We start from the raw sequence: 144,179 nt of genomic DNA on the forward strand, positions 1-144,179 counted from the left end.
ATCCTCCTCCTATCACGCCGGCAAGGATAGGACACTTTACAGACGTGTTGTTGATGGAGGACATGCAGAGCTTTTTAAGTCCTACGCATCGCCACAGCCCATCGGGGTCCACCCTCAGAGAATGACTGGACCAACAGGTAGCAGACTACCTCGCCTTAACTGCAGATATCGACACTCTGAGGAGTGATGAACCCCTTGACTACTGGGTGTGCAGGCTTGACCTGTGGCCTGAGCTATCCCAATTTGCGATAGAACTTCTGGCCTGCCCCGCTTCAAGTGTCCTGTCAGAAAGGACCTTTAGCGCAGCAGGAGGTATTGTCACTGAGAAGAGAAGTCGCCTAGGTCAAAAAAGTCTAGATTACCTCACCTTTATTAAGATGAATGAGGCATGGATCCCGAAGGGACTGACAGTGGGGGATGCATTTGACTAAAAAAGGCCTGATGAGATGCCTTGGGCTAAAAATGGTCCCCACGCTGCTGTATTTAATCTCTGCATGCCGGATGACTTGCGTGACTTCTCCGCCACCAACTAGGGTTCAAGCCGCAATGTTTTAGTGCACTTTCTGCCTTGAAAACATCAATGTTGCAGCGGCTGCAACAATACCTAATTTTTCAGGCATGTGTACATGCCTAATTTTTCTGGCCTCTGGTGCTGCACTGTGGCTGCAAAAAAAAAAGGCACATACATGTGTCAATTCTCCTTCGTGATCGTTACCTTGTTGTGGTGAAGGGGCTTGCGTATCACAATGAAGCGATCACCTCTATGAGTGTGTTGGCAATGTTGGCACACCCCAGATGATAAGGTCGTTGCTTCATTGTGAATAGACCAAAAGCGATCGGCTGGATAATTTTGCATAGAAAAAACATTAATTTTCTTTGTGATCATCTAAGGTGATCATTAAAGCCTACTAGGCCAACAATGGGCCCACACTGCAGAATCATTGTTTTCTGGGTCACTTAACTGTCACTGAACTACCTCAGCACGACCATAGGCTTTGAAAAACCGCCATCACCTGCAATCTCCCAAACATGCGCACGAGCACAGTCATCACTACACCAAGATTGACGCATAGAGGAATAAAATTTATGTCATGAGTGTGTCAACTATTGACAACTCTTTGCGGTTGTTTAAAATCTATTCGATACACATCCCCTGATAGGGGACGTAACAGGGATTAAACTGATAAGAATAGTACTACTTAACACACCATTCATATAGGGTGGCACAGTACATTGCATGGCGCATGCGCAGTGCCCCAAATTGGAAGTAAGAGGACCGACCAACCATCTTTTTCCATCTCCCGATTCCTAAAATCTATTCCATACACCGGCCCTTGATCGGGGACGAAACAGGGATTAAACTGATAGGAATAGTACTACTTAACACACCACTCATATAGGGTGGCACAGTGCATTGCACGGCGCACACGCAGTGCCCCAAATTGGAAGTAAGAGGACCGACCAACCATCTTTTTCAATCTCCCGGTTCCTAAAATCTATTCCATACACCGGCCCCTGATAGGGGATGTAACTGTCACGGCCTTTGGTGTGCGCTGTGACACTTGGCCTTGCTTGCTGTTGCCTGTGGCAACGTGTTGCTGTGTCTGCATGCGGGGGCAGTGTCACGGCCTTTGTGGTGTGTGCCGTGACATGGTTGCCTTGCATGTTGTTGCCTCCGGCAACGTGTATTTGTTATGGTGTTTTCCCTGCTTTGGTGTGCACGGGGTTAAGGTGTGTTTGGTAGGTGTAGTGGGTGTGACCTCAGGCCTCCTTATATGTTGGCGTGGTGGAGCCTGAGGTCAGTTTGTATTTTGTTGTCAGCTTGGTGTGGAGCTCTGCTCCTGGGCTGTTGTGATTATTTCTGTGTGAGCCACCGTTATTTGTTATATTGTTTTCCCTTGCTTTCCCTCCTGCTTGCTTCTGTTTACCCTTCCCCACCTGTGGTGTATGTTGTATGGTGTGGGCCTTGTTTGCTGGTGTGTGTGTGCTCCTAATGGGGCTTGCTTTCCTGGAGGGGTTTAAGCAAACAGCTAGACTGTGAGTTTCCGGTCCATCTCGTCGGCGACAGGTAAGTCCTGATAACTTTTGTTGTCTGTTGTCTTATGTACTTACCTGTCTTTCGGCTGTGGCCCTGTCTACTTGGTGGTCAGTTGCTGGGCTTCAGGAGACACCATTCATCCATGGTGAAGGATGAATGGGTGGTCTCTGCCCTGTCTTCAGGATTAGGGCACAGCAGGGATTCCCAGGATCCTAGGTCGGTGAGCATGAGCCCCCTTACCATCTGAGGCGGCTCATGCGCTAGGAGTCTAGGGAGAACCTAGGGTTGCATTAGGAGGTGACTTGCTCCCTGTTCCCTGCTACCTGGCTAGCAGCCACCGCCATTGCACGGCGGGGGGTTTCCCCCACGACCCGCCGTGACAGTAACAGGGATTAAACTGATAGTACTACTTAACACACCACTCATATAGGGTGGCACAGTACATTGCACTGCGCAGGCGCAGTGCCCCAAATTGGAAGTAAGAGGACCGACCAACCATCTTTTTCCATCTCCCGGTTCCTAAAATTTATTCCATACACCTGCCCCTGATAGGGGACAAAACAGAGATTAAACTGGTAAGAACTGATTTTTTTAATTAAAAAAAAAAAAGAGGACAGCCTCTGCGGAGCTGGGTATTTTTTGGCCGCGTTACTGAACGCTCATGCACAATGGCTGTAGGCTCATGCGTCCTTTTGCGGAGGTGACAAACCTGGTCAGTCAAACCCAAGGCAACATCATCAATCTCATCCCATATGCGTTTTTTCTGGAGCATGCCCTGTGAAGAGTGCTGGATCAGGCCGTAGATGAGCATGTAGAGGAAGAGTTGTCACCATCATCATCACCACCACCACCACCACCACCACCACCACCACCACCACCAGCCTTGTCGTCGTCGTCGATTGCTGGACCTGCGGCAACGCAGAGAGAGGAGTCTGAAGAAGAGGAGTCAGAGGAGGAAGGTGGCTTTGAGGAGGTGGAAGACCAACCACAGCAGGTGTCCCAGGGGGCTTGTTGTCACCTTTCGGGGACCCTTGGTGTTGAGACCTTCAATGACGTCAGTGAGGACAAGGAACGGGACATGGCTAGCTTGGTATCCAACCTTGTGCAAATGGGGAGTTTGCGGTTGTGCAAATGGACTGTTTGCGGTTGTTTGCGGTGCGTTAAAAGGGGAGTTTGGTCTGTCATAGTTCGGTCTGTCACTGTGAAGCGGGCGTAACCCTTACACCACCTGATCGATACAACATCATACCTGATGTTTTAAAGCACGTTATTCCAAATAATTTAGGAATGTTAGGTGATTTATGCCCTTTATGGATTAAAACCTGAATCTGCGTCAACAACGTAATTTTCAATGGGAGTTTTGCCATGGATCCCCCTCCGGCATGCCACAGTCCAGGTGTTAGTCCCCTTGAAACAACTTTTCCATCACTATTGTGGCCAGAAAGAGTCCCTGTGGGTTTTAAAATTCGCCTGCCTATTGAAGTCTATGGCGGTTCGCCCAGTTCGCCCGTTCACGAACATTTGCGGAAATTAGTGTTCGCCGTTCGCGAACGGAAAATTTTATGTTCGCGACATCTCTAAATAACATATGAGATACATTTTGAAAGTCATTTCTATCAAAATACTAATACCAACATTTTACATTCACATTTCCTTGGAGGTCAGATATAAATGCTTACATTTCTTATTTAAAAAAATCAACAAACAGAACATGTTTTTAGAGATATGTAAAAGCTGAACAAGTCCTTGAAGTAAAATGGTACTTATGTTTACAGCTTAGTCTAAATTGAGCTAAGAGCCTTGATTCTTCAAAATATCTCCAGGGCAACACCACAAAATTAGTCTACACTAAGCCACAAGCACTGAACTGCTGCTTTTCTTCCATTTCAGATTTATCCTGAGTCTATAGATATATGAATGTGCAAATGTGACATTGTAGACCTGTTTGGAATATGAGAGTTAAAGGATACCGTATTTTACGCCCTATAAGACGCACCGGCCCATAAGACGCACCTAGGTTTTTGAGGAGGAAAATAAGAAAAAAAAAATTTGAACCAATAGGTGTGCTTTTGGTGGGTTTTGAACTAATTGTGGTCTGTGGATGGCGCACTGTTATGGGGGATCTGTGGATGGCGAACTGTTATGGGGGATCTGTGGGTGACGCACTGTTATGGGGGATCTGTGGGTGACGCACTGTTATGGGGGATCTGTGGGTGACGCACTGTTATGGGGGGTCTGTGGGTGACGCACTGTTATGGGGGATCTGTGGGTGACGCACTGTTATGGGGGATCTGTGGGTGACGCACTGTTATGGGGGATCTGTGGGTGACGCACTGTTATGGGGGATCTGTGGGTGACGCACTGTTATGGGGGATCTGTGGGTGACGCACTGTTATGGGGGATCTGTGGGTGACGCACTGTTATGGGGGATCTGTGGGTGACGCACTGTTATGGGGGATCTGTGGGTGACGCACTGTTATGGGGGATCTGTGGGTGACACTTATGGGGGATCTGTGGGTGACACTTATGGGGGATCTGTGGGTGACACTTATGGGGGATCTGTGGGTGACACTTATGGGGGATCTGTGGGTGACACTTATGGGGGATCTGTGGGTGACACTTAGGGTCGATTCACACGTCCGTTTTTTCTTTCCTGATCTGTTCCGTTTTTTGCGGAACAGATCAGGACCAGATCTGGACCCATTCATTTTCAATGGGTCCTGGAAAAAAACGGACAGCACAATGTGTTCTGTCCGTTTCCGTTGTTCCGTTCCGCATGTCCGTTTAAATATAAAACATGTCCTATTCTTTTCCGCAAAATTCGGATCCTGGTACAATACAAAGTCAATGGATCCGCAAAAAACGGAAGACATTCGGATGTCATTACGTATGTCATCCGTTTTATGCGGATTCAGTTCCTGGAAATTACATTAAAAAAAAATTATTTTTTTTTTTTCAAAGAAATCCAAACAACTTTATTTGCTTATTGAAATTTATACATGTTTCCGTTTTTTGCGGATCCGCAAAAAACGGATGACATACAGATGACATACGGAAACATTTTCAGGAACAACGGATCCGCAAAAAACGGACCGAAAATCGGGATATAGAAAAATACTGACGTGTGAATGTAGCCTTATGGGGGATCTGTGGGTGACACTTATGGGGGATCTGTGGGTGACACTTATTGGGGTCTCTGGATGGCACTGTTATGGGGATCTGTGTATGACAGTTATGGGGGGGATCTGTGGATGACACATATATAGCATCTTATGCTATGTGTCATCCACAGATCCCCTCCATAACAGTGTCCCTGTAGTGAATGACCCTCAATACATGGGGTGGGGGTCTCATCTGCTTTTATAATGACAGCGGGGCCCGTGCAATGACAGGGGACCTGCTCACTGTATAATCGTATCTGTAATAGTTAATTGTTATGTATATAATCGCATAATCAGCGCCTGTATACTTACAACTACAAGCGCTTGGTAGGTAGCAGAGAGGAGGGAGGAGGCAGGCCAGGAGGACGGGCGCTGGCAGCGTGAGTCACTACGTCATGCGCCCATGCCGCCTGTTTCATTCATAAAGTTGGAGGCGCAGGCGCGTGATGTAGTGACTCACGCTGCCATCGCCCGTCCTCCCGGCCTGCCTCCTCCCTCCTCTCTGCTACCTACCGAGCGCTTGTAGTTGTAAGTATACAGGCGCTGATTATGCGATTATATACATAACAATTAACTATTACAGATACGATTATACAGTGAGCGGGGACCGTGTAGTAGAATACAGTCACTGCACGGGCCCCGCTGTCATTATAAAAGCAGGTGCCGGCCCCCAGCCCCTCCTCCCTCACAGCTGATACACCCGCCGCGCGGCATCGCGGCGGGTGTATCATTGAAAATTCGGCAAAATCAGGAGCATTCGCCCCATAAGATGCACTGCTATTTTCCCCCCACTTTTGGGGGAAAAAAGTGCATCTTATAGGGCAAAAAATACGGTAACTGTCATATTTTTTTTTATTTGCTATTTTATTAGAGCTAGGCATGTATACCTGAGTTAGCCTGTCAATGATTACCAAAAGATCTGTAATTACCTTATAATAACAGTTCTTTCATTAATGTCTCCTGTCCCTTTCCACTGCTCCCTTAAAAGACCGTTGCTATGGCTCATCTGTCTCTGGCTAGGAAGACGGAGGGGCGGTCCTTCACACTGCATGCCTGCATTAGACTTCAGAGTGAGGAGGCGTGTCTCAGTAATCCAATCTGATTGGCTGGCAGGAAGCTGCTGGCTACAGCAAGTTTGTATGTGACCTGAGGGAATGCAGTTTTGGCCTCAGAGAACTGGCAGAGGAGCCATTTTGAGAAGATCCTCATAATGTAGGATTCAAAACAGCCATAACTAAGGGGGAAACTCAAGGAAAACAGTGGTAAGTGAAGAAACTAAATATGGCTTTATGTATAATGCTGCTGCAGCAGAAATCTATGCTAAAAATTTTTTTTATGAAGATATGACAGTTATCCTTTAAATGTGTTTGATATGAGTAGTAATAAGTCAGTGCAACTGGACCTGCTATATTATTTCTTGAGGAGGTTTTGCTGGTCATCCAGTTGGCCTCCTCAATTAGAATGGCTTGTATGAGATTTCTGACTGATTAAATACAGGATGCACAGAGGCAAGGGGGGGGGGTGCAGCCCTCTGCTTCCTGCTTCACTGTTCTTATGAGATCCGGTGCGCCCCCCTCAGGCCGCACATCGCGCTGCTGGCTGTGGGAGGAGCGCTGAAAGCCCAGGATTCAGCCTCTGGCACAACCAGCAGTGCAATCTGAGTGTGGGAGCCTGTTATCAGGGAAGCAGGTAAGTATTGTGGGATTTTTTTCCCCCTTCAATGTAGCTGCAGTCTGGAGAGGGCACTGGGGGCCAAAGGGGTGGCCCAACTAGAGTGAGGGGGCACAAAAGTGGACATAACTCCTCTGAGAGGGCATTTAATCTGGCATAACTCCATTGAGGGGGCACCTAATATGGCATAACTACTATGAGGGGGCACTTCATTTGGAATAACTACTGTGATGGGGCACATAATCTGGCATAACTATTGTGAGGGGCACCTAATCTGGAATAACTACTGTGAGGGGACACATAAGCTGGTATAACTACTGTGAGGGGACACATAAGCTGGTATAACTACTGTCAGGGGCACGTATCTGGGCATAACTACTGTGAGGGGCACATATCTGGGCATAACTACTGTGAGGGGCACATATCTGGGCATAACTACAGTGAGGGGCCACAAGGAGGACATAACTACTGTGAAGGGACACAAAGGTGGGCATAACTAATGTGGAGGGGCACAAAGGTGGGTATAACTACTGTGATGGACACAAAGGTTACAGCTACACCTCTGCCATGACCTCGATGAATGTGAACCTCCACAAATGTTTTTGAGAATAAATTTAATGTTATTTATATTAACCATTGTTCGTTTTTTGTGGCAATTTTGGCAAAAACACTGGATCAAAATTCTGGTGGATGCCATGTGTTGTCTGCCTCCTATTGTTTTGAATAGGAGGCAGCACAGCAGTTCATGGGCTGGCGGTTTAAAGCTGCAACCGTGCCAAAAAAAGACATGCCCCTTCTTTGCCCCTTGGATGGACACCACTTGAAACCATAGTGGGTGTTCGCTCCTGGTTTAGCTCCCCTCATTAGAGCAAAGCCGCAAGCAGGTCCATGGCATTCAAAGTGAACAACTATGGCAGAAGCCGCAGAGGATTTTGAGTCAAAATACGCCATGTGAATGTACCCTAAGAGTTAAATGATACAATTCTGCCAACCCTCAGCTATTAATAGGAGGAGCTTAGGAACTTATTCCATACCGTTTAATGATTACGTTCATTTTCTAGAAAGCATAGAGTAAGCTCTCCCTATTAGCGGCTGCAGACAGATTTTTGTCATTCAACTGTATGGATATGTGGCAGATTTAGAAATAGAAATTTCAGTTCTCTCTGATCGCTATTAAGACATATTAAAAACTTTAAAGAAATCTGTCATCAGAGACCTCTCTATCAAACTATTTGCATAGACACATAGCTGTGGTTCAGCTGATTAAGGCCCAATGCCAGGGGCGTAGCTAGAAGTGACTGGGCCCCACAGCAAATTTTTGTATGCCCCTCCCCCCGCGCACTTCGCAACTTCCTCCTCCTGTGTAAACCCCACTCCTTTGGCTATTCATGATCTAGACCAGACCAGACTGCCACACCATCCTTTTCCTATATTATATATACAGTACAGACCAAAAGTTTGGATACACCTTCTCATTCAAAGAGTTTTCTTTATTTTCATGACTATGAAGGCATCAAAACTATGAATTAACACATGTGGAATTAAAAACCGGATTCCAAAAAAGTTGGGACACTATACAAATCGTGAATAAAAACTGAATGCAATGATGTGGAGGTGCCAACTTCTAATATTTTATTCAGAATAGAACATAAATCACGGAACAAAAGTTTAAACTGAGAAAATGTACCATTTTAAGGGAAAAATATGTTGAATCAGAATTTCATGGTGTCAACAAATCCCCAAAAAGTTGGGACAAGGCCATTTTCACCACTGTGTGGCATCTCCCCTTCTTCTTACAACACTCAACAGACGTCTGGGGACCGAGGAGACCAGTTTCTCAAGTTTAGAAAAAGGAATGCTCTCCCATTCTTGTCTAATACAGGCCTCTAACTGTTCAATCGTCTTGGGCCTTCTTTGTTGCACCTTCCTCTTTATGATGCGCCAAATGTTCTCTATAGGTGAAAGATCTGGACTGCAGACTGGCCATTTCAGTACCCGGATCCTTCTCCTACGCAGCCATGATGTTGTGATTGATGCAGAATGTGGTCTGGCATTATCTTGTTGAAAAATGCAGGGTCTTCCGTGAAAGAGATGACGTCTGGATGGGAGCATATGTTGTTCTAGAACCTGAATATATTTTTCTGCATTGATGGTGCCTTTCCAGACATGCAAGCTGCCCATGCCACACGCACTCATGCAACCCCATACCATCAGAGATGCAGGCTTCTGAACTGAGCGTTGATAACAACTTGGGTTGTCCTTGTCCTCTTTGGTCCGGATGACATGGCGTCCCAGATTTCCAAAAAGAACTTCGTATCGTGACTCGTCTGACCACAGAACAGTCTTCCATTTTGCCACACTCCATTTTAAATGATCCCTGGCCCAGTGAAAATGCCTGAGCTTGTGGATCTTGCTTAGAAATGGCTTCTTCTTTGCACTGTAGAGTTTCAGCTGGCAACGGTGGATGGCACGGTGGATTGTGTTCACTGACAATGGTTTCTGGAAGTATTCCTGAGCCCATTCTGTGATTTCCTTTACAGTAGCATTCCTGTTTGTGGTGCAGTGTCGTTTAAGGGCCCGGAGATCACGGGCATCCAGTATGTTTTTACGGCCTTGACCCTTACGCACAGAGATTGTTCCAGATTCTCTGAATATTCGGATGTTATGCACAGTTGATGATGATAGATGCAAAGTCTTTGCAATTTTTCGCTGGGTAACACCTTTCTGATATTGCTCCACTATCTTTCTGCGCAACATTGTGGGAATTGGTGATCCTCTACCCATCTTGGCTTCTGAGAGACACTGCCACTCTGAGAAGCTCTTTTTATACCCAATCATGTTGCCAATTGACCTAATTAGTGTTAATTGGTCTTCCAGCTCTTCGTTATGCTCAAATTTACTTTTTCCAGCCTCTTATTTCTACTTGTCCCAACTTTTTGGGGATTTGTTGACACCGTGAAAATTGGAATCAACGTATTTTTCCTTTAAAAAGATACATTTACTCGGATTAAACGTTTAATCTGTCATCTACGTTCTATTACAAATAAAATATTGACATTTGCCATCTCCACATCATTGCATTCAGTTTTTATTCACAATTTGTTTAGTGTCCCAACTTTTTGGAATCCGGTTTGTATATACATAACAAACAAGTGTGAAACAACTGAAAATATGTCATATTCTAGGTTCTTCAAAGTAGCCACCTTTTGCTTTGATTACTGCTTTGCACACTCTTGGCATTCTCTTGATGAGCTTCAAGAGGTAGTCCCCTGAAATGGTCTTCCAACAGTCTTGAAGGAGTTCCCAGAGATGCTTAGCACTTGTTGGCCCTTTTGCCTTCACTCTGCGGTCCAGCTCACCCCAAACCATCTTGATTGGGTTCAGGTCCGGTGACTGTGGAGGCCAGGTCATCTGGCGCAGCAACCCATCACTCTCCTTCATGGTCAAATAGCCCTTACTTTCAAAGTTTTCCAAATTTTTCGGCTGACTGACTGACCTTCATTTCTTAAAGTAATGATGGCCACTCATTTTTCTTTACTTAGAATTTGTATTATGGCAAGAAAAAAGCAGCTAACAGTTTATTCAGTAGGACTATCAGCTGTGTATCCACCTGACTTCTCCTCAACGCAACTGATGGTCCCAACCCCATTTATAACGCAAGAAATCCCACTTATTAAACCTGACAGGGCACACCTGTGAAGTGAAAACCATTTCAGTGGACTACCTTTTGAAGCTCATCAAGAGAATGCCAAGAGTGTGCCAAGCAGTAATCAAAGCAAAAGGTGGCTACTTTGAAGAACCTAGAATATGACATATTTTCAGTTGTTTCACACTTGTTTGTTATGTATATAATTCCACATGTGTTAATTCATAGTTTTGATGCCTTCAGTGTGAATCTACAATTTTCATAGTCATGAAAATAAAGCAAACTCTTTGAATGAGAAGGTGTGTCCAAACTTTTGGTCTGTACTGTATATATACACACACACACACACACACACACACTGTCTGTCATGTAGTGTAGGGTGGGGGGCGCACACAAGCGCCGGAGGGCACAGGCCAGGGCCAGGGGGGTGCAGATAAGGGCCATGGGCTGCACTGAAAGGGCCAGGGTGGCACACACAGGGGCACAGACAAGGGCCAGGGAGGTGCACACAGGGGCCAGGGGTGCAGACAAATGCCAGGGGGGCACATACAAGGGCCAGGGTCGCAGACAAGGGCAAGGGGTGCAGACAGTGGCCAGTGCGGGTACAGACAAGCCCCAGAGGGGGGCAGATAAGGGTCAGGGGCTGTGCTGAAAGAGCCAGGGACTCAGGGAAGCACAGACATGGTTCAGATTCTTGCTGTACATTAATTCTGTTAGGGACGTTAGAACAATGAGTGACAATATCTGTGTCTGCTGCCTGTGTGCCCCCCTTGCCTTGCCCTTGTCAGCGCAGCCCCTCACCACCACCTCTCTCCCCACCGTGCAAATCAGCTAACTCAGTAGTTCTAAGTTCTTCCATAAAACCTCTGGTAGGGCAGGCAGACCATGTCCTTCCTCACCCTCATTGTCGTAAAAATTACAGGAGAACTAGATGGCCATATGCCCCTTTTAAATATGTCTACATGCCTCAATGTACTAAGTGTGTGCCACAGATCTGAAAAGACAATGCATGCCCTATGCCTATAAACTGTGCCTGCCACATGCTGCCCATCTACACTGCCTGCCACATACTGCCCATCTACACTGCCTTCCACATGACCACCATCTCTATAGTGCCAGTCACATGCCCCCATATACAGTGCCTGTCACATGCTCCCATCTACAGTGCCTGCCACATGCCCCCCTGTGGCGAAACCGACCTCGCCACTGGGTTTTGGAGAGGACTGGCTGCTGGCCTCTTGCCCCAGGATTATGGGCCATATACTAACTTTTAAACCCCTGAACCGATTCAAGCGAATTTTGGATAGGTTTGTCCCCAAGTTATACTGTTTAAATTGATGTTAGTTATATGTATGGCCAATGTAAACTCACAAAGTTGTAACAATTTATAATAAGTGTAACTTGTCAGCTTGGGAGGAAAATGCTGGGTGTGTTTCTATTGTGCCATTGTCCCATTGTGTGTTTAAAGGGTGATGTCTGTCCTGTTGTCTGCGCATGTGTATTGGTGACTTCTCTTTGTCTTGAGAGATAATTGGATTACGCCTCGGTTGTCTCCGGGACAGAGAGGAGGAGACCATGATGCATTGTGGGGATATGTTGTATTGGTCCTATGTCACAAGTCTTCCTTCTGGCCCCCTAGGGGCGTGTACTTGCATTGTATGTGTGGTAACATTGATTGGCTGTATTTCAAACCCCTGTGGGCGGACCTGTATTTGCAACAACTGTAATAAAAACCAGGCTGGGTGTGCCAGCACCTCAGACCACTGTTTGACCCTCAACACGGAGCCTTGTCTCGTTATTGGGGGGATTCACTGTATGCTGTTAGAGGACCGATTGCCAGAAGTGTAAGCTGATTCCTGTTAGTCTGCTAGCAGCTATTCGTGAGGTTCCAGTTTGGAGTGCTACTTTGTATCCAGTTCGGGAGTTTGGTGTATCCTGCAGTAGCTGTGCCTGTCTCTCAGAAAGGGGCTTATCGCCTAAACGGATTTTAACCCCTTGTCTGCGGAAACGGTCCGTTACATTGGTGGCAAGCAGCGGGATCGTTCCTACAGCCAGAAGGACAGCTACAGGAGACACCATTTTTGTGGATTCTGCAATTTAAGGACAACGCATGTCCCAGTACAGCGTCCCTGACAGCAGCAGGATGGAACCAGCAGTGTTATACAAGGAGGAGGACCTGGATGCCTTTTATAGTGCTTGCCACATGCCCACCATCTATAATGCCTGTCACATGACCACCATCTATAGTGCAGCATGCCTGTCACATGCCCCCATCTACAGTGCCTTCCACATGACCACCATCTATAGTGTGGCATGCCGGTCACATACCCCCATCTACAATGCCTTCCACATGACCACCATCTATAGTGCCTGTCACACGCCCCCATCTACAGTGCATTCCACATGACCACCATCTACAGTGCCTTCCACATGACCACCATCTACAGTGCCTGCCAAAAGCCCCCATCTATAGTGCCTGCCACTGCAACATGCCCCAATCCAGTCACATACCTTGCCCACCATCTACAGTGCCTGCCACATGCCCCCCCATCTATAGTGCCTGTCACATGCCCACCATCTATAGTGCATGACTGCCACATGGCACCATCATGTTGTTACATACCTTGCCAGGCCAGCCCAGTGACCGGTCACCGATCTGCACTGTGGTGCTGCGGTTCCTGGCTGTCGCAATGTTTGTCCCGCCTGCCGCAGCCGCTCCCTCAGTCAGGTCAGTACTGTGGGCGGGTCTAATACAGCCTGCGCGCTGCCGGCTTGTACTGGCCTGATTCCTGTATTGGCAGGCACAGACAGGCAGTAAAATCAGGGCGGGCGGCACCGCTGCTGCTGTGAAGGGGCCCGGGGGATGATTGCAGCTGCACTGCTGCAGCTGCTGTGAAGGGCCCAGGCCCGAAAAACTTTATTAGTAAGATGAATGATCACATCATAAGACACCAAGAAGAAACTGTCACGCTGCCGGGCGCTGGGCCCCTTTTCAGCCAGGGCCCCGAAGCAGCCGTTTCCCCTGCTTCCCCGGTACTTACGCCACTGCCCGATGCACATGACTGTATATTTTTTCAGCATCTGATCCGCTTTTTTTGCAGATCGGATCCGGACTTATTAATTTGAATGTGGCAGCAAAAAATGCGGACAGCACACCATTCTGCTGGCCTGCAAAAAAGATAGAACATGTCCTATTTGTATCCATTTTGTGGACAAGCATAGGACAGAAGTGAGAAATTGCCATAATTGTATCAACCTGCAGAATAAAATTATCATATATACTGCATAGTGAACTCTATAAAAAATGAAAAACCACTGACATAATTGCAATTTTTGCCCACCTCACAAAAAATTATATAAAAAGTGATCAAAAAGCCTAATTTATCCCAAAATGGTACCAATAAAAACAGCTCAGTCAGCAAAAATGTTATGACTCTTAAAAACCATTTCAGCAAATTCCATGTTAGAAAATCCAGATGCCGCTCTTTCCCTTCTGAGCACTGCAGTGTCCCCAAACAGCAGTTTATGACCATATACTGCATGTGGTATTTTATATAACATGTTATTTGGTGCTTTTTCTCTTTTTAACCATTGCAGAAATGGAAAATGTGAGGTTAAAGTAACCTACTATTGGAAAAAAATAAAAATAAAAATTATTTTCATGGTCCAATGTTAATAGATTCTATGAAACACCTGTAGGGTTAAAAACATCATTACATCCCCAGCTGAATTCCTTCGGGAGTATATTTTGCAAAAATTGGATCATTTCTTGGGGTTTCCACTGTGTGGGTACCTAAGGGCTGTTGCAAGTTTGCCATGGCACCCAAACCCACTCCAGTAAATTCTAGGTTTCAAAAGCCAAATGAGGCCCCTTATCTTCTGAGACCTGCTGTGTGCCCATACAGCAAGTTACGACCACAGCTAAAGTACCAGGAGTGCAGTTATATATACCGTATTTTTCGCCCTATAAGACGCACTGGCCCATAAGATGCACCTAGGTTTTTGGGGAGGAAAATAAAAAAATATATATTTTGAACCAAAAGTGTGCTATGTGTTTGGTGGGTTTGGAACTAATGGTGGTCTGTGGATGGCACTATTACAGGGGATCTGTGGATGACGGGCACTGTTACCGGGGGGATCTGTGGATGACGGGCACTGTTACCGGGGGGGATCTGTGGATGACGGGCACTGTTACCGGGGGGGATCTGTGGATGACGGGCACTGTTACCGGGGGGGATCTGTGGATGACGGGCACTGTTACCGGGGGGATCTGCCATCCACAGACCCCCCCAGCCCATAACTGTGCCATCCACAGATGTCCCCCATAAAAATGTCATCCACAGATCCCCCCGCCTCTCCGGTATACAAATATAAGATGTCTTATTCAATTAATAGTTATTAAACATGCCCCCTCACTCCTAATAGTACCTTACATCCTAACCGCTTCAGTACAATGCCGGAAGGCAGGCCGGGCGGGCGGCGCGTCCCCACTGACGTCACTTGCCTGCGCCGCCTGCTTCATTCATAAAGTAGATGGCGCAGGCACGTGACATCAGGGAGTTACGCTGCCGCCCGCCCGGCCTGCCTGCCTGCATTGTACTGAACGGGTTAGGCTGTAAGGCACTATTAGGAGTGAGGGGGCATGTTTAATAACTATTAATTGAATAAGACATCTTATATTAGTATACTGGGGCGGGGCTATAGTACACTGATTGCACCGCCCCGCCGCTATTGCCGGCCCCCAGCTCCTCCTCCCAGTCCCTCCCCAAGTCCCCGCTCGCTCGTACATCGCAGCTTGTGATGTAAAACTGCCAGCATTCGCCCCATAAGGCGCAGGGGCATTTCCCCCCCCATTTTGGGGGGAGAAAAAGTGCGTCTTATGGGGAGAAAAATACGGTATACAGGTGAAACTCAAAAAATTTGAATATCATGCAAAAGTCCATTTATGTCAGTAATGCAAATTAAAAATAATTGCATTATTGCAGCTTAAAATTAGAATTTTGTGAAAAGGTTCAATATTCTAGGCTCAAAGTGTCACACTCTAGTCAGCTAATTAATCCATACCCCCTAAGCAAAGGGTACCTCAAAATTTTGACTTTGGGGTTTCATAATCTATAAGCCATAATCATCCAGATTATAACAAATAAAGGCTTGAAATATCTTGCCTTGCATATAATGAGTCTATCTCATATTAGTTTTACCTTTTAAGTTGCATTACTGAAATAAATGAACTTTGCACGATATTTAAATTTTTCGAGTTTTACCTGTATATAGTAGATAAGTGTATACAGTAATTAGTTGCAGTTATATAAACCCCCAGACTCACACTGCCTATACTATTTGTGTGTGCTGACTCTCCAGTCTAGTTCTATGAGATGTAGCTTCACACCGGTCTCCTGCATGTAAGAGATGACAGGACAGAGCGGGCAGACAAGCTCAAGCTGCATCCTATAGAAAAACATGAAGACCTTGTAGTGTGAGGGAACAGCAGCTCTGTGTCACTGATGTGTCATGACTGCCCTTATACAGAGCAGTGCAGTGTGATGAAATTCCACCCCATCTGTCTCTGCAAAGCCAGGCATGATGGGAAATGTAGGAATCATTAGGAAAGCCATATCTGAAGAGAATAAGGAATCAAGATGGCTGACAACTCAGAAATTAAACAAAAATAAAACAGGTCTACACAAGATTCTGTATCACTATTTTAATGGCCTATCCTGCACTATATAGGCAGAGAAAAAAAATCCTGGAGTGCTTCTTTAAGACGAATATAGAAGGCTGTATAATATGGGATGGAAAAGGCTCAAGAATATTCAAGTAATTGTCACTTAGGCAGTCACGTCTATAGACAGCCATCACTCTGCCAAGCTCATTTTCCTGGTTCTACCAGGAGACCTTTATTTAAACATACATTTCTCATGCCAGAGAAGGAGCTGCTCCTAGTAATTCTCTCTTCAGATTCCACGTAGAAAACCACCCTCTATGACAACCATATGCCCTACGTACAGAGGTTATCTTTATTTGAAGTTGCTATAATAATTTCACATTCCAATATGTGGTAATATAAATACTGTATTAATATTTCCTGAGCTATACCTCAGCGTAAAGTTGCTTCTCAAACTAAAGTACTGTACATATTTATGATGTCAAATTCATCCTAGACCTGAAGTAGATACTGATTTGCTGTCTTTGTCTATACTACTTTGTCAATATAAATGGTTAAATCCATTTAGAAACCGATGCTCTATTTGTGTATGTTATCTACCCCACATCATATATAATGTAATAAGGAATCATTTTGAAAGCTACATACACAAACATGTAGCATAAGTGCCAGATTTTTTAAGTGTACATCTTTGTATTTCTTGAGGTTATTAATTCACTGGAATCATTGAGCCAAGTTCTTCTGAGCTTCAGGGACTAAATTAGTGTCAGATTTCTAATAAACAAAGATGCATCTGGGTTTATCATTTCACCAGATGTTATGAGACAGAAAAAAACGATATTTATTAGGCTACTTTCACACTCGCGTTCTCTGTATCCGTTCAGAGAACACGACCGTCTGCATCCGTTCAGAACGGGTCCGTTTGTATTATCTTTAACATAGCCAAGACGGATCCGTCATGAACACCATTGAAAGTCAATGGAGGACGGATCCGTTTTCTATTGTGCCAGATTGTGTCAGTGAAAACGGATCCGTCCCCATTGACTTACATTGTGTGCCAGGACGGATCCGTTTTGCTCAGTTTCATCAGACGGACAGCAAAACGCTGCAAGCAGCCTCCAAAGCGGAATGGAGACGGAACAGAGGCAAACTGATGCATTCTGAGCAGATCCTTTTCCATTCAGAATGCAAGCAGCGTTTTGGTGTCCGCCTCCAGAGCGGAATGGAGGCGGAACGGAGCCAAACTGATGCATTCTGAATGGATCCGCATCCATTCAGAATGCGTTGGGGCTAAACTGATCCATTTGGGGCCGCTTGTGAGAGCCTTGAAACGGATCTCACAAGCGGACCCAGAAACAGCAGTGTGAAAGTAGCCTTAGAATGTAAACTGATCCGTTTTGGACCGCTTGTGAGACTCCTGAATGGATCTCAAACGGAAAGCCAAAACGCGAGTGTGAAAGTAGACTTACCGTAAGTGGATCAAAACTTAGCACTAATGAAATCTTGCCTGTGTATTCTGAAGAGTCAAAACAATCCAAAACCTGCAATATATAATATCTACCTCTCCTTGACTGTCACAAAATGTAACAAACAAATCTTTGGAAGCCCCGAGATGTGTCCAGAATTCATAAAGCCTCAAAGTCAATAATGAGCCCCAACATCCAACCACCTTGAAAGATATTCAATGACAAAGACAGAATATTTAAAAAGGAATTTCCAGCTCAAACTGGGAAGCCAAACTTTGCCAGTTTTATACGTTTTAACATAGAAATGTTTAGTGGTTACTGATAGTATTCTTAGGAACATAGGGGCACATGTATTAAGACTAACGTTTTAGACGCCGGTCTTAATAACCGCTATACCTGGCGGTGGATCCGCCGGAGTTATGAAGAGGCGCCGGCCTCTACATAACTTCAGAGGATCCGCCGCCACTTCTAAATATAAGGCAGCTTCCTAGATGAGATCAGAATAAGTCCCTAAATTGTGTAATATTATTGAACTCAAGAAGAGTCTCTCGACCCCCGTTAACACCTTAATGTCAAGGCCCAATTTAATTTTTGCATTTTGGATTTTTCCTCTCCGCGTTCCAATAACCATAACATTTTATTTTTCTGTTCACATAGCTATATGATGGCTTTTTTTTTGCGGGACACAATACATTTTTTTAATGGCATCATTTAATTTACCATGTCTTGTATTAGAAAATGGGAAAAAAATTATTTGTGGTCATGGCTACGGCCAAGAGATAACCGAAGAACCCTGGGGAGAGAAACAACGGGAACAACCTAACCCAGCTAGGCGTGTCCTAGCTAACTTGACTAAATGGCTTGTTGTGTGCCCTAAGCCATGATCGTGGGTAGGCCTATAAGTGGGCAAAAACCAAGCCAAGTAGGGTAGAAAAGGAACTCGAATGGCATGTGCAAACTAATCTCCAAGCCAACTGCAAGGCGTCAGGGATCTAGAGCGAAAAATTTGGGGTGTATGAGGCAAGGCCAGAAGGAGACCTAAAACCCATCTTGTGAATGACAAGGCCAGAGACATGATGCTCAATATTGCGGATACTGCCCCAAAGCGGAATGGAGGACCGGGAATACGTTGTGAAATGGATGAAAACCAAATGAACCTTGTAAAGTTTTGGTTCTACGGAGTACTGGCAATGCCCTAGCCTCAGGAGATCGTGGGACCGAAACTTAACTGCCTAGACTATGCAGGAATGAGGGCCAAAAAGAACTATGTAGATAGGAAGATAATCCTTAAATAGTTCCCCAGACAACAGCCATCTGCTAGCCGTAGTCTGCGCGTTCTTCTAGTGTGTGCCCCTGAGAATTGTTTTAACGCTTGAGACGAGAAGACCGACCTACTATCTGAATCTTCTACAATGAGGAAATGCTGAACTTTGTCCAAAACCCGATTCAACATGGTTGTAGGGAGTCTGAGGTTAGTGCAGTAAGAAGCTACGAAGCCATAATATACCAGATTCTGTCTATGCCCTCCCATGAGTGAGGGAAGGCAATTGCAATGAAGCTACCAGCGAAAATGAATTCCTGGTCGTGGAAAAAAGGCAAAGACTTTGCGCGGGGACCTGGTTGGAAAGGTATGATCGACTACGATCAGAGACTGAAATGCTAGAGGGAATTACCCTACTTGTTCCTCTTTTGGCAGGACCTGAACGAAAGCACGAACAATTAAACCAAGAAGAAATATCTGCGTAAGACATGACAATGATGTTGTAGGGCGAACCGGACCAGTTTGCGGTCAAAACATAAAGTGAGCGATCAACATGGATTATTAGGAAATTAGGGAAGCAGGTATGTATGTGATACATACGGGCCAAATCAGCCCAGATGGACAACCAACCAGGCAATCAGCCCAGCAGGACTGAAAACAGTCATCGGGCCCCCAAAGCCATCATCGGGCCCCCAAAGCCATGGGGCCGAAGCCATCATCGGGCCCCCAAAGCCATGGGGCCGAAGCAGTCATCGGGCCCCCAAAGCCATGGGGCAGAGAATTCTTCGTATATTTTATAGCCGGCTTGATAATTCCTGGCCGTGTTGGAGGAGAGGGAATGTTGTACCAGGTTCCTGGCGTGAGAAAGGAGGGACTCTAATCCATCACCCAGGAATTGAAGGTTGGGAGAGGGGACCCCGCGGGATCTGCTTCCTGCTTCTGGCATCACCCGTTCCCAGGAGAACAAAATCTAGTTGAGTCAGAAGGAGGAGATGACAGCCTGGACGATCCAGGAGACGGAGGCAGGTACGAGCCTGGACGATCCAGGAGACGGAGGCAGGTACGAGCCTGGACGATCCAGGAGACGGAGGCAGGTACGAGCCTGGACGATCCTGGAGACGGAGGCAGGTACGAGCCTGGACGATCCAGGAGACGGAGGCAGGTACGAGCCTGGACGATCCAGGAGACGGAGGCAGGTACGAGCCTGGACGATCCAGGAGACGGAGGCAGGTACGAGCCTGGACGATCCAGGAGACGGAGGCAGGTACGAGCCTGGGCGATCCAGGAGACGGAGGCAGGTACGAGCCTGGGCGATCCAGGAGACGGAGGCAGGTACGAGCCTGGGCGATCCAGGAGACGGAGGCAGGTACGAGCCTGGGCGATCCAGGAGACGGAGGCAGGTACGAGCCTGGGCGATCCAGGAGACGGAGGCAGGTACGAGCCTGGGCGATCCAGGAGACGGAGGCAGGTACGAGCCTGGGCGATCCAGGAGACGGAGGCAGGTACGAGCCTGGGCGATCCAGGAGACGGAGGCAGGTACGAGCCTGGGCGATCCAGGAGACGGAGGCAGGTACGAGCCTGGGCGATCCAGGAGACGGAGGCAGGTACGAGCCTGGGCGATCCAGGAGACGGAGGCAGGTACGAGCCTGGGCGATCCAGGAGACGGAGGCAGGTACGAGCCTGGGCGATCCAGGAGACGGAGGCAGGTACGAGCCTGGGCGATCCAGGAGACGGAGGCAGGTACGAGCCTGGGCGATCCAGGAGACGGAGGCAGGTACGAGCCTGGGCGATCCAGGAGACGGAGGCAGGTACGAGCCTGGGCGATCCAGGAGACGGAGGCAGGTACGAGCCTGGGCGATCCAGGAGACGGAGGCAGGTACGAGCCTGGGCGATCCAGGAGACGGAGGCAGGTACGAGCCTGGGCGATCCAGGAGACGGAGGCAGGTACGAGCCTGGGCGATCCAGTGGGAAACAGGAAAAAACATAGCATATGAATAAATGAACATACACATACAGACCGGCCCTGCTACCACTACATATCAGTACAGATGACGGCAGGCAAATGGTCAGCGTGCAGTGACTATGCATAGTGTCTAGGCTGAAGCTGTGTATTTCCAACCCAGGTGAGTCGTATTCATGTAACACACAGCCCAGCATGCGCTCCAACGTGAGGATTTTGCACTGTATGACCAGCTCCTAGCAACCACAACAAGGAATAGAGGAGCTGGTTTAGCTGCAAGCCACTATCAAGAGCGATGTCAGTGTGTGTGAACCTGATCTGCAAAATGCCGCTGTAGGAAGCATAGAGGAACCGGGAGGAGCGAGCACCGGTAAGTTTGGGCAGCAATGACACAGTACTAACCAGGACACCACCTGTAATCCAAAACACACAAGTCCGGCAGTGGTTCTCAACATGCGTTCCACGCTGGAACGCGCGCCAACACCACGACCGGAAGCAGGGAAACACATGAGCGCTGATCGGAGGAGCCCTGTGGAGGGGATGGACTGAGGGAAGGAGCTTACCCGTCCTGGAGACGCGTACAGGCGGCGGACGACTAGTGAAAGCAATTTTTTTTTTTTTTTTTTTTTTTTAAAAGGAGACCAGTCTGAGTGAATATGAACCAGGATTAAAGAAGACCAAAAGAAATAAAAATTCTCCCTGAGGTGAACAGAAAAGTAGGCCTATGGAATGTAACAGACCACCGAGGAAAGGAACGTAAGCCTGAAAAGAACGCAGTTATGTTTGTCAGGAGAGAGGTACCAGAGCGGTGGGTGCAGACTGCCCCGGTGAGATTATTGAGTAAAACCATGATGTAGCAATGAACAGGAGAATGCAGCTTTGAGTGGAAACAGAGTACAACACATGATGTAACAACAAATGGGGCTTTGGATGTGAGTGGTACCTAAAAAAACATGGTATGGGCGCAGCTCTGAGTATGGGAATGGAGTATAGGACAAGATGTAAAAGCAGACATGCGGACGCAGCTTTTGATGTGAACGGAATATTAACTTGATGTGACAGCAGACATGGAAAGAACCTGTAGTAGCATAGGACGTGTGAACGCAGCTCTGGGTGCGAGTAGAGTAAACCTGATATATCGATAGACGGGTGAATGCAACTCTGGCCAAGGGTGGAGTGCAAAAAAAAAATAAAAAATTTAAAATGATTTGACAGCGTAGTGTGAATGCACCTCTGGGTGTGGCCGAGAATGAAATTGGTAGAACAGAAGCTCTAAATGTGAGTAGAGCATAAACATGATGTAACAGTGAAAGTGAATGCAGCTCTGAAAAAAGCCTTGTATGAACATGTTGTGACAGCGGATGTGTAAACACAGCTCTCACAGTGAGCATAGCAAACATGGTATATCAGTCAATGCATGAACGCAGCTCTGGTTGTGAGTGGAGCAAGGTGTGAACACCAGGGTGGTGCGTCCAGAGAATAAAAATGGAGTAACAGCAGCAGCTGTAAGCCGAGTACACAACATGTAATAACAGGCATGTAATACGGATCCGGCTGTCGGCTGGGGACAGAATGAGATGTAACAGCCAACAAGTGAACGCAGCTTGAATGTGAGACCAATCTGAGTGAATACAAACCAAGAGTAGGAAAGTGCAGGACAGTAAAGACGTGCGGATGCAGCATAAAGACATGAAATAAAAGCCAAAAGTGTAAATGCCGCAGAGGAAAACAGCAGAGCATAAAAGTGCGGCAGGGTTTTTAAGTACATAGAGCAGTGAAATACATGAAGTCTATAAGGATGGGGGGAGGGGGAGACACGTGGCAAGGAACAGCTACAGCAAGAGGCCTGAACAATAACAGCTGCATCCAATCTCCAAACATGACTTCACGTGCAGCCCGGGTAACTCTTCCTTTACAGCAAACCGGCTGAAGTAACTTTATATATGAGACAAACAAAGCGAAGTAAAACTTGTAAGATTTATAGGAACTAACTCCTATTACCAACAAACAAAGTTGAAAAGAAATAGAAGTATTTAGCCCCAACAAGCAAACCTGAGGTAGCAGATTCTGAGGCGAAGCCTCCTGTTCGCTAGCAAAGTCGGATCCAACCAGCCAGGAGAGACGACCCCGGCCCAACCTACTTACGTAGTATGGCGCATGCGTGCTACGGTAGCAGAGAGCAAAATAACAAGCTCTATTCTGGCTCCATGCTGCAAAGAAAGACTCCTACCACCAGAGAAGCTAGTTTGCTAATGACACCCAGCGGCAGCTGTGCACCTGAGAGTGAGGCTGTGGCTCGTATATGAAGAGCCTCCGCCCCTCCCACAAATGCAGGCTGACTAATCAGCCTTACTAACTTGTGTGGCAAAACTGAAAAAAAAAACTGAATTCTGCCAAGGTTTTTGGGGTTTTGACATCACAGCATTCACTGTGTGCTAAAAATGACCTAACATCATTTTGAGGCTCAATACGAATGCGGCAATACCAAACTTGTATAGTTTTTATTTTTTGTTTTTCCACTAATAAAAACCTTTGAAAAATCTAAATTTTCTTTGCATTGCCATATTCTGACAGCCATAACCTTTTTATATTTCGGTCTACAGAGCTGTATGAGGGCTTGTTTTTTGTGTAACCAACTGTTTTTGATATTAGTACAGTTTCTGTGGTATGTACATCTTTCTGATCACTGTTATAGAATTTTTTTGGGGGGACAAGATGACAAATAATGGCAAATTGCGTGTTTTTCCTTTTTTTCCATTACGGCATTCACCGTACAGGAATTTACTTTTTATATTTTAATAGTTCTGACATTTTCAGATGTGGCGATACCTAACTTATATGTAAAATTGGGAAAGAAGGGCGATTAAAATTTAATTATATTATGAGTAGTTTCTTTTTTTAACTTTTTTTAAATAACTATTAGACAGGATGTACTCTCTATTAGATCTCTATTATGGTGAATAGGATTTTTACAGTCTCCATTCTGAGATAGGCCTCGTGCATAGCTAAGTATAGCTATGCATAGCTAAGTATGGAAATTACCATGGCAGATCTGGAGTGCTTCAGCAGCATCTCGGCTGCCATGGCAACCAATTGGAGCCCACAATTTCACTGCAGGGGGCTTCGATCGGAAGGCAGAGGGAGCTGCATTCCTCTGCCTTCACTCACCTGAGGGGTTAAATGACAGGGAGGGGGGAGCGATCTATGTCTCCTGTCAGGCCGGGTGGGTGTAGGCTGTATGATACATCAGACACCCGCTATTTATGGAGCAGGCCCGCTGCAGAAGCCCGCTCCATACATTCCCTCACACGTTATGACGTACAAGTATGTCATAATGCGTGAAGGGGTTAAACAGTTTTTACCTTCAGGACTAATTTGGCAAATCTGATGTGTTACTTCATGTGGTAATGACTTTAGAATCCTTTTAATTATTCAAGTGATTCTGAGACAGTTTTTTCATGACATATTGTACTTCACATTAGAGGTTAAAGTAGTTGTGCAAGACATTTATATTGATGACCTATCATCTAGATAGGTCATCATTATCAGATCTGCTGGGGTCCGACGCCGGGACTCCTGCTGATCAGCTGTTTGAAGAGAAGGTGGGGCTCCATGTGAGTGCTGCTTCCTGTTCATTACACTGCCCATTGTCTTGGAAGTCTCGGCAGTGCAGGGTAATGACAAGCACTCACTCCATTCACTTGAATGGAGCAAGTACTTGAAAGAAATTACACACACCTCTGTCCAGAAGAGACGACATGTACTGTAATAAACAGGAAGTAGCACTAGCATGAAGCACTGCCTCCTTTTCAAACAGCTGATCGGTGGGGGTGCCGGGTGTTGGACCCTCACCAATCAGATACTGATGACTTATCCTAAGGATGGATCATCAATATAAATGGCCTACACAACCCCTTTAATTTGGGATCATATGTTTTACCCTTATTTAAAAAAAATTCTAAATAGAGATTAGTGAGGTTTTCAAAAATTTGATTTGGTTGCTTTGCCAAACTTCAACAAGAAATTAAATTGGTTCCGAATTTGAATTTCTCTGCTTTACTGATACCTCACAAAATAGTTATTAATTAACATTCACCATATGTCTACTTTATGTTGGCATCATTTTGTAAATTAAATTTTATATTTGAAGGGTTAGAATTTTAGGAGGAATTTTTCAAATTTTTAAGACAATTTCCAAAGTATTCAGAACTGATTTTAGAAACTTTGTTAACTATTTAGGTGTTCAACAGGAATTAAAGACAGTGAAGATGAAATTTTAAAATTTCACTTTTTGCGTGCAGATTAAAATCTATAATTTTGACCTGTAACAAAGCAAGGGTTAACAGCAAAAAACCCTCTATATTACCCTGATTATGCAGTTCACAGAAACACCCCATGTGGTTGTAAATTGCTGCATAGTCACACAGCAGGGCTTAGAAGGTAAAGAGTGCCATTTAGAGAGAAAATTTAGCTGGAATGGTTTTCGGGAGTCATGTCACATTTGAAGAGCTTGAGGGCATTTTTAGAACCACTCCCCTCAAGGAATTTATTGAGACATGTAGTGAGGTCTTTGACCCAACAGGCATTTCATAGAATTTAGAAACACTTGGCTGTGAAAAAAAAATGTTTTTTTCAATAAAATGCTCCTATTTTTTTTCATTTAACTACCTAACTGTTTTAGGCTACTTTCACACCTGTGTTTAGGTGCGGATCCGTCTGGTATCTGCACAGACAGATCCGCACCTATAATGCAAATGCTGGTATCCGTTCAGAACGGATCTGTTTGCATAAGGCCTCATGCACATGACCGGTTTTTTTTGCGGTCCTCAAAAACGGGTTCCGTAGTTCCGTGATCCGTGTCTGTTTTTTCTTCCGTGGGTCTTCCTTGATTTTTGGAGGATCCACGGACATGAAGAAAAGTAAAAAAAAAAGCCGTTTTGGTGTCCGCCTGGCCGTGCGGAGCCAAACGGATCCGTCCTGACTTACAATGCAAGTCAATGGGGACGGATCCGTTTGACATTGACACAATATGGTGCAATTGCAAACGGATCCATCCCCCATTGAATTTCAATGTAAAGTCAGGAGTCCCTATTATACCATCGGATCAGATTTTTCTCCAATCCGATGGTATATTTTAACTTGAAGCGTCCCCATCACCATGGGAACGCCTCTGTTAAAATATACCATCGGATTTGAGTTATATCGTGAAAACTCAGATCCGACAGTATATTCTAACACATAGTGATGGGGACGATTCAAGTTAGAATATACTAAGAACTGTGTACATGACTGCCCCCTGCTGTCTGGCAGCACCCGATCTCTTACAGGGGGCTGTGATCCGCACAATTAACCCCTCAGGTGCCGCATCTGAGGGGTTAATTGTGTGTATCATAGCCCCCTGTAAGAGATCAGGTGCTGCCAGGCAGGAGGGGGCAGACCCCCCTCCCTCCCCAGTTTTAAATTCATTGGTGGCCAGTGCGGCCCCCTCTCCCTCCCTCCCCTGTATTAAATTCATTGGTGGCCAGTGCGGCCCCCCCTCCCTCCCTCTGTATTACATTCATTGGTGGCCAGTGCGGCCCCCCTCCCTCCCCTGTACCCTGTATTACATTCATTGGTGGCCAGTGCGGCCCCCCTCCCTCCCCTGTATTACATTCATTGGTGGCCAGTGCAGCCTCCCCTCTCCCCCCTCCTAATTAAAATCCCCCCCCCCCATCATTGGTGGCAGCGGAGAGTTCCGATCGGAGTCCCAGTTTAATCGCTGGGACTCCGATCGGTAACCATGGCAACCAGGACGCTACTGCAGTCCTGGCTGCCATGGTTACTTAGCAATTTTAGAAGCATTATACTTACCTTCGCTGTCTGTGGCCGGCTGGGCGCTCCTCCTACTGGTAAGTGAAAGGTCTGTGCGGTGCATTGCTTATAGCACAGACCTGTCACTTACCAGTAGGAGCAGCGCCCGGCCGGTCAAAGACAGCAATTTTAGAAGCATTATACTTACCTGCCCTGTCTTTGACCGGCCGGGCGCTCTTCCTACTGGTAAGTGACAGGTCTGTGCTATAAGCAATGCACCGCACAGATCTTTCACTTACCAGTAGGAGGAGCGCCCGGCCGGCCACAGACAGCGAAGGTAAGTATAATGCTTCTAAAATTGCTAAGTAACCATGGCAGCCAGGACTGCAGTAGCGTCCTGGTTGCCATGGTTACCGATCGGAGTCCCAGCAATTAAACTGGGACTCCGATCGGAACTCTCCGCTGCCACCAATGCGGATCACAGCCACCTGTAAGAGATCGGGTGCTGCCAGGCAGCAAGGGGCAGTCATGTACAGTTTTTAGTATATTCTAACTTGAAATGTGCCCATCACTATGGGAACGCCTCTGTGTTAGAATATACTGTCGGATCTGAGTTTTCACGAAGTGAAAACTCAGATCTGAAAAAGCTTTTATGCAGACGGATCTGCGGATCCGTCTGTGTGAAAGTAGCCTACGGACACGGATCACGGACGCGGATGACAATCTTGTGTGCATCCGTGTTTTTTCACGGACCCATTGACTTGAATGGGTCCGTGAACCGTTGTCCGTCAGAAAATTAGGACAGGTCATTTTTTGGACGGACAGGAAACACTGATCACGGACGCGGATGAACAACAGTGCATTTTCCGAGTTTTCAACGGACCCATTGAAAGTCAATGGGTCCGCAGAAAATCACGGAAAACGGAACAACGGACACGGATGCACACAACGGTCGTGTGCATGAGGCCTTACTCTGTAAAAAAAATATCTAAGTCTAAGTCAAACGGATCCGTTCTGACCGTCAATGGGGAACGGATCCGTTTACAATTGCACCATATTGTGTCAGTGTAAACGGATCCGTCCCCGTTGACTTACATTGTAAGTCAGGACGGAACCATTTGGCTCCACATCGTCAGGCGGACACCAAAACGCTGCAAGCAGCGTTTTGGTGTCCGCCTCCAGAGCGGAATGGAGGCTGAACGGAGGCAAACTGATGCATTCTGAACGGATCCTTATCCATTCAGAATGCATTGGGGCTGAACTGATTTGTTTTGGGCCGCTTGTGAGAGCCTTGAAACAGATCTCCCAAGAGGACCCAGAAACGCCAGTGTGAAAGTAGCCTTACCTGAGTCCAGCTCGGGCAGTGGGAAAAGTAGCTAACTGGAGGGAGAGGGCTGCTTTAGATGCTTTCTCCTGAATGGTAGCAGCTAGAAACACGCAAATGGTCTTGTTTGAAAGCTGACATTCCATACCAAAAGTCCAACAGCAACAGAGGAGAAATCACTGTTAGAAATTGAGTCAGGAATAATCGCTGGTAAAACCTGCTTTTACTTTCACTTTCAGCTTCATTCCAGATTTCTATCCGTGATAACTTCCCCTATACTGAGCATATTGCTGTCATTATGGTATTGTCTGAAAGCTTGCATGTTTGTAGCTGCTTTCTGCTTTACCATTCAGGAGATAGCAGCATCTAAAGCAGCCCTCCCCCTCCAGTTAGCTACTTTTCCCACTGCTTGAGCTGGACTGGGGAAAAACAGTTAGGTGGTTAAACAAGGCGTAACAAGAGAAAAAGCACCCCATAATTTGTTACCTATTTTCTACTAAATATAGCAATGCACCATATGCAGTCATAAACTACCGCAGGGCTCAGTAAGAAAGAAACACCATTTGACTTTTGGAGGGCAGTTTTGATGGAATGGTTTTTGGGCACAGCTACAGTGGATATCACCAAAAAGTGACCCATTTTGGAAACTACACCCTTCAAAGAACTTACTAACGGATGTAGTGAGTGCTTTAACCCCACAGGTGTTTCATAGACTTGGCTACAATGTTGCTTTAGCCCCAGTTTTTTTCATTTTCACAAGTGGTAATAGGGGAAAAACACACAACTTGTTACTCATTTTCTCCTAAATATGGCAACACCTCCTATGTGGTCGTAAACTGCTGTTTCGGCATACTGCATGGCTCAGATGGCAAGGAGTGCCATTTGGTTTTTTAAAGGGCAGATTTTGTTGGAATGGCTTTCAGGTGTCATATCACATTTTCTAAACCCCTTAGTTACCAGTACAGTGTAAAACACCAAAAGGTTACCCCATTTTGGAAACTAAACTCTTCAAAGAGTTCACTTATGGGTCAAGTGATGGGCTTGACCCCACAGGTGTTTCACATAATTTTTTAAAAATTGGGACATGAAATGAAAAATTACAATTTATTTAAATTATATGTCATTTTAGCTTAAATGTTTCATTTTCACAATGTACTAGGTGAAAAAGCACCTAAAATTTTGTTACATTTTATTTTCTCACAATGACAATACCCCCTACGTGGTCATAATAAAGATAAAAATTGCAAAGATATTGCATTTCAGTGTCCAATATGCTACGTCCAGCTTTTGCCATATGAAATTCACACCACACTTCCTAGATAAATAGGCAGTTTCTAATGAGTACGGAAATGCCATAAATATGGACATAAACTGATGTTTGGGTACCCTTTAGGATTCAGAAGGAAAAGACCACTTTTTGGCTTTTGCAGTGCAGATTTTGATGGATTGGTATAAGGGTTCCATGTTGATTTCTCACTCTCTGGGGTACTAGTACAGCTTTTTTCTGAGAACCATACATTTTTATTATTTTTCTCTCGACGAAGCTGTGTGAAGACTTATTTCCTGTGGGATAAGTTGCTATTATCATTGGTATTATTTTGGGATACATACGCAAAACTTTTTGTTCGCTTTTTATTTAGCTTTTTGGGAAGATGTATAAAGAAAAGGCAGTTTTACCACTTTCACACAATATAAACATTTGAAAAAAAAAATCCATGTTTTTGCATTACCATTTTCTGAGTCATATTTTTTTATTTTTCTGGAAATGGTCTTGTGTGCAGGCTCCATTTTTTTGAGTGAGTTTATGTTTTCATTGCTTCAGCTTTGGGGTACATAAGATTTTTTGAAAGCGTGATATTTTTCTTCGGGAGGGTGCTAAGATGAGCAAAAAAAAAAGCCGTTCTGGCATACTTTTTATTAGAAACTCATAGAACTATGGAGATTGCAACCTGTGTGGAATCTGCCAGTCCATGCATAATAAAGACTGTGTCTGCAGTATTTGAACATTATAGCCAGTAAAGAAGTTGTTTGCTGCAAAACCTGCCTCATAATTGCATGCACCAACACCTGCATTGCCAAGGGATTGCATTGCCTCTGTCAAATTTCACTGGGACCCTGCCTATGACCCCAAACACCAAGGGCACCCCAAAGGTGACAGGCCTCCTTAAGAACTGCAATTAATTGCAATGGCAATTCATTGTTATATACTGGAGAAGCAATCTAATGATTGCTTCTTATAATCCCCTAGGACGACATAAAAGAAAGTTAAAAAAAAGTTAAAAGAAAGTTAAAAAAAATATTAAAAAAAATCTAAAAATTCTAATCACCTCTGCTTTTCCAAAAATTTAAATAAAAGTAAATAAGCAATAAAAAATTAAACATCATAGGCATTGCTGCATCCAAAAATGTCCGAACTATTAAAATATAAGTATACTATATATATATAAACAAGGAAAAATGTTAATAGCAGCACTCCTTGGTTGCCATGTGCAAATCCTTGTCAGTTTTTGGACAACAAAAGTTGTGAATATAGAAAAGGTAACAAGGCAGTACTCCGGTCTTCCGTAATAAAGATCCACTTTGTTTCACGGAAGATCGGAGTGCTGGCTTGTTATTATATATATATATACTGTACAGACCAAAAGTTTGGATACACCTTCTCATTCAAAGAGTTTTCTTTATTTTCATGACTATGAAAATTGTAGATTCACACTGAAGGCATCAAAACTATGGCATCCACACATGTGGAATTATATACATAACAAACAAGTGTGTAACAACTGAAAATATGTCATATTCTAGGTTCTTCAAAGTAGCCTTTTGCTTTGATTACTGCTTTGCACACTCTTGGCATTCTCTTGATGAGCTTCAAGAGGTAGTCCCCTGAAATGGTTTTCACTTCACAGGTGTGCCCTGTCAGGTTTAATAAGTGGGATTTCTTGCCTTATAAAATGGGGTTGGGACCATCAGTGGTGTTAAGGAGAAGTCAGGTGGATACACAGCTGATAGTCCTACTGAATAGACTGTTAAAATTTGTATTATGGCAAGAAAAAAGCAGCTAAGTAAAGAAAAACGAGTGGCAATCATTACTTTAAGAAATGAAGGTCAGTCAGTCAGCCGAAAAATTGGGAAAACGTTGAAAGTAAGGGCAATTTGACCATGAAGGAGAGTGATGGGGTGCTGCGCCAAATTACCTGGCCTCCACAGTCACCGGACCTGAACCCAATCAAGATGGTTTGGGGTGAGCTGGACCGCAGAGTCAAGGCAAAAGGGCCAACAAGTGCTAAGCATCTCTGGGAACTCCTTCAAGACTGTTGGAAGACCATTTCAGGGGACTACCTCTTGAAGCTCATCAAGAGAATGCCAAGAGTTTGCAAAGCAGTAATCAAAGCAAAAGGTGGCTACTTTGAAGAACCTAGAATATGACATATTTTCAGTTGTTTCACACTTGTTTGTTATGTATATAATTCCACATGTGTTAATTCATTGTTTTGATGCCTTCATAGTCATGAAAATAAAAAAAACTCTTTGAATGAGAAGGTGTGTCCAAACTTTTGGTCTGTACTGTATATATATATATATATATATATATATATATATATATATACACACTCACCTAAAGAATTATTAGGAACACCATACTAATACGGTGTTGGACCCCCTTTTGCCTTCAGCACTGCCTTAATTCTACGTGGCATTGATTCAACAAGGTGCTGATAGCATTCTTTAGAAATGTTGGCCCATATTGATAGGATAGCATCTTGCAGTTGATGGAGATTTGAGGGATGAACATCCAGGGCACGAAGCTCCCGTTCCACCACATCCCAAAGATGCTCTATTGGGTTGAGATCTGGTGACTGTGGGGGCCATTTTAGTACAGTGAACTCATTGTCATGTTCAAGAAACCAATTTGAAATGATTCGAGCTTTGTGACATGGTGCATTATCCTGCTGGAAGTAGCCATCAGAAGATGGATACATGTTCTCATTCTGTTTACGCCAAATTCGGACTTTACCATTTGAATGTCTCAACAGAAATCGAGACTCATCAGACCAGGCAACATTTTTCCAGTCTTCAACAGTCCAATTTTGGTGAGCTCGTGCCAATTGTAGCCTCTTTTTCCTATTTGTAGTGGAGATGAGTGGTACCCGGTGGGGTCTTCTGCTGTTGTAGCCCATCCGCCTAAAGGTTGTGCGTGTTGTGGCTTCACAAATGCTTTGCTGCATACCTCGGTTGTAACGAGTGGTTATTTCAGTCAACGTTGCTCTTCTTGCAACATTTTGTTTATTGAATTTTTTCTTTAAAAAGGTCAGATACAACATAACAAGCTTTCCCATGATACATAAAAAAAAACGAGGTAGATAGTAAATTTAGACTTGATTAGGTACGAGTAATAAACCTAAATCAGGAAAAGATTACATCATAATTTTTTGTGAGTTGCGTCGTAACATAGGAAAGAATAATACAAAAAAGGGAATAAAAAGGATATTAAAAACCAACAACAAAACAACAGTGCAGAAACAACCCTTAAATTTAAGAGAAATAATAAGAGCTGTTCAGCCAATCATCCCATCTATAATGATATGTATGTAGTTTGTCCTGGACCCTAGCAATAGTTTGTTCAAAAGAACACGTGGTGTTTACTTCCTGCCAGACCTCTTTTATATGGGGAGTGTCCACCGACTTCCAGTGCCTAGTAATAATCAATTTTGTGGCCATGACAATGTGTGCAACTATAGATTTAAAATTGTTTGGTATTTCCTCAAGTCCTAATAAAAGAAGAGCTAGCTGGGGAGTGAGGGTTATACAAAATTTTAGTATATTCCGTATGAGAATTTCTGTAGCTCTCCAGAGGGGCTTTATGATGTCGCAGTCCCACAGTGTATGGAGAAGTGTCCCTTTTTCCCCACAATGCCTCCAGCATCTATCAGTGGTGTCAGGGAACATGATGTGGAGTTTGCTAGGGGTGTGGTACCACCTTAAGTATGTCTTGAAGATTACCTCCTTATGTTTCGTACTGTGGAAAAATTTATGAATATTAGTAAAGGAAGTGTGCCATTCAGATAGATCAATTTTGATTTTTAGATCTTGTTCCCACTTGACTATATGACCATTAATAGAAGAGTTGGGGGAATCCATTAGTTGCGTATAGAAAGTAGATATACCCTTTTTCTTCTTAAACAAGTTGTCAATTAAAGCCATGTGGGGAAGCTTTGGCTTTTCTCTAATCAGTTGTTTATTAATGAAATTTCTGATATTGAGATATCTATAGAAGTCATCTCTGCTAAGATTAAATTTAGTTTTAAGCTCTGAAAAGGATAACAGTCTGCCCTCTGTAAAAAAAACGTGTAGGGACTTGACTCCTATGCTATTCCATTCCTGTATAGGGATCATATCAACCTGATCATGGAGGAAATCAAGTGTACAGTCTGATAGTGGTGAGTGAATTTTCCCTTTTCTCATTTTGAGGAAGGATTTCCAAATTACGTCTGAGATCTTGATTACATTGATATAGGGAGGGGGGAGAGGGATGCCTAAGATGGGTGCCAACAATCTTGTTTTTAATGTGTTGAGACCACAAATCTGTTTCTCAATTTGGACCCAGATCTTCTCTGGATTATTGGACCACCAATAAGACAGTTGATCCAATACTGCTGAGTAGTAGTAAAATTTGATATGTGGGACCCCCAATCCACCCTTCCTTTGATGTCTAATGATGGTTTTAAAGGCCACCCTAGATTGTTTGTTTTCCCATATAAACAGTCTCAGTCTGGTGTTTAGTGACGCGAAAAATGAATCAGGAATTTTGTATGCCGCTATCCTGCCCAGCCAAGATACCGTATTTTTTGAAAATTCAGCCATGTCTCTACCTATATCCGAGGCTAGTTTGGGATAGTTGTTGTCAAATAGTCTTGAGGAGGGATGCGACACCTGTATACCCAGATACGTGATTTCTGACTCTTGCCAATCAAGTTTAAATTGTTGTTTAAGATTATGTAGTAGTATTGGGTCAATATTAATAGGAAGGGCTTGGGATTTATCCTGATTAATCTTATAGAATGACATTTGGCCAAAAGAACTAGCAATATCAAAGAAAGCTTCTAGTGATCTTTGGGGATTGGTCAATGTTAAAACAACATCGTCCGCAAACAGAGCTAATTTATATTCTTGCTGTCCCAATCTTATGCCTTGTACATCCGGATTTGACCTGATTGCAGCAGCTAGCGGTTCTATGGATAGTACAAATAATAAAGGAGAGAAAGGACACCCCTGTCTTGTTCCATTAGTGATGCTAAAAGTTTCTGACATGCAGCTGTTAACGTACACATTGGCCGAGGGGTTGCTGTACAATGCTCCAATACCGGATTGGATAGATCCAATAATTCCAAATGCTTCCAGTACTTTAAATGCATAAAACCAGTTGATGCGGTCAAATGCCTTCTCGGCATCTACTGTGATAAAGACTGAAGGAGTTTTGTATTTTTCACAATATTGGAGCAAAGACAGAACGTGCCTTGTATTATCAGGTCCCTGTCTGTTTTTCATGAATCCTACTTGGTCCTTGTGAATTAGGTCGGGTAAAATGTTTTGAAATCTGCCAGCAATTATTTTTGAATAAATTTTTACGTCTACATTCAGGAGAGAAATAGGCCTGTAATTTTTAATTTCCATCGGATCTTTGTCAGGTTTCGGGATCGTTACTATAGTGGCCTTCAGCATATCTGCTGGAAAACTGCCCGTGTTAAATGCTATGTTGTAAATTCTATGGAGGTGTGAAAGTAGGGTATCTATGAACTTTTTGTAGTATTCTGCTGAAAAGCCGTCTGGGCCTGGGGATTTCTGGCTAGGTGAAGATTTGATAGCCTTAGTAATTTCTCTCAAAGATATCGGGATATTTAAACTTTGGAGGTGGTCAGGACTAATTTTGGGAAGGTTAAGTTTATCTAAAAATTCAGTTATGTATGCTTCTCCTGTCAGGTGTTGAGGGTCAGGGGCTAAGTTATACAGATCCTCATAGTATTGCTTGAAGGCATTGGCTATGTCTCTAGGGGCCATTTTAATTTGTCTAGTGAGAGGGTGGATTATCTGGCGGATTTTTGACTTTTGGAATCTTGCTTTCAGGCGTCTAGCAAGCAACGCTCCTGCTTTGTTATCATGCGAATAGTAATTAACTTTAGATTGTCTTAATACTTTCTCAAATTTGAACAGTAAAAGATTGTACATTTTGAATCTAGCCGTCTGTAAATCTTGGGTAAGTGAAAATGATGGGTTTAGCTTATTTTTGGATTCTAGATCTTTGATCACATTCAACGAGTCATTAATCTCCCTCTCTCTTTGTTTTTTTATGTATGATCCCATTGACATAAACGATCCCCTGATCTTTGCTTTATGGGCTGACCAGACAATAAACGGGTCCATGTCTGTGGTGTTGTTAATATCAAAGTATTCTTTTAGATCTGCTCTAATGGAATCCGCCAATTTTTCATTTTGTATGATAGAAGAGTTCATTCTCCATACATAGTCATTGATCTGATGTCTATTGATAGAAATCGACAAATTGATAGGGGCGTGGTCTGACCAAACTATGTTTCCAATTTTGGATTGAGAAATTAAATCTATGAGGGGTTTCTCAACTAGAAAGTAGTCAATTCTGGAATATGATTTGCTTTTATGAGAAAAATGAGTATAGTCTTTCTCGGATGCATGATGCAGTCTCCATATATCGAATAATTCATTTTGTTCAATTATTTTTCGAACTGCTGAGTCTCTTTGTCTGCCCCCATGAGTAGAGTCTATTTCTGGATTAAGAACCGCGTTGAAGTCGCCTCCCATTACCAGATGTCCTTTTTTGACTCTATTGATCTTTTTAAACAAATTTTTCAAAAATCTGGATTGGCTGGAGTTCGGGGCATATATATTAATTAGGGTAAATAATTTGTTGTCAATAAGGGCTACTAATATTATATATCTACCAGCAGGGTCAGTGTATTGTTCTTGCACGTCCACTGATATTGTGTCTTTGAATGCAATTAAGACTCCCCTCTTTTTCTTACTGAAGGTAGTGTATATAATTTTTGGGAATCTCCTATGACGTATTGTAGGGGTATTGTTTGTAGAAAAATGAGTCTCCTGGGCATACAGAATGTCGCAATCCCTATCCATAGCCTCCTTCCACATTTGATGACATTTAAAAGGGGAGTTTAGCCCCCTCACATTAATCGATGTTAAGGTAATAGACATGGCCAAAAATCACACAGAGCTGAGTATCTCCAAATATTCAGGTCATTATACCAGTCAGTCATACTCACTGAGAATCGCGTCTTTTCCTTCGGTTAAATGCATGGGTCCAGGACAATAGAGATGAGCAAAGGCACAGAATTGGGTATAAGTTTCTGCAAAAATAACATAACTCCAGTGTGGATATACTGAAGTCATAACAGTAATTGAAAAAGTCACAAAAAAAGTAAATAGCCCCTTAAAAATCAGGGCAAAACTATGTGGATGGACGGATGCCATCAAAAAAGAACTATAGGGCGGGTTAGTCCGGCAAACATGGAGAGTACTCCTCTACAGTATAAGAAGCTCATTGTAGCAGCCTCAGGCGTCACTTCTTTATCTCTGCTGTGCCTTTGTTCTTTTGTCCTCGTGTGGTCTGGCAGGGCGTTGGCTCTCCTGTGGCCTTCTGGAATTTCCATCTTGATATCGAGGTGGTTGCTCAATCTTTAAGTTCCATTGTTCCAAGGTAGCCATTGCTGTTTCAGGGGAGTTTAGTACATGTAGTTCGCCATCTTTGAAAACTAGTACTTTTACTGGAAATCCCCATCTATAGTTGATGCCATTGGCAGCCAGAGTTCTGGTGATAGTCACAAAATTCTTCCTGGCTTTAATGGTCGCCGCAGATAAATCCGTGAAAAGTTTTAATCCAGTGAATTGATCTGGAAGGGAGGGATTTTTCCTTACTTCTCTCATCATCTGTTCCTTCACATGGTAGAAGGTAAATCTGGCCAACACATCTCGGGGTACATCTTTGTTTAAAAATGACGGTTTAGGCAGTCTATGAGCCCTATCTATACTGAGTTCGAAATCCTTAGCATGCGTCCGTGATATATGGAATCAGGTCTTTGTTAGTAACCGATTCAGGGACACCCCGGAACTTGATGTTGTTCCGTCTGCTGCGATCTTCCAGATCTGTTACCTTAGCTTGTAGCGTCTCCACCGTATCTTCGATTGCATTGTGTCTGTCGATGATTTCATTCTGGGAGGCCGCAAATTCCCCCATCTTATTTTCCACATGAGAGACCCTGTCTCCGATTTCTTCAACTGCCTGTTGTATGGGGAGAATCGACGATTTAAAATCCGAGTTGATGGAAGTCCTCAGAGCCAAGAGCATATCCTTTAGCAATGTCGCTGACAATTCTTTGTCCGCCGCTTGAAAGCTTTCAAAGGTATCAGGCCTTGGGTCTTGTAGCTGTTCACTGCTCACAGCGCTCTGGCTCTGGTCATGCTGCGCTTTGTCCTCCTTTCTCTGTAGACACGCTGCCTGCGGGGTCTCGATTAAATCTTTATCCTGTCTGTCCGGCTCACCTTGCTCGCAATCACTGAGCTCCGGTGAGGCTGAGGACTGTGAACGATGATCCGCAGCTGCTGCCACGGCCCCCTCCATGCTTCTCTCTTTGTTTGATCTAGGTGGGGTTGCATAAGGGCCGGGTGCAGCACTTGATAATTCCGCCGATTTATCCGTCGATTTCCCCTTTTTATATGGAGTGCAGGGAGGCAGTTGTGGGATCCTCTTCTCGGTGTTGATCGGTGTAGAATATAATGATTTTTTCACATAAGAAGGGGCTCTCCTATAGCTGGAGGCCGATGATACATCCGACGCTTTCCCAGCATCGTCCTGGTCATCCTTCTCATGGCTGGAAAACGATCGATTTCGTCTATTAGAACGCTCAGATTTCTTTGATTTTCTCATTCTTGAGCTCCTGGACCTTTTAGTATTGAAAAAGTAATCCATTCCGAGGCAAAGGATGGGTTTTAAGTCGCTTTAGAGCTAATCTGCAGAGGAGCTCCTACTTCATGCGACCATCTCCTTCAGCAGTCAAGCCACACCCCTCAACGTTGCTCTTCTATCAGCTTGAATCAGTCGGCCCATTCTCCTCTGACCTCTAGCATCCACAAGGCATTTTTGCCCACAGGACTGCCGCATACTGGATATTTTTCCCTTTTCACACCATTCTTTGTAAACCTTAGAAATGGTTGTACGTGAAAATCCCAGTAACTGAGCAGATTGTGAAATACTCAGACCGGCCCGTCTGGCACCAACAACCATGCCACGCTCAAAATTGCTTAAATCACCTTTCTTTCCCATTCTGACATTCAGTTTGGAGTTAAGGAGATTGTCTTGACCAGGACCACCCCCCCTAAATGCATTGAAGAAACTGCCATGTGATTGGTTGACTAGATAATTGCATTAATGAGAAATAGAACAGGTGTTCCTGATAATTCTTTAGGTGAGTGTATATATATATATATTGCAAGGAATCGTCTTTTTAATCAAGGGTCATTCTCATAGACTTCTTCCAGACAAAGGCTTTAGTGTCCACATCGCTTTATTTGGCACCTCAGCAAAACAAACATAAATGATACAAAATAAACACCTGCCCGGCTGGGCTCTAACTAAACATAACATAACCTGACTCACCTAAAGCACCGTTCACACACGGTCATAACATGCGGCTTTCCCAGCCCGATGTCCATCAGCCTCCTGGCTGTACAGAGCATTGTTCACACACTGTCTCAAGCCCAGTACCTTTATGGGGGAGTGTGGCCCAGTAGTCCTCCCGACTCCGGCCTTGTGACCCTTGCGCCCAGGCGTCACACAACATTCCGGCAAGCACCTAGCCCCGTGGCCCCACAGCCAGCCCGGCTGAGACCTCTCATACAGAGCCTCCAGCAGGGCTCTGTTTCACAAAGACTCTGTCTCCTTCCAATAGACTGGGAGCCACACCCATGTCCAGCAACAGGATTAAATACCATCCCTGGACATGGACATATTCCAAAATCCCGGACTGGAGCATGGGTAACAGGCACCCACTCATCACAATACCTGTTCCCAGTAAAAGCCCGCTCTGGACTAGCTGGAGCCAGCTAAGCTAAGTAGCTTGGTGTCCACCAACTAGCTTAGTGGCCACCTATATCTAGGGCCTTTACTCCACCAAGGCCGGGCCTCTTGGTGACACATTCATGGTGCAAACACCCCTTTTTCATGCTTCCCTGGGACTTTACTGCACCCATCACTATTCACATTGCCACAATATATATATATATATATATATATATATATATATATATATATACACAGTTGCAAGAAAAAGTATGTGAACCCTTTGGAATGATATGGATTTCTGCACAAATTGATCATAAAATGTGATCTGATCTTCATCTAAGTCACAACAATAGACAATCCCAGTCTGCTTAACCTAATAACATACAAAGAATTAAATGTCACCATGTTTTTATTGAGCACACCATGTAAACATTCACAGTGCATGTGGAAAAAGTATGTGAACCCTTGGATTTAATAACTGGTTGAACAATAACTTCAACCAAACGTTTCCTGTAGTTGCAGATCAGACGTGCACAACGGTCAGGAGTAATTCTTGACCATTCCTCTTTGCAGAACTGTTTCAGTTCAGCAATATTCATGGGATGTTTATGGTGTGAATCGCTTTCTTGAGGTCATGCCACAGCATCTCAATCGGGTTGAGGTCAGGACTCTGACTGGGCCACTCCAGAAGGCGTATTTTCTTGAAGCTCAACAGAAGATGACAACACCCATCTTCTGTTGAGCTTTAGCTGGTGGACAGAAGGCCTTACGTTCTCCTGCAAAATGTCTTGATAAACTTGGGAATTCATTTTTCGTTCGATGATAGCAATCCGTCCAGGCCCTGACGCAGCAAAGCAGCCCCAAACCATGATGCCCACACCACCATACTTCACAGTTGGGATGAGGTTTTGATGTTGGTGTGCTGTGCCTCTTTTTCTCCACACATAGTGTTGTGTGTTTATTCTAAACACTTCAACTTTGGTTTCATCTGTCCACAGAATATTTTGCCAGTACTGTTGTGGGACATCAAGGTGCTCTTGTGCAAACTGTAAACTTGCAGCAATGTTTTTTTTTTTAACAGCACTGTCTTCCTCTGTGGTATCCTCCAATGAAATACATTCTTGTTTAGTGTTTTACGTATCGTAGATTCGCTAACAGTAGTGTTAGCATATGCCAGAGTCTTTTGTAAGTCTTTAGCTGACACTCTAGGATTCTTCTTCACCTCATTGAGCAGTCTGCACTGTGCTCTTGCAGTCATCTTTACAGGAAGGCCACTCCTAGGGAGAGTAGCAGCAGTGCAGAACTTTCTCCATTTATAGACAATTTGTCTTACCGTGGACTGATGAACAGCAAGGCTTTTGGAGATACTTTTATAACCCTTTCCAGCTTTATGCAAGTCAACAATTCTTAACCGTAGGTCTTCTGAGAGCTCTTTTGTGCGAGGCATCATTCACATCGGGCAATGCTTCTTGTGAAAAGCAAACCCAGAACTGGTGTGTGTGTTTTTATAGGACAGGGCAGCTATAACCAACACCTCCAATCTCATCTCATTGATTGGACTACAGTTGGCTGACACCTCACTCCAATTAGCTCTTGGAGATGTCATTAGTCTAGGGGTTCACATATTTTTTCCACCTGCACTGTGAATGTTTACATGGTGTGTTCAATAAAAACATGGTAACATTTAATTCTGTGTGTGTTATTAGTTTAAGCAGACTGTGATGGTCTATTGTTGTGACTTAGATGAAGATCAGATCACATTTTATGACCAATATGTGCAGAAATCCATATCATTCCAAAGGGTTCATATACTTTTTCTTGCAACTGTATATACAGTGGGATGCGAAAGTTTGGGCAACCTTGTTAATCGTCATGATTTTCCTGTATAAATCGTTGGTTGTTACGATAAAAAATGTCAGTTAAATATATCATATAGGAGACACACACAGTGATATTTGAAGTTTATTGGATTTACAGAAAGTGTGCTATAATTGTTTAAACAAAATTAGGCAGGTGCATAAATTTGGGCACCACAAAAAAGAAATGAAATCAATATTTAGTAGATCCTCCTTTTGCAGAAATTACAGCTTCTAAATGCACTTTTTGCGCTGTGGGCGGAGTAAAGGCTTCCTCTGCATCACTCTCACATACAGCATCTCCTTGTAAAAAGTGCGCCGAATGGTTGAACGATGCACAGTGACTCCATGTGCAGCAAGATGATGTTATAGGTCTTTGGTGCTGGTCTGTGGGTTGACTCTGACTGTTCTCACCATTCGTTACTTCTGTCTATCCGAAATTTTTCTTGGTCTGCCACTTCGAGCCTTAACTTGAACTGAGGCTGTGGTCTTCCATTTCCTCAATATGTTCCTAACTGTGGAAACCGACAGCTGAAATCTCTGAGACAGCTTTATGTCCTTCCCCTAAACCATGATGGTGAACAATCTTTGTCTTCAGGTCATTTGAGAGTTGTTTTGAGACCCCCATGTTGCTACTCTTCAGAGAAAATTAAAAGAGGAGGGAAACTTACAATTGACCCCCTTAAATACTCTTTCTCATAATTGGATTCACCTGTGTATGTCGGTCAGGGGTCACTGAGCTTACCAAGCCAATTTGAGTTCCAATAATTAGTTATAAAGGTTTTGGAATCAATAAAATGACAACAGTGCCTAAATTTATGCACCTGCCTAATTTTGTTTAACCTCTTAACCCCTTCAGGACATAGGACGTACCGGTACGCCCTATTTCCTGAGTCCTTAAGGACACAGGACGTACCGGTACGTCCTGACTTAAAATCAGCATTCCGGCGCCGCGGGGGTTAATCGGAACGGGATGCCGGCTGAAATCATTCAGCCGGCATCCCGTAACAATGCAGGGGGGGTCATTTGACCCCCCCGTATCGACGATCGCAGAAAACCGCAGGTCAATTCAGACCTGCGGTTTTCTGCGTTTCCGGTCCATTCGGGTGTCCTGTGACCCGATGAACCAGAAAAAGACTGCGATCGGTGGCGTAATTATACACCACCTATCGCAGTCCGAGGATTTGGAGAGGCGGTGCTGGCCCTGGTGCTGAACGTCGCTGTCCAGGGTGCTGATTGGAGCAGGGGAGAGAGGCGCGAGATTCAAACTTCCTGCGCTCCTCTCTCCCCTCCTCTTCCTGTCCAGCACCCTGACCGTGCAGCACCGTTCGGCACCAGCTCCTGCGTCCCCCTAATCGCCATCCATCACCCTCCTGCACCCATCGCCACCCAGGTAGGTTAGGGTCAGTGAGGGAGAGGCACCGTTAGGCAGGGAAAGAAGGGAAAAGTTAAAAAAAAAAAGTTCTTTTATTTCAAAACTTTTTTTGATCCATCCATCAGACCCCCCCCCCTGCCACTTCCCCCCCCCCCCCCCACCAGCCCCCCACCCCCCCCCATTTTGAGTGTTGTTTGGCAGTTAACCCTTGTTTTACTCCTGGAAAAAATTGATTATATTGGAAAATTTTCCAAAAAATAGAAATTTCAAAATTGTTTCTCCATCTGCCATTAACTCTTGTGGAACACCTAAAGGGTTAACAAAGTTTGTAAACCCAGTTTTGAATACCTTGAGGGGTGTACTTTCTTAGATGGAGTCACTTTTTTGAAATTTCTATTCTAGGGGTGCAACAGGGGGCTTCAAATGGGACATGGTATAAACAAAACCAGTCCTGCCAAATCTGCCTTCCAAAACCCATATGGCGTTCCCCTCCTTCTATGTGCTACCGTTCGGCCAAACAGTAGTTTACGACCACATATGGGGTGTTTTTACAAACTACAGAATCAGGGCAACCCATTTTGAGTGTTGTTTGGCAGTTAACCCTTGTTTTACTCCTGGAAAAAATTGATTATATTGGAAACTTTTCCAAAAAATAGAAATTTCAAAATTGTTTCTCCATCTGCCATTAACTCTTGTGGAACACCTAAAGGGTTAACAAAGTTTGTAAACCCAGTTTTGAATACCTTGAGGGGTGTACTTTCTTAGATGGAGTCACTTTTTTGAAATTTCTATTCTAGGGGTGCAACAGGGGGCTTCAAATGGGACATGGTATAAACAAAACCAGTCCTGCCAAATCTGCCTTCCAAAACCCATATGGCGTTCCCCTCCTTCTATGTGCTACCGTTCGGCCAAACAGTAGTTTACGACCACATATGGGGTGTTTTTGCAAACTACAGAATCAGGGCAACCCATTTTGAGTGTTGTTTGGCAGTTAACCCTTGTTTTACTCCTGGAAAAAATTGATTATATTGGAAACTTTTCCAAAAAATAGAAATTTCAAAATTGTTTCTCCATCTGCCATTAACTCTTGTGGAACACCTAAAGGGTTAACAAAGTTTGTAAACCCAGTTTTGAATACCTTGAGGGGTGTACTTTCTTAGATGGAGTCACTTTTTTGAAATTTCTATTCTAGGGGTGCAACAGGGGGCTTCAAATGGGACATGGTATAAACAAAACCAGTCCTGCCAAATCTGCCTTCCAAAACCCATATGGTGTTCCCCTCCTTCTATGTGCTACCGTTCGGCCAAACAGTAGTTTACGACCACATATGGGGTGTTTTTGCAAACTACAGAATCAGGGCAACCCATTTTGAGTGTTGTTTGGCAGTTAACCCTTGTTTTACTTCTGGAAAAAATTGATTATATTGGAAAATTTTCCAAAAAATAGAAATTTCTAAATTGTTTCTCCATCTGCCATTAACTCTTGTGGAAGACCTAAAGGGTTAATAAAGTTTGAAAAAACAGTTTTGAATACCTTGAGGGGTGTAGTTTCTATAATGGGGTCATTTTTGGGAGGTTTCTATTATCTAAGCCTCACAAAGGGACTTCAAACCTGAACTGGTCCATAAAAAGTGGGATTTTGAAGATTTCTGAAAATTTCAAAATTTGCTTCTAAACTTCTAAGCCTTGTAACATCCCCAAAAAATAAAATATCATTCCCAAAATGCTAGAAACATGAAGTAGACATATGGGGAATGTAAAATCATCACAATTTTTGGTGGTATTACTATGTATTACAGAAGTAGAGAAACTGAAAGTTTTAAATTTGCTAATTTTTCTAAATTTTTGGTAAAATTTTTATTTTTTTATGCAAAAAAATTAACTTTTTTGACCCAATTTTAGCAGTGACATGAAGTACAATATGTGACGAAAAAACAATCTCAGAACGGCCTGGGTAAGTCAAAGCGTTTTAAAGTTATGAGCACTTAAAGTGACACTGGTCAGATTTCCAAAAAATGGCCTGGTCCTTAAGGTGAAAATGAGCCCGGTCCTTAAGGGGTTAAGGACTTAGCCCTATTTCACCTTAAGAACTTGGCCATTTTTTGCAAATCTGACCAGTGTCACTTTAAAGAGGACCTGTCATCAGAATCAAGTATGTAAACTGAATATACAGACGTGTAGAGCGGCGCCCAGGGATCTCCTGCACTTACTATTATCCCCGGGCGCCGCTCCGTTCTCCGGTTATAGCCTCCGGTATAGTCATAGTTAGGCTCCACCCACTTGAGCCTGACGATGTCTCTTTCTCCTATGCTGTAGCGCTGGCCAATCGCAGCGCTCAGCTCATAGCCTGGCTAAGAGCTGAGCGCTGCGATTGGCCAGCGCTACAGCATAGGAGAAAGAGACGCCGGCAGGCTCAAGTGGGTGGAGCCTAACTATGACTATACCGGAGGCTATAACCGGAGAACGGAGCGGTGCCCGGGGATAATAGTAAGTGCAGGGGATCCCTGGGCGCCGCTCTACACGTCTATATATTTAGTTTACATACTTGATTCTGATGAAAGGTCCTCTTTAAGTGCTGATAACTTTAAAACGCTTTTACTTACCAAGGCCGTTCTGAGATAGTTTTTTTCGTCACATATTGTACTTCATGACACTGCTAAAATTGGGTCAAAAAAGTAAAATTTTTTGCATAAAAAAATACCAAATTTACCAAAAATGTTGAAAAATTTGCAAATTTCCAAGTTTCAATTTCTTTACTTCTATAATACATAGTAATACCTCCAAAAATAGTTATTCCCCATATGTCTACTTCATGTTTGGATCATGTTGGGAATGATATTTTATTTTTTGGGGATGTTACAAGGCTTAGAAGTTTAGAAGCAAATCTTGAAATTTTTCGGAAGTTTTCAAAAACCCAATTTTTAGGCACCAGTTCAGGTCTGAAGTCACTTTGCGAGGCTTACCTAATAGAAACCACCCAAAAATGACCCCATTCTATAAACTACACCCCTCAAGGTATTCAAAACTGATTTTACAAACTTTGCTAACCCTTTAGGTGTTCCACAAGAATTAATGGAAAATAGAGATACAATTTCAAAATTTCACTTTTTTGGCAGATTTTCCATTTTAATAATTTTTTTCCAGTTACAAATCAAGGGTTAACAGCCAAACCAAACTTAATATTTATGGCCCTGATTCTGTAGTTTACAGAAACACCCCATATGTGGTCGTAAACTACTGTACGGGCACACGGCAGAGCGCAGAAGGAAAGGAATGCCATACGTTTTTGGAAGGGCAGATTTTGCTGGACAGTTTTTTTTTACACCATGCCCCATTTGAAGCCCCCCTGATGCACCCCTAGAGTAGAAACTCCATAAAAGTGACCCCATCTAAGAAACTACACCCCTCAAGGTATTCAAAACTGATTTTACAAACGTCGTTAACCCTTTAGGTGTTCCACAAGAATTAATGGAAAATAGAGATACAATTTCAAAATTTCACTTTAACATTGACCACCCCTTTAACAGTGATCTTCAAAGTGGCTGCCCCTTTAACAGTGACCTCCAAAGTACCCGCCCCTTTAACAGTGACCTCCACATTGCCCGTCCCTTTAATAGTGACCGCCCTTTTAACAGTGACCTCCACAGTGCCCGCCCCTTTAACAGTGACCCGCATAGTGCCTGTCCCTTTAAAAGTGATCTCCACATTGCCCGCCGGTTTAACAATGACCTCCACAGTGCCTTCCCCTTTAATATTGACCACCCACCCCTTTAACAGTGACCCTGATAGTGGCCGCCCCTTTAACAGTAACCACCTTTTTAACAGTGACCTCCACAGTGCCCACCCCTTTAACAGTGACCTCCACAGTGCCTGCCCCTTTAACAGTGACCTCCACGGTGCCCGCCCCTTTAACATTAACCACCCCTTTTAACAGTGACCTTCATAGTGGCTGCCCCTTTAACAATGACCTTCACAGTGCCCACCCCTTTAAAAGTGACTGCATCTTTATCAGTGACTTCCACAGTGCCCGCCCCTTTTAACAGTGACCTCCACAGTGCCCACCCCTTTAACAGTGACCACCCCTTTAACAGTGACCTTCATAGTGGCTGCTCCTTTAACAGTGACCTCCAGAGTACCCGCCCCTTTAACAGTGACCTCCACATTGCCCGTCCCTTTAATAGTGTTTTCCCCTTTAACAGTGACCTCCACATTGCCCGCCCCTTTAACAATGAACTGCACAGTGCCTGCCCCTTTAATATTGACCACCCACCCCTTTAACAGTGACCTTCAGTGCCCGCCCCTTTAACAGTGACTTCCACAGTGCCCGCCGCTTTAACAGAGACCTCCAAGGTGCCCGCCTCTTTAACAGTGACCTCTACAGTGCCCGCCCCTTTAACAGTGACCGCCCCTTTAACAGTGATCTCCACAGTGCCCACCCCTTTTACAGTGACCTTCAAATTGCCAGTCCCTTTAAGAGTGCCAAGCCCCTTTAACAGTGATCTCCACAGTGCCAGCCCCTTTAACAGTGACCTCCAAAGTGCCCACCCCTATAACAGTGACCTCCACAGTACCTTCCCCTTTAACAGTGACCTCCACAGTGCCCGCCCATTTAACATTGACTACCCCTTTAACAGTGACCTTCATAGTGGCCGCCCCTTTTACAATGACTTTCACAGTGCCCACCCCTTTAACAGTGACTTCCACAGTGCCCGTTCCTTTAACAGTGACCTCCTCAGTGCCCACCCCTTTAACATTGACCATCACAGTGCCTGCCCCTTTAACAGTGAACTCCACAGCGCCTGTCCGTTTAATAGTGGCCCCTGCCTCCCATGCAGTGTAGTTGTGCCGTCATACGTCATATGACTGAATATTTAAAGATCTGCGAACTGCTAAAACCTGTGATCAGTTGTTATGGCAACATGGAGTAGGACCTACGAGCTACTATTGGCTAATAAGAGACACGTGACCGTGTAAATTGCAGTTCGGAAGTGAAAGGCTAGCTGGCTTCTATTGGCTAATGCAGGTCTGGTTCATAGTAAAAGGTTAGAAATTGATGGAACAACCACTGAAATGGTTCGGGAACAGCATGGGGAGGATGTCTGGATGTATCTTGGACTCCCAGGTTGCTGCTGGGAACGATGTTGTCCTAGCAGTACGCCACTTTTACAGACTGTCAATAATATGCACAAAACAGAAGATAAAATTGATTTTAGAGGAAAAATTGTTAGGAAACATTCTTTCCTATATATTTACTTGTATATAAAGTGTAAGTGCTGCCAAAATTTACAAGGAAGAGGCTTTCCGATACAACCTGTATATCACATAAAGGAGGGCCTCATTCACATTGTGGTACAATTGTTCAGGTAGTGGGACTCCTACACTCATAAAGCCTATGCACTAAGGGAAAGGGCTGCCAAAAATTACACTGAACCGGCACTCCAATACACCCTTTATTACACATAAAGGAGGGCATCATACACACCCTTGAAAAATTATGATTGATGGCCTGCTAGTGACCCTCAAAAACATTAGGAGCAATGGCCTGCTGGTGACCCTCTAAAACATTAGGGGCGAGGGCCTGCTGCTGATCTGACCATCTAAAACATTAGGGCTGAGGGTCTGCTGCTGAGTTGACCATCTAAAACATTAGGGGTGAGGGCCTGCTGCCGAGCTGACCATCTAAAAAAATTTGTGGGCGAGGGCCTGCTGCCGAGCTGACCATCTAAAAAATTTTGAGTGCGAGGGCCTGCTGCCGAGCTGACCATTTGAAACATTATGGGCGAGGGCCTGCTGCCGAGCTGACCATCTAAAAAAAATTGTGGGTGAAAGCCTGCTGCTGAGCTGACCATCTAAAAAAATTTGTGGGCGAGGGCCTGCTGCTGAGCTGACCATCTAAAAATTTAAGGATGAGGGTCTGCTGCTGAGCTGACCATCTAAAACATTATGAGGGTGAGGGCCTGCTGCCGAGCTGACACTCTAAAAAATTTTGTGGGTGAGGTCCTGCTGCCGAGCTGACCATCAAAAAAAAATTGTGGGCGAGGGCCTGCTGCCGAGCTGACCATCTAAAAATTTAGGGGTGAGGGTCTGCTGCTGAGCTGACCCTCTAAAACATTATGGTTGAGGGCCTGCTGGTGATCCTCTAAAACATTATGAGTGAGGGCCTGCTGGTGACCCTCTAAAACATTAGGAGCGAGGGCAGTCTAATAAGCATGTTGATATAATGGAGGAGAAGGACGAGAAAAGGGAGATTGAACCATATACCCTTTTTAGTGGTGGAATGGGTTCATGGGAAAACGGTGTATTCAATACACCATAAAAGCCACATTTAGAGTGCCTTTATGTTCAGCCGCTTTCCTCTGGTGGAGTAGAGAAGTCAGGGGCAATCCAGGCCTTGTTTATTTTTATAAGAGTCAACTGGTCAGCATTTTCAGTTGACAGGCGGATGCGCTTATTAGTTATTATGCCCCCAGCAGCACTAAATACACACTCTGACAAAATGCTGGCGGCGGGGCAGGCCAGCACCGCTAAGGCGTAGAGCGCCAGTTCGTGCCACGTGTCCAGCTTGGACACCCAATAGTTGTAAGGCATACAGGGATCACTAAAGACGCTGACACGGTCTGCTACGTACTCCTTCACCATCTTCCAAAATTTTTCCCTCCTTATGACACTAGGCCGCGCATCAGGTTGAGGGTGCTGGCGGGGTGTCATAAAATTGTCCCAAAGCTTGGAGAGTGTTGCCCTGCCTCTGTTGGAACTGCTGTGTGTTCCCCTTGTCTCCCCTCCTCGGTTGGCCAAGGAACTACGTACTCTGCAGCCAGCGTTGTCAGCTGGAAATTTTTGGAGCAATTTTTCCACAAGGACCTTCTGGTATTGCACCATTTTGCTCATCCTCTCCACCACAGGAATGAGAGATGAGAAGTTCTCTTTGTAGCGGAAGTCGAGAAGGGTGAACAACCTGTAATCGGTGTTGGCCAAAATGCGTACAACGCAAGGGTCACGGGAAAGGCAGCCTAACATAAAGTCAGCCATGTGTGCAAGAGTCCCAACAGACAAGACTTCGCTGTCCTCATCAGGAGGATGACTCAATCTCCTCATCCTCTTCCTCCTCTTCTACCCATCCACGCTGAACAGATGGAATAAAACTTCCATGGGTACTACCCTCTGTAGCGGAGGCAACCGTCTCCTGCTCCTCCTCATCATCATCCAATTTGCGCTGAGAAGATGAACTGAGGGGGGTCTGGCTATCACCCTGTCTACTTTCTTCCCCATTTCCACCTCTTCCACATGCAAAGCGTCCATCTTAATTGTGAGCAGCGAGCGTTTGAGTAGATACAGAAGTGGGAGGGTTACTCTGATAATAGCGTTATCGCTGCTCACCATCTGTGTTGATTCTTCAAAGTTGCGTAAAACCTCACAGAGGTCAGACATCAAGGCCCACTCGTCGCTTGTGAAGAGCAGAAGCTGACTGGAAAGGCGACGACATGTTGCAGCTGGTATTCCACTACTGCCCTCTGCTGCTCACAAAGCCTGGCCAACATGTGGAACGTTGAGTTCCAGCACGTGCTCACGTCGCACAACAGTCAGTGAGCTGGCAATTGCCAGCGCTGCTGCAGCATTGCCAGACTGGCCGAAGCTGTCAATGACTTGCAGAAATGGGCACACACGCTGCGTACCTTCACCAGTAGCTCAGGCAAATTGGGGTAAGTTTTGAGAAACCGCTGAACCACTAGGTTGAACATGTGGGCTAGGCATGGTATGTGTGTGAGCTTGCTGAGCTCCAAAGCCGCCACCAAGTTATGGTCATTATCAGACACAACCATGCCTGGTTGTAGGTTGAGTGGCAAGAGCCACAGCTCAGTCTGGTCCCTTATCCCCTGCCACAGCTCTGCGGTGGTGTGCTGTTTGTCACCTAAGCAGATCAGTTTAAGAAGTGCCTGTTGCCGCTTCCCCACTGCAGTGCTACACTGCTTCCAGCTACTAACTGATGGCTGACTGGTGCTGCAAGATGATAATTCAGAGGTGGAAATAGGGGAGGAGGCATAGGAGGAGAAAGGGAGGTTGCAGCCACTAACGTAGGTGGCGGCGGAAACCCTTATGGAAGTGGGGCCCGCAATCCTTGGCGTCGGTAGCACCTGTGCCATCCCAGGGTACGACTCGCTCTCGGCCTTTACAACATTCACTCAGTGTGCCGTCAGGGAAATGTAGCGTCCCTGGCCAAAAGCACTTGTCCATGTGTCAGTTGTTAAGTGGACCTTCCCCATAACTGCGTTGGTCAGGGCACGTCGGGACACATGCTGATGTAAGGCTGGGACTGCACACCGTGAAATTGTGCTTTCATTCAAAGGCCTGGGGTATAGACATCTGGGACACATCTGGGACACAAAAGTGGATGTGCTAGCTGATGGTGCTTGCGAAGGTCCAGGTGCATGGCAGGAGGCATCCGGACCTGCGTCTTGTACAGGGGATTGGCCAGCACGTAACATAGGGGAAGAGGATGCAGTGGTGTGACCCGCAGACACTGGTTGTGGACCCAGGCGTTCGACCCACCTATTAGGGTGCTTTGATGCCATGTGGCGGATCATGCTGGTGGTGGTGAGGTTGCTAGTGTTCACGCCCCTGCTCATTTTGGTATGGCACAGGTTGCAAATGACAATTCTTTTAACGTCTGCGCTTTCTTTAAAAAATGCACCAGACTGCGGAACACCTACCCCTTGGCAAGGGAGATTGCCGCAAGGGGGTGCTCCGGGGAACAGTTGTGGGCCTGTTTGGTGTGGCCCGCCTTCTCCCTTTTGCCACCCCACTGCCTCTTCCAGCCTGTTGCGGTGCTGCGGATCCCTCCCCCTCTGTACTGCTGTCCTCGCTCGGCTTGCCACCTTCCCATGTTGGGTCAGTGACTTCATCGTCCAGCACCTCTTTTTCCACTTCCTCACTCTGGTCATCCTCCTGACTTGTTGACCTAACTACAACCTCAGTTATTGACAACTGTGTCTCATCCTTATCATGAACCTCTTGAGACACTAATTGCGGTTGACTTATTGGCATCTGTGTCTCATCATCATCATCCACCTCGAGAAACACTAATTGCCGTTCCCTACCGTCATCTTCTTTTGACTGTGGATGCTCCAGAGTTTGGTAATCAGGGCACAAGATCTCCTCATGTCCCTCTTCAAGCGGGCTTGGCGAGAGGCCCAAATTAAGGAATGGCGATGAAAACAGCTCCTTGGAATATCCGAGTGTGGCATCACTTGTTTGCCAAGACTCTCCATGGTGGATGGAAGGAGTATCAGGGTGAGGATTCTGTTGACCAGACTCTTGGCTACTGAGACTGGACTGTGTGGAAGACAGGGTGGTGATTAACCAACTGGAAGCATTATCTGCTGCAATCCAGCGACTAGCGCTGGTCTGACTTCGAGAGTGGTGTCCTGCGCCGACCTTCAAACTGGGACGTGAAGCTAGGTATCGTGGATGAGTGTGTTTCTTGTGCTCTGGCAGCAGGCACAGTTTCACCGCGCCAAGGGCCACGGCCTCTGCGTGCACCATCAGCAGCACGGCCACTTCCCCGTCCCTTACTGCTCGCCTTGTGCATATTAAATGGTATATATGCTTGCAAGTATGTCACATGTACAGTAGCGCAAGATTTGTAAGTGTATGCGCAAGTACACAGAATGTCACAGATATTTTTAGGATGCACACACGTTAAACAGGAGGTATAGCGCAAGTAATGTCGCTGTTACCATCGCCTAATATAAAATTACACAAAATGAATGTCACTGATATTTAGGATGCGCACACATTAAACAGGAGTCATAGCACAAGTTATGTCGCTGTTACCACTGCCTAATAAAAAATTACACTGAATGAATGTCACTGATATTTAGGATGCACAAACGTTATACAGGATGTATAGCGTAAGTAATGTCGCTGTCACCACTGCCTAATAAAAAATTACACTGAATGAATGTCACTGATATTTAGAATGTGCACACGTTAAACAGGAGGTATAGCGCAAGTAATGTCGCAGTCACCATCGCCTAATAAAAAGTTACACTGAATGAGTGTCACTGATATTTAGGATGCGCACACATTAAACAGGAGGTATAGCGCAAGTAATGTCGCTGTCCCCACTGGCTAATAAAAAATTACACTGAATGAATGTCACTGATATTTAGGATGCACAAACGTTATACAGGAGGTATAGCGCAAGTAATGTCGCTGTCACCACCGGCTAATAAAAAATTACACTGAATGAATGTCACTGATATTTAGGATGCACAAACGTTATACAGGAGTTATAGCGCAAGTAATGTCACTGTCACCAGAGGCTAATAAAAAATTACACTGAATGAATGTCACAGATATTTAGGATGCACAAACGTTATACAGGAGGTATAGCGCAAGTAATGTCGCTGTCACCAGAGGCTAATAAAAAATTACACTGAATGTCACTGATATTTCGGATGCGCTAACGTTATACTGGAGATGTAGCGCAGGTAATGTCGCTACCACCAACAGCTAAAAAATTAGACTGAATGTCACTGATATTTCGGAAACGCAAACGTTATACAGGAGATGTAGTGCAGGTAATGCGACTGTCCGCAGCGGACACCATCTACGGAAAAAGTACACTGGATCTCACAGATATTTTTAGGCTGCGCACACGTTAGACAGGAGATGTAGCGCAGATAATGTCGCTGTCTGCAGCAGCCAAACAATTGCAAGCTATTTAGCGCAGGTTGCGCTAAAAATATATATTGCTACCAGATACAACTATAGTCCTTAAAAGGACTTTTGGGTCTCAAACAAGTTTTAGCAATTAACCGTAGCGCAGGTTGCGCTAAAAATATATATTGCTGCCACATACAATAGTCCTTAAAAGGACTTTCAGGTCTATAACAAGTATAAAAACTAAAATATTGCTATTTCAATCCCTACACTATGTCTCCCTTCTGCTCTCCAGCTCTCCCTGACTAATAATGAGCCGAACACGTGTCATCGGGTGCTATATAGCACCTGATGATGCTTTCCGGCCAGCCAATCACTGTAATGTCAGCAGCCAACATGGCTACGGCATTACAGTGAATGGTAGTACTTACCTGCACGTTTATTGGCTGCGTAGCAGCCAACAAACGTGCGAGGTGGAGACTCGAGCACTGCGCTCGAGCACACGCGGTATTCGGCCGAACACGGCAATGTGCTGAGCATCGCGAAGCTTGAGCCAAACTAGTGTTCGGCCAAACATGCTCGCCCAACACTACTGACCACACCACCAGGCACAGGCGTCATTGTCTTGCATGGACCAGGGAGCATCTACGCTGGATGAGTGGGCCTCAGTGCTGTTCACTGATAAAAGTCGATTCACGCTGAGCAGAAATGATGGCCGCCAACCATGTTGGAGACGTCAAGAAGAGCACTATGCATCAGCCACTGATGTCACCAGACGAGCCTTTGGTGGTGGTGGTATTACAGTGTGGGCAGGTGTGTCTAGTCAATATCGAACTGCCCTACACTTTATGAATGGTACAGTGACAGGCCCATACTACTTGAATAACACCATTAATTCAGTCATTGTACCTTTGAATAAACAACACAGGCCTAATTTCATCTTCATGGACGACAATGCGCCAGCTCAACGAGGTCGCATCATTAGGGAATTGCTGCTGGAGACTGGGGTACCTCAAATGGAGTGGCCTGCACTTTCTCCAGATCTGAATCCCATTGAAAACCTATGGGATCAGCTGAGTCGCCATGTAGAGGCTTACACAAGCTATTGAGACATTGACATTTTTTGTGGGGGTATACACACCACTGTTGTTGGCTTTTGTTTCAATAAATTGTTTGAGATGAAGATATTACCAATGCATGCTTCTACTTAAATTCCCTACTTTCATGACATAATATCACTGTAGCGTGAACTTTTTACGTTTTCCATAAATTTTACCCGAAAGCCAAGTATCTCTAACTTTTTGTGAGTAGTGTATATCATTCTGCTCAGGTCCTTCTGCTCTATAACATGCTGCCTGCAGATTACATTGCATTTTCATGGTGGTGGGTTCCCCTTTAATTCACTGTTAGGTAATCTAATAAGGTCATAAAACACAGTATACATACATATAATCTGCTGCTGTCTCCTGATTTTCTGCAGAGTAAAAGAATAACCCTTCCTAAATTCTAGAAGGTAATTATGGTTCTATATTTTTAGTTCCACCTGAAATATTTTTAGATCTAAATTGATGCTTGTGTTTTCCTATTTATTACCTCTGTGTTCTGATTTTTGCTGTAAACAGTTTTCTAAGGACGGTATTCATCCACTGCCACCTGTCCAAGAATATAACAAAATACCTCCAGATTTATTACACCGCCTGACATCAGGGTGTTGCCAAAGTTAGGTTGACTTTTTGAACAGGCCATATCATGCAGTCACTTACATTCTACTCGTATAAATCATTTACAAAGCTCCACACTATCCTGGTATTGCATCCTATACAGTAATTTGAAAGTGACTTTCATGCATGGAGAAATATAACATTTGCTGATTAGTAAAGGCAAAGTAAGGTACAGCATGGGATTAGTAGTTGAATCGCAATTGCAAATATTGGTAAACTACTATCATTTAATGGTCCAATTTGGATTTTTAAACAAGCACTCCTACAAGTTTTTTTAAAGGGGTTGTCCGGGCTTTTACTATTGATGACCTATCCTCAGGATGGGTCATCAATAACAAAATCGGTGGGGGTCCGACACCTGGCACTCCTGCCAATCAGCTGCATGAGGAAACGCCACGGGCGTTGCGCACATACCATCTCCCTTCTCTCTTCCTGTCTGCTGCTGCTGTCTATGGCAAAGACCATAGACAGCATCAGTGCACAGGAAGAGAGAAGGGAGACAGCACGTGTGCACTGCGCGTGGCGTTTCCTCATACAGCTGATCGGCGGGGGTGCCAGGTGTCGGATCCCCTTTAACATCAATGTATCAATGTGCCCAAGCTGTACCTCCAGGTGCTGCCAATTTGATATAGAGAAATAGAGGCTTTTATCATAGATTCATCTATAATAATAAAATCCCTGTGTGAGTGCGCTGTGTTCGTGTGTGTGTCACCAGTTTTGCACTGTGCATGCGCGGCGTCCAATCAGGACACAGCTCTCCACACTGACACATCGCTACACACAAGTTTCTCTGCAGCCTGACTGCCCATAGATACCTCCGAGGTCACAGCTTCCCCGCCGTCGTCCGCTCCTGCCACAGTTCCCCTGCCGCTGTCTGCTCCTCTCTCTGCTCAGGAGATGCAGAGCGCGCAGCACCCCCTTCCCTTTCAGGATGGCAGAGCGACAGTGGGCAGAGTGTTAGCTGTAATGTCCAGGTAACACTCTGCTTTAAACGGCCGACATCGGTGCTGGCACCGATGTCGGCCGTTTTAACGGCTTCCATTCCGTGGTCCTTAGGGAGCGCTGTATGGAGGGGCTAACCATCGGGCCGCTGCTCTGCCCTGGCAGCGGCCCGATGCTTGAAGGGTTAATGCCCCCACCCCCCACACACACACACACAACACCCCGGTGCCCCCCTTTCAAGATGGCAAAGCGCACAGCACCCCCCCTTTCAGGATAGCAGCGGGGTAGAGTGGGACAGCTGTATGGAGGGGTTAAACATCGGGCCGCTGCTCTGCCCTGGCAGCGACCCGATGCTTGAAGGGTTAATGCCCCCGCACCTACACACACAACACCCCAGTGCCCCCCTTTCAAGATGGCAGCTAACACTCTGCTTGAAACGGCCGACATTGGTGTGGCAGCTGCCGATGCTTGAAGGGTAAACTGAGGTAGGGAACTCCCTCCTCCATCGGGCCGCTGCACTGTGGCAGCGTCCCAATGGTTACCATGGCAACCGTACGCCTTCACAGGCATCTGGCTTGCTGTGGTATATCTAAGCCTGCTCAGGCTCCTGCTAAAGGCAGGAGCCTGATCAGGCTTAGTGTGAATTCAATACACTGTAGTACTATATAGTGTACTGCAGTGTATTGTAAGCCATCAGACCCACTGGATCTTCAAGAACCAAGTGGGTCTGGGTCCAAAAATTGTAAAAAAATTAAATAAAAAAAGTAAAAAAATAAAAATAAAATTCCTATATCCACACAATTGGTTAAAAATTGTAAAAATGAAAAACACTAAACATGTTTGGTATCGCCGCATCAGTAAGAACCTGATCTATAAAAGGATCATGTTACTTTTACCGTATGGTGAACACCATAAAAAAAATAATAATAATTGATGGAATTGCAATTTTGCCCACCGCACTTCCCAAAAAAAACACTATAAAAAGTGATCAAAAAAGTCATATGTATCCAAAATTAGCACCAATTAAACCGTGACCTCATCCCACAAAAAATTAGCCCCTACATAAGCTAATCATCCAAAAGATAAAAAAAATATGGCTTTCAGAAAATGGAGACACAAACATGATTTTTTCTCAAATATGAATAAAATAAAGTAAAAAAAATGCACATATTAGGTATCATCATGTCCGTAACAACCTGTTCTAACAAATAGCATGTGACCCAACCCATTTGGTGAACACAGTAAAAAAAATAAAAATAAAAGTGGCAAAAAATAAAAATTTTTTAGCACCTTACATCACAAAAAGTGTAATACCAAGCAATCAAAACATCATATGTGCCCCATAACGGTACCAAACAAACCGTCATCTCATCCGGCAAAAAATTAGACCCTACCTTAGACAATCACCCAAAAAAAAAAATATGGCTTTCAGAAAGTGGAAACACAAAAACATGATTTTTTTCAAAAATGCTTTTATTGTGTAAACAAAATTTTAAAAAATGCACATATTAGGCATTGCTGTGTCCGTAACAAACTGCTCTATAAAAATAGTATGTGATCCAACCCGTCTGGTGAACACCGTAAAAAAATTGAATAAAAAAAATGTACCAAAAAAGCCATTTTTTATCACCTTACATCACAAAAAGGCCAGCAGTCTCAGCCGCAGCCAGCAGTCTCAGCCACAGCCACCAGTCACTGCCAGCAGTCTCAGCCACTAGCTGCAGTCAGTAGTCTCAGCCACAGCGAGCACTCAGTGCCAGGAGTCTCAGGCACAAGCCACAAATCTCAGCCACAGCCACCAGTCTCAGCCACCATCCACCAGTCAGTGCCAGCAGTCTCAGCCACAGACACCAGTCAGTGCCAGCAGTCACAGCCACAGCCACTAGTCAGTGCCAGCAGTCTCAGCCACAGCCGCCAGTCTCGGCCACCAGCCACAGCCACCAGTCTTACCAGTCAGTGTGGTCAAGTTCCCTTGCCATTTAATATAGACTGTTCCTACTAATGTTTATGCACTACTGTTAATGATTTAACAGTGATCATTTTTCTAAATATATTTAGTTAACTAATTCCCACCCCTTAGAAGAAAATGAACATATACTTACCTGACTGTTGTCTTCCGTCTCCCCTGGTAACGGCCACCGCACTTCTCTGGAATCGCGGTGGCCGTGCTTGCGCAGACGACTTCTTTTCTCCCGACCGGCGCAGTCCTGAAAGTGCACGCCGAGGCCGCGCATGCACTATGGTGATTTCTTCTTAGCCAGTATAGTATACTTGCCAGGAAGAAGTCACCAGGGCGCATGTGCGACGGCGTGCGCGTTCAGTCCAGCGCGCGGCCCGGCCAGGAGAAGACTTCAATCAAGATGGAGCCCGCCCCCTGACGAAACCAGGAAGTGGACAGCGCGCCGGGAGCAGGTAAGTATAAAACAGCGTGATGGGAATACCCCTTTAGGCCCCTTTCACACGAGCGAGTTTTCCGCGAGGGTGCAATGCGTGACGTGAACGCATAGCACCCGCACTGAATCCTGACCCATTCATTTCAATGGGTCTGTGTACATGAGCGTTGTTTTTCACGCATCAGTTCTGCTTTGCGTGAAAATCGCAGCATTTTCTATATTCTGCGTTTTTCATGCAGCCCTGGCTCCATAGAAGTGAATGGGGTTGCGTGAAAAACGCATTGCACCCGCGCGGAAAAAACTGAGCAACTGAACGCAATTGCAGACAAAACTGACTGAACTTGCTTGCAAAATAGTGCGAGTTTCACTGAACGCACCATGAGCGCATCCGGACCAAATCCGTCACGCTTGTGTGAAAGAGGACTTAATGTCTAGTACTATATAATATGGCATACATGAAAGCCCGGACAATCCCTTTAACCTCCTAAGGCTGAGTTCACACGGGCGAGATTTCCGCACGGGTGCAATGCGGGAGGTGAACGCATTGCACCCGCACTGAATCTGGACCCATTCATTTCTATGGGGCTGTGCACATGAGCTGTGATTTTCACGCATCACTTATGCGTTGCGTGAAAATTGCAGCATGCTCTATATTGTGCGTTTATCACGCAACACAGGCCCTATAGAAGTGAATGGGGCTGAGTGAAAATCGCAAGCATCCGCAATCAAGTGCGGATGCGGTGCGATTTTCACGCACGGTTGCTAGGTGACAGTCTATTCACTGTATTATTTTCCCTTATAACATGGTTATAAGGGAAAATAATAGCATTCTTTAATACAGAATGCTTAGTAGGTGTCAATTGAGGGTTAAAAAATAAAAAATAATTAACTCACCTTCTCCTCTTGATCGCGTAGCTGCCGCTCTCTTCTTCTTTAATCATGAGCTGCCGGCTAAAGGACCTGTGGTAACGTCAGATCACATGGTCCAATCACATGATCCATCACCGTGTGTCAAAAAAGCCATTTTGTCACCTTACATCACAAAAAGTGTAATACCAAGAAAACAAAGTCATATGCACCCTAAAATAGTACCAATCAGACCTTCATCTCATACCGAAAAAAAATTGCCCCTACATAAGACAGTCGCCCAAAGAATAAAAAACTATGGCTTTCAGAATATGGAGACACTAAAAAATCTTTTTTGTCAATGTAAAACTCATATGTCATATTTTGTATTGTCAACAACCTGCTATATAAAAATACCACATGATGCAACCTGTCAGATGAACATTGTAAATAACAAAAAATAAAAACGGTGCCAAAACAGCTATTTTTTTGTTAACTTGCCTTACAAATAGGGCAATATAGAGCAACCAAAAATCATATGTACCCTGCAATAGTACCAACAAAACTGCCACCTTATCCAGTAGTTTCCAAAATGGAGTCTTTTTTTTCTAGTTTCTACTCTAGGGGTGCATCAGGGGGTCTTCAAATGTGACATGGCAACTTAAAATTATCCCAGTGAAATCTGCCTTCCAAAAAGCATATGGCGTTCCTTTCCTTCTGCGCCCTGCCGTGTGCCCATACAGCAGTTTCCGACCACATATGGGGTGTTTCTGTAAACTACAGAATCAGGGTAATAAATATTGAGTTTTAATTGGCTGTTAACAATTGCTTTGTTAGCGGAAAAAAAATGGATTAAAATGGAAAATCTGCCCAAAAAGTGAAATTCTGAAATTTCATCTACATTTTCCTTTAATTCTTGTGGAACACCTAAAGGGTTAACAAAGTTTGTAAAATCAGTTTTGAATACCTTGAGGGGTGTAGTTTCTAAAATAGGGTGATTTATGGGTGGTTATTAATATGTAACCCCCAGGAAGTGACTCCATAACTAGTCCTGAAAAAAATGGGTTTTGGAAATTTTCTTACAAATTTTAAGATTTGCTTCTAAACTTATAAGCCTTTTAACGTTCCAAAAAATTTTTATGTCATTTTCAAAATGATCCAAACATGAAGTAGACATATGGGGAATGTAAAGTAATAACTATTTTTGGAGGTAATACTATTATAAATGTAGACATTTTTGGTAAATTTTGTATTTTTTTAATTTAAAAAAAATTCATATTTTGACTCAATTTTGCCACTGTCATGAAGTACAATATGTGATGAGAAAACATTTTCAGAATGGCCTGGAAAAGTAAAAGTGTTTTGAAGGTATTACCACATAAAGTGATACATGTCAGATTTGCAAAATTAGTGTCCTGAAGGGGTTAAAAAATAACATAACTTTATTATGTGGGGCCAAATAATAATGGTAATGCCACATTTCTATACATTTTTTACTATTTTTCCTTTCCTCCTGCAAACTGTCAGCTCTGCAACTGCTCCGTCATTCTCCTCCAGACTGAAGGGTAGGGGGGACAGCTGCTTTAGCTGCTCATATCTCTGATTTGGTACCAGCTAGAGATATGTATTTTATTGTTTGACAATGTCAGAATGATATTAGAACAGGCAGAAGAAATCACTGTTAGAAATCAGTTTTATGGAGACACCCACCAAACCACTTCCATCCCATCCCTAACATTCCGTCACTTCTAAATAGTCATCTTGGCGCTCCAGAGAATACTTTTCCTCCTTCCCTTTTCACTGCGTTTAATCCCCTTTTTTTTTCTCTTCTTCAACAGAAATCAGTTTTAAGCAGGTTTTACCCACGATTATTCCTGACTCGATTTCTAACTGCAATATCTCCTGTTTATCTTGGACAAATGCTGTCATGGAATGCCAGCTTTCAAACAAGACCAGTTCCATGCTTTTAGCTGTTACCATTCAGGAGATATCAGCAGATAAAGCAGTCCTCAGCTCAGGCAGCTTGGGCAGAACAGTTAAATGGGGTAGGCCACTAGAGATGGCCTTGCGGTTCGCCCGGCGGTCATTTCGCGGTGAACTTTGCTTGTTCACGATTCGCCGAACATGCAAACATATGGCGATGTTCGCATGTGCCATATTCTTTTGCATTGCGCCAAACTTTAATCCATAACAGATCCATCAGGTGGGAAAGGACAGCCAATTGATATGTTTCAGCACATGGACACACCCCCACCCTATAAAAGAACCCGATCTGGCAGCCATTTTACATTCTGTGTTTTGCCAGTGTAGGGAGAGGTTGATTTTTGGAGGAGGGACAGACTGTTAGGGACACCAAACGCTAGCTAATAGGGCCACAAAAGTCTTTTTAAGGACTGGCATACGTGTGCTATCGATAGGTGTGATATACTTATAATATACTTTCTAACATAGAAAATATATTATAGTGCATTTGTATTGTGCAGCAGTTGTGTGCGGTTCTGCTGCAATACTGAAGCTATATTGAGGGACAAACGCTATTGGAATAACTAATTGCAACGGGTGTGATATACCTGTTACCCCCCAAAAAACTGATTGAGGGGTGTGATATACCTGCTTTCACCAAATATTGATTCAGCTGTTCTATATACCAGTCTCCACAAAATACTGATTGAGAGGTGCGATATACCTGCTTCTACAAAATTCTGATTAAGGGGTTCTATTTACCTGCTTTCACAAAATACTGATTGAGGCCTGCGATATACCTGCTTCCACAAATACTGCTCTTCTCTAGGGACTTTGGCACAGGGTCATTTTGAAAATGACAGGCAGAGAAAGAGGCAGGCTGTTCCGCAGGGTTGGTAGGGGTTGGGCAGGTGCACCAGGCCAGAGCCTAAGTGGGAAGTTGGAGAAGGTGCGTGCGATTACGTCAAAGGACGCAGCAGAGTTGGTTGAGTGGCTCACTCAGCCTTCCGCTTCTGCACCCTACTCATCCTCTGTATCTGCACCCTCCGCACTCTCTGCTGTGTGCACCCCCAAAGACACCACCACCACCATAGCCCCTCCACTCGAGTCAGATAAATAATTTTTCCATCCATTCCCAGATCTTAACGATGCGCAGCCATTCTTGGCATCGGATGAGGAAGAGGACGTAGCAAAGTCCGCCACCCAGCGGTTATACGACAGTACCCAGATCAGCCCAAGGAGGGTGGTCCCCGCTGTTGCTGCCTACTCCTAGATCTCTAGTGTCAGTGGTGGTGAAGGTGACGATGATGACGACGACATGTCGATGGACATCACGTGGGTGCCCACAAGAGAGGAAGAGGAGGGGAGTTAGGAGGGAGAGACAGAGCAGCAGATAGGGAGGAGAAGGAGGAGAATCAGGCAGAACTCGCACTGCACAGGAGGCAAAAAGCAGACTGCAAATGTATCTGGAGAGAGCCATCCACCATGCACGGTCACATCTTGCGCTCCCAGGACGCCGGCACATGGCTCCGCACTGTAGGCTTTTTTTAACGTGTCAGCTGCTGACAATAGTGTTGCCATCTGCAGCCTGTGCTGTCAACGCATAAGTCACGGTAAGCCCAACACTCTCCTAGGGACGACCGCCTTAAGAAGGCACCTGGCCTCCCATCCCCGAGCCCAGTGGGAGCAACGCCATCAGAACCCACGAAGCCACACTCCCGGCGCTCCATGTCCTGCCTCTTCTCCTTCTCCTCCCATTTGTACTCCACTCTACCTTTAACTGTGCCGTCATCGCGTTCATCTGGCAGAAGGCAGGCTTCTGTGGCCCAAATGTTCGAGCGTAAAAAGTTGATGATGCCGGATAACCCTCTTGCCCAAAAGCTGGCCGCTGGCTTGTCGGAACTGCTAGCCCGCCAACTACTCCCATATAAACTGGTGGACTCGGAGGCCTATAGAAAATTTGTGGCCATTGGCACACCGCAATGGAAGGTCCCCAGAAGGAAATATTTCTCCCAGAAGGGCATCCCAGAGCTATATGGCCACGTTCAGCGGCAATTGAATATATCTCTGGCACACAGTGTCGGCGCCAAGATACATCTGACCACAGACACGTGGTCTAGCAAACACGGGCAGGGAAGGTTCATAACTTTTACTGCCCACTGGGTGAACCTTCTGACGGCCGTCAAGCATGTAACCCATGGCACCCATGTGGATTTGGTGTTACCGCCACGGATTGCATGCAGGCCTGCCTCTTCTTCTCCTACCCCTACTCCATCCTCCATCTCCTCCTCTGCTGACTCCTCCTTTTCCACTGCTACCGCCTCTTCTGCTGCACCCCACAAGCTCCCCAGAACCTATTCGACGTGCCAGGTGAAACGTTGCCATGCTGTGCTGCGGCTGTTGTGCCTGGAAGCCGAGAGCCACACCGGTCCGGCACTGCTTTAAACTCTGAGGTCACAGGCCGCTCAGTGGCTAACCCCGCTCAATTTGACAGTTGGTAAAGTGGTGTGCGACAACGGTGCCAATCTGCTGAGCACACTGAAACAGAGGAGCTCCCTCAGACCAGCTGTGTGGGAGGAGCAGCTGTAAAGTGAAAGTAAAAATCCCAACACCACTTTCCCGTCAGATGTCTGATTTGTGACAGCCCGACGCAATGTAACTCCACCTTGTATATGCTTGATAGGCTGCTCCAGCAGCAACGTGCCGTTAACGACTACCTGTACGAACTCTGCAGCAGGACAGGTTCTGGGGAGCTTGGTTTCTTTTCACCACGCCAGTGGCTGCTAATGCGTGACACATGCAGACTTCTGTGCCATTTGATGAGATCACCAAAGTGGTCAGTCGCAGCCAGGGCGCCATCAGTTACATCATACCTTACGCCTTCCTTCTGGAGCGTGCATTGCGTCGTGTCATTGATCAAGCCGTCGAGGAGCAGGAGCTGGAAGATGAGGAAGTAGCAATGCTGAATAAATTGCCATGGGGGGCTACTCCATCTGAGACAAGTCAGCAGGAGTCTGAAGAGGAGTCAGAGGATGGTGGCTGGGGGGAGTTAGAGGAGCAAGAAGAGCAGGCTTTGAGGGGGACTTTAAACTTTTCGGGGATCCCTGGTGTTGTTCGTGGCTGGGGTGAGGAGACCGAAGACGACATTCTCCTGGGCGATGAGCAGGAGCCAGGGCACTCCACCGCTTCCAATTTAGTGCAAATAGGGGCCTTCATGCTCCAGTGTTTGAAAAAAGTTTAAAATGCATAAAGGGCAAGGACCGGTACTGAGTGGCAACGTACTTAGACCCCCAAGTACAAACACAAAATGGCAGACATGTTACCAGCATCACAGAGGGCTGTCAGAATGCAGCATTTCCAGGCCTTGCTGCGAGAGGTACTGCATTCTGCTGTTTCGGGCGCTGGCAGAGGAATTTCCACCCACAGCGAAAGAGGTGCGGGTACCAATCCTACCGCACCTGCAAGAAGACGGCGGTTTGAAGATATGTTGGTCACTTCGTATATTAGATCATTCTTGCAGCCAACCCATCGAGAGCCGCCCTCCGGATCCAGCCTCAGGGAAGGCCTAGACTGCCAGGTGTCTGACTACATCAGGTTAACGGCCGATGTGGACACTCTGAGAAGAAAAGAATGCATAATTTTTGGGGCCTGTACTCCATTGGCCTACAGTAAAATTATTATTCACTGACCATCTAATATACCTCCAGCCACATAATCACTTGTTCTTTTCTGTCAGTTGAATGCATACTTTTTGGGGCCCGTACTCCCGTGGCCTAAAATAAAATTTTACTAGGCTCTAGCAGGGCACATTTTTGAGATTTTCCATTTAAGACGCGTAAAAATGGCCTCTGATTAAAATACATATTTTTTGTGGGAATTTTTGCCATTGATCCACATCTGGTATGTCAATGTCCAAGTTGTGGGACTATTTGTGCACTTCTAGTAAGTTTTTGCTGGCTGCAAATATGACCTGAAGGTTTTTCAGGTTCGCCTGCCATTAAAGTGAATAGGGCCTGCTGCGAACGTGCGGTTCGCGAACATTTGATCGCGAACGCGAACACGTCCCGGCCAATGTTCGTCCATCACTATTGGCCACCCTAAGTATCAAAAATCCAAAGTGCCCTAGACAATAGCCAAAACCATGAAGTATTTATATCAGGTCACATGTACTGGCTATATGTCAGTTTTCTAACCTGTTCACCATGACGCGCCTCCCTGGAGGAGCTCCCTCAGACCAGCTGTGTGGGAGGAGCAGCTGTAAAGTGAAAGTAAAAATCCCAGCATGCATTGCAGCAAGCATGTTCAGAGGAGCAGTCACATGACATCCCCACCCACCATAGAGACAAGAGACCCTCAGATAATATCAGCAACTCACTCATCAGTGAATAACTGCTGTACAGACATAGCAATAGGAAGTAGGCCCCAGTCCCAGCAGCACACGGGAATATGATGCTAATGTATCATACAGATGTTACTGGGGGGGGGGGGGGGGGGGGCCCTGTTCATAAACTTACTGTAGGGCCTAGTCATTTCTAGTTGCACCATTGGATTTAAGCCATGAAAAGAATGAATAGAGGGGGAGATTTATAATTTCCCTTGTTTCTGAAAAGTGGCGTTAAAAAGTTGCAAACTATGTGTTGGCCACTTTTTAACTGTGCCTTTAAAAAAAAAGGGGGCGTGACAATGGCAGGGAGGGGGCGTGACCAGTCACCCAAACAAATTTATGTTAATTTTCATCAGTTTTCTGACTTAAATGAAGCCAGAAATCCATGGCAGCTCTGTTTAGGTGCATGGACTGCCATAGAGGGGGCTGTTGAGCGGGGGGAGGGGGGGGGGGGCAGATCTTTGTTGTACAAGCGCTCTGATGAATACATTTGTACAAATCGATCTGCTTACATAGAAAGGAGCATGCTGTCTATCATCACACGACTAAGGCTACTTTCACACTAGCGTTAGCAGGGTCTGGCAGACTGTTCCCTTGCTGGATCTGTGCCAACGCTAGCCCACGAGTGCCGTCGGAAGTCCGCTCCGGCCCCATTCACATTCACTGATGCTCAGCACGCTGCGTTTTTTGTCCGGCCGCCTCTCTCAGCATGTTTGCCGTGCTGCGGCTGCATCTCCAAATTGTCCCCATTAAAGTGAATAGGGCCTAAGCGGACTTCCGGCAGCACTCGTGGGCTACCATTAGCACGGTTCACTGTATACAGTGTAAAGGGGGTCACGGATCGCTATATGCAGTGGTGGGGGTCACATATCACCATATACAGAGTGCAGGAAGGAGAGGGAACACAATTATAGATGGTGAGACCAGTGACTGCTGCTGATATCACTGACCTCAGCCATACTGACAGCTCACAGGGGGTTAAAGCTACTGAACTGTTGGTCTGGCTGTAATATCATGTCTGTGATAGAGGGGTCATAAACAGGACAGACACTGGGATTGCTCACAGTTTGTGGTCCACAGCACTTCCCTGGCTCTGCTATATCCTTACATGTTGGCAGGATCCTCTCAGTACAGGAGAAACAGAGGGGGCAGATCCTGCAGTCAGATCAGCCATCACAGCTTCTCCTCAGTCTCTCTTCCTCCTGCAAAAGTTTCTTTATTTTAGCTTTTAACAAGTGTCCCTGCTAAGCCCCTGCCAGCCCTGCACAGCCAGGAGTGCCAGTCACAGAAGGAAAGCACCTCTGATACAAGGAGGGTGCTTTAGGACCCAGACAGCAGCACACTCCTTCAGGCATGGACGAGGTAGCTCCTTCATGGCAGTGCATGGATGGAGGAGGGAGGCTGCTGTGAGAGCAGGACAGGAGGGGGCGTGGTGAGAGCAGGACAGGAGGGGGCGTGGTGAGAGCAGGACAGGAGGGGGCGTGGTGAGAGCAGGACAGGAGGGGGCGTGGTGAGAGCAGGACAGGAGGGGGCGTGGTGAGAGCAGGACAGGAGGGGGCGTGGTGAGAGCAGGACAGGAGGGGGCGTGGTGAGAGCAGGACAGGAGGGGGCGTGGCGAGAGCAGGACAGGAGGGGGCGTGGTGAGAGCAGGACAGCAGGGGGCGTGGTGAGAGCAGGACAGCAGGGGGCGTGGCGAGAGCAGGACAGGAGGGGGCGTGGCTGCCAATAGCAGGAAAACCAGGCAGATCTGCTTAAGAAGATATATTAGTAAGTGTAATATCTCTCTACTTTCTTTATAGTTTTAATAAGTGCTAACAGAGTGGCCAACCCCTTTAAGTACTTTTCCCACACCCCGAGCAGAACAATTAGGTGGTTAACCACCTCAGCCCCCAGTGCTTAAACACCCTGAAAGACCAGGCCACTTTTTACACTTCTGACCTACACTACTTTCACCGTTTATTGCTCGGTCATGCAACTTACCACCCAAATGAATTTTACCTCCTTCTCTTCTCACTAATAGAGCTTTCATTTGGTGGTATTTCATTGCTGCTGACATTTTTACTTTTTTTGTTATTAATCGAAATTTAACGATTTTTTTGCAAAAAAATGTCATTTTTCACTTTCAGTTGTAAAATTTTGCAAAAAAAACGACATCCATATATAAATTTTGCTCTAAATTTATTGTTCTACATGTCTTTGATAAAAAAAAAATGTTTGGGTAAAAAAAAAATGGTTTGGGTAAAAGTTATAGCGTTTACACCTATGGTACAAAAATGTGAATTTCTGCTTTTTGAAGCAGCTCTGACTTTCTGAGCACCTGTCATGTTTCCTGAGGTTCTACAATGCCCAGACAGTACAAACACCCCACAAATGACCCCATTTCGGAAAGTACACACCCTAAGGTATTCGCTGATGGGCATAGTGAGTTCATAGAACTTTTTATTTTTTGTCACAAGTTAGTGGAAAATGATGATTTTTTTTTTTCTTTTCTTACAAAGTCTCATATTCCACTAACTTGTGACAAAAAATAAAAACTTCTATGAACTCACTATGCCCATCACAAAATACCTTGGGGTCTCTTCTTTCCAAAATGGGGTCACTTGTGGGGTGGTTATACTGCCCTGGCATTCTAGGGGCCCAAATGTGTGGTAAGGAGTTTGAAATCTAATTCTGTAAAAAATGACCTGTGAAATCCGAAAGGTGCTCTTTGGAATATGGGCCCCTTTGCCCACCTAGGCTGCAAAAAAGTGTCACACATCTGGTATCTCCGTACTCAGGAGAAGGTGGGGAATGTGTTTTGGGGTGTCATTTTATATATACCCATGCTGGGTGAGAGAAATATCTTGGTCAAATGCCAACTTTGTATAAAAAAATGGGAAAATACGGCGATACCACATGTGTGACACTTTTTTGCAGCCTAGGTGGGCAAAGGTGCCCATATTCCAAAGAGCACCTTTCGGATTTCACAGGTCATTTTTTACAGAATTTGATTTCAAACTCCTTACCACACATTTGAGCCCCTAGAATGCCAGGGCAGTATAACTACCCCACAAGTGACCCCATTTTGGAAAGAAGAGACCCCAAGGTATTCGCTGATGGGCATAGTGAGTTCATGGAAGTTTTTATTTTTTGTCACAAGTTAGTGGAATATGAGACTTTGTATGAAAAAAAAATAAAAAATAAAAATCAGCATTTTCCACTAACTTGTGACAAAAAATAAAAAATTCTAGGAACTCGCCATGCCCCTCACGGAATACCTTGGGGTGTCTTCTTCCCAAAATGGGGTCACTTGTGGGGTAGTTATACTGCCCTGGCATTTTCCAGGGGCCCTAATGTGTGGTAAGTAGGTAAATGACCTGTGAAATCCTAAAGGTGCTCTTTGGAATATGGGCCCCTTTGCCCACCTAGGCTGCAAAAAAGTGTCACACATGTGGTATCGCCGTATTCAGGAGACGTTGGGGAATGTGTTTTGGGGTGTCATTTTACATATACCCTTGCTGGGTGAGAGAAATATCTTGACAAAAGACAACTTTTCCCATTTTTTTATACAAAGTTGGCATTTGACCAAGATATTTCTCTCACCCAGCATGGGTATATGTAAAATGACACCCCAAAACACATTCCCCAACTTCTCCTGAGTACGGCGATACCAGATGTGTGACACTTTTTTGCAGCCTAGATGCGCAAAGGTGCCCAAATTCCTTTTAGGAGGGCATTTTTAGACATTTGGATACCAGACTTCTTATCACGCTTTGGGGCCCCTAGAATGCCAGGGCAGTATAAATACCCCACATGTGACCCCATTTTGGAAAGAAGACACCCCAAGGTATTCAATGAGGGGCATGGCGAGTTCATAGAAATTTTTTTTTTTGGCACAAGTTAGCGGAAATTGATATTTTTAATTTTTTTCTCACAAAGTCTCCCATTCCGCTAACTTGGGACAAAAATTTCAATCTTTCATGGACTCAATATGCCCCTCACGGAATACCTGGGGGTGTCTTCTTTCCGAAATGGGGTCACATGTGGGGTATTTATACTGCCCTGGCATTCTAGGGGCCCTAAAGCGTGAGAAGAAGTCTGGAATATCCAATGCATTTGGATTCCGTGAGGGGTATGGTGAGTTCATGTGAGATTTTATTTTTTGACACAAGTTAGTGGAATATGAGACTTTGTAAGAAAAAAAAAAAATAATTCCGCTAAGGGCTCTTTCACACTTGCGTTCTTGTCTTCCGGCATAGAGTTCCGTCGTCGGGGCTCTATGCCGGAAGAATCCTGATCAGGATTATCCTAATGCATTCTGAATGGAGAGAAATCCGTTCAGGATGCATCAGGATGCATCAGGATGTCTTCAGTTCCGGAACGGAACGTTTTTTGGCCGGAGAAAATACCGCAGCATGCTGCGCTTTTTGCTCCGGCCAAAAATCCGGAACACTTGCCGCAAGGCCGGATCCGGAATTAATGCCCATTGAAAGGCATTGATCCGGATCCGGCCTTAAGCTAAACGTCGTTTCGGCGCATTGCCGGAGCCGACATTTAGCTTTTTCAGAGTGGCTACCATGGCTGCCAAGACGCTAAAGTCCTGGCAGCCATGGTAAAGTGTAGCGGGGAGCGGGGGAGCAGTGTACTTACCGTCCGTGCGGCTCCCCGGGCGCTCCAGAGTGACGTCAGGGCGCCCCAAGCGCATGGATCATGTGATCACATGGATCACGTCATCCATGCGCATGGGGCGCTCTGACGTCACTCTGGAGCGCCCCGGGAGCCGCACGGACTGTAAGTATACCGCTCCCCCGCTCCCCGCTCCTACTATGGCAACCAGGACTTTAATAGCGTCCTGGGTGCCATAGTAACACTGAACGCATTTGGAAGACGGTTCCGTCTTCAAATGCTTTCAGTACACTTGCGTTTTTCCGGATCCGGCGTGTAATTCCGGCAAGTGGAGTACACGCCGGATCCGGACAACGCAAGTGTGAAAGAGGCCTAACTTGGGCCAAAAAAATGTCTGAATGGAGCCTTACAGAGGGTGATCAATGACAGGGGGGGTGATCAATGACAGGGGGGGGTGATCAATGACAGGGGGGGGGTGATCAATGACAGGGGGGGTGATCAATGACAGGGGGGGTGATCAATGACAGGGGGGGGTGATCAATGACAGGGGGGGTGATCAATGACAGGGGGGGGTGATCAATGACAGGGGGGTGATCAATGACAGGGGGGTGATCAGGGAGTCTATATGGGGTGATAACCACAGTCATTGATCACGCCCGTGTAAGGCTTCATTCAGACGTCCGGATGCGTTTTGCGGATCCGATCCATCTATCAGTGCATCCGTAAAAATCATGCGGACATCTGAATGGAGCTCTACAGGGGGGTGATCAATGACAGGGGGGTGATCAGGGAGTCTATATGGGGTGATCACCAAAGTCATTGATCACGCCCCTGTAAGGCTTCATTCAGACGTCCGGATGCGTTTTGCGGATCCGATCCATCTATCAGTGCATCCGTAAAAATCATGCGGACATCTGAATGGAGCTTTACAGGGGGTTGATCAATGACAGGGGTGTAATCAATGACAGGGGGGTGATCAGGGAGTCTATATGGGGTGATAACCACAGTCATTGATCATGCCCCTGTAAGGCTTCATTCAGACGTCCGGATGCGTTTTGCGGATCCGATCCATCTATCAGTGCATCCGTAAAAATCATGCGGACATCTGAATGGAGCTTTACAGGGGGGTAATCAATGACAGGGGGGTGATCAGGGAGTCTATATGGGGTGATCACCACAGTCATTGATCATGCCCCTGTAAGGCTTCATTCAGACGTCCGTATGCGTTTTGCGGATCCGATTCATCTATCAGTGCATCCGTAAAAATCATGCGGACATCTGAATGGAGCTTTACAGGGGGGTAATCAATGACAGGGGGGTGATCAGGGAGTCTATATGGGGTGATCACCACAGTCATTGATCATGCCCCTGTAAGGCTTCATTCAGACGTCCGGATGCGTTTTGCGGATCCGATCCATCTATCAGTGCATCCGTAAAAATCATGCGGACATCTGAATGGAGCTTTACAGGGGGGTGATCAGGGAGTCTATATGGGGTGATCACCACAGTCATTGATCATGCCCCTGTAAGGCTTCATTCAGATGTCCGGATGCGTTTTGCGGATCCGATCCATCTATCAGTGGATCCGTAAAAATCATGCGGACGTCTGAATGGAGCTTTACAGGGGGGTGATCAATGACAGGGGGGTAATCAATGACAGGTGGGTGATCAGGGAGTCTATATGGGGTGATCACCACAGTCATTGATCATGCCCCTGTAAGGCTTCATTCAGACGTCCGGATGCGTTTTGCGGATCCGATCCATCTATCAGTGCATCCGTAAAAATCATGCGGACATATGAATGGAGCTTTACAGGGGGGTGATCAGGGAGTCTATATGGGGTGATCACCACAGTCATTGATCATGCCCCTGTAAGGCTTCATTCAGACGTCCGGATGCGTTTTGCGGATCCGATCCATCTATCAGTGGATCCATAAAAATCATGCGGACGTCTGAATGGAGCTTTACAGGGGGGTAATCAATGACAGGGGGGTAATCAATGACAGGGGGGTGATCAGGGAGTCTATATGGGGTGATCACCACAGTCATTGATCACGCCCCTGTAAGGCTTCATTCAGACGTCCGGATGCGTTTTGCGGATCCGATCCATCTATCAGTGGATCCGTAAAAATCATGCGGACGTCTGAATGGAGCTTTACAGGGGGGTGATCAATGACAGGGGGGTGATCAATGACAGGGGGGTAATCAATGACAGGGGGGTGATCAGGGGTGATCAGGGGCTAATAAGGGGTTAATAAGTGACGGGGGGGGGTGTAGTGTAGTGTAGTGGTGCTTGGTGCTACTTTACTGAGCTACCTGTGTCCTCTGGTGGTCGATCCAAACAAAGGGGACCACCAGAGGACCAGGTAGCAGGTATATTAGACGCTGTTATCAAAACAGCGTCTAATATACCTGTTAGGGGTTAAAAAAAACACATCTCCAGCCTGCCAGCGAACGATCGCCGCTGGCAGGCTGGAGATCAACTCTCTTACCTTCCGTTCCTTTGAGCGCGCGCGCCTGTCTGCGCGCGTTCACAGGAAATCTCGCGTCTCGCGAGAGGACGCGCCGGCGCGTCCAGGAGGAATGAATCAACCACCTCCAGGACGCGTCTGTGCGTACAGCGGTCCGGAGGTGGTTAATTCTCTAACCTGTTAGAAAGGTACAATGTAAATCATAGTGCAGGTAATCTTTCTACCGGTGACTGTAGTTGTGAGTTATCACCTCCCATCTGGTCCTCAGCTGTGTCATGAGACTAACACAATGGGGGAAATATATCAAGACTGGTGATTCCATACCCTAGTCTTGATCTTGCACTGGCGTGAGTTATGCCTAATTTATTAAGAGGCAACTGTCTTTTAACAAATCAGGTGCATATGTGCCCTGAACCAGAAACTGCAGCCTGGCGTAGACTTCAACTATAACTTTCGACACTTTCTGCCCAGAGTACCTCAAACACAACATATGCAGTATCTGCCCCATACACCTATTTTTCATGTAGCCACTTTACTTCGCCTTTGCTCTACATAATTTAACCACTTGCCGTCACACTGACGCCGAAAGGCATGAGTGCGGCGGCTCTCTCAGGTCATCTCGTGAGACCCGAGATTTCCTGTGAACGCGCGCTCACAGGAGCGCGCGTTCACAGGATCGCGAGGTAAACAAGTTGATCTACAGCCTGCCAGCAGCGATCATTCGCTAGCAGGCTGTATATGCGATTTTTTTAACCCCAGAAAGGTATATTAGACACTGTTTTGTTAACAGCATCTAATATACCTGCTACCTGGTCCTCTGGTGGTCCCTTTTGCTTGGATCGACCACCAGAGGACACAGGCAGCTCTGTAAATAGCACCAAGCACCACACTACACTATATCCCCCCGCGTCACTTATTAACCCCTTATTAACCCCTGATCACCCCATATAGACTCCCTGATCACCCCCCTGTCATTGATCACCCCCCTGTAAGGCTCCATTCAGACGTCCGTATGTGTTTTGCGGATCCACGGAACCGCAAAACACGGACACCGGCAATGTGCTTTCCGCATTTTGCGGATCCGCACATTGCCAGAACTATATAGAAAATACCTTTTCTTGTCCGCAATTGCGGACAAGAATAGGACATGTTCTATATTTTTGCGGAACGGAAGTGCGGACCCGGAAGTGCAGATCCGCAATTCCGAATCCGAGAGGGACAAAGTCTGTCCCCATAGAAATGAATGGGAAATGCGGAACAGAATTCCGGACGTGTGAATGGGGCCTAAGGGTCCCTTATCACCGCCAGTTAGTTAGCTACTTGTTAGGTAGTTAGCGCCCACCGCACCGCAGTCACTGATTAGTCGCTGATTAGCGTCATCGCTGTTGCTAATCAGCACTAGTACTATATAGTATCTGTAAGTGATCAAGACTGATCGCAATCAGATCTATATCAGTACATTAGGGTCACCTTAGGCTCTATAAAAAACGCAGTGTTCGCCCGATCAGGCCTGATCTTGTGCACACATCTGCGTTCAGTCCGCCCCACCGCAGTGACATAAATTTATTTTTTCTGATCACTGGAAAAACACCGTAAAATCGCTGCGGCGCTATAAAGATCACTTTTGAGCTTTTTGGATCTTTATTAGCGCACATTTTTTGGCAGAGATTTTTTCATCCACATTGATCGATGCGAATGAAGTAATCTGTGCCGTTCATTTTTTCTTTCAGCCCAGAGGCTGAACGGAAGAAAAAAATCTCATTACCCGTATGCTCAATATAAGGCCTCATGCACACGACCGTGCCATTTTTTGCGGTCCGCAAAAAACGGAAGGCGCCCGTGTTGACTTCCGCAATTTGCAGAACGGGAGGCGGCAATATAAATGCCTATTCTTTTCCGCCAAGTGCGGACAAGAATAGGACATGTTATATATTTTTAGCGGGGCCGCGGAACGGAGCCACGGATGCGGACAGCATATGCTGTCCGTATCTTTTGAGGCCCCATTGAAATGAATGGGTCCGCATCCGAGCATCCAAAATGGCGGCTCGGATGCGGACCAAAACAACGGTCGTGTGCATGAGGCCTAACGAGAATAGCAGAAACTCCTAATGCTGGCCATACATGTAATGATTGTGGAAACCCTCAAATGCCAGGGCAGTACAAACACCCACAAATGACCCCATTTTAGAAAGAAGACACCCCAAGGTATTCGCTGAGGGGCATATTGAGTCCATGAAAGATTGAACTTTTTGTCACAAGTTAGCGGAAAGGGAGACTTTGTGAGAAAAAAAAAATAATCAATTTCCGCTAACTTGTGCCAAAAAAAAAAAATCTTCTATGAACTTGCCATGCCCCTCACGGAATACCTTGGGGTGTCTTCTTTCCAAAATGGGGTCACTTGTGGGGTATTTATACTGCCCTGGCATTTTAGGGGCCCTAAAGCGTGAGAAGTAGTTTGGAATCCAAATGCGTAAAAATGCCCTGTGAAATCCTAAAGGTACTCATTGGAATTTGGGCCCCTTTGTGCACCTAGGCTGCAAAAAAAGTGTCACACATGTGGTATCGCCGTACTCAGAAGAAGTAGGGCAATGTGTTTTGGGGTGTATTTTTACATATACCCATACTGTGTGTGAGAAATATCTCTGTAAATGACAACTTTGTCCATTTTTTTATACAAAGTTGTCAATTTACAGAGATATTTCTCTCACCCAGCATGGGCATATGTAAAAATACACCCCAAAACACATTGCCCTACTTCTTCTGAGTATGGCGATACCACGTGTGACACTTTTTTGCAGCCTAGGTGCGTAAAGGGGCCGAAAGTCCAACGAGTACCTTTAGGCTTTACAGGGTTGCTCACAATTTAGCCCCGTCCAAAATGCCAGAACAGTAAACACACCCCACAAATGACCCCATTTCGGAAAGTAGACACCCCAAGGTATTCACTGAGGGGCATAGTGAGTCCGTGGGAGATTTTTTATTTTTTTTTGCCAGAAGTTAGCAGAAATGGAAACTTTATTTATTTTTTATTTTTTCTCAGAAAGTGTCATATTCCGCTAACTTGTGAAAAAAAATTAAATCATACATGAACTCACCATGCCCCTCCTTCAATACTTTGGGGTGTCTTCTTTCTAAAATGGGGTCATTTGGGGGGTATTTATACTATCCTGGCATTCTAGCACCTCAAGAAACATGACAGGTGCTCAGAAAGTCAGAGCTGCTTCAAAATGCGGAAATTCACATTTTTGTACCATAGTTTGTAAACGCTATAACTTTTGAGCAAACCAATAAATATACACTTATTGGATTTTTTTTTATCAAAGACATGTAGCACAATAAATTCTGACACAAACTTGTATAGAAATGTAATTATATTTGAACAGCTTAACCAGAGAAAGTTAAAAATACACTTCTTTTTTGAAAATTGCGGCCTATTTTGATTAATATCGGAACATTAATACTGCTTGGGACCACTATGAGGGACATTATTATTAGGGGCCACTATGGGGGGCATTACTACTGCTGGGAGCCACTATGGGGGACAATATTAATGCTAGGGGCCACTGTGGAGCACATTATTACTGCTGGGGGCCACTATGGGGAATATTATTACTGCTGGGGGCCACTATGGGGTACATTATTAATGCTGGGGGCCACTATAGGGGACATTATTACTGCCAATGGCCATTATGGGGAATATTATTAATGCTGGGGGCCACTATGGGGGACATTACTACTGCTGGGGGCCACTATGGGGGACATTACTACTGCTGGGGGCCACTATGGAGGACATTACTACTGCTGGGGGCCACTATGGAGGACATTACTACTGCTGAGGGCCACTATGGAAGACATTATTTATGCTGGGGGCTAATATTGGGGCATTATTTACAATTGGTGCCATTATGGGGGGTTGGGATAAGCCAAATGAAATTTAACAGCCAGATGGCAAGAAAATGGATGCACAAAGGGTTAGAAAATGGTCATAAAAAAGCTGACAGTGTGTCTGCTTCTTCCGGCCTTTTTTTTTTTTTTACATTCGTGTGCATGTAGCCTTACATGGGACTAAATGATGGAGGGAGCTGAAGGCAGGGGATTGATGTTATTTAAAATTTGTTTTATTGAACAAAGCAATGTAAAAGTATACATCAAATCTTGTGAAGAATCAACGATTCCATAAACATTAACTGTACCATATCCATACCGACTTGGGCTACAATATCCTTATGCACTGCATACAAGAATATAGCATACATAACATAACATTCTACATGTAGTGACATGACATAAGGCAAAATAAACCAGATGCTGTATTAAGGTTAGCAGTAAATCTTTGAGCTGAGTACATAGTTTGCGTAGATGAGCACCATGATCCTCAAACCTTAAACTTTTGAGGACAACCACTATTTTTAAATACAATGTTTTCATAAGGTATAATGGTATTCACTAACACCTTACATTAACTAACAGAAGGGCTTCTGTCAACCATCCAACAGATCGCTATCGCTTTTCGTGCGAGAAATTAAATTTCTCTCAGAAAAAACCTCACGTGATGAGAATATAATTCTTCATCAGCTATACCGAATAAACATACCTTTGGGATCATCAGTATAGGAAAGTTCAAAAGGGCAGAGAGAAAATCTGTGATATCTTTCCTGAATGTTTGTATGTATAAGCATTCCCATAAGAGATGCCAGAAGTTAGCACCTTCTGTACCACATCTATGATATCTGGAATGTGGTAACCTACCCATCCAATGAAACCGTGTAGGGGAGAGATAACTTTGGTGAATGATACAAAGTTGTATAAACTTATTGTTGATTGAAGGGAAGACCAGAGTGGGGGACTCCAGGACGTCACCAATATCCTCGTCTGTGAGGTCTGAAATCAAGGTTTTCCATTTGGAGAGAACTGGGAGAGGTGCATTGTGCATTTGGGTGCTTAGTAAGTGTGTGTAAATGGCGGATATAAATCCACGAGGACCTTGGAAGCGTATCACGCCAATCATTGGGTAGGCAGAGATAATCACTGAAATGCCTCTAAAAATGTGACTGCACGGCATGGCGTAGCTGTAGATATTTATAGAATGCAGTACTAGGCAGGTTATGTCGGATACTCAGATGCTCAAATGTATTGAATACATTGTCAGTGAAAAGATCTCCCAACACGACAATCCCATGTTCCCCCCAAAATTAGTTACCTGATAACGAGTGCAAGGAGGGAAAAGTGGGATTATCCCACAGGGGTACATCCGCAACTACTCCCTCAAAGTTGTGTAGTCTTTTACTAGTTTCCCATACCTGAACAGCCAGTTTATGTATCGGCAACAGCAAATGAGGAAAAAGTCGTGGTCGCTCCAATACCGGCCACAGTGAGTTGAGGTTTAAAAACGCGGCCAGATGCTTCTCTGAGTGGGACAGTTGAGCACCAGGAGATAACCACGTCTTCAAATGCTGCAGTTGTCCCGCTAGGTAATATAAATGCAGGTCAGGAAGAGACATACCCCCATTCCCTCTAGGGCAACACAGAGCATCTATAGAGAGCTTGGGTCTATTGGAACCCCATATAAACGGAGACAGTAACAATGTAAATTGTTGAAATATTGCTTTGGGGACAATAAAAGGCGCATGTTCCAAGACATACAGCCATTTAGGGGGTATGATTAGTTTAATCAAGTTTATGCGGCCCGATACGGACAACGGCAGTCCTCACCAAACTCTAAATTTGTCCACGCTGTAGCTTAGAAGAGGTTGAATGTTAAGGTTATGAAAAGAGGCCGCATCTTCAGTAATAGTAATCCCTAAGTATTTAAAGTCAGAGACTATCGGCAAGTCTATGTTGAGGAAAGGAGCGTCTAGGGGATATAGCGGGAATAGAACTGACTTGGGCAAGTTTATTCATAAACCGGATAAATGGATAAATGCTTCAATGAGGGCTGTGGCTCGGGGCAATGTGACTTCCACTTCTGACATAAAAAGCACCATGTCATCCGCGTACAATCCCACTCTATCTTCCTGGTCACCTATATGTATTCCCATAAATTGTGGATCTGTTCTGATGCGTATGGCCAGAGGTTCAATCGCCAAAGCAAAAAAGCAGTGGGGACAATGGACACCCCTGCCTAGTCTCACGCCCCAGCTGAAAACTTGTAGAACATATACCGTTCACCAAAATGTTAGCTCTGGGGTGTTTATACAGAATTGATATCCATTTAATGAATGCAGGCTCAATTCCAAAACACAGAAGAGCAGCAAGCAAGTAGGGCCATTCCACAGAATCAAAGGCCTTAGCAGTATCCAAGGATGCCAGAGACCCTTTTTTGTTTCTGTCGGAGGCCAATCTGGGTGACTACCTGCACTCTAATGTTAGTGGACCTACCAGGCAAGAATCCAGATTGATCAGGGTAAATGAGAATAACCCTGCTCAGGCGCTGTGATAGAATCTTGGCTAGAATTTTATAATCCAGATTCAGCAATGATATGGGTCTATAAGACCCACAATCAATTGGGTCCTTGCCTTGTTTAAGAAGTATCACAATGGTAGCCTCATATAATGAGGGCGGTAAATATCCCTTTACAAAAGAGTCATTATACAACTGGAGCAAAGGGGGAGTCAATAATTCAGCGTATCTGGAATATACCTCTAATGGCAGCCCATCTGGGCCGGAAGATTTCCCATTCGCTAGTGATTTAATGGCATCCAATACTTCTTGTGTCGTTAGGGGGCATTCAAAAATTTGAACCGCCTCTGAGGAGAGCCTGGGACAATTCAGCCCCTGAAGATAGTCAGCAACTTCAGCTGGAGTGTACTCCACGCGAGCTTCGTATAGTTCCTGATAAAATTCCCGAAACCTTTGAGCTATGGCTGCAGGTTCCGACATCAGAACACCATCCTTAGCCTGTATGCGAAGCACTGCAGGGGAAGCCTGATTTTGGTGAACAATATGAGCCAACAGCTTGTAAGACTGATTGCCAAGTTCAAAGTAAGACTGACAAAGAACAACTTACGGTAGGCCTTTTCATTCAGAAGGGTAAGATATTGGCGACCTGTCTGCAACCACTCATCTCTATTCGGAATCGAGGGGTCCGCTATATACATCCTCTCTAACAAAGCACATTCTGTTGCTAATTCCTCCTCTTGTTTAGCTGAGGCCCGCTTAATGAAGGAGATGGATGACCTCAGGCAGCCCCTCAGATACGCCTTCAAAGTTTCCCACACTAAAGACCTATCACCGTGAATATCATGTTCAGATAAGAATACTGACAACTGATCCGGAATACGGTCTGATGGCGAAAATAGCGTGAGCCAAAACGGATGAATTCTCATAGCGTATCCCTGTCCTCTAACATTGGCCAGTATTGTCATTGTTAGTGGCTTCCACTAAAAAGCATGTGTTGATGTAACCCTCCTGAAATTGGACCCTAAATAAAAGTGACGTGAACTTTATATCATCTGTGCCTCCGTGAATGTCCATAACCGTACGCTGCCCCCCCCTTGCAGGCTTACAATTGGTGGAGGATGCGGTCATAACGGTTGCTAACGTTTGTTCTCTGCAAAAACTTTTTGCTCCAGTGGATGTCATGGGTAAAGCCCGCTATCGGCCTGCAGGAGTCACACGCTAATATGGAAGCGGCCATAACCCAGTTTGTTAAAGCGCAGGCTGAGGCTAACCTACGCCAACAAGAGACAAACTGCCTTTTGTCAGAACAAATGGCTGCCCTTACAAAAGCCCTGCCGGTTGTTTCCCAGACCGCTCCAACATCTCCCCGGAATCCCAGGAAAATTGTGCAACAGTCGCTACAGAAGTTAACCCCGGAGGACGATATTGAGACATATCTAACCATTTTTGAGCACACAGCAGAGCGGGAACACCTTCCGGTAGCCGATTGGGTCGATGTCTTGGCACCTTTCCTATCAGGGGAGCCCCAGAATGCGTACCATGACCTTGGCCAACAGGAGGTCCGGGACCTCTTGGTGCCTCGATCCTACCGACGCATAGTCTTAGAATTAGCTCACAGTCATGCTATGGCGGGGCATTTGGGGACAGAAAAAACCCAGGAGAGAATTCTCCGGCGTTTTTTTTTGGCCTGGGCTCTATCGAGAAGTAAAATATTATTGTGACTCCTGTCCCATGTGTCAATTGAGTGCACCCGTGTCTCATTTCAGGAGTCCCCTGGGACCGCTAGCGATTGTCGAAATTCCATTCGAGAGAGTCACTAAGGATCTCGTAGGGCAGGCAATAAAATCCGCTAGGGGACATCAATATATTTTAGTTGTGGTTGACTATGCCACTCGTTATCCGGAAGCTGTCCTCCTAAGAAACACTGCCTCAAAAACCATTGCCAGAGAGTTCTTTTTTATGTTCTCTAGGACTGGAGTCCACAAGGAGATCCTTACCGATCAGGGAACTCCCTTTATATCTGGGGTTATGAAGGATATGTACAAGTTATTCAAAATTACGCATTTACGCACTTCGGTGTATCAGCCACAGACTGATGGCTTAGTCGAAAGATTTAATAAGATGCTAAAACAGATGTTGAACAAAGCGATAGAGGGGAATGGCCGAGATTGGGATTGCCTACTACCCTACCTCATGTTTGCAATCCGGGAGGTACCCCAAGCCTCCACAGGGTTTTCCCCATTTGAGTTAGTTTATGGCCGACATCCCCGGGGACTTCTTGACATAGCCAAAGAAACGTGGGAAACCAAGACTACCCCTTTCAAAAGTGTTATTGAGCATATAACCCATATGCAAGAGCGTATTGAGACGGTAATGCCCTTAGTGAAAGAGCATTTGCAGAAGGCCCAAGCCTCCCAAAGTAGGGTGTATAATCGCTCTGCAAGGATTAGGAGTTTCAACCCTGGGGATAGGGTCTTGGTATTAGTTCCCACAGTGGAAAGTAGGTTTCTCGCCAAATGGCAAGGTCCCTATGAGGTAGTGGAAAAAATAAGTGACGTTAACTATAAGATACATCAGCTGGGGAAAAGAAAGCCTTTCCAGGTGTATCATGTTAACCTTCTTAAACCCTGGAAGGATAGGGAGTCCCTATTGGCAGAAGTTAAAAAAAAAATAGAGAAGGAATCCCACCCCATTCCTCCTGTGAAAATTGGTGAGACCCTATCAGGGAAACAACAACAAGAGGCAAAAGAGTTTTTGCAACACAATCGGAGAAATTTTCTGATCTACCAGGATGAACCCATCTGATTAGCCATCAGATTATCACTGAACCCAGTAAGATCATAAACTTAAAACCTTACCGTATCCCGGAAGCCCGTAGGAAGGCTGTGTCAGAGGAGGTAAAGAGAATGTTGGAGTTGGAAGTGATAGAAGAATCTAGGAGTGCGTGGGCCAGTCCTATTGTCTTAATCCCAAAACCCAATGAGACCTGAGGTTTTGTAATGACTTTAGGAAACTTTTGGGTTACACGGGGCTCCAGCTACTTTCCAGAGATTGATGGCTAGAATCCTGCGACCACATCGAGGATACGCGGCTGCATATCTGGCCGATTTGGTTATTTATAGCGCAGATTGGCAGTCACTTAAAAAAGGTGCAAAAAGTTCTGGACTCTATAAGTGATGCAGGGCTAACCATCAACCCCGAGAAATGTGCCTTGGGATTAGAGGAAGCCAGGTACCTGGTATACATTATTGGCCGGGGATTGATTAAGCCCCAATTGAATAAGGTGGAAGCCATTCAAAACTGGCCTCGACCTCTGACAAAGAAACAAGTCAGGGCATTCTTAGGCATCGCCAGGTACTACCGAAGGTTTGTGAAAGATTTGGCGTCCTTGCAGCCCCCTAACAGACCTAACTAAGGGTGGAAAGTCCGTAATGATAAAGTGTTCCCCCCAAGCCGAAATGTCATTCCAGACATTGAAGGCTATCCTCTGTCAACAGCCGGTACTGGTGACCCCGGACTTTACAAAAGAGTTTCTAGTTCAGACGGATGCTTCTGACTCAGGATTAGGGGCGATGCTGTCCCAAGAGCTAAATGGGGAAGAGCACCCTGTTATGTATTTAAGTAGGAAACTGACCCCAGCAGAGAAAAACTATGCAATAGTTGAAAGGAAATGTTTAGCGGTCAAATGGGCACTGGAATCCCTTAAATATTATTTGTTAGGGAGGAAGTTTAAGTTGCTCTCGGACCATGCCCCCCATAACATGGATGAAACAAAACCGGGAGAGAAATGCCAGAGTCACAAGGTGGTTCCTATCTCTCCAAAATTTTTATTTTGTGTTGGAATATAGGCCAGGGAAACTACAGACAAATGCAGATGCGTTGTCAAGGATGCATTGCATGTGGGGAACAGGTACCCAGTCCTCCGGTCCGGAGAAGAGGGGGGGATATGTGGTCATGCAGGTGGAATACTGGTGGAAGGAAGGTATATTTCACCCAGATTTCTCACCTGGGTGAAGTAAGTGTAATCCAGGGAGTGTTGTGGCCTGAACAAACTTAGTTGTTTAGGCAGGATTCTTTCTGGAAATACGTGGGGCCTGGATTATGTGGAACGGTTGTTAAGGTTGGTAGAAGGAGCAACCGTTCCCTTCCTTCCAGGCCAGTTTGTTGGTATGCTCTGAAACACCTTAAGGCAGTTAACCTTGTTAGGTTACTAAATACAGAGTTCTGTGGCTCACTTAGGTAGAGGCCTGCAAGGATAGCACACGGTGATGTGAGTACTGAGGACCAGTCAGTGAACTACATGCTGTGTGAACATCAGCCTAACAACTATAGCCTAGGTGAGACAAACTTTTTGTGTTATTAGTTAGTCCCAGACGGGAAGGCTTTTGTTTTGTGATTTGTTACTGCAATACTGGAAATCTTGGGTTCCACTAAAAAGCATGTGTTAATGTAACCTTCCTGAAATCGGACCCTAAATAAAAGTGCCTCCATGAATGTCCAGAACCGTACGCTGCCCCCCTTGCAGGCTTACAATATACACTGCTCAAAACAATAAAGGGAACACAAAAATAACACATCCTAGATCTGAATTAATTAAATATTTTTCTGAAATACTTTGTTCTTTACATAGTTGAATGTGCTGACAACAAAATCACACAAAAATAAAAAAATGGAAATCAAATTTTTTAACCCATGGAGGTCTGGATTTGGAGTCACACTCAAAATTAAAGTGGAAAAACACACTACAGGCTGATCCAACTTTGATGTAATGTCCTTAAAACAAGTCAAAATGAGGCTCAGTAGTGTGTGTGGCCTCCACGTGCCTGTATGACCTCCCTACAACGCCTGTGCATGCTCCTGATGAGGTGGCGGACGGCCTCCTGAGGAATCTCCTCCCAGACCTGGACTAAAGCATCTGCCAACTCCTGGACAGTCTGTGGTCTGTGGATAGAGCGAGACATGATGTCCCAGATGTGCTCAATTGGATTCAGGTCTGGGGAACGGGCGGGCCAGTCTATAGCATCAATGCCTTCGTCTTGCAGGAACTGCTGACACACTCCAGCCACATGAGGTCTAGCATTGTCTTGCATTAGGAGGAACCCAGGGCCAACCGCACCAGCATATGGTCTCACAAGTGGTCTGCCATCCTGGATAAGCTGCACTACCTGAGCCACTTGTGTGGGTTGTAGACTCCGTCTCATGCTACCACTAGAGTGAAAGCACCGCCAGCATTCAAAAGTGACCAAAACATCAGCCAGGAAGCATAGGAACTGAGAAGTGGTCTGTGGTTACCACCTGCAGAACCACTCCTTTATTGGGGGTGTCTTGCTAATTGCTGTCACGGCTGTATGTGGGCAACAATAGTAATACACAGTACAGAGCTACTGACTGGACCCAGAACTAGGGAGGATAACGGGTGACCCCTGTCAGACCCTCAAAGCTCTCCCTATTCTGCTAAAGCACATGCCCGGATCCAAATGGCGGAAAGAGGCATGCCCACGTGCCTAAGACTAATGACCACTGTAACCCCTACAATAGTGGAAGGGGCACGGCCACCAGTGCCCTACTCAGTATATGGAGGGAACCGTGGCCACCTCAGATCCAGTCAGAAAATAAACAGGAACACAACAATGTCTGCACACTTAGCTGACGGTGTTGCAGCCGCAGAGAAGACGGATCCAAGGACAGGCTGGCAACATCCGGAGTGCTTGCTGCAGCAGAACACAGGTCCAGTGAACTGATAGCTACAAGTGAAGAAACTAAAGCCAGAGCTACAACTGAAGTGAGAACTATAATCCACATCCTATCATAGGAGGAGGGGTGATATAAAGAGAGGAAAATCAAACACATGAAGGACAGCTGTGGTGAAAGAAACCAAAAGTAAACAGAGTAGTGAGAACTCCTCCCAGCTCTAGTAGTGACATCATCACAGGGGTGGAGAAACAGAGCTGTGAGAACGTCCCAAAGCTCTGGTAGTGACAGTACCCCCCCCCTCTACGGGTGGACTCCGGACACCCAGGACCCACCTTCTCAGGATGAGCCCTATGAAATGCCCTGATGAGGCGAGTGGCTTTAATGTCCGACACCGGAACCCACATCCTCTCCTCAGGACCATAACCCTTCCAATGAACGAGGTACTGAAGAGAACCGCGGACCATGCGAGAGTCCACAATTCTGGAAACCTCAAACTCCAGATTGCCATCAACCAAAATCGGAGGAGGAGGCAAAGAGGAGGGTACCGTGGGCTGGACAAATGGTTTTAAGAGAGATCTGTGAAATACATTATGTATCTTCCAAACCCGTGGAAGATCAAGACGGAAGGCAACAGGATTGATGACTGACAAGATTTTATAAGGCCCAATAAACTTGGGACCCAATTTCCAGGAGGGAACCTTCAACTTAATGTTTCTAGTAGACAACCACACCAGATCACCCACATTCAGGTCCGGACCAGGCACACGTCTCTTATCAGCCACACGCTTATACCTCTCACTCATCTTTTTAAGATTACCCTGAATCTTTTGCCAAATGGTAGACAAAGACGAGGAAAATCTCTCCTCCTCAGGTAAACCAGAAAGAGCCCCTCCCGAGAATGTCCCAAACTGTGGATGGAACCCATATGCACCAAAGAATGGTGACTTATCAGAAGATTCCTGACGACGGTTGTTCAGAGCAAACTCAGCAAGAGGGAGAAATGAACACCAATCCTCCTGGTTCTCTGAAACAAAACAGCGCAAATATGTCTCCAGATTCTGATTGAGGCGCTCAGTCTGACCATTCGACTGCGGATGAAAAGCAGAAGAGAAGGACAGCCGAACCCCCAGGCGAGAACAGAAAGCCTTCCAGAACCTGGACACAAACTGCGTGCCTCTATCGGAAACAATATCAGAGGGAATGCCGTGCAATTTAACAATATGGTCGACAAAAGCTTGCGCCAACGTTTTAGCATTAGGTAAACCAGGGAAAGGTACGAAATGAGCCATCTTGCTAAAACGGTCCACCACCACCAGGATCACCGACTTCCCCGAGGAACGAGGAAGATCCGTGATAAAGTCCATGGACAGGTGTGTCCAAGGACGGGAAGGAATGGGTAACGGGAGAAGGGAACCTGAAGGCCGTGAACGAGGGACCTTAGCGCGAGCGCACGTCTCACAAGCAGCCACAAAACCCTCCACCGACTTACGAAGAGCCGGCCACCAAAATCTCTGAGCAATGAGATCCACCGTGGCTCTACTCCCGGGGTGACCAGCAAGAACCGTATCATGATGCTCCTTAAAGAGTTTGTGACGTAGCTCAGGAGGCACGAACAACTTCCCAGAAGGACAACGGGCAGGTGTCTCAGTCTGGGCAGCCTGGACCTCGGCCTCCAAATCGGAATATAGAGCAGAAACAACTACCCCCTCCGCCAAAATGGGACCCGGGTCCTCAGAGTTTCCTCCTCCCGGAAAACAGCGAGAGAGAGCATCAGCCTTCACATTTTTTATCCCAGGTCGGAATGTAACAACAAAATTGAATCTGGAGAAGAACAGAGACCATCTGGCCTGTCTCGGATTCATACGCCTGGCCGACTCCAAGTATGCCAGATTCTTATGGTCGGTAAAAACGGTGATAGGGTGCCTGGCCCCCTCCAACCAATGGCGCCATTCCTCGAAAGCCAACTTGATGGCCAACAACTCCCTATCGCCCACATCATAGTTTCTCTCTGCCGGGGAGAGTTTTTTAGAGAAAAAGGCACAGGGTCGCCACTTGGCAGGGGAAGGGCCCTGGGACAAAACCGCACCCACACCCACCTCGGAAGCATCCACCTCAACAATAAAAGGTAAGGAAACATCGGGATGCACCAAGACGGGAGCAGACGCAAAATTCTCTTTAATCTTAGAAAAGGCTGCAAGCGCCTCCTCCGACCAAGAGGAAAAATCCGCCCCCTTTTTTGTCATGTCAGTGAGGGGTTTGACAACAGAGGAATAATTCAAAATGAACTTTCTGTAATAGTTCGCAAAACCCAGAAAGCGCATCAATGCCTTCTGATTCTCAGGAAGCTCCCACTCAAGTACAGCACGGACCTTCTCGGGATCCATGCGAAAACCAGAAGCAGAGAGGAGAAAACCCAGAAATTGAATCTCCGATACCATAAAAAGACATTTCTCCAGCTTGGCGTACAATTTATTTTCCCGCAGAATCTGCAGAACCTGAAAAAGATGATCCTGATGGGTCTGAACATCAGGGGAAAAAAATCAAAATATCATCAAGATACACCAATACAAATTTCCCCATTAAATGATAGAAAATACTATTAACAAAATGCTGAAAGACGGCCGGAGCATTCATCAGGCCGAAAGGCATAACGAGATTCTCGAAATGCCCGTCAGGGGTATTAAAGGCCGTTTTCCATTCATCCCCCTCTCTGACCCTGACCAGGTTGTACGCGCCTCTCAAATCCAATTTGGAAAACACCTTGGCCCCAACAATTTGATTGAAGAGGTCCGGGATCAGAGGAAGGGGATAGGGATCGCGAATCGTGATACGGTTCAGCTCCCTAAAATCTAGGCAAGGTCTCAGAGAGCCATCTTTCTTTTTAACAAAAAAAAAAACAAAAAAAAACCCGCGCCCTAGGTGACTTTGAGGGACGAATATGCCCCTTTTCGAGACTCTCGGAGATGTAAGTTCGCATAGCGATTCTTTCCGGTTGTGAGAGATTGTAGAGGCGTGCTTTTGGCAGCTTGGCGCCGGGAATGAGGTTAATGGGACAGTCAAACTCCCGGTGAGGAGGTAGCTCCTGAACACCGCTCTCGGAAAACACGTCCGAGAAATCAGAGAGAAATGATGGCACCGTTTTAGTAGACACCTCTGCAAAAGTCGCTGTGAGACAATTCTCTCTACAAAAGTCACTCCACTCATTTATTTGCCTTCCTTGCCAATCAATAGTGGGGTTATGTCTAGTGAGCCAGGGTAACCCCAAAACTAGAGGAGACGGCAATCCGTTAAGGACAAAACAAGATATATCCTCCACATGAGTGTCACCTACAGCTAGCCGGATATTGTGAACAATGCCTTTCAGAGATCTCTGTGAGAGTGGAGCAGAGTCAATAGCAAAAACAGGTATATCTTTATCTAATGTGCAAACCTGAAAACCATGCATGGCTACAAATTGAGTGTCAATAAGATTGACGGCCGCTCCACTATCGACAAAAATCTCACAAGAAATGACTTTGCTCTCTAGCGCCACCCTGGCAGACAGGAGAAAACGGGAACTGCAGGTCAGAGGAAAAGCATCAAATCCTACATCAACTTTGCCCAAAGTAGCAGATGAAGCAGAACTTGATGATTTACCTTTTGAGATTTTTCTCTTATTATCGCTCTTAGTACGGTTCAAGAATCTCCTAGATGGACAAACATTTGCCAAATGACCTATGCCCCCACAACAAAAACAGACCATACTCTGAGGACTAAATCCTCTTTTATCAGGGGCAAGTCGAGCTAGCTGCATGGGCTCCTCCTCAGAGGGGAGCGAGACAGGATGAGGCCCCTGCACACTGAATGAGTCCGCACCACTTCCCCTAGACTGACAATGGCTGGACAGAGAGGTCTCGTTTCTTTCTCTTAGACGCCTGTCAAGGCGTACCGCCAATGACATGGCAGACTCTAGGGACGTTGGTCTCTCATGGAAAGCAAACGCATCTTTCAATCTCTCTGAGAGACCATGACAGAACTGACTCCGGAGTGCAGCATCATTCCAACCCGAATCAGCTGCCCATCTCCGAAATTCAGAACAATAAAGCTCCGCAGACCGTTTGTTCTGGCATAAAACACGTAGGTTAGATTCGGCCAGAGCAACACGATCCGGGTCATCATAAATCTGCCCCAGAGCCACAAAAAATCCCTCCACGGATCGAAGGGAGGGATCCCCTGATGGCAGCGAAAAAGCCCAAGTCTGAGCATTACCCCTGAGCAGGGAGATGACAATCCTCACCCTCTGCTCTTGATTACCAGAAGAGTGAGGACACAAGCAAAAATGGAGTTTGCATGCCTCTCTGAAACGAACAAAATTCTCACTGCCCCCGGAGAACGTCTCCGGAAGTGAGACCTTTGGCTCGCAACAGACTCCATGAGCCGGAGCAGGGCCCAATGCTTGAAGCTGAGTCATAGATTGACGGAGATCCGCTACTTCCAAAGAAAGACCCTGCATGCGGTCAACCAGGCCAGAAAGCGGATCCATGTCAAAAAAGGACGGTTTTGGTGGATTATAATGTCACGGCTGTATGTGGGCAACAATAGTAATACACAGTACAGAGCTACTGACTGGACCCAGAACTAGGGAGGATAACGGGTGACCCCTGTCAGACCCTCAAAGCTCTCCCTATTCTGCTAAAGCACATGCCCGGATCCAAATGGCGGAAAGAGGCATGCCCACGTGCCTAAGACTAATGACCACTGTAACCCCTACAATAGTGGAAGGGGCACGGCCACCAGTGCCCTACTCAGTATATGGAGGGAACCGTGGCCACCTCAGATCCAGTCAGAAAATAAACAGGAACACAACAATGTCTGCACACTTAGCTGACGGTGTTGCAGCCGCAGAGAAGACGGATCCAAGGACAGGCTGGCAACATCCGGAGTGCTTGCTGCAGCAGAACACAGGTCCAGTGAACTGATAGCTACAAGTGAAGAAACTAAAGCCAGAGCTACAACTGAAGTGAGAACTATAATCCACATCCTATCATAGGAGGAGGGGTGATATAAAGAGAGGAAAATCAAACACATGAAGGACAGCTGTGGTGAAAGAAACCAAAAGTAAACAGAGTAGTGAGAACTCCTCCCAGCTCTAGTAGTGACATCATCACAGGGGTGGAGAAACAGAGCTATGAGAACGTCCCAAAGCTCTGGTAGTGACAATTGCCTATAATTTCCACCTGTTGTCTATCCCATTTGCACAACAGCATGTGAAATTGATTGTCACTCAGTGTTGCTTCCTAAGTGGACAGTTTGATTTCACAGAAGTGTGATTGACTTGGAGTTACATTGTGTTGTTTAAGTGTTCCCTTTATTTTTTTGAGCAGTGTATATATACTGTATATACTAGCTGAAGGACCCGGCTTCGCTCGGGTATATTTAATTAAATTCATTAAATTTTTGTGTGTGTCGTTAAAAGATATTAACACTATCCACTATAACAGTGACATCTACAGTACCCCGCCCCCTTAACAGTGACCTCCACAGCCCCCCACCCCTTAACACTGACCCCCCATCCCTTAAAACTGGACCTCCACAGCAGCCCATCCCTTAACTTTGACCTTTACAGCAGCCTTCCCCTTTAACAGTGAGTTTCACAGCACACCACCCCCTTGACAGTGACCTCCACAGGGGCCTGCCCCCTTAACAGTGGGCTTTACAGCAATCTGCCCCTTAACACTGACCTCCAAAGTGGACCATCCCCTTAACTGTGACCTCCACAGCAGCCTGCCCCTAGGGTGGCTAGAGGTCCATTTTTAGGCCGTACAGTCCAGCTTTCAGACTCCCTGTCCTCCATCTGGCGCTGAGTCGGGACGGACACAAGGATTTCCTTTTGAACAACTCACTTTCAGACAGCAGCACTGTGCTGTCTGAGTGTGAGCTGTAGGAAGAAAGTCACCGTCCCTCCTACCCCTGCAGCTGACAGAAGTTGATTTTAACTTCATTTTTTCAATCCCTGTTGGCTGAGTGGGAGGAGGTGTGGCCTAACCAGATCAGGGTGTGGCTTAGCGGGACCTAGAAGTTGATTTTTAACTTCATTTTTTCAATCTCTGTTGGCTGAGTGGGAGGGGGCATGGCCTAACTGGATCATGGGCGTGTCCTTTTGAAGAGCTCACTCTAAGACAGCAGCACTGTCACCCTCACTTCCAACCCATGCAGCTGACATATGTTGATTTTTACCTTCATTTTTTTGTCGGCTGAGTGGGGGCGTGGCCTAACCAGATCAGGGGCGTGGCTTAGCGGGACCTGGGAGCGGGGTTTTATGTTCGTCTTTTGAGGGTGGGTACATTGTTGCAGGGGGCATGTCTGGGCTCCTTCCTGCAAGAGTGACGCCCCTCTGGGCACCTTTACGGGCTCATTTGCATACCAAATAAACTGGACTTTCAGAGGATAAAAACATCTATTGCTGGAACAAAGGCACATCTGGAAATAAGGTACTAAGTGCTATTAGGCCATGGCTTTACTTCAATAGCGATTATCCTGGTGACAGATTTCCTTTAACCACCTCCGGACCGCTGTACGCACAGACGCGTCCTGGAGGTGGTTGATTCATTCCGAGTGGACGCATATACGCGTCATCTCGCGAGACGCGAGATTTCCTGTGAACGCGCGCACACAGGCGCGCGCGCTCACAGGAACGGAAGGTAAGAGAGTTGATCTCCAGCCTGCCAGCGGAGATCGTTCGCTGGCAGGCTGGAGATGTGTTTTTTTTAACCCCTAACAGGTATATTAGACGCTGTTTTGATAACAGCGTCTAATATACCTGCTACCTGGTCCTCTGGTGGTCCCATTTGTTTGGATCGACCACCAGAGGACACAGGTAGCTCAGTAAAGTCCCACCAAGCACCACTACACTACACTACACCCCCCCCCCCGTCACTTATTAACCCCTTATTAGCCCCTGATCACCCCTGATCACCCCATATAGACTCCCTGATCACCCCCCTGTCATTGATTACCCCCCTGTCATTGATCAACCCCCTGTAAAGCTCCATTCAGATGTCCGCATGATTTTTACGGATCCACTGATAGATGGATCGGATCCGCAAAACGCATCCGGACGTCTGAATGAAGCCTTACAGGGGCATGATCAATGACTGTGGTTATCACCCCATATAGACTCCCTGATCACCCCCCTGTCATTGATCACCCCCCCTGTCATTGATTACCCCCCTGTAAAGCTCCATTCAGACGTCCGCATGATTTTTACGGATCCACTGATAGATGGATCGGATCCGCAAAACGCATCCGGACGTCTGAATGAAGCCTTACAGGGGCATGATCAATGACTGTGGTTATCACCCCATATAGACTCCCTGATCACCCCCCCTGTCATTGATCACCCCCCTGTCATTGATTACCCCCCCTGTAAAGCTCCATTCAGACGTCCGCATGATTTTTACGGATCCACTGATAGATGGATCGGATCCGCAAAACGCATCCGGACGTCTGAATGAAGCCTTACAGGGGCATGATCAATGACTGTGGTGATCACCCCATATAGACTCCCTGATCACCCCCCTGTCATTGATTACCCCCCTGTAAAGCTCCATTCAGACGTCCGCATGATTTTTACGGATCCACTGATAGATGGATCGGATCCGCAAAACGCATCCGGACGTCTGAATGAAGCCTTACAGGGGCATGATCAATGACTGTGGTTATCACCCCATATAGACTCCCTGATCACCCCCCTGTCATTGATTACCCCCCTGTCATTGATCACCCCCCTGTAAAGCTCCATTCAGACGTCCGCATGATTTTTACGGATCCACTGATAGATGGATCGGATCCGCAAAACGCATCCGGACGTCTGAATGAAGCCTTACAGGGGCATGATCAATGACTGTGGTTATCACCCCATATAGACTCCCTGATCACCCCCCTGTCATTGATTACCCCCCTGTAAAGCTCCATTCAGACGTCCGCATGATTTTTACGGATCCACTGATAGATGGATCGGATCCGCAAAACGCATCCGGACGTCTGAATGAAGCCTTACAGGGGCATGATCAATGACTGTGGTGATCACCCCATATAGACTCCCTGATCACCCCCCTGTCATTGATTACCCCCCTGTCATTGATCACCCCCCTGTAAAGCTCCATTCAGACGTCCGCATGATTTTTATGGATCCACTGATAGATGGATCGGATCCGCAAAACGCATCCGGACGTCTGAATGAAGCCTTACACGGGCGTGATCAATGACTGTGGTTATCACCCCATATAGACTCCCTGATCACCCCCCTGTCATTGATCACCCCCCCTGTCATTGATCACCCCCCCTGTCATTGATCACCCCCCCTGTCATTGATCACCCCCCTGTCATTGATCACCCCCCTGTCATTGATCAACCCCCTGTCATTGATCAACCCCCCTGTCATTGATCACCCCCCTGTCATTGATCACCCCCCTGTAAGGCTCCATTCAGACATTTTTTTGGCCCAAGTTAGCGGAATTATTATTTTTTTTTCTTACAAAGTCTCATATTCCACTAACTTGTGACAAAAAATTAAATCTCACATGAACTCACCATACCCCTCACGGAATCCAAATGCGTAAAATTTTTTAGACATTTATATTCCAGACTTCTTCTCACACATTTGGGCCCCTAGAATGCCAGGGCAGTATAACTACCCCACATGTGACCCCATTTCGGAAAGAAGACACCCCCAGGTATTCCGTGAGGGGCATATTGAGTCCATGAAAGATTGAAATTTTTGTCCCAAGTTAGCGGAACGGGAGACTGTGAGAAAAAAATAAAAAATATCAATTTCCGCTAACTTGTGCCAAAAAAAAAAAAATTCTATGAACTCGCCATGCCCCTCATTGAATACCTTGGGGTGTCTTCTTTCCAAAATGGGGTCACATGTGGGGTATTTATACTGCCCTGGCATTCTAGGGGCCCCAAAGCGTGAGAAGAAGTCTGGTATCCAAATGTCTAAAAATGCCCTCCTAAAAGGAATTTGGGCCCCTTTGCGCATCTAGGCTGCAAAAAAGTGTCACACATCTGGTATCGCCGTACTCAGGAGAAGTTGGGGAATGTGTTTTGGGGTGTCATTTTACATATACCCATGCTGGGTGAGATAAATATCTTGGTCAAATGCCAACTTTGTATAAAAAAAAATGGGAAAAGTTGTCTTTTGCCAAGATATTTCTCTCACCCAGCATGGGTATATGTAAAAAGACACCCCAAAACACATTCCCCAACTTCTCCCGAGTACGGAGATACCAGATGTGTGACACTTTTTTGCAGCCTAGGTGGGCAAAGGGGCCCATATTCCAAAGAGCACCTTTCGGATTTCACTGGTCATTTACCTACTTACCACACATTAGGGCCCCTGGAAAATGCCAGGGCAGTATAACTACCCCACAAGTGACCCCATTTTGGAAAGAAGACACCCCAAGGTATTCCGTGAGGGGCATGGCGAGTTCCTAGAATTTTTTATTTTTTGTCACAAGTTAGTGGAAAATGATGATTTTTTTTTTTTTTTTTTTTTTCATACAAAGTCTCATATTCCACTAACTTGTGACAAAAAATAAAAACTTCCATGAACTCACTATGCCCATCAGCGAATACCTTGGGGTCTATTCTTTCCAAAATGGGGTCACTTGTGGGGTAGGTATAATGCCCTGGTATTTTAGGGGCCCAAATGTGTGGTAAGGAGTTTGAAATCAAATTCTGTAAAAAATGACGAGTGAAATCCGAAAGGTGCTCTTTGGAATATGGGCCCCTTTGCCCACCTAGGCTGCAAAAAAGTGTCACACATCTGGTATCTCCGTACTCAGGAGAAGGTGGGGAATGTGTTTTGGGGTGTTATTTTACATATACCCATGCTGGGTGAGATAAATATCTTGGTCAAATGCCAACTTTGTATAAAAAAATGGGAAAAGTTGTCTTTTGCCAAGATATTTCTCTCACCCAGCATGGGTATATGTAAAAAGACACCCCAAAACACATTCCCCAACTTCTCCTGAGTACGGAGATACCACATGTGTGGCACTTTTTTGCAGCCTAGGTGGGCAAAGGGGCCCATATTCCAAAGAGCACCTTTTGGATTTCACTGGTCATTTACCTACTTACCACACATTAGGGCCCCTGGAAAATGCCAGGGCAGTATAACTACCCCACAAGTGACCCCATTTTGGAAAGAAGACACCCCAAGGTATTCCGTGAGGGGCATGGCGAGTTCCTAGAATTTTTTATTTTTTGTCACAAGTTAGTGGAAAATGATGATTTTTTTTATATTTTTTTTTTTTTCATACAAAGTCTCATATTCCACTAACTTGTGACAAAAAATAAAAACTTCCATGAACTCACTATGCCCATCAGCGAATACCTTGGGGTCTCTTCTTTCCAAAATGGGGTCACTTGTGGGGTAGTTATACTGCCCTGGCATTCTAGGGGCCCAAATGTGTGGTAAGGAGTTTGAAATCAAATTCTGTAAAAAATGACGAGTGAAATCCGAAAGGTGCTCTTTGGAATATGGGCCCCTTTGCCCACCTAGGCTGCAAAAAAGTGTCACACATCTGGTATCTCCGTATTCAGGAGAAGTTGGGGAATGTGTTTTGGGGTGTCTTTTTACATATACCCATGCTGGGTGAGAGAAATATCTTGGCAAAAGACAACTTTTCCCATTTTTTTATACAAAGTTGGCATTTGACCAAGATATTTATCTCACCCAGCATGGGTATATGTAAAATGACACCCCAAAACACATTCCCCAACTTCTACTGAATACGGAGATACCAGATGTGTGACACTTTTTTGCAGCCTAGGTGGGCAAAGGGGCCCACATTCCAAAGAGCACCTTTCGGATTTCACTGGTCAGTTTTTACAGAATTTGATTTCAAACTCCTTACCACACATTTGGGCCCCTAGAATGCCAGGGCAGTATAACTACCCCACAAGTGACCCCATTTTGGAAAGAAGAGACCCCAAGGTATTTCGTGATGGGCATAGTGAGTTCATGGAAGTTTTTATTTTTTGTCACAAGTTAGTGGAATATGAGACTTTGTAAGAAAAAAAAAAAAAAAAAAAAAAAATCATCATTTTCCGCTAACTTGTGACAAAAAATAAAAAGTTCTATGAACTCACTATGCCCATCAGCGAATACCTTAGGGTGTGTACTTTCCGAAATGGGGTCATTTGTGGGGTGTTTGTACTGTCTGGGCATTGTAGAACCTCAGGAAACATGACAGGTGCTCAGAAAGTCAGAGCTGCTTCAAAAAGCGGAAATTCACATTTTTGTACCATAGTTTGTAAACGCTATAACTTTTACCCAAACCATTTTTTTTTTACCCAAACATTTTTTTTTTATCAAAGACATGTAGAACAATAAATTTAGAGCAAAATTTATATATGGATGTCATTTTTTTTGCAAAATTTTACAACTGAAAGTGAAAAATGTCATTTTTTTGCAAAAAAATCGTTAAATTTCGATTAATAACAAAAAAAGTAAAAATGTCAGCAGCAATGAAATACCACCAAATGAAAGCTCTATTAGTGAGAAGAAAAGGAGGTAAAATTCATTTGGGTGGTAAGTTGCATGACCGAGCAATAAATGGTGAAAGTAGTGTAGGTCAGAAGTGTAAAAAGTGGCCTGGTCTTTCAGGGTGTTTAAGCACTGGGGGCTGAGGTGGTTAAAGCTGACCTACAGCAGTAAAGAAAAATGGCTGGGTTGTTATGGAAACCTGGAGTAAAACTGTGTATGTAGAGGCTAACAGCCTGCGAGCTTCTATTGGCTGATAAGGGTCATGTGACCAAGCTTCTATTGGCTAATGTATTTTTTGGGAATATCTCAGTAACGGTACGTCCTAGAGAGCTGAGGCCTGGTCTAAAACCTTCCCGGACACCTGATGTACCGGTGTGCCAAATTTCGTGATTGTAAATGCGACGTTGCGGATTCCTTTAGCGGACATACATATACACACACATACACTCAGCTTTATATAATATATATATATATACACACATACACAGGTCTTCCTTCTTAAGGGCCACATGCCATTTCACAGCAAATTGTTTTTTTTTTGTTCCATTGCATTTACAATGGAAAAATAAGCAACTCTTCAAATAGCTACCATCTTGTAGCTACAGCTGCTATGCAGACCTCCCCTATTCCATGTGTTAGAAAGAACTAAGGCACAAATGGAAGGGAGTTTGATTACAGAATCAGACTACAGATGGTTTGTTGCCTGATGTTATGGAGATACATAAATCTACATAACAGCTGTGGACACAAAACAGCAGGAAAGCCTTAGTGAAGGCTGTTAGCCAGATTTTTTCATTGATGGAAATTGATCTCCTCCTCTCCTTGATCCTATATTTTCTCATATTATAATTAACACTAGAAGACTAAAAAATATATAAATACATTTTCAGTATGCATCTCGTGAGATCAACCATTTCACTCTCGCCCTCTTCATAATCCTGTGTCCTGCTGTAAGATAACTGGCTGCAGCAGGAACCTCCCTCGGTGCTTTTTTGCAATAGGGCTCAAAGATTGTTAAAGTAGCTGCTGTTGATAACTCCAATGGTGGCAAACTGTGGCTAACTAACAAAAATAAAACTAAATAAATACTCACCTGTCCACAGCCCCACCATTAACACACTGCTTCTCCAGTCACTGGCCTCATCAGTGACATGACAAGATTGCCATTGCCAGTGATGTGCTAGTGACGTGCTGTTCTAGTACATATGACTGATGAGGCAAATGATTGGCCACACCAGTCATGGGACCAAGCCGCTTCTGTTCATTAGTGATTGGAAATGACCATGAATATGGGTCTATGGAAAGGTGAGTTGGTTATTTTATTTTTAATTGGCCACAGGTTGCAATTGAGGTTGTTGGGTCCTAGGCTGGACAATCTCTTTAAGGGTCCATTCACACGTCTGCAATTCTGTTCCACATTTTGCGGAACGGAATTACGAACTTATTCACTTCTATGGGGCCGCACGAGGCACTGCCCGGATCCGGAATTGCGGACCCGGAATTGCAGACCAGGAACATGTCCTAGATTAGGCATTTTCTATTAAGTGTCGGCAATGTGCGGTCCACAAAATGCGGAACGCACATTGCCGGTGTCCGTGTTTTGCGGGTCAGCGGATCCGTAAAACACACACGGACGTGTGAATGGACCCTAAGGGCTCATTCAAACGGTCGTATACTGTCCACAAAAATGCGGATCCGTTTTTCTGCGGATAGTTTAGCATGTCTGCAAAAAAAAAACGGATTGCATTCAGTTTTTTTGCTGATCCATAGACTTCAATAGGGCCATGTCCTGATTTTCACTGACAAGTATAGGACATGTTTCATTTTTTTGCTGAGCCGTGCAATGGAAGAAAAGGGCCCCATAGAAGTGAATGGGACAGCATCTATTCCGCAAAAAAACGGATCCGCATTTTTGCAGACAGCATACGGCCGTCTGAATGAGCCCTAAGTCTTGCCTCGTAGCTTAGACCTGCCCACCTCAACCTGTCACTAGATGAAAAATGAAATTGCCCACTTTATTCTCTATAGGATTTCTACAAGACTGTAGACAAGACTGTAAATAATCCAGTAGTCTGACAAACAATGTGGGCAAGTTTATCTACTGTCTGCATTTATCATTCATTTCTAGATTTAATGCTATTTCTCTACCTTTGTCCTTCTCTCTGTTTTCATCTTTCTACCTATACTACATAAAATATTCTTTAGACCATTAAAATCATAGCTGTTTTTGATTGTACTTTGTAACTGTGCTCATAAGCACTAAACTTCAGAGCACTTGTGGAATTGCGTAATGTCAACAGTTTACATGTCAAGTATAAAAAAAAAGGCCATTCTCAACCAAAATGGTGCTTTCTACTCAACCCCTGACCACATCCATGCCGGAGTTTCTGGAGCCATATGTTTTAAAGGTCATGATTGCGTTATTTAAAATAACACTTTTTTGTGGTAACTATTTTGTGGTAATATCACTTTTCACTTAGAACAGTTAAATACTCCTAGGAATACATGCTTCGCTGTTCTGTTGTGTTCAGTCTTTCCTATCATTTGGTATAGCTTAAATGATCTTCAGCGTATAACTTTTTCATACTCGGCTTTCTGAAATCAAGATATCCTATCTTTGCTTGTTAAGGTTGCCTTAATCTTATTGTAAAATACTGTATCCGTGAGCTATGTGTGTAATCTAGAGAAAATGCCTTAAAATAAATTAGATTTTCTACTAAAAGCAATTGCAATCATTGGATACTGTAAGAAAAATGTAAGCTATTTTTGTGCAGTCATATACAGCCACATAAACTGTAGATCATTTCATATAGGAAAGTCTTATGAAATGTCAGTGAACTCAAGCGCATAACATATTGACTGAACTCTAACCATTCCCTCTAAATGTGAATTACCCTTAATACTATTAGGACTTGAAATCCCTTAAAAATGCATATACTGTATGGAACATAAATGAAAGTCCAACATAAAATCTTGTAGAGGCCAGTAAGATCGATATAGTAAAGGAATAAAGACAACACATCAGCTTTGTTCTTTTTTGCAATATTCCAAAATTGCATTAGTGACTAAAGACCAGCCAAAAGAAATGCAAAAATTGTCATTTAGTGGACATTAGCCTTGTGTGAATTCAAATTGTCATCTACATCAATATCTACATCCTGGCATGACATCCACTACGTAGTTAATTTGGCTTAAAAGTGTATGTGGGTCCTTGGACAATAAAGTCACTTAGGGCCCCTTGACTCATCCTCATCATAGAGCCTGGTTACCCAGATTCCTAAGGGCCCCCAAAAGCACAGTCCACCCTGTTACAAGACCAGGTTTGCCTTGAGCTGGTACCCTGTACTGAATCTCTCTGTAGTTTAGCATTAGGTTTTAGGCGTATACAGTGCATTCAGAAAGTCTTCAGACCCTTTTACTTTTTTCATATTTTTAAGATGGGCCTTGTGCTAAAATGTAAAAATTAAGTTTTCCCCCATTAATCTGTGCTCAGTACTCCAAAATGAGAAAGTGAAAACAGATTTTTAGAAATTTTTGCTAATTTATTAAAAAGGAAAAGCTAAAATTTCACCTGGACATAAGTATTCAGATCCTTTACTATGACACTTGAAATTTAGCTCAGGGAGCCTCCCATTTCTTTTGATTATCTTTGAGATGTTTCTACACCTTGATTAGAGTCCATCTATGGTAAATTCAGTTGACTGGACATGATTTGGAAAGACACAACTCTGTCTATATAGGGTCTCACAGCTGACAATGTACAGTATATCAGAGCAAGAACCAAGCCACGAGGAGGAAAGAACTGCCTGTAGAGATCAGACATTATTGTGTGGAGGCACAAATCTCAAGAAGGATACAAAAATATTTCTGCTGCACTGAAAATTCTCAAGAGCACAGTGGCCTCCATAATTCTTAAATTAAAGATGTTTGGAAAGACAAGGACTCTAGAGCTGGCCGCCCAACCAAATTAAGTAATTGGTGGGAAAAGGGCCTTGATAAGAGAGATGACCAAGAAGCTAATGGTCACTCTGGCTGAGCTCCAAAATTCCTGTGTGCAGATGGGACAAACTTCCAGGAGGTCAACCACCATTGCAGCACTCCACCAATCTAGACACATGAAAGTTTGGGGGGAAAAAACTGACTGTAAGAACCAAGACTATAAGAAGCAAGATTCAGATTAAATCAAGATTTAACTTTTTAGGCTCAAATCTCAGCGTAATGCCCAATACCATACCTACAGTGACGCATGGTAGTGGCAGCATCATTCTGTGGGGGTGTTTTTTAGTGGCTGGAACAGAGAGACTGGTCGGACTAGTCAGAGTTGAGGGAAAACTGAATGCAACTAGGTACAGAGATATTCTTAAGAAAAACCTGATCCAGAGCCCTCTAGACCTCAGGCTGGGCTCAGAAGGTTAACCTTCCAACAAGACATGACCCTAAGCACACAGCCAGTGGCTTAACCTAGTGTCACCTTCTGGAGGCCCGGGACAGACCTCCGGAATGTCTAGCAAACAGGACACAAGCAAGATTCAGACCAGGCACCAAGTACCAGAGTACTTTATCCATGTAATAAGTGAACATGACAGTACTGAAAAGCAGGTTACGCAATAGTGGTAGCACTACCACAGAACCAAGTGCACGGGCTGACCAGAGGGCGGAGAGCCAGTGAGCCCCGTTCTTCACAGAGCCCCTGGTGGTGGGGATGAACTGTGCCGAGGGTTCACTGGTCGCACCTCCGGGAAGGTCCCGGCTACCTGTGGAAACCACAGACAACAGGACTGGAACCCAAACAAACTCAGGACATGGATCAGACAAGACAAACAGGAATCAGCACAGAAGCAGATGCCTGGACCCCATGGGGAACAGAAGTATTGCGGTCACACAAGCAGAGCTGCACACAGACTAGAAATCCTCCCTCCGGAGAACCCAGTAGCCCTCTCATAAAGGCAGGACAAACACAGGAACAGAAGCAGTAAGGCACTCAAGGACAGACATGGAACAGACTGGATCAGAAGCAGTAGGCACTGCCAGGCTGGACATGGAACAGGCATGATCGGAAGCAGTTTAGAAGCCAGGCTATCAGATGCATTTAGAACACTGCTAGGCTAAACATAGAACAAAGTGGACCCAGACACAGAACAGGTACAGAATATCAGGCAAGGCATGGACAAGGAAATAACATCACAGAACAGGTACAGAAAATCAGACAAGGCAATAACATCAACACCAATGCTTTCCAGGCGGCACTACAAACAAGGGCAGATGGCAAAACCCCCTGGGTCAGCAGCAAGGGGCTACACCCAGTAAGGCACAAGAGAGACTGACCCCCTGGGTGAGCAGCAAGTAGTGATGAGCGGCATAGGCAATATTAGTTTTCGTGATATTTCTCGAATTTTTCACATAATATTTGCTATAAATTCTAGAATTCGCGATCTCCAGTCATTATTTTCGCGATTGTGCAAATTGGCACTAATGATGCGTAATTATTTTGCACAATACATGCAACTTCCAATTTTATCAGGTCTGAGTAGATTTTACTGATTGGTACACTAAGTATTGTTGTGACATCACAGCACTGTGTCTAACAGAGACACTAATCCCTATCACAGCACAGTAATTCCTATCACACTATCTAACACACTTCACTGGAACCTATCAGCTACTCTATATCACTATCTAACCTACACTGACCTACAGCTCCCACTAACTATCTGTATTATTAGGAGCTAACTATCTAATCTAATTAAATAAGGATCCAGATGAGTCTGCAAAGCACAGAGCAAAGCAATGACACTGCTGTCTCTCTCAGAACAGAAGAAAATGGCTGCTGGGGAGGTTCTTATATAGTAAGGGGTAGGTAACTTTCCTATTGGTTGGTAGGGATGTTGCTAAGCTATGACAAAGATATTGCAGCCTTCTCATTGGCCCACAAGCAAGAAGCAGTAGTACTGATGAAAAAGAAAAAAACTAGAATATTTGCAATTACGAATATATAGCACTATATTGTAGATTTTCGCGAATTCTCGAAGTGCCAATATTCGCGATAAAAATTCGCGATTTAGAATATTCACAATCAACACTAGCAGCAAGGTGCAACACCAAGCAAGGCAGAAGATAGACTGACCACAATCCCCACAGCTCACAGGGAGATATAGCTGAGATAGCGAGGGCACCTGATAAGCCACACCCAGGAACAGACCAGGGAAAGTTAACCCCATAAGAACCAGGACTAACAAGAAGTACTGAACAAACGATACAGTCCACAGTTTACACACAACACCGCAGCCAGCACGCAGTCCCAATCAACCAGCATACACAGAAGTCAGCCTGCAGCCAGTACGCGAGAGAGCCTGCAGCCAGCCTACATGGCAACAGAGACAAGAACTGCACAGACATGCAGACACAGTGAGTACACTCATTCACAGGCAACAGTTCACACAAGACACCGCAGCCAGCACGCAGCCCCAAGCAACCAGCATACACAGGAGTCAGTCTGCAGCCAGTACGCGAGAGGGCATGCAGCCAGCCTGCACAGCCACAACTGTCAAGGTGAACCGCACCTTGACACCTAACCAGAGCACTGACTTAAACTCAATCAAATATCTCTGGAAAGACCTGAATATGGTTGTCTACCGATGGTCCCCATGCGACCTGACAGGTCTTGAAAGGACCTACAGAGAAGAATTGCAGAAAATCCCCAAATCCAGGTGTGCCAACCTTGTGGCACCATACCCAAGAAGACTGGGCTATAATCACTGCCAAAGGTGCTTCAACTAAGTACTGAGTAAAGGGTTTGCAATATTTTAGTTTTTCCTTTTTAATAAAATAGCAAAGATTTTGAATATTCTGTCTTCTTTTTGTCATTAGAATAACAGTTAAAAAATTGAACTTTTTTTATTTTAGTACAAGGCCGCGACATAACAAAATGTGAAAAAGTTAAAGGATCTGAAGGCTTTGTGAATACACTGCAATTCCAAATGATTATTTCTTAGATGTATTTCTCACATACCAGTTGAATAGACATTGGGGAACATTTACTAATCATGTTACACCAGAATTATGGTGTAAAATGCCCAAAAAATAATGACGTTTTGATTTGCCTAAAATATATCAACTGTTTTCTCCTTATTTTTCGATAGAAAGAATCAAACAAGCCCAAAAAAAGTTTTGAATGTTAAAGTTGGCGTGGCTAATAATTGGCATATATTACAGATGTAGAAGAGTTAACTGGGCGTGTTAACTAAACTAGTTGTGTTAAGCCGACACCTTCAATTGCTTTTAAATGGTTTTTGTTACGGGATTTTACAATGAATTGAGAAATTTCAGTTAGGCATTTGAATGTTAGCTTTACTACATCTGTTCGCACCATTTACCAACTTATTTTTGGGTTAAAAGGCACAAAATGTTTTGGTAGATTAAGGTTCTGTGGTATTGTAATTTGTTAAAAAGGAGTATGGAAGATCAGATACATGTGACTTTTATTTAAAAAGTCGCAATATTAGCAATTAAATGTCGCATATCAACCTTAAAGGAGTCACACCTTCAAAATAAGATGCATTGTGGCAATTATAATAAAATGTCGGATTTTAAGACTACAGCGTAAAAAATGTTGCATTTGTTTTTAAAACAATGGATTTTGGCCTACAGTTACAAAAGACACATTTTAAAAGAAGCATGCGCCTTTTGATAAATGAAGTGAAGCAAATTCATTTTAGAAAAAAGACGATGGGAAAAAACGTCTGTATGTGGGTAAGTAACTGGCTCAATGATAGAAAACAGAGGGTGGTTATTAACGGTACATACTCAGATTGGGTCACTGTCACTAGTGGGGTACCTCAGGGGTCAGTATTGGGCCCTATTCTCTTCAATATATTTATTTAATGATCTCGTAGAAGGCTTGCATAGTAAAGTATAAATTTTCGCAGATGACACTAAACTGTGTAAAGTAATTAACACTGAAGAGGACAGTATACTACTATAGAGGGATCTGGATAGATTGGAGGCTTGGGCAGATAAGTGGTAGATGAGGTTTAACACTGACAAATGTAAAGTTATGCACATGGGAAGGAATAATGCAAGTCACCCGTACATACTAAATGATAAAACACTCGGTAACACTGACATGGAAAAGGATTTAGGAATTTTAATAAACAGCAAACTAAGCTGCAAAAAACAGTGTCAGGCAGCTGCTGCCAAGGCCAATAAGATAATGGGTTGCATCAGAAGGGGCATAGATGCCCGTGATGAGAACATAGTCCTACCACTTTACAAATCGCTAGTCAGACCACACATGGAGTACTGTGTACAGTTCTGGGCTCCTGTAAACAAGGCAGACATAGCAGAGCTGGAGAGAGTCCAGAGGAGGGCAACTAAAGTAATAACTGGAATGGGGCAACTACAGTACCCTGAAAGATTATCAAAATTAGGGTTGTTCACTTTAGAAAAAAGACGACTGAGGGGAGATCTAATTACTATGTATAAATATATCAGGGGTCAGTACAGAGATCTATCCTCCCATCATCTATTTATCCCCAGAACTGTGACTGTGACGAGGGGACATCCTCTGCGTCTGGAGGAAAGAAGGTTTGTACACAAACATAGAAAAGGATTCTTTACGGTAAGAGCAGTGAGACTATGGAACTCTCTGCCTGAGGAGGTGGTGATGGTGAGTACAATAAAGGAATTCAAGAGGGGCCTGGATGTATTTCTGGAGTGTAATAATATTACAGGCTATAGCTACTAGAGAGGGGTCGTTGATCCAGGGAGTTATTCTGATTGCCTGATTGGAGTCGGGAAGGAATTTTTTATTCCCCTAAATTGGGGAAAATTGGCTTCTACCTCACAGGTTTTTTTTTTGCCTTCCTCTGGATTAACTTGCAGGATAACAGGCCGAACTGGATGGACAAATGTCTTTTTTCGGCCTTATGTACTATGTTACTATGTTAAATCACCACTTTTGATTTGAGATGATTTCTGGCATAAAATACGCCATTATTGATAAATGTCCCCCATTGAGTGACCTATAACACTCCTCCAGAAGGTCTCCTAGATTACTAGGTCATCATCTTGCATCAGGTGTACAGATGAACAAATAGATTCTAAACAAATCTAATTCATCTTGAATTTCCCCAAAATTTGGATTCCCGCCAAATCTGAATCTTTGGCAATTTGATTTGGACGACTCTTTCAAAATGGCGACCACCATTTTACAAACCAGAAAACAGAGAAGAAAACATCTACCACCAAAAAGGGAAACTTTTCGACTATGTTTTAATTTAAAAACAAAATCTGTGTTATTAAAAAGGTGGTTTGTTAGCACCGGCTACAATAACTTTACCTATAGCCATATATGTCACTGTCACTTTGACATTACTAATGCTGTCTTTGCATTAAAAAGCTTGAAAGAACTTGTTGGATCCACTCCTAGAAGACCTCAGAGTGTCATAAACAACCTTCCAGGGCAATCTGAGCACTTTTTCTTTGGGTCAAATCTACCAATTAATTTGTTAGAATCAAACCAGAAATTAATTTAAAGAATTTCATCCATTGCTAGTCTAGTCAGTCACAGGTTTTCTATGGGCAGGTGGTGGATTCTTCAAAATGTACAGAAATGTGTGCAAACAGTAAGTAAAAAGTGTACTTTAATATGGTAATTGGGAAGGTGTTTTGTTATAAAATGAAACAGTGAATCTTCCTTAGGCCAGCATAGGAATAACTAATAGCTGCTGATAGAAATGTAATAATTAGACTTAAAGGGAACCTGTCACCGGGATTTTGGGTATAGAGCTGAGGACATGGGTTGCTAGATGGCCGCTAGCACATCCGCAATACCCTGTCCCTATAGCTCTGTGTGCTTTTATTGTGTAAAAAAAAAACGATTTGATATATATGCAAATTAACCTGAGATGAGTCCTGTATGTGAGATGCTTCAGGGACAGGACTCATCTCAGGTTAATTTGCATATGTATCAAATCGGGTTTTTTTACACAATAAAAGCACACAGAGCTATGGGGACTGGATAGTACGGATGTGCTAGCGTCCATCTAGCAACCCACGGCCTCAGCTCTATACACAAAATCCCGGTGACAGGTTCCCTTTAAATGTCAGAGCTGGGAGTGGAACCAATACATAATCAAAAAGGTCACTGTTTCAAATATGGAACTAAGTTGGGAAAAGAGAAAGCAACTAAAGGAAACCACAGTCATGCCAAAGCCAAAAATAAGCAACCCATAAAATTTGACAAAAAGCCTGATCTCAAGCTGTAACCTCAAGTAAATAATGAAGAACCATCTGTCTTAGAAATATAGAAAATGTGTCCAACGTGTCTTCCATATGGATCCATGATTGTTTTACTGTCAAAGTTGGATAACTGAACATATTACTAGACTAAAAGGGAAAAGCTCACTGAAGATGATATAACCATGCAAGGAAAAAGGGGGTCATATAGTGCTATATACCGTATGCCTATATTAGCCGTATTTCTACTGCAGATTCTGGTACAAAGGTTAATTGCAACCAGCCTTTATGTAGTAAATCACTGCTAGTGAATACATTTATAACAGGTCAGGTCATTAGCTGATGTGTTCAAGGGGTATTTAATTCATACTCCCTTTTGGTTGTAACTCTTGTGCCATCTGATACAATGTGACCAAGGTTTATACTTCTGTAACACTTATATCTCTATTTGCCATTTGCCATTAGACACTCTTTTGTTGCATTCTAGATTTATATCAGTGTCACATCTGCTTAGCCTGCTGCGCCGATTTCCTAAATTAGAATGAAATCCGCTCAACTAAGATAAATGGACTCCTTTATTTTATAGGCGAGCGGCGTTATTGATGGTGATTGACAGTAGCTGTTTCATTCAGCTTTGCCATCAATTGATGCTGTGAAATATTACCACTGCATTCCCTGCCAGCTAGACACCATATTTTAATTCCATGTTGAGCTAATAATGCTTATATGTTAAATATAATCAGGAATATATTAAATTAGATTCCTTTATTTGATGGAAATGCTAAAACAAATTTTCGCATCATGTTGAGCTAATAATGCTGCCTTGACTGTTTGCAGTACTCTCCGCCAGTACTGCAGACGAACCGCAGACACAGTCAAGGCAGCATTATTAGCTCAACATGATGTAAAGATTTGTCAGATATCTCACTGGAATTTAGTTGGAGGTTGGACTATACTAAATTTTGCTATAGGACCCTATGAGATCTCTGTACACCCCCAGACTCTCTTCACAGTGCCATAGATTTTACTGACATTTACTTACTTCCTATAAGGAAGTTCCCTCCGCTAACATATTATTCTTATTGTGAGGAACCGGCGATTCATAAAGAATTATGAATATATATATATCGCCCGTCCATCACAGGCATAAGCCAGTTATATATCTGCGACTCTGGGGCCACGACATACATGCCGTTGGTAGTAGAGTGCCAGGAAGGGGAGATACACAGATCTTCCCACAGAAACCTAGTAATGGTACCATGTTTGAGCTCTACCTGTAGCCGGAACCCAGGCAGATCCGTTGGTCCCAGAACCACCTCCCTGTGACCTTCTGGTCTGGAGCTATGAGCCCTAATGGGTTTTGTGGGTCGTTGGGCTGCCAGGACCAGCAGGGAGGGGGGACCCCTCCCAGAGGCAGGGAGAGGAGGGGCCGACTACAGTGGAAAATGGCCAGGCAAGCAGAGTCCAGCGTCTTTCTCTGGAGGGGGGGTCACATCATGTAACGTGTTTGGAGGGACCGTGGACAAACTACTGACATCACTGCCCCCATGTGACTACAGCCAAGCCTTACTGCAACCCATTATTCAGCACCACCCAAAGGACTACTGGTAACTGACCCGTTTTTGTTTAACCCTGGTTGTACCACATCATCTGTATTTGCAACCTCAGTCCACTGTATATATTCTCTGGGTGTATAGTGTTATATCTAGTGCGCCCTTAAGGCAATTAAATATATAATTTAATCTTGTGCTGTTCTGGTATCTCGATCCATGAATTCCCACGTCCATGTTTCGGCATAGTCATACGCTACTGCGGGTTAGGTTTCCCACCCTATATAATCCCATTAGCGGACCGGGCTTATATCAAACGAGAAACTGGTGGCAGTCTACCCGGGCTGAGAAAGCGCTGTTTCACTGGGGCAGTGAAAAGGCTCCCTCAGCTTGTGGCCTCTCTGTGCCCGCGTGGAGAGGAGGTGTCTGTGTAAACTGTACCAAGCGGACCTTACGTACTCCCCAGGAGCGCTACACGTCTTGGTAACCAGTGACTATACCGTATCTCGTGAGCTCGACGTGGTTGACGTCAGGCGGAGCCATGAGGTGCGATATTTGTCACACTTATTCATTTGTTATTTCTCATTATTCTTCCTCCACTTCTAAACAGAAATTGCCTAATAATCTCATTATTTTAAAAAAAACTGCACTACTCTTGCCCATTTAAAATATAAGATCAGATGAGGAACTAGGATAAAGAACTCTGTCTTCATGCAAAAACATGTTTTTCTTGGTATACATCTAAAAAGATATAGCTGTTGTGGAAGAAGTGTCATCTTAGCTTATGTTCACATCTTAGATGGAGACTCCATTACTGGTGGGAGCACTGTAGTGGCGCGGCTGGAGTAGTAATTATTTTGCTGTTTTATCACATCTCCCTTCTTTTCCTAGATTGTTTAATGTTCCAACAACTCCTTTAATCCCCAGGTACAATAAGGTAAGGTAAGTTTATTTCTAGTTTGTTTTGCCATCCTTTACCTTTACATTTCTCTAAATGTTAACATTTGCCAAGATTGAATCTAACTATTTTCAGTTTTCCTGGAATGTGATCCTGTTTTTTGCAAATGCTCCATTTTTGTCTGCATTAAATTTACATGTGAGACCCAGTGAATTACGATTATGTAGTATGTGTACCTGCAGCTTTGTGTACAGCTAAAAATAATATGTTGCAATTATATCACAATGGATTGAGCTGTGAAAAGTGGGTGAGAAAGAAGACCTAGTTAGACTGTTGAGATGACTTAAAGGAGGTTGTCCGATTCCAAAATTAAAATTCTTTTTATGTGCTCCTAACACCCCTCACCATCCATACATAAGCCCCCAATACCTGTTTTTCATGTCTGAGCTTTCCTTCCCCCCTGGAAGACATCACATTATCCTGTCAGATCTGTTTACTTCCTCCCCTTCTTGTTTTGTTGAATACATAACTTTATTGATACACAAGCCTGGCTGCACTGCACAGTGATGAGTCACAGGATGGACACGCCCCCACTCTGCTCTGTCTGCAGCTGCTACACTCACTACAACTCCTGTGTCCATCTTTCTGCACACAGCGTCTAAATCCCATCACTGACCGGCCACAGGCTCTTCCTTCACCATCTCCAGAGTGTGATAAACAGAAAGCTCATCCAAACACATCTGTATCTAATCCTAGCATGTATGTGTGCCTGATACACAGCCTGGTGTGTGTGATACAGCCTGCTGAAGTGTATATCTAATCCCATCTTGTATGATACAGCCTACTGAGCGGTGTATCTAATCCCATTTTGTATGATCCTGCCTGCTTAGCGGTGTATCTAGTCCCATCTTGTATGATACAGCCTGCTGAAGTGTATATCTAATCCCAGTTTGTATGATCCTGCCTGCTGAGCTGTGTATCTAATCCCATTTTGTATGATCCTGCCTGCTGAGCTGTGTATCTAATCCCATTTTGTATGATCCTGTGTGCTGAGCTGTGTATCTAATCCTATCTTGTATTATCCTGTGTGCTGAGCTGTGTATCTAAACCCTTATGCACATGACCATATCCATTTTGCTGTCGACATTTTTTCCAGTCCCATTGAGTTCTATGGATTTGAGGTCCTTATTTTGAAGACCAGAATAGGACATGTTCTGTCTTTACTGGAACTGAAATACGGATGTAGAGAACACACTGATGACGTCCATGTGCTTTCCACCTCCGTATGTCAGTTCTGCAAAAGATAGAACATGTCCTATTCTGGTCCTCATAATGGAGATCTAAAACCCATAGAACTCAATGCAAAAAAATGTGAATCGCACATGGACAGTAACCTTATTTAGTGGATCTGTGACTTGCAGACCGCAAAACAGATATGGTTCCGTGCATGAGCCCTATCACTTATACTGAGCGCCCATAACAGTGACCTCCACAGCGCCCTGTGACAGTGACCTCCACAGCACCCCCATTACAGTGACCTCCACAGCACCCCCATGACAGTGACCTCCATGGCACCCCCATTACAGTGACCTCCACAGCACCCCCATGACAGTGACCTCCATGGCACCCCCATTACAGTGACCTCCACAGCACCCCCATGACAGTGACCTCCATGGCACCCCCATTACAGTGACCTCCACAGCACCCCCATGACAGTGACCTCCATGGCACCCCCATTACAGTGACCTCCATAACACCCCCATGACAGTGACCTCCACAGCGCCCCCATGACAGTGACCTCTACAGCGCCCCCATGACAGTGACCTCTACAGCGCCCCCATTAAAGTGACCTCCACAGCATCCATATGACAGTGACCTCCACAGCGCCCCTTGACAGTGATATCCACAGTGCTCCTTATTTGCCATCCAGTGCTTCCACTGCCGACCTCATGTGCCACCCTGTGTTCCTTGTGTACCAGCCAGTGCCCCCATTGCCATCCACAGTGCCCCTCATGTGCCCCCTTTGCCTTCCAGTGCCCCTTGTGTGCCATCCAGTGCCCCATTACCATCCAGTGCCCCCTTTGCCACCCAGTGCCCCTTGTGTGATATCCAGTGTCCCCATTGCCATCCACAGTGCACCTCATTGCCATCCACGGTGCCTCTTGTGTGCCATCCAGTGCCTCCTTTGCCATCCACAGTGCCCCTCATGTGCCATTCAGTGCCCCCTTTGCCATCCATGGTGTCCCTTGTGTGCCATCCGGTGCCCCCATTGCCATCCACGGTGCATCTTGTGTGCCATCCAGTGCCTCTCATGTGTCTTCCAGTGCCCCTTCCACAGTGCCCCTCATGTGCCTCCTTTGCCATCCACAGCGCCCTAATGACCTGTAAAGCATAGTCATAAGCCACTATTGCACTGTGTATCAGTCAGTACTGGCTTCTCATAGAATCCTGTACACTGAAAAGATGGCCGGTCCCGACGCATGCGCAGTAGTGTACATGAGTCGGGACCTGAGAAGGCCTTTAGGAGGCAGTGACGTCGGCGATGACTTTCCGTCTCCTGCCTCAGGCAGGAAAAGAAGAAGACGGTGTAGCGTTATACTACCCTACCTCGTGAGATTTCCCTACCCTCTGACTTCCTGTCGCATCGGCGATGACGTATGGAGGCGTGTCTTTGTTTTTACTATCTGCACATGCGCAAAAGGCCCGTCTAGGGAAAATCTCATTGCCGATTTCAGCAGCACACTGGGACACTGCGCATGCGTCGGGGAGCCGAGGTAGGGAAAAATTACGGCCCAGTGCGCAAGTGCGGTTAACTCATGAAAATTCACCCGATATACGCGCCTGCGCAGTGTGGGGGTAGGGAAAAATTACGTCCCAGTGCGCAAGCGCCGAGGGTAGTATAAATATCTATTTCAAAAGCACTTTTAACCCTTTGCAGTAGCAATTGTCATATTGGTTCTTGAGTGATTGTTCTCTTATATATAGGTTCTATTATATAGGGGGTCTGTCTGCACAGTATATGGGGGGGGTCTGTCTGCACAGTATATGGGGGGGTCTGTCTGCACAGTATATGGGGGGGGTCTGTCTGCACAGTATATGGGGGGGGTCTGTCTGCGCAGTATATGGGGGGGTCTGTCTGCACAGTATATGGGGGGGTCTGTCTGCGCAGTATATGGGGGGGTCTGTCTGCACAGTATATGGGGGGGTCTGTCTGCACAGTATATGGGGGGGTCTGTTTGCACAGTATATGGGGGAGTCTGTCTGCACAGTATATGGGGGGGGGTCTGTCTGCGCAGTATATGGGGGGGGTCTGTCTGTGCAGTATATGGGGGGGGTCTGTCTGCACAGTATATGGGGGGGGTCTGTCTGCACAGTATATGGGGGGGGTCTGTCTGCACAGTATATGGGGGGGGGGGGTCTAACTGCACAGTATATGGGGGGGTCTGTCTGCACAGTATATGGGGGGTCTGTCTGCACAGTATATGGGGGGGGGGTCTGTCTGCACAGTATATGGGGGGGTCTGTCTGCACAGTATATGGGGGGTCTGTCTGCACAGTATATGGGGGGGGTCTGTCTGCACAGCATATGAGGGGGGTCTGTCTGCGCAGTATATGGGGGGGTCTGTCTGCACAGTATATGGGGGGGTCTGTCTGTGCAGTATATGGGGGGGGGGGTCTGTCTGCACAGTATATGGGGGGGGTCTGTCTGCACAGTATATGGGGGGGGGGGGGTCTGTCTGCACAGTATATGGGGGGGTCTGTCTGCGCAGTATATGGGGGTCTGTCTGCGCAGTATATGGGGGGGTCTGTCTGCGCAGTATATGGGGGTCTGTCTGCGCAGTATATGGGGGGGTCTGTCTGCGCAGTATATAGGGGGGGTCTGTCTGCGCAGTATATGGGGGGGGGGTCTGTCTGCACAGTATATGGGGGGGTCTGTCTGTGCAGTATATGGGGGGTCTGTCTGCGCAGTATATGGGGGGGTCTGTCTGCGCATTATATAGGGAGGTCTGCACAGTATATTGAAGTTGTGGGGTCTACGCAGTTTATTGGGGGGCTATCTACGCAGTATATTGTGTGTGTCTGCGCAGTATATTTGAGTGGTCTGTGCAGCATATTGGTCTACTTTCTGTGCAGTATATGGGGGGCTATCTACGCAGTATATTGGGGTGTGTCTGTGCAGTATATTGGGGTCTGTCTGTGCAGTATATTGGGGGATGGATGTGCAGTATATTTGGGGGGGAGTGTACTATATTTGTGGGCTGTGCGTTAGATGTGCACCACGTGTGGCCCGTGTGTTCGATGTGTACAACCCTAGTTTAACAAAAAATAAAAATAAATTCCCAGCCAGAGGGACGGCCCCACATCTGCCACCAAATCCGTCGCTCACTGGATTCTGTCATCTCCGTCTCTGTGTCTCCCACAATCTGTGTGTCTGTCTGCTGTGTATATGTGGACCGTCCGTCTGCTGCACTGCGTCTGTTCTGCCATTTACTATAACCTATTTTTTTTTTTTTTGTGTGTCACAACTCTGACCAGCATGTTCTCCTATGGAACATGAAGTACCTGAAGTGGAATGCAGAAGCCCATGTCTGAGGCCCGCACCCCCGGCTGGAGCAGTGAAGGGGCATCTGACAGGTGACAAGCTGCTCCTGTTTGCACCGCTACTTCAGCATTGTGTACGGTGATCACCGCCAGTTCACAGGTCGGCAACCATAGGCCGTCCAGATGCTGTGAATTACATCTCCCATCATGCTGGCAAAGCAGTATGGGAGGTGTAGTCCAAAACATCTGGAATACCAAATGCGTATGAATGAAAAGCATGGTGTGTGACTGGTCAGTAACAAGGGTTGGAGCCTTGACGTGGCGTTACTGCTCACATGTGTATCCATGTGCCAATTCAACCAATGTGAGTGACTGTAATACTGATGAGGTAACTAAATACTGTGACGATGGAGAATTAAACGACCGTATCTCCTACACACTGCTTACACCGTCACCGTATCACCTACACACTGCTTACACTGTGACCGTATCTCCTACACACTGCTTACACCGTGACCGTATCTCCTACACACTGCTTACACTGTGACCGTATCTCCTACACACTGCTTACACCGTGACCGTATCTCCTACACACTGCTTACACTGTGACCGTATCTCCTACACACTGCTTACACTGTGACCGTATCGCCTTCACAATTATGTCCGGTTTCAGCTCTGATCACGGACCACACCTTTTGGACTCTTGTACACGACTATATGCACTAACACATGTATAGTGTTAGTTAACGGGCTATATTGATGGTGCGTACAGGAGCACATGGCATCATGATGTTGTTCATGTTGTGCCTCACAATGGGCTATTGTCCCGCATTCATATGATCTATTCTCTATTCGTGCTAAGCAATAGTCCCACCTGAAGCTCGACTTGCACAGCATCATTGTAATCTGATTGTGTGTACTCCTGTTGGAACGATCAATGCCAGTGTGGGACATAAGGCCCTCTTGTAGGGAATACAGTTGTGTGAAAGAGGCCTTAAAATGGGTTTTCTCATCTCAGACAATAGGGGCGTATCGCTTGGATATGCCCCCATTGTCTTATAGCTGCTGTTTCCCGCACCTATATTGAGAACTGGTCCCCGAAATTGGAGTATGGCGCAATGCGCATGCTCTGCCACCCTCCATTCTTTTCTATGTGAAAGTTGTGGATTAGCAAACAGTGGTCGACGGACCCCATTAAATCTGGTGTCCTCCAGCCACAGCGCTACCTGCTCCTTTCTCAATATAGGTGTGTGTCCCATCGGTGGTACCCACTGTAGCGTTACATTACCCTACCTCGTGAGATTTCCCTACCTCCTGACTTCCTGTCGCATCAGAGATGACGTCTGGAGGCATGCCTTAGTTTTCACTATCTGCGCATGCGCAAAGGGACAGTCTAGGTAAAATCTCACTGCTGATTTCAGCAGCACACCGGGACACTGCGCATGCGTCGGGGAGCCGAGGTAGGTAAAAATTACGGCCCAGTGCGCAAGCGCGGTTAACTCATTAAAATCCACCCGATATACGCGCCTGCGCATTGTGGGGGTAGGGAAAAATTATGTTCCAGTGCGGAAGTGCCGAGGGTAAGTATAAATATCCATTTCAAAAGCGATTTTACCTTTTTCAGGAGCTATTCTCATAGGAGCTGGTTCTTGATTGATTGTCCTCTCATACTGCAGGTTTGAAAACCTATATATTACTCATCTACAATTATCACCCTCTCACCATCCTGTGGTTGCATCAGTCATCGAAGGCTTACCAGGACACAAGGTAACAAAATATTTTATTTTTACCAACCTCACAATCTATACCCCCTCAGTGCACTATATACCCCCTCCTATCAATCACGGTGTTCCAGTCCCCTCTGTGCAGTATATTGCAGGGGTGGTGTCTGCAATATACTGATAGGATAATATTTATAGGAGGGGGCACATTATATAGGGAGATCTGCGCAGACACCCCCCGCAATATACTGCTATTGCGGGAGGTGTCTGCACATTATATAGGGAGATCTGTGCAGTATATTGGGGGTGGTGTCTGTGCAGATCTCCCTATATAATGTGCCCCCTCCTATCAATTACAGTGATCCAGTTCCCTCTGCGCAGTATATGGCGGGGGTCTGTCTGTGAAGTATATGGCTGGGGGGCTGTCTGCGCAGTATATGGCTGGGGGGCTGTCTGCGCAGTATATGGTTGGGGGCTGTCTGCGCAGTATATCCAGTCCCCTCAGTTCCCCCCCTCCTGCTCTGCACTATATACCCTCCTCATTGCACTATATTCCCCCCTCATATTTATTCCGTAATAATGGGACAGCACCAGGCACCCCTCATATCAATCACGGTTATCCATTTTCTCATGTAGTTCTTTAGTTGATTAGTAATATTTATTAACTAGACCTGTGCACCCTCCTAAAAGTCTCAGCTGTTCACTGACAGTTCTTGGAGTTGCAGTGCATAGGATGTCGACGACGGTTTACGACGATGCACAATGGCACAAAGAAGGTAAATTATATATTTTTTTAAAAGAAATGTAAATGAAATGTAAACAAAAATGTAATTTAAGGGACTGTCTGACACAGCAGAGCGTTTGGCTCCCCTGTTTTGGACAGCCAACTTATGGTGTAATGTAGACGTAGCATCGGACATGGATGGTGTTTTTAAAGGTCAGTTTTATTTTTTTATTTTTTTCATACAGAACTAAGAGCAGCGCTCTGGAGACGGAACAACCTCCTGATGCGGAAAATGAATGGATCGCCAACGCCAGCCCTCCTGTCCCTCCTGCATCTGCTCGGGAGAATCCAGGTCCCTACCGGATCCCTCTGCTCAACAGAGGCTCTTAGGTTGAGATCCAAATTTAAGAGCCCTGCTGAGCATGCAGAGATCCGGTGTGCCAAAGCAAAATGATTATGTGGCCCGTGTAGAGGTTGTTTCCAACACTGTAGAAGGTTTGGACGAACATCAGAAGGAGCTTGGTGCTGCCTTGATTCGCCGCTGGGAGGGGGCAGAGTCGGCGACCCAATGCAGACCTAACTACCATTATGGGGTAAGCAGAATCAATTTGGTGGACTCAATGACGCCCGAGCAGTTGCATGAGTTTAATATCAGGCTAGAGAATGTGTCACAGACATTGGCCACTGCCCCCACAACCCCATCCCACACCAGTGACCATTACCGACAACCTTCCCATTACCAGCCCCCGAGCATGTGTTCCCTTCTGTCTCTTATTCTACTTCTCCGTCCCACTATTTCCACCCCCACCTACACATGCTCAGGTCCCCTCCTCCTCAGACGCTTATACAACCCACAATTTCAACCTGCATCCTTTCTTGTGGACTGTATTTTTAGCTCAGAGAATAAAGAGGACAGGGGGGCTACCATTGCCAGCTCCAGACCACCTACCCGACAGTCCTACTCCACTAAAAATTTCATTATTTTTTTTATAGTATGTATATATATATATATATTTTTTTTTTTATGGATATATTGTAATTTATACAAAAATTTAAAAATGTATAGTTAACTTCAATGTATTTGTGTTTTCATTGGCCAGTACAGGGTAACAGTAACCTTTGGCACTACCGCTGTGGTGACATTAAAACTACCATAGGGTCACTACTGTGCGTTTATTAAAAAGCCCTTGGTATTTTTTTTTTTTCCCAAAACGACATTATTGCCAAAGGTGAACCATGAACAATACAATCAATAATGAGCGATCTTTTGGCTCTTTATTGATCGTAGACCCTATGATTGGCACGTGAACAGCAAATGCTTGTTCGTTGTTCAATCTTGCCCCTTTTCATACGAGCCCTTGTGGGAGTCACGGTCCATCAGCATCATCAGGAATTCATTAATAAATTGTAATTTAACAGTTTGATTAATGATTTCCCTATGACGCTATGACATAACTAGTGTGATTACCACAATGGACACACAAGGGACTAACTGCTGTTAAAGGGGTATTCCAATCAATGGTGGCATATCGCTTGAATATGCAACCATTGTCTGATAGGTGTGGGTACCACCGATGGGACACGCACCTATATTGAGAACGGAGCAGGTAGTGCTGTGGCTGGAGGACACCAGATTTAATGGGGCCCGTCGACCACTGTTTGCTAATCCACAACTCTCACATAGAAAAGAATGGAGGGTGGCAGAGCATGCGCATTGCGCCATACTCCAATTTCGGGGACCAGTTCTCAATATAGGTGCGGGAAACAGCAGCTATAAGACAATGGGGGCATATCCAAGCGATACGCCCCTATTGTCTGAGATGAGAAAACCCATTTTAAGGCCTCTTTCACACAACTGTATTCCCTACAAGAGGGCCTTATGTCCCACACTGGCATTGATCGTTCCAACAGGAGTACACACAATCAGATTACAATGATGCTGTGCAAGTCGAGCTTCAGGTGGGACTATTGCTTAGCACGAATAGAGAATAGATCATATGAATGCGGGACAATAGCCCATTGTGAGGCACAACATGAACAACATCATGATGCCATGTGCTCCTGTACGCACCATCAATATAGCCCGTTAACTAACACTATACATGTGTTAGTGCATATAGTCATGTACAAGAGTCCAAAAGGTGTGGTCCGTGATCAGAGCTGAAACCGGACATAATTGTGTAGGAGATACGATCACGGTGTAAGCAGTGTGTAGGAGATACGGTCACGGTGTAAGCAGTGTGTAGGAGATACGGTCACGGTGTAAGCAGTGTGTAGGAGATACGGTCACGGTGTAAGCAGTGTGTAGGTGATACGGTCACAGTGTAAGCAGTGTGTAGGAGATACGGTCACGGTGTAAGCAGTGTGTAGGTGATACGGTCACAGTGTAAGCAGTGTGTAGGTGATACGGTCACGGTGTAAGCAGTGTGTAGGAGATACGGTCACGGTGTAAGCGGTGTGTAGGAGATACGGTCACGGTGTAAGCAGTGTGCAGGAGATACGGTCACAGTGTAAGCAGTGTGTAGGTGATACGGTGACGGTGTAAGCGGTGTGTAGGAGATACGGTCACGGTGTAAGCAGTGTGTAGGAGATACGGTCACAGTGTAAGCAGAGTGTAGGAGATACGGTCACGGTGTAAGCAGTGTGTAGGAGATACGGTCACGGTGTAAGCAGTGTGTAGGAGATACGGTCACGGTGTAAGCAGTGTGTAGGAGATACGGTCACAGTGTAAGCAGTGTGTAGGTGATACGGTGACGGTGTAAGCGGTGTGTAGGAGATACGGTCACGGTGTAAGCAGTGTGTAGGAGATACGGTCACAGTGTAAGCAGAGTGTAGGAGATAGGGTCACGGTGTAAGCAGTGTGTAGGAGATACGGTCACGGTGTAAGCAGTGTGTAGGAGATACGGTCACAGTGTAAGCAGAGTGTAGGAGATACGGTCACGGTGTAAGCAGTGTGTAGGAGATACGGTCACGGTGTAAGCAGTGTGTAGGAGATACGGTCACGGTGTAAGCAGTGTGTAGGAGATACGGTCACAGTGTAAGCAGTGTGTAGGTGATACGGTGACGGTGTAAGCGGTGTGTAGGAGATACGGTCGTTTAATTCTCCATCGTCACAGTATTTAGTTACCTCATCAGTATTACAGTCATTCACATTGGTTGAATTGGCACATGGATACACATGTGAGCAGTAACGCCACGTCAAGGCTCCAACCCTTGTTACTGACCAGTCACACACACCATGCTTTTCATTCATACGCATTTGGTATTCCAGATGTTTTGGACTACACCTCCCATACTGCTTTGCCAGCATGATGGGAGATGTAATTCACAGCATCTGGACGGCCTATGGTTGCCGACCTGTGACCTCGCGGTGATCACCGTACACAATGCTGAAGTAGCGGTGCAAACAGGAGCAGCTTGTCACCTGTCAGATGCCCCTTCACTGCTCCAGCCGGGGGCGCGGGCCTCAGACATGGGCTTCTGCATTCCACTTCAGGTACTTCATGTTCCATAGGAGAACATGCTGGTCAGAGTTGTGACACACAAAAAAAAAAAAATAGGTTATAGTAAATGGCAGAACAGACGCAGTGCAGCAGACGGACGGTCCACATATACACAGCAGACAGACACACAGATTGTGGGAGACACAGAGACGGAGATGACAGAATCCAGTGAGCGACGGATTTGGTGGCAGATGTGGGGCCGTCCCTCTGGCTGGGAATTTATTTTTATTTTTTGTTAAACTATGGTTGTACACATCGAACACACGGGCCACACGTGGTGCACATCTAACGCACAGCCTACAAATATAGTACACTGCCCCCCCAAATATACTGCACATCCATCCCCCAATATACTGCACAGACAGACCCCAATATACTGCACAGACACACCCCAATATACTGCACAGACACACCCCAATATACTGCTTAGATAGCCCCCCAATAAACTGCGTAGGCCCCACAACTTCAATATACTGGGCGGACACCACCCAATATACTGTGCAGACCTCCCTATATAATGCGCAGACAGACCCCCCCATATACTGCACAGACAGACCCCCCCATATACTGCGCAGACAGACCCCCCCATATACTGTGCAGACAGACCCCCCATATACTGTGCAGACAGACCCCTCCATATACTGTGCAGACAGACCCCCCCCATATACTGTGCAGACAGACCCCCCCATATACTGTGCAGACAGACCCCCCCATATACTGTGCAGACAGACCCCTCCCATATACTGTGCAGACAGACCCCCCCCATATACTGTGCAGACAGACCCCCCCATATACTGTGCAGACAGACCCCCCCCATATACTGTGCAGACAGACCCCCCCCATATACTGTGCAGACAGACCCCCACCCCATATACTGTGCAGACAGACCCCCCCCCAAATACTGTGCAGACAGACCCCCCCATATACTGTGCAGACAGACCCCCCCCCATATACTGTGCAGACAGACCCCCCCCCATATACTGTGCAGACAGACCCCCCCCATATACTGTGCAGACAGACCCCCCCCATATACTGTGCAGACAGACCCCCCCATATACTGTGCAGACAGACCCCCCCCCCCATATACTGTGCAGACAGACCCCCCCATATACTGTGCAGACAGACACCCCCCCATATACTGTGCAGACAGACCCCCCCCCCCATATACTGTGCAGACAGACCCCCCCTCCATATACTGTGCAGACAGACCCCCCCATATACTGTGCAGACAGACCCCTCCATATACTGTGCAGACAGACCCCCCCATATACTGTGCAGACAGACCCCCCCCCCCATATACTGCGCAGACAGACCCCCCCCCCCATATACTGTGCAGACAGCCCCCCCATATACTGTGCAGACAGACCCCCCCATATACTGTGCAGACAGACCCCCCCATATACTGTGCAGACAGACCCCCCCCATATACTGTGCAGACAGACCCCCCCATATACTGTGCAGACAGACCCCCCCATATACTGTGCAGACAGACCCCCCCCATATACTGTGCAGACAGACCCCCCCCCATATACTGTGCAGACAGACCCCCCCATATACTGTGCAGACAGACCCCCCCCATATACTGTGCAGACAGACCCCCCCCCATATACTGTGCAGACAGACCCCCCCATATACTGTGCAGACAGAGCCCCCCCATATACTGTGCAGACAGACCCCCCCCATATACTGCGCAGACAGACCCCCCCCATATACTGTGCAGACAGCCCCCCCATATACTGTGCAGACAGACCCCCCCCATATACTGTGCAGACAGACCCCCCCATATACTGTGCAGACAGACCCCCCCCATATACTGTGCAGACAGACCCCCCCATATACTGTGCAGACAGACTCCCCCCATATACTGTGCAGACAGACCCCCCCATATACTGTGCAGACAGACCCCCTATATAATAGAACCTATATATAAGAGAACAATCACTCAAGAACCAATATGACAATTGCTCCTGCAAAGGGTTAAAAGCGCTTTTGAAATAGATATTTATACTACCCTCGGCGCTTGCGCACTGGGACGTAATTTTTCCCTACCCCCACACTGCGCAGGCGCGTATATCGGGTGGATTTTCATGAGTTAACCGCGCTTGCGCACTGGGCCGTAATTTTTCCCTACCTCGGCTCCCCGACGCATGCGCAGTGTCCCAGTGTGCTGCTGAAATCGGCAATGAGATTTTCCCTAGACGGGCCTTTTGCGCATGCGCAGATAGTAAAAACAAAGACACGCCTCCATACGTCATCGCCGATGCGACAGGAAGTCAGAGGGTAGGGAAATCTCACGAGGTAGGGTAGTATAACGCTACACCGGCGCTGGGCCAGAAGCCTGGTAACTGCGTTTAGAGCGGTCACGTGACCGTGAAGAGGATCCTATGAAGGGTTCCTCTGCGGAGGGTAAGTATACCTGTAATATACTTCCCTCCACAGGTAATTAAAGTTCCCCGAATTTAAAAAAGGGGCCGGAGAACCCCTTTAAGGCAGATTTATCAACTGCTGCTGTACTCCAGTAAAGGGGTGGTATAGAAAGTGGAGAAACATCTGCAGACAGAAGTGTTCGGGGGTAATGTAAGAAAGACTTTGCGCCATAAAGGTGGAAGTGACACATTTAAGTAGGTTTTGCAGCATTTTTACTGTTTTAAGCCGTTACCAGCACTTTGTATTTCTTTTTTTTTATTTCTTTTTGCATTTTTAGCCAGATTTTTCACGTCTCACATTTTGAATTGTTGCAAAAGAAGCCCACTCCAGTGACATAGAAACTGATGGAACTATTATAATATAATAAATAATAATATAAATAATAAATATCACAGGCAAAAAAACAGAGCTCCAAAATTAGGAACTAGCATGCAGCAAAAAATGTTACGGCCAACAGAAGACACTCCAAAAGGACAAAAAATATCACCCTCATAATAACCTACCCCTTTAGACTGAGAAGCTATGTCTCATGATAAATATCCCCATTGTGCCATCTTTTTTATTGTGTAGCGTAGCCTGGAACATTGCGACTTCTCACTTACTGGTCATAGGGAATGTACTGTACCTCTAATATTTGGGTGCAGAAAATCTATTGTTACACTCTGTATTTTTCTGGTTGTGCTGATATATGTAATATAATATGTATTGTAATTAAGGGTCTTCTTTAGGGTACTTTCACACTTGCGGCAGAGGATTCCGGCAGGCAGTTCCGTCGCCAGCACTGCCCGCCGGATCCGGCAAAACGTATGGAAACTGATGGCATTTGTCAGACGGATCAGGATCCTGATCCGTATGACAAATGCATTGATATACTGGACACATCTCTCCAGTGTCATTTGGAAAAACGGATCCGGCATTTATTTATTTTTTCACATTTTTTGCGGTCTGAGCATGCGCAGACCGCAATGCCGGATCCGTTTTGCCAGAACACTCGGATCCGGCATTAATGCATGTCAATTGAAAAAAAGTGTTCCGGAATTTTGGACGGAGATAAAACCGCAGCATGCTGCGGTATTATCTCGGTCCTGAAAAGGCAAAAAGAATGAACTGAAGACATCCTGATGCATCCTGAACAGATTGCTCTCCATTCAGAATGCATTAGGATAAAACTGATCCGTTCTTTTCCGGTATTGAGCCCCTAGGACGGAACTCAATGCCGGAAAAGAATAACGCAGGTGTGAAAGTACCCTTAATCTGTCACAGTTAGGTTTAGGAATTCATTGGCAAAGATGATCTAGCTTCTAGTGTTACTGCAGTCATGGTTATATTGCCACAAGTGCCAAGAGAGTTGGTCATCTGAAGTCTATAGGGGTAAAATGTGTGAGATTCCTACTGCTCTATAACATTTGCTGTACACCGGACACTGTGCTACTTCATACATTCGTCTTATTTCATGATGTATAGACTGGCAGAGACAGATGGCTTTCAATACGAAAATAAAAAAAAGACTACCAAAAATAGTACAAAGGCTACAAGGATTAACAAGGCTGTACGTTAGTAAATGGTGTGTAATCAATGTTAAAGGGAACCTGTCATCATGAAAATGCAAAGTAATCTGCAGGCGGAATGTTATAGAGCAGGAGGAGCTGAGCAGATTTATATACGATTCTAAGGGAAAATATTCAATATAAGGCCTCATGCACACAAACGTATTTTGTCTCTGTGTCCGTTCCGTTTTTTTGGCGGATAGGATTGGGTCAATGGGTCTGCAAAAAATGCGGACAGCACACCGTGTGCTATCCGCATCCCTATGTCTGTTCCGTAGCCCCGCAAAAAAAATAAAAAATAGAACATGTCCTATTCTTGTCCATTTTAGGCATTGTTACAATGGATCCGCAAAAAAAATGGATGGCATATGGATGTCATCCGTTGTTGTTTTTTGGGCGGATCCGCAATTTGCGGATCGCAAAACACATACAGTCGTTTGCATGTAGCCTAACTTTTATTTTATTCATTAAAATTCCTGCTCATTCTGGACTTTGAAGTCAAAGAGGCGGTCCTATCAGTGATTGACAGCTATCTGTATACAAAGTCATAGAGGGAACGCAAGCCCAGAATGAGCAGGAATTATACATTGTAAATACAGGAATTATACATTATAAATACTGGTTAAACTGAATATTTTCCCATAAAATTACATATCAATTTACTCAGCTTCTCCTGTTCTATAACATGCTGCATGCAGATAACTTTGCATTTTTATGTTGACAGGTTCCCTTTAAGCTAGTTCAGCAGCAGCTATTTTGGCAGGATGTTCCAGCAGAGAACAGCCTGTCAGAATTCTCCAGATCCGGCACTGCTGTATGCAACCGTAATGCCCGCCAGCACCATTAAAAGGGTTTTCCGAGAATTTAATACTGATGAACTATACTTTGGATAGGTCATCAATATCTGATCAGTGGGGTACAACACCTGGGACTCTGCTGATCAGCTGTTTGAGAAGGCACTGGTGCTCCTGTGAGCGCCACAGCCTTTTCTGTGCGCACCAAGCACAGTGCCATACATTGTATAGTGGTTGTGCTTGGTATTGCAGCTCAGCCCCATTCACTTCTATGGGGCTGAGTTGCACCTCGGCCATGTGACTGAGGCATAGGTGGAGAGACAGGGAGGTATGTAAAGGCCCCCTTTCCTTTTCACGCAAGTGGAAGTCATTTATTGATGCATTCTTAACGTAAGCAGAATGGGTACAGCTTATGACACCTTCTTTTTATATGTCCCGTTTCAGCAGTGGAGAACCAAGGCCCTCCGCCGCCCCTAGTAAGGAATAAAAACTCAATAAGAGATTCCATTTTAATTGTGCGCTAAAAATGGCATGATGTTCTTATTCTGTGGCTCAATATGAATACAGCAATACCAAACATATATATTTTTTTTGTTTTACTACTTTATAAAAAATAAAAACCTTTGAAAAAAATCTCTATCCACAGTCCTGTATTATGGCTTGTTTTTGCGGGCTGAACTGTAGTTTGTATTGGTATCATTATTGTGGTACGTAAAAAAAATTGGTCACTGTTAGTCAATTATTTGGGGGCGGAAAGGTGACAAAAAAAATTGTGAATTGTGTGTTTTTCATTATTTTTCAGTTGCGGCATTCACCGTACAGGAATTTTTTAAAAATATTTTAATAGTTCAGACATTTTCAGATGCAGTGATACCCGATATGTTTACTTTTTTATTGTTAATATATTTTTATAATAGGGAAAGGGGGGTTATTTTAATGCAACGAAGATGATAAATCTCCAACCTAAGTGCTGACACCAGGGGAACAAGGAGCAGTAGGAAGACAAAAAATTTAGATCTGGACTCTTTATCTGCAGTACTAGTCATGCATTACTGCAAATAATTGTCAAGGATCATGGACAGGGTTGCCAACCAGAATTTTTCTTTTTTCTTGACAATTTATCCCAAAATCACGGACAGCCAATATTTTTTACGAACAAATTGGAAAACCACAATGAATGATAAAGATTATAAGTAATACATGTCTATAACTCAAAGTACTGATAACTCATTACCAGTATTTACTGTGAGCTGCAAAATGATGATAATTACCACCAAAACAATCTAGTCAAGTACCGCTAGCCTCCAAAAAATCACGGACAAATCTATTTTTGTTCACGGTCAAAGATAAAGTCGCCTGTTTTTACAGACTGTCCAAAAATTTCTGGATGGTTGGCAACCCTGATAATGGTGACAGATTCCCTTTTATGTATTTTATATTTTGCTATATCACTCTGATCAATCAAATTCCCAGGCAGCGTGGAACACAAAGAGCGAGGCCCAGATTTCAGATGAATTAATTAAGGTGAAAGAAATTTTAATTCAAAAGTTGCACTTCCCGACATGTGATGCAATAGTACATCACATGTTGGGTCTTTAACCACCTCCGGACCGCTGTACGCACAGACGCGTCCTGGAGGTGGTTGATTTATTCCTCCTGGACGCGCCGGCGCGTCCTCTCGCGAGACGCGAGATTTCCTGTGAACGCGCGCACACAGGCGCGCGCGCTCACAGGAACGGAAGGTAAGAGAGTGGATCTCCAGCCTGCCAGCGGCGATCGTTCGCTGGCAGGCTGGAGATGTGTTTTTTTTAACCCCTAACAGGTATATTAGACGCTGTTTTGATAACAGCGTCTAATATACCTGCTACCTGGTCCTCTGGTGGTCCCCTTTGTTTGGATCGACCACCAGAGGACACAGGTAGCTCAGTAAAGTAGCACCAAGCACCACTACACTATACTACACCCCCCCCCCGTCACTTATTAACCCCTTATTAGCCCCTGATCACCCCTGATCACCCCATATAGACTCCCTGATCACCCCCCTGTCATTGATTACCCCCCTGTCATTGATTACCCCCCTGTCATTGATCACCCCCCTGTCATTGATTACCCCCCTGTCATTGATCACCCCCCTGTAAAGCTCCATTCAGACGTCCGCATGATTTTTACGGATCCACTGATAGATGAATCGGATCCGCAAAACGCATCCGGACGTCTGAATGAAGCCTTACAGGGGCATGATCAATGACTGTGGTGATCACCCCATATAGACTCCCTGATCACCCCCCTGTAAAGCTCCATTCAGATGTCCGCATGATTTTTACGGATGCACTGATAGATGGATCGGATCCGCAAAACGCATCCGGACGTCTGAATGAAGCCTTACAGGGGCATGATCAATGACTGTGGTGATCACCCCATATAGACTCCCTGATCACCCCCCTAACATTGATTACACCCCTGTCATTGATCACCCCCCTGTAAAGCTCCATTCAGATGTCCGCATGATTTTTACGGATGCACTGATAGATGGATCGGATCCGCAAAACGCATCCGGACGTCTGAATGAAGCCTTACAGGGGCATGATCAATGACTGTGGTTATCACCCCATATAGACTCCCTGATCACCCCCCTGTCATTGATTACACCCCTGTCATTGATCACCCCCCTGTAAAGCTCCATTCAGATGTCCGCATGATTTTTACGGATGCACTGATAGATGGATCGGAGCCGCAAAACGCATACGGACGTCTGAATGAAGCCTTACAGGGGCATGATCAATGACTGTGGTTATCACCCCATATAGACTCCCTGATCACCCCCCTGTCATTGATTACACCCCTGTCATTGATCAACCCCCTGTAAAGCTCCATTCAGACGTCCGCATGATTCTTACGGATGCACTGATAGATGGATCGGATCCGCAAAACGCATACGGACGTCTGAATGAAGCCTTACAGGGGCATGATCAATGACTGTGGTTATCACCCCATATAGACTCCCTGATCACCCCCCTGTCATTGATTACACCCCTGTCATTGATCACCCCCCTGTAAAGCTCCATTCAGATGTCCGCATGATTTTTACGGATGCACTGATAGATGGATCGGATCCGCAAAACGCATACGGACGTCTGAATGAAGCCTTACAGGGGCATGATCAATGACTGTGGTTATCACCCCATATAGACTCCCTGATCACCCCCCTGTCATTGATTACACCCCTGTCATTGATCAACCCCCTGTAAAGCTCCATTCAGACGTCCGCATGATTTTTACGGATGCACTGATAGATGGATCGGATCCGCAAAACGCATACGGACGTCTGAATGAAGCCTTACAGGGGCATGATCAATGACTGTGGTTATCACCCCATATAGACTCCCTGATCACCCCCCTGTCATTGATTACACCCCTGTCATTGATCAACCCCCTGTAAAGCTCCATTCAGATGTCCGCATGATTTTTACGGATGCACTGATAGATGGATCGGATCCGCAAAACGCATCCGGACGTCTGAATGAAGCCTTACAGGGGCGTGATCAATGACTGTGGTGATCACCCCATATAGACTCCCTGATCACCCCCCTGTCATTGATTACCCCCCTGTAAAGCTCCATTCAGACGTCTGCATGATTTTTACGGATCCACTGATAGATAGATCGGATCCGCAAAACGCATCCGGACGTCTGAATGAAGCCTTACAGGGGCATGATCAATGACTGTGGTGATCACCCGATATAGACTCCCTGATCACCCCCCTGTCATTGATTACCCCCCTGTAGAGCTCCATTCAGATGTCCGCATGATTTTTACGGATGCACTGATAGATGAATCGGATCCGCAAAACGCATCCGGACGTCTGAATGAAGCCTTACAGGGGCGTGATCAATGACTGTGGTGATCACCCCATATAGACTCCCTGATCACCCCCCTGTCATTGATTACCCCCCTGTCATTGATTACCCCCCTGTAAAGCTCCATTCAGACGTCCGCATTATTTTTACGGATCCACTGATAGATGGATCGGATCCGCAAAACGCATCCGGACGTCTGAATGAAGCCTTACACGGGCGTGATCAATGACTGTGGTGATCACCCCATATAGACTCCCTGATCACCCCCCTGTCATTGATCACCCCCCCTGTCATTGATCACCCCCCTGTCATTGATCACCCCCCTGTCATTGATCACCCCCCCTGTCATTGATCACCCCTCTGTAAGGCTCCATTCAGACATTTTTTTGGCCCAAGTTAGCGGAATTAATTTTTTTTTTTCTTACAAAGTCTCATATTCCACTAACTTGTGTCAAAAAATAAAATCTCACATGAACTCACCATGCCCCTCACGGAATCCAAATGCGTAAAAAATTTTAGACATTTATATTCCAGACTTCTTCTCACGCTTTAGGGCCCCTAGAATGCCAGGGCAGTATAAATACCCCACATGTGACCCCATTTCGGAAAGAAGACACCCCCAGGTATTCCGTGAGGGGCATATTGAGTCCATGAAAGATTGAAATTTTTGTCCCAAGTTAGCGGAACGGGAGACTTTGTGAGAAAAAAATTAAAAATATCAATTTCCGCTAACTTGTGCCAAAAAAAAAAAAATTCTATGAACTCGCCATGCCCCTCATTGAATACCTTGGGGTGTCTTCTTTCCAAAATGGGGTCACATGTGGGGTATTTATACTGCCCTGGCATTCTAGGGGCCCCAAAGCGTGAGAAGAAGTCTGGTATCCAAATGTCTAAAAATGCCCTCCTAAAAGGAATTTGGGCACCTTTGCGCATCTAGGCTGCAAAAAAGTGTCACACATCTGGTATCGCCGTACTCAGGAGAAGTTGGGGAATGTGTTTTGGGGTGTCATTTTACATATACCCATGCTGGGTGAGAGAAATATCTTGGTCAAATGCCAACTTTGTATAAAAAAATGGGAAAAGTTGTCTTTTGCCAAGATATTTCTCTCACCCAGCAAGGGTATATGTAAAATGACACCCCAAAACACATTCCCCAACTTCTCCTGAATACGGCGATACCACATGTGTGACACTTTTTTGCAGCCTAGGTGGGCAAAGGGGCCCATATTCCAAAGAGCACCTTTAGGATTTCACAGGTCATTTACCTACTTACCACACATTAGGGCCCCTGGAAAAGGCCAGGGCAGTATAACTACCCCACAAGTGACCCCATTTTGGAAAGAAGACACCCCAAGGTATTCCGTTAGGGGCATGGCGAGTTCCTAGAATTTTTTATTTTTTGTCACAAGTTAGTGGAAAATGCTGATTTTTTATTTATTTATTTTTTTCATACAAAGTCTCATATTCCACTAACTTGTGACAAAAAATAAAAACTTCCATAAACTCACTATGCCCATCAGCGAATACCTTGGGGTCTCTTCTTTCCAAAATGGGGTCACTTGTGGGGTAGTTATACTGCCCTGGCATTCTAGGGGCCCAAATGTGTGGTAAGGAGTTTGAAATCAAATTCTGTAAAAAATGACCTGTGAAATCCGAAAGGTGCTCTTTGGAATATGGGCCCCTTTGCCCACCTAGGCTGCAAAAAAGTGTCACACATCTGGTATCTCCGTACTCAGGAGAAGTTGGGGAATGTGTTTTGGGGTGTCATTTTACATATACCCATGCTGGGTGAGAGAAATATCTTGGCAAAAGACAACTTTTCCCATTTTTTTATACAAAGTTGGCATTTGACCAAGATATTTATCTCACCCAGCATGGGTATATGTAAAAAGACACCCCAAAACACATTCCTCAACTTCTCCTGAGTACGGAGATACCAGATGTGTGACACTTTTTTGCAGCCTAGGTGGGCAAAGGGGCCCATATTCCAAAGAGCACCTTTCGGATTTCACAGGTCATTTTTTAGAGAATTTGATTTCAAACTCCTTACCACACATTTGGGCCCCTAGAATGCCAGGGCAGTATAACTACCCCACAAGTGACCCCATTTATGAAAGAAGAGACCCCAAGGTATTCGCTGATGGGCATAGTGAGTTCATGGAAGTTTTTATTTTTTGTCACAAGTTAGTGGAATATGAGACTTTGTATGAAAAAAAAAAAATTAAAAAAAATCATCATTTTCCACTAACTTGTGACAAAAAATAAAAAATTCTAGGAACTTGCCATGCCCCTCACGGAATACCTTGGGGTGTCTTCTTTCCAAAATGGGGTCACTTGTGGGGTAGTTATACTGCCCTGGCATTCTAGGGGCCCAAATGTGTGGTAAGGAGTTTGAAATCAAATTCTGTAAAAAATGACCTGTGAAATCCGAAAGGTGCTCTTTGGAATATGGGCCCCTTTGCCCACCTAGGCTGCAAAAAAGTGTCACACATCTGGTATCTCCGTACTCAGGAGAAGTTGGGGAATGTGTTTTGGGGTGTCATTTTACATATACCCATGCTGGGTGAGAGAAATATCTTGGCAAAAGACAACTTTTCCCATTTTTTTATACAAAGTTGGCATTTGACCAAGATATTTATCTCACCCAGCATGGGTATATATAAAATGACACCCCAAAACACATTCTTCACCTTCTCCTGAGTACGGAGATACCAGATGTGTGACACTTTTTTGCAGCCTAGGTGGGCAAAGGGGCCCATATTCCAAAGAGCACCTTTCGGATTTTACAGGTCATTTTTTACAGAATTTGATTTCAAACTCCTTACCACACATTTGGGCCCCTAGAATGCCAGGGCAGTATAACCACCCCACAAGTGACCCCATTTTGGAAAGAAGAGACCACAAGGTATTTCATGATGGGCATAGTGAGTTCATAGAAGTTTTTATTTTTTGTCACAAGTTAGTGGAATATGAGACTTTGTAAGAAAAGAAAAAAAAAATAAAAAATCATAATTTTCCGCTAACTTGTGACAAAAAATAAAAAGTTCTATGAACTCACTATGCCCATCAGCGAATACCTTAGGGTGTGTACTTTCCGAAATGGGGTCATTTGTGGGGTGTTTGTACTGTCTGGGCATTGTAGAACCTCAGGAAACATGACAGGTGCTCAGAAAGTCAGAGCTGCTTCAAAAAGCGGAAATTCACATTTTTGTACCATAGTTTGTAAACGCTATAACTTTTACCCAAACCATTTTTTTTTACCCAAACATTTTTTTTTTATCAAAGACATGTAGAACAATAAATTTAGAGCAAAATTTATATATGGATGTCGTTTTTCTTGCAAAATTTTACAACTGAAAGTGAAAAATGTCATTTTTTTGCAAAAAAATCGTTAAATTTCGATTAATAACAAAAAAAGTAAAAATGTCAGCAGCAATGAAATACCACCAAATGAAAGCTCTATTAGTGAGAAGAAAAGGAGGTAAAATTCATTTGGGTGGTAAGTTGCATGACCGAGCAATAAACGGTGAAAGTAGTGTAGGTCAGAAGTGTAAAAAGTGGCCTGGTCTTTCAGGGTGTTTAAGCACTGGGGGCTGAGGTGGTTAAACATGAAGCCAGCTCCGGAGCAGAGCGGGCGCCATGGCAACCAAGTGCCTGAAGTTTCACACAGCAGACACCCGGGCCTCGGCTACTCACCCCTCAGATGCCATGATCAAACGTGACCATAGCATCTGGAGGCACAAAAACACAGAAGCGCACACTTCCGGGTGTGTTCTGGCTACCTTGCGAGGATCAGGGAAGCCGGAGTGTGTACAGCCTCTGCATTTCTCAATGATAGGAGGCTGCCGCACATTAGTTCCTATGGGAACTATAAAAAAGTGTAAAAAAAATAATGTGTTTTTAAAATACACATTATGTGCATCGCCACATATTAAAAAGCCCATACTATTATAATATGAAAATATTTATCCCATACGGCAAATGGTGAAATAGAAAAAAAAATTCAAAATGGCTGCTTCACAGTTTTTTGGTCGCTTCATCTCCCACCAAAAATTTAAAAAAGTGATCAAAAATTCATACACACCCCACAAAATGGTATCAATGAAACATAGATTGCCCCGCAAAAAAATGAGCCCTCACACAGCTCTGTACACATAACTACAAAAAAGTCATAGGGGTCAGAATATGGCAATGAAAAGAAAAAAAAAATTACGTTTTTTTTCAGTATTAAAACGCAAGAAAAACTATACATATGCGGTATTGCCGTAATTGTACTGACCTGGAAAATGAAAGTAACTTATCAGTTTTATCATATAAGGAAAGTAAAAACAAAACCCATAAAACTGTTGCAGAATTAAATTTGCTCGCCCCATTTAGAATTTTTTTCAACCTGTCCCTCATAAAACTATGTGAATAGAAAAATAAAAAAAGTTATGGCCCCAGAAACAGGGAGTGAAAAACAAACAAAAAACTAAACAAAAAAACTCCTGGACTCAAAGGGTTAAAAATGTCATCTTTGACGATATCACTTTATCCATCTTCTACATTGAAACAATTGAAACAGATGCTTCAAAAATATGGCACTCAATCTGAACCACATATTTACACCTGACAACTGGCATACATACACTGATAACTCTCCCCATACTGTTCTAAGTTTCCTGCTTTCTGTCACGTAATACATTAGAAAATAGGCTGCCTGCAGACACCACTAGGGGGACATCAATGCATAGGAATTTAGGCAGTTACCATGGTAGCTGTAATAATGTCTTTGCACTGAGCTGTGGTGGCTGCATGAAAATGCAGTTAGTTCATGTTGCAGAGAGAAGTTCAGCACCGGGTACCCCACCCCCTGGCCCCATAGCAGTTGCTTGGTCTACAATAATGGAATACATTCAACTGTATTAAAGCAGTCCCTTATTATCTTTGTTCAAAAATGCACTTTGCTTCCTAATGTAAAGTCAACTGCATTTGAAAAAAGAAAGCCCAACTGAAACGGACCTTTACAGGCTTGAGGCATGAACTGTGCCTGGTAATAGAAGAAATAGCATCCAGCAAGACAAGTTCTGTTAACATGGAAGATTTATTTGGAAAATAGTGAAAAGCCACATCCGACAGAAAAATCACCAAGTACGTGTTTCAGGCTTATTTAATATCTGAGTCATGTCTCGAGGCCTATTTAAAGGGTCAAACATTGACTTATAGGATAGCTGCCTTACATCTGGTGGCATTAGAGGCAGAACTTGTTAAGAGCTCATTTGCAAACCTTTCCTCCCAGAATTCCAGAGGAGCATTTATGGCCTATAAGTCTCCTCAAGCTGACTAAGGCACTCTCTCCCCAAGGAGAGACAGTACCCCCCAACGGCCTATTCATTTATGCTTTGAACAAGTGCCCTGTAGGCCTAAAATGCATAAGCTGGTGATTTATCTGTATTAGATGTGGGCTTCCCCTCCGGGGAGAGCCCAGACCTAGTAGTCGAGCTCCCTGCTGACACCATGGATGGCAGCTTGGGTGAAGGCCGAAGCACAGATTTGACTTCAGCTGAGGGTTGCCTGGATGTACTCCTGGCTTTGGCTGGGGGTTGCCTTTTTGTCTCTGTCCCTTGCAGGAGCCTTCTTGCCTGGAGGGACTGGGAAAGGTTTATTGGGGGGCCCTTCTCTTATGGAGAGGGCCTGCGATAGACCGTAACCTTGTGCACGTTTTTGTGTGGCATGCTGCACGATCGTGTTGCACGGGTGTAGAAAGCATGCTCCTCAGGCTTTAAAAAAAAAGCTGTGGATTTTAACTATTTGTTTCCAACTATTAACTGTTTGATTGATAATATTTTTCTACTACTAAAGTCAATTGAATGATTAAGACTACTAAAGGTGTTGTCCTGAATAAGATGGTTCCTTTCCTCCTGAATCAGCACCAAACCTGTCAATGTTTGGTAGCTCAGCTAAACGATCTGTATCCAAACAGAAAATGTATCCACCAACCGCTTATGTAGATAAAATAATGTAAGCTTTATTGATAGAAAAAAAATTAAAAACAAGACGTGCACATCGTGGTAATTCTTACGCCTTTCAGACTAACTTAGAGTCTTTAATTGTATTGAAGTGAATGGGGTTCAGCTGCAATACATCACCCAACCCGTGGTCAGGCATGGCACTGTTCTTTAGAAGAAAGCCGCCATGCTTTTCTAATCCCAAACAAGCTCTTTAATTCTGAAAATGCCAACTATTGGTAAATTCTGTTGTAACCAACAAGCTTTCTAGTAAACATGTTAGACTGGTTGGTCTGAACATTAGTATACTGCTCAGATAGTCAGCCAAATTATTCTTGCCAATGATAGCTGCTATTCTTGGTGAGAGGATGAAGATTATATTTATTTAACTAAGACATACAGTCGGATAGAGAGCAAGTGGCATGGTGCCACAGAGCATGCTATTCTTGGAAAAAGGATTAGGCTCATATTTATATATATATAAATGAATTGTGGGGTAGAGAAGGAACAGACGTACGCCTTAGTGTAGCCTGAGTAAAGCGGGAAACGGGAGACGCGAGTCCTCCTGTAACATAGTGTATTAAATAAATACTCCTCGATAAAGAAAAAGCCTCTATTTTAAAGAGGTCTAAACATTTCCATGGTGAAGATGGTTTCTTGAAGCTCTGGAATTCTTTCCCAAGAAAAAATATGGATTCATTTATTTGTGTAACAGGCAGACTCAACTATAAGAACTACTGAAGTAGAACAATTTTATAGCCCGATGTTAAAGAGAACATATTTTCTCTACAGGGATTATATTGCAAAGGGTTTCCTAAGATGCATTTATTCTATTAGGCAAAGTGGTGAAATCGAGATGCATCGTACCTACATAAATGATGCACTCTTTGCCTGCCCAGTGAGTGATATAGATACATACATACAGTGAGGAACAGAAGTATTTGAACACCCTGCAATTTTGCAAGTTCTCCCACTTAGAAATCATGGAGGGGTCTGAAATTCACATTGTAGGTGCATTCCCACTCAGACAGAATTTTTTTTAAAATTCTGGAAATCACATTGTATGATTTTTAAAGACTTTATTTGTCTTGCACTGCTGAACAAGTATTAGAACATCTGAAAAAAATCTGTGTTAATATTTGGTACAGAAGCCTTTGTTTGCAATTACAGAGGTCAAACGTTTCCTGTAGTTCTTGACCAGGTTTGCACACACTGCAACAGGGATTTTGGCCCACTCCTCCACACAGATCTCCTCTAGATCTGTCAGGTTTCGGGGCTGTCGCTGAGCAACAAGGAGTTTCAGTTCCCTCCAAAGATGTTCTATTGGATTTAGGCCTGGAGACTGGCTAGGCCACTCCAGAACCTTGATATGCTTCTTACAGAGCCTCTCCTTGGTTATCCTGGCTGTGTGCTTCGGGTTGTTGTCATGTTGGAAGACCCAGCCACGACCCATCTTCAATGCTCTGACTGAGGGAAGGAGGTTGTTGCTCAAAATCTCATAATAAATCCTCTCCTTAATACAGTGCAGTCGTCCTGTCCCCTTCGCAGAAAAGCACCCCCAAAGCATGATGTTACCACCCCCATGCTTCACAGTAGGAATTGTGTTCTTGAGATGCAACTCATCCTTCTTTTTCCTCCAAACACGACGAGTGAAGTTTAGACCAAAAAGTTCTACTTTGATCTCATGTGACCACATGACTTTCTCCCATGCCTCCTCTGGATCATCCAGATGGTCATTGGCAAACTTAGGATGGACCTGGAGCAGGGGAACCTTCCGTGCAATGGATGATTTGAAACCATGACGGCGTAGTGTTCTACCGACAGTGACCTTTGAAACTGTGGTCCCAGCTCTCTTTATGTCCTTGACCAACTCATTCCTTGTAGTTCTGGGTTGATTCCTCACCTTTCTTATCATCAGTGATACTCCACGAGGTGAGATCTTTAGCCTCTTCCATTTTCTAACAATTGCTCTAACAGTTGATCTATTTTCACCAAGCTGCTTGGCAATTGCCCTGTAGCCCTTTCCAACCTTGTGGAGGTTCACAATCTTGTCTCTGGTGTCTTTTGACAGCTCTTTGGTCTTGCCCATGGTAGTAGTTGGCGTCTGACTGACTTTGGGGTGGACAGGTATCTTTAAAGAGCACAGACAGGTGCTACTAAGTTAGATTAATGAGTGGAGTAGAGGTGGACTTTAAAGGCACAGTAACAGGTCTTTGCTGTTTCTCAGGAATTCAAATACGTATGTTCAGCAGTGCAAGACAAATAAATTATTTAAAAATCATACAATGTGATTTCCTTTTTTTTTTATTCTGTCTCTCAGAGTGGGAATGCAACTACAATGTGTATTTCAGACCCCTCCATGATTTCTAAGTGGGAGAACTTGCAAAATCGCAGGGTGTTCAAATACATCTGTTCCTCACTGTATATACATAGTGGGAATGTACCATTGTGGGATCCCAGAAAGTGCAGAAGATTTGCAAATTTTAGCTCATCTTGTCTTGCCCCCAAAGTTTTCAAGTTTTCCCCATTTTACAAAAAACTGATTGGTGTGTGGATGGGAAAAGGTGGGCCATGGCAGAGACCTCCATGACCGTATACTTTTACATTATACATGTCAACATTACACCTGAAATGCATTCCAGATCCTTGTTGGTGCAGATTTTATTTTCTGGTGCACCTACTGAGGATGCTGCAAACTCGTGTGGACATTATACCCTAATGAGATATCTTATTAACACTGATGTCAGAAAACACCAGCCTAAATAAGTCTCCCCTACAGTGTATAGATGCATAGTGTATACTACATTGTCTCTGCTGTCATATTTTGCGGACAAAATACACTAAGTGCACATATAGCCATATAGCCATGTATTATTATGTCACATTGTAAAAAATCCACTATGGGTTCAAGGAAAGCTGCATCTGACCAAGGGGAGTTTTATCGTGGATTCTATTCACTGCCTTACGATAAGTAAAATCTGTGGCTCAAACTATGACAGCACAAGTGGATTTCATTGCAGATTTTAGTGAAGATTTTCACTGGTATTTACTTCAAGAAAAATTACTCGACGTATGATCTCACCCTTACAGTACTGCACATGCTTGTGGATTTATGTGACTTTTGGGTTTCAGATGTTCTGCAGATGTTCCTGGTGGATATACCTAATTATAGGTGTTATACAGCCGTGGGGTGAGCTAACTGAAGTTTGTTTCTTTTCTTTGCATTTTGGTGCCAGGGATTGCCAGGCAGTGCCCAGAAAGTGTCATACTTCATACTTCAGTGTCATACTGTCTGGGTAAATAGTGCATTGTACTGCCTATTGAAGCCTTATGGTCCTCATTTACACACATGTTGGTGTCCTCTGCTGGCATTATCTGTAATATCACATTGACATTACAAGGTTTACTGCATAAGGGGTTTCCTTGGTGGGCAACACGATACCCAGCAGGGCAATAGAACAGTGCTGAAAATCCAGACTTTTTGCTTCAAGCAGAACATCTAAATCAAGTTTATTAGTCTGATTTGCTAACCATACAGTGACCAAGGCTCTGTTTACATCCACAAAAGAGGATTTGCGACAGTTTCCTTCACTTTCAATGGTAAGATAGCTCTGCATGCATGCATAACAGACACTGTAGTGGAACCTGGCAGCACCATTATATGTTAATCGGGTCCACTGGTCACCATCTGTCGCGCAGTGGATCCAGCTCAGTGGATCCATCTTGTGGTTTCCATATATAATGGAAATCACAAAGCAGGTACGGACCGGCGTCCGCAAGGGGGGGCAAGTGCCCCCCCCCCCCCTTGGGGCCCTGGAAATCTGCGAACTGAGTTCTGTCTCTGCTCTGCAGCACTGGCGGATCCAGGGGGGAGGCAACGGGGCAGCGATACAGATGACTGTGCTGAGGCAGGGGAGGGAGAGGCGTGTCCCTTTCCCTTCCTCTGATAGGCTGCAGGCACTAGGCGTGGGACACAGGCCGGAAGAGGCCTGCATCGCATCGCTGCCAAGGAGGTAAGTATAAGTGTATTTTTTTATGTACAATACTAATGGCTACTGGCACATAATGAGGGTCTCTGGCTACTGGCACATAATGGGGGTCTCTGGCTACTGGCACATAATGGGGGGTCTCTGGCTACTGGCACATAATGGGGGTCTCTGGCTACTGGCACATAATGGGGGGGCTGTCATTACTGGCACATAATGGGGGGGCTGTCATTACTGGCACATAATGGGGGGGCTGTCATTACTGGCACATAATGGGGGGGCTGTCATTACTGGCACATAATGGGGGGGATGTCATTACTGGCACATAATGGGTGGCTGTCATTACTGGCACATAATGGGGGGGGCTGTCATTACTGGCACATAATGGGGGGCTGTCATTACTGGCACATAATGTGGGCTGTCATTACTGGCACATGATGGGGGGGCTGTTATTACTGGCACATGATGGGGGGCTGTTATTACTGGCACATGATGGGGGGGCTGTTATTACTGGCACATAATGGGGGGCTGTTATTACTGGAACATTATTGGGGGCACTATAGGGGCATCTACTGAGGCCACATAGAAGGGTTGTTTTATATGGGGGGCTCTGTACAGTAGAATTTTATACTGGGACACATTATGGTGGGTACTATGAGGAAGGGGGGAGAGGAGTACTATGGGGTCATCTACGGCAGGCACTAAGAAGGGGTATTTTATACTTGCAAATTATGGGGGACACAGGGCATCTACTGGGGCATTTTATACTGGTACATTATGGGGGGCACTAGGAGGAAGGGGGAGAGGAGCACTATGGAGGCATTTACTGGGGGCACTATATAGAGGTATTTTATACTGGCACATTATGGGGGCACTATGGGGACATTAGCTCAACTGGGGGCATTACAAGGGGGTATTTTTTGCAATGTCACATTATAAGGAGAATTATTTCTACTGGGGGGCATTATGGTGGGCTTTATTACTCCCGCATGGTATGACCCCCTAGTAGCAGCAACATCCTCTCCCTGCTCTGCTATTCCTCTGCCCCTTCTCCAAATCCTTATTATGAAATCTTTATCATTAGGATAAAGCACAACATCAGCTCCGCCGAGCCCCCCAGCCAAGTGTTGAAGTGGTGTCCGAAATCCCCAAGGGCCAAGCCAAGTAATTGTAAGTTTTCATGTGAAATATGTTTATGTTATACACATATAGCCTACACTATGCCCCACAATATACAGCATACCGCTACACTGTGTAGTCTGTTCTATAAGCACCATTGTTTTGTGGCGGCGGACAGAAAATAATCTGGAAGTGCCCCCCCCCCCCCCGAGACCAGGCTCTGGATCCGCCACTGCACAGCTCATGCGTCATTATACTTTGTGATCATGAATATGCCCCATCCCTTCATTACATTCTCAGAAACAAGCAGAGCATGGATGTCAATAAAATTATGCCCCCCTCTGGAAAAATTTCTGTGGACGCCCATGGGTACGGTATGAACAGAGCCTAACAAAGTTAGGGGATGACAGGCAGCACATGCAGTGCTCATGGTTAACATTGTGTTCCAGATGACTCCGGTCTTCAGCACAACACAGGATTACCAATGATCTTAGGGAAGAGGAAGGGCATTACAGTGGTAATATACTGCTTGCCCAGTTAGTGCCATCGATACATAATGTATGCTAAATTGCTTGTGCTATCATTTTGCTCAGTTCATATACATAGAGCCATATGCTGTCCAAATAGTTCCAAAGAGTGCCCAAAAAAGGTCATACTTTACCTAAATAGAGCCACATAGCTCTCATAGTGGTATTTTAAAAAGGTTGTCTCACTTCAGCAAATGGCATTTATCATGTAGTGCCCATGCTTTCACACTCTAGGAAAAGGCACCAGCCTCTCTGGTGGCCAGGACTGCAGGACTGTGAATAGCCTGGCACTTTTCCTGTAGTGTGCAAGCATGGCCACCACTGCTGGTGGATTACAGGATGGTTGTAACCCCTGGTTATGAACAGTGTATAATGTGATTGAAAAATAATTCCAGCCAGCAAAGGGGGCATTATGGATAATAACAATACATTAGTAAGTGCTTTGTATTAACTTTCTCTACATGATAAATGCCATTTGCTGAAGTGCTTTAACTTCAAATAGAGTCAAATAAAGTCCACACACCTATAGAGTGCCATATTTTGCCTACACAGAGAGACAAAAAGTGGTCACATAGTTCCAAAGTGCCAGAGAAGAGTTTTCACCATACTGTATGTTGGCAAATAAATCACATCTTTGCAAAATGATGGTGGAAAACCACTAAACCATGGATTACTACGGCTTTTAGCAGATATTCTCATGTAGTTGATTACCTCGAGCACATCCTCCCTTGTTTTATTTTACAATTTGGACTCTCTTGACCCGTTTCCACCGTGTAAACAAATCACTCTGGTTGTTTCACATCCTGTAGGTAGCACTTCCTGTTGCTGTATTCAACCAAACCCATGATGCACTGCTCCTTTTTCTGCTTCTTCAGCAATGGGGACAGCCCTTCACAGGTGAAGAACTCTTGTTGATGAGACAAATCGATTTGTAAGATTCACTTCGCTCATCTCCACTTCCTCCCAACCAGCTAGTTACATAGACACCCCCCCGTCACCATGGAGCACTGTATTAGGCATTCACATAGAATCTCGTTGACTCTCCAGTGATCAAAGTCAAAAACTTATCATATGGATAAGAGATAAGTGTTCTCTGTTGGAAAACCCTTTAGCACCACAGTAAATAACAAATACGCTGGCCTGACATCACTTCCTGCACCGCAGTATTGGCTAGTTGTGTTTTCACTCTGCATATAAAACTAGTAAGGCTACTAGCAAGGGCTCAGCAAAAACACTTCCGTTACTGATAATACAACCGGCTGCATCCGTTATGAACAAATCCGGTTGTATTATCTTTAAAATAGCAATGACGGATCTGTCATGAACACTATTGAAAGTCAATGGGGGACGGATCCATTTTCTATTGTGTTCGAGAAAACGGATCTGGCACCATTGACTTGCATTGTGTGTCATGCCTTGTCGATCCGTTTTTCTCTGCATCCCATGACGAAAAGTAAACCAAAGCTTTCTGCGGTTTGCTCTCTGGTATGGGAACGCAACTAAACTGTTCAGTTCAGTGTTTTCCCCATTGACAATGAATGGGGACGAGAAGGAAGCATTTTTTTCTGGTATTGAGATCCTCTGCCGGATCTCAATACCGGAAAAGTTAAACACAAGTGTGAAAGTAGCCTAATACTGAAAGCTCTCTGCTCCATTTTGTATGCTCCTGTATTTGGATCAGAATAAAAGCAAAATTACCGTACTTGCTAAGAAGCAAAAAGCTTTGAGCATTTCCAGTATTATGTACAGTGCCTGCAGAGTGTAAGAAACACAGGATGTCTATGAGATGGAGCTTCAACTAATAGCTGCAAAGCTTTAAGGTATAGAACCCAGACTTAGCAATCTTTAACTTGATTCTTGTAAAACATTAAATACAAAGTTCTAACAAACTTTAAGTTGACACTTAACACAACAAAAGCCAACAAATTAAAGTGAAATGGTCACTGTGATTTCAACATACATTGCGTAAAAGAATAGTACAGGTGAATATAAGAAACCTTGTAATATATCAGAGAACAATGCCTTTTCTCCCTCTAACAGCATACCTCTGCTCTCTTGGTTGACTTCTATGGGCAGCACATGTGTCTGTCTTTTTTTAAGTTATTTTTTTATCTGCTCTCCCTGATTACATCTTACTTCTCCTCAGCCCTCTCCCTCCATAGTCTATGTGCAGCATGTAATCTGATCCTTCAGTGAGCTGACAGTTCGTCTTGTCTCTGAAGACAGACTTAGCAAAGAATGTTAGTTTAAGAGGGGGAGAAAGAAGCATTTTTTTCTGATGAGATGTATTACAAAAGTTTCTTTTACTCACTGTATTGTTGAGTTATGGAAAGGTTTTTGAACCAACAGTGACCACTTAAAGTTTGCTGCAACTGTGTATGTAATGCTTTTATAAATGGTAAGTTAACGTTTGCTACATTGGTATTCTGTACAGCCCAATAACTTGCTAGCATGAAAATTTGGATGTAAATGTACTCTATGTACAGTACAGACCAAAAGTTTGGACACACCTTCTCATTCAAAGCGTTTTCTTTATTTTCATGACTATGAAGGCATCAAAACTATGAATTAACACATGTGGAATTATATACATAACAAACAAATGTGAAACAACTGAAAATATGTCATATTCTAGGTTCTTCAAAGTAGCCACCTTTTGCTTTGATTACTGCTTTGCACACTCTTGGCATTCTCTTGATGAGCTTCAAGAGGTAGTCCCCTGAAATGGTCTTCCAACAGTCTTGAAGGAGTTCCCAGAGATGCTTAGCACTTGTTGGCCCTTTTGCCTTCACTCTGCGGTCCAGCTCACCCCAAACCATCTCGATTGGGTTCAGGTCCGGTGACTGTGGAGGCCAGGTCATCTGGCGCAGCACCCCATCACTCTCCTTCATGGTCAAATAGCCCTTACTTTCAAAGTTTTCCCAATTTTTCGGCTGACTGACTGACCTTCATTTCTTAAAGTAATGATGGCCACTCGTTTTTCTTTACTTAGCTGCTTTTTTCTTGCCATAATACAAATTCTAACAGTCTATTCAGTAGGACTATCAGCTGTGTATCCACCTGACTTCTCTTCAACGCAACTGATGGTCCCAACCCCATTTATAAGGCAAGAAATCCCACTTATTAAACCTGACAGGGCACACCTGTGAAGTGAAAACCATTTCAGGGGACTACCTCTTGAAGCTCATCAAGAGAATGCCAAGAGTGTGCAAACCAGTAATCAAAGCAAAAGGTGGCTACTTTGAAGAACCTAGAATATGACATATTTTCAGTTGTTTCACACTTGTTTTTTATGTATATAATTCCACATGTGTTAATTTATAGTTTTGATGCCTTCAGTGTGAATCTACAATTTTCATAGTCATGAAAATAAAGAAAACTCTTTGAATGAGAAGGTGTGTCCAAACTTTTGGCCTGTACTGTATATACTTATGCAGGCACATTGAAGGAATTAGAAGAAGAAAGCTTAGCTGTTATGATGCATGGAAGCCATATTCCTCCCTAACAGTATGAGATCTGAAAAAGTTCTGGTCTTCACCATTTAACTCTGTGCATCTCGATGAGACATCACATCACATGGTCACCACAGGCGACATCGCATTGAGCAGGACAAGTTACCAGGGAATAGAATTGTATGTACACAGTCACAGGAAAATTCATACAAAGTGATAAAGAGATACAAATGGTATCTGACACTTTTATATAAGGACACAAAGTTTAAAAGGATTGTTTTAATGTAAAAAATACTTGGCGCCACAGGCATTTCTGGATCTTAAACAAAACTACACTAAGAGAATAACTGGAGTTAGAGATGGATTCAAGTTTGGAATTGCGTGCTGCAACCAAATTGATCCAGCAGCATCTGGAATGACATCAGCTTATTCCATCCTAACCCTGAAGCTGCAAGGGAAGGGATTATTTTTTTGTATTTTTTTTTTTTGTATTTTACAGTACTATATAAAACAGAAGGGTCTGAAAAGAAAAGTTTATTATAAGTACAGTGCACTGCAACTGTTTATATACAGTATGTTGTGTCCATATAATGGTGCCTTTGGAAAAGAGAAATGTAGCAGCTCTCACCTGCCCTTCCTTTAGTTGTGAGCACGGATGGCCAGTGTCAGGTGCGGGCAGCAAATGCAGAAAGAAGTTGAGAAAAATCCAGCTCCACTTTAAAGGAATTGCGTTTATCCAGCTTGCGGTTAAAAACTCATCCAAGAAATACAAAAATTTAGCAGTCTTGTCTTGTCTACATGTTTCGGGCTATCAGAGACATTTCCAGCCCTTCTTCATGACTTCATGAAGAAGGGCTGGAAATGTCTCTGATAGCCCGAAACATGTAGACAAGACAAGACTGCTAAATTTTTGTATTTCTTGGATGAGTTTTTAACCGCAAGCTGAATAAACGCAATTCCTTTAAAGTGGAGCTGGATTTTTCTCAACTTCTTTCTGCAATGGTGCCTTTGGAATCATTATGATCATACACATATAATCATGTATGTCAATCTGTACATAACTAAGCAGAATCAGTGAATATACTGTACATATGTTGTATGGATTACAAGTTTTGATCACATTTATTGCTTGGTTATATCAGCCCTGCGTGCAAGGGTGTATACTGCCTACAGATCTGTATAGATGGCACACTGCTCGATTTCAGTATTGCGACTTTCTAATTCACCTTTTGACCACCTAATAAGTTGAGAGGTACTGTATGATATCAGGCCTGGCATCAAGCTGAAAATGATGTTTTGGTGGGTCATCTTGAGCTGCTGTCTGTCAACTGCTCTCAGATGGGCTAAGAGCAGCTGATAAACAGGGCTGTGTCATAAAATC

The sequence above is a fragment of the Bufo bufo genome, chromosome 5 (assembly GCF_905171765.1).
Source record: "Bufo bufo chromosome 5, aBufBuf1.1, whole genome shotgun sequence".
Taxonomy (NCBI): Eukaryota; Metazoa; Chordata; class Amphibia; order Anura; family Bufonidae; genus Bufo; species Bufo bufo.